This window comes from Coregonus lavaretus (genome assembly GCF_964263955.1).
Source record: "Coregonus lavaretus genome assembly, contig: HAP1_SCAFFOLD_381, whole genome shotgun sequence".
Lineage (NCBI taxonomy): Eukaryota > Metazoa > Chordata > Actinopteri > Salmoniformes > Salmonidae > Coregonus > Coregonus lavaretus.
In genome coordinates, this window is record NW_028165309.1 from 89183 (window position 1) to 233361 (window position 144179).

The following is a 144179-nucleotide window of genomic DNA, read 5'->3' on the forward strand; positions in this document are numbered from 1 at the left end:
GGTCCTGGCAACCAAACCCATTACCCTGGCAACCATCATCCTCTACCAACTGAGCCACAGCAGTTCATGGAATATACAACCTAGTAACATATGTATTATTGGAATTGCCATTGTGTTGGACTTGCTTACTAGTGATTACTACTTGCTTACTACTACTGGAAGAACGTATCAGGATAATCAGTATACATAATACTTGTCTTCGGTCAAGTCTTCAGGAAAAAAAAAAAGCCATTCAACTGAGTCGCACCATACAGTATCTTGAGGCAAAAGTCAGCTCAAATGACAAAACCACCCTGATATGGAAGGATTTTTGATTGATTGATTTGACCTTAAAATGCCACCTATGGAAAGGAGACTTAAGTTCTGCTCCTTTTAAAATGTCAAGACATCCATTTCCAGACTTCTTCTTGCTTCAAGACACTATCTTGCATTTCAATGTACTTTTGTATGTAATTTCCTGTGTTCCTTTGTGCTAAACGTACCTTGAAATGCTGGCGTCCTAGATTTCCAAATAGATGACGTCAACAGGGCAGAGAGAAGCCAGACAAGGCCAGGTAGTCAACAGGCCACTTTGTAAATGTGGTACTTTATTGCACACATGACATCTTCCTTTTTTGGTGTGAGCAACATAATTGACAATACAGGTTTTACATCCTACTCAAGATTCCTATTCTAGTCCTCTATAAAACAAAACAAGGTAACACACAAACAAAACTAGATCACATAAAACCTTATAACGCCACAAATTCTCACAGATGTAGTGCGCCCCTATATGCATCAGAAACTTCTATGGTAGATCACTTTGAGAAACTCTTTTCATGATTACTTTTCAACACACATCGGTGACAAAAAAAAATTACATAAAAAAAAACAATCCAGTGGGCCTTCATTCGGCATTCCAATTTTTGGTATCATTACCCTTTAACACTGAGTGCTACGTCATTGAGACCGCGTTAATGGGTTCACCTGCTGCCGTAATTTGACTTTCGTTTGAGGAATGTTTTCAAAAAATATACTTCTTGACAATACAGGGGTCAGGTAGTAGTAACACACAGATACCAGGATTACTAACACAAGGCATTCAATGTAAGGCACTTACATCCAAACCACATAGATCTGCTTCCCTACACAGCTATTATATGCATATTGTGGTCCAATTACATACAATAAATGGAAGGGTTGGGATGATTTTTTTTTTTAACCAAAAGATAAATAAAGAAATATTCCAGTTCAACAAAGAAAAAAGGAAATCTAAAGTGTGCAGGAATAGCTAAGGAATTTCATTTTTAGTGCTCAACAAAAAGGCTTTGGGCAAGTGAGAGATACTAGTAATTGGCACAATATATACATTTGTCAATTTCTCACACAAAAGGCACTTATCATTTCCAGATGCAATCTTGCAGGCAGGATTTGAAATGCATTGCACACCAGACAGAATAGCTTGCCACTTCATATTCCTGTCATCAGCTCAACAGAAAAATAAAAGGCAACACTTACACTTCAGACAGCATAAAGACACCCACTGCTAAAAGGCGGATTCCAGTTCTGGCAATTTTTGGGGGCACAGAGGAAAGCCAATTTTATAATTAAATATATAAGAAAGGTTAGAAGACCCAACAGGTATTACTTAAACTTTGCTCCTGATGAAAATATGCCAAAGTTTGGATTGATAATCTCCCCTTGATATGTTTTCTTTTTTGCTTGTCTAAAGTCAAGTGTTACAGAAACGCACCCATGATCATCAGATAGGGAGGACTTGTTAATTTCAGACAGCAGAGAAAGTCTAAAATGTTATGAGCTTTACGCGATTGTTTGTGGAAACTATGGAATTAGATTGTTAAAGCCGAAGTTGTTTGTGCAGAGATACTTTTGAAATCTTGGAGGCAACACCCAGTGGGTTAAAGTATAATCATCAAAAGAGATTAATAAAGCTCATCTTGGCTCGTGTGTCAGTCTGAACACCTCAAATGAGTGAATAAAAGAAGCACAAAGAAAAAAAGAGGAAAGAACTGAAACACAACGGAGACATTAGTACGCGCTGGCTGTGAATAAGAGTCGGATTACAAAGCATCTAATAGAAGCTAAAATCTTTACATGGAAAAATATCCTAATTTGATCCCAAAGTTTTTGCATTGTCAACACTGAGTTCAGACTCTTGGAAAATGGCTTAAGGCAGTAAAATACTATGTCAGCACTGCAAGTACTCACTTCTAGTATTGCCTTTAGGTCATTGTCTAATCTAGTCCAAGTACTCACTTCTCGTATAGCCTTTAGGTCATTGTCTAATCTAGTCCAAGTCACCACTTCACACCTGAATAAGAAAATTGCTAACAATGGTCAAAAGGCACAGATGACCTAAATAGAGCCGACCAATTGGCTCACCCTGTAGATAATGGCTGGTGCTTTAGTGAAAACGGCCCTGTGAAAGCATTGCAATCAACAGTAGCATGTCAATAACATGTAGAATTACTTAAGAGTAATTATAGTAGTACTTTATACCAACTAATGTCCTTTTCAAGGATTGTATAGTGACTCCAGTTGTGTCTATACATCAGATGACAGTCCACTTCCCAACAGTATGCATCACATGCAGGACCAGTTCATTTTCAATGGGTTGTAATAACAGTGTATGGAGTCATAGCAATATGTGCATTAGTATCTTCTGCCTACAGTAATCTCTCTCTCCCACACCCTCCCTCTCCCCCATTCTCTCTCTCTACCTCCAGCACAGATGTGGGGTGATCCTTTTAACGCCAAACCCAGGTGGGCACATTGGCATTGAATTAAATGAGCTACTCCTACATAAGGCCGATTGCCTTGATACTGTATGATGAGCTGCATATTAGGTTTGAGTTGTACATTCGTGTTGGACCCTAGTGTTTCACCTGCAACCCTACACTTTCAGTTACGGCTACAGAGAGCAGCTCCCTGGTTCTCCTACACTTCCAGTTACAGAGAGCAGCTCCCTGGTTCTCCTACACTTCCAGTTACAGAGAGCAGCTCCCTGGTTCTCCTACACTTCCAGTTACAGAGAGCAGCTCCCTGGTTCTCCTACACTTCCAGTTACAGAGAGCAGCTCCCTGGTTCTCCTACACTTCCAGTTACAGAGAGCAGCTCCCTGGTTCTCCTACACTTCCAGTTACAGAGAGCAGCTCCCTGGTTCTCCTACACTTCCAGTTACAGAGAGCAGCTCCCTGGTTCTCCTACACTTCCAGTTACAGAGAGCAGCTCCCTGGTTCTCCTACACTTCCAGTTACAGAGAGCAGCTCCCTGGTTCTCCGACACTTCCAGTTACAGAGAGCAGCTCCCTGGTTCTCCTACACTTCCAGTTACAGAGAGCAGCTCCCTGGTTCTCCGACACTTCCAGTTACAGAGAGCAGCTCCCTGGTTCTCCTACACTTCCAGTTACAGAGAGCAGCTCCCTGGTTCTCCTACACTTCCAGTTACAGAGAGCAGCTCCCTGGTTCTCCTACACTTCCAGTTACAGAGAGCAGCTCCCTGGTTCTCCTACATTTCCAGTTACAGAGAGCAGCTCCCTGGTTCTCCTACACTTCCAGTTACAGAGAGCAGCTCCCTGGTTCTCCTACACTTCCAGTTACAGAGAGCAGCTCCCTGGTTCTCCTACACAGAGCAAAACCACAAGAGCGGTGATAAACAGAAAGGAGGGACGAGACAGCAGCGGTGTTGGAATTGGGAGTATGTCGAGTGTATAGAAGAATCTTTCCAGCAACACAGGTGAAAGTGTGTGAGCGAGAGTGAGGGACGGATCAGCTCGTGCACAGGTTCCAGTTAGGCAGTGTGTGTGTGTGTGTGTGTGTGTGTATTCTACTTGTGTATGTGTGTGCAAATATGAACGCTGCTTAGTGTACACATATGCACGTGTGTGTGTGTGTGTGTTAGTGTACACATATGCACGTGTGTGTGTGTGTGTTTGTGTACACAGTCAGTGTAAGTGTTTGGTGGCCAGACACCAGTTTTAATTGTGTTAGTCCGTGAACCAGACCAAGGTAGTACATTCATTAAACTGGTTAAAAACAAGACAAAAAAATATCAGCAAGTTAGTAAAATTCTTACTAAGAATGTTTTATTAAAATAAATGCCAAGGGGTTAATAAGAAATATAACAAGCACACACCATGAAAACTAAAAGCAAGCATGTAAAAATACTTATGACAAGAAACTAATAAAGTCGGTAATGAGTTAAACAAGCTAGGAATTGGCAAGAAAACAAAATCTAACTCTAGGAAAGGCAACACTCCCCACGAGAGACAGATTTCAAGATGTAAGGGGGGGTGTGGGGGGGCGTGGGGGTTTTCAAAAACATGTTGCAGTGGGCTTCATCAACAAAACAAAGTCAGAAAAATGATTTTATAATATACATATAAAATGAGATTAGAAAAATACATTATAAACCTGTAACAATGGCTGTAAATTACATTATCATACATTGTACTCGGCAGGCCAGAGAATACGGTAGATTTCACCATACACCTGATGGACTAAACCAACCTTTGCAATGTTACAACACGCTGTGCCATTGTATGAGGGAATATTTCTTAATACTGTCAAAATGCTTGTCATCTCTTGCTCCACATTAATATTGCATTTAAAAAAAAACATATATATATAAAAAAAAAAAAAAAGAATAATTCATAACACTGAAAACAAATTGACCTTTTCTGTGTAACAGCATGTATGAGAAAAATAAATAGTATCAGACTGCCAGGGAAGGTAAAATACTTTATAATTCATAATGTCTCAATTGATTTTTATAATATTTTTTTATTTGATAAGATATACCGCTTTTGTTTCAATAACTGAAAACTGCTTGGCTGTGAAGTTGTGTTAGCAGTAGAGATGGCCTGTTACACTGAAGACGGCCTAAGGCCAAAACGTTTTGTTTTGACCTTTCATTTATGCATTTTCTTGCACTATGATTTTTTGGGCATTATGTTCTCATAAACATCTTTATTTTGCATTCAAGCCTCAGTTTTGGATGTATTCATTTTTTCTACAGTGTGCGGGTCTCCATCTCTTCCAGTATTCACACCTGGAACCTACACTATTCAGTAGTAAGGACCTTTAAAAGAGCGCACCTCTTATTGTTTTAGGCGTTTTTCTAGTCTTGATGCTATGTCGTCCAGCTGTATGTTGAGCACTTCCAGAATTGGCACTGCTACATATTGTGGCGGGAACGTTTCACTACACATAGTAATCAATAGATTTCATCCAGCCCAAGTCCTATTATAATCAATCCCCTCCCAATCTAAAGAGCGCCGAACTACATCTGGGAAAATCATCTCGGGGCTTTAGGTCATACGATTATAAAACGGGTTGGCTACATTCCCCAACTGTAGTGAGAAAGCATTGGCAGAGTGGATGTTTCAGTTTGCAGATTTTGAAACAGAGGTACACACGCAAACGTCCCTTCCCCTCTTCATCTAATTTTATATTCCATTTATTTATCCACTCATTAATAAAATGTCCTGGCAGACTTCTGCATTGCTATTGGCAGTTTGTTCTTTGCAGAATAATCACAGTAACGAGAAATCAAGAAAACAGGGCTATAATACGCTAAATCAAAACGCAGAGAAATAAGAAATAAAACTTGTTCCAATGGCAGATAAAAGGGTCGAAGGTCAAAAAGAAAAAGCTCAACTTATACTTGGGAAGACGAACCATGGCACATATTTTAGCTGGTCATACGACTGCTATTCTTTTTGCATAGAATAACTTCAGTAGCTCAGCAACAATGACGGAGCTACCCTGCTCAACTCTTAAGAGCGCATACAGAAGCCGTTCCTCTCTGCACCTTCCTAGTTGATGCTGGATATTATTCAACAGAATGTTAACACTCGGAAAAAGAAACAACCGTCGATAAGGCACTTCTAACTTTAAAAAAAAAAAAAAACGTATCTGAATGTCTCTCCCTCTCTTGTTAACACTTGCAACATTCCTAGGTATGACTATTTTGGCCTTTATTTTCCTAGCCAAAGTAACACAGCATCTTCCCCACATTTGTCCTTTTTATGTATACTATTTTTCAAACTTTTTTTTCATATTTTGTAACTGCAAGTTAAGTATAAAAAGCTAAAATTGCCAAAAATATATGTTTTCTTCTCCAGCACCCTGTAAAAGTATTTAATTTTGTTCTCCTCTGTTTCTTTCATATGCAATGACAGGTAACTACATTTATCTGTGTGTGTGTGTGTGTGTGTGTGTGTGTGTGTGTATATATATATATATATATATATATACACACAGGTATGTATAAAGCAATTTGAACAGGCAGGCATGGCTTTCACATCCTATTTTAGTTATTGAGAAAGAGTTAAAGAAACGGTCATGGGCTCAGGAGCTGGACTATACCTTTATGGAGACACATTGTGGATGCGCTAATTTGGGGACTTCAAAATGGTATGGTGAGGGTTAAAAATAAATAAATTTACCCCGAAAATAATTTACATTCAAATAGGCTTATTTGCATGAGGGCAAGTATCCCATCCCCCATGATGACTTGATCGGTATCAAATTGAAAAGAGATTAAAAGAAAAACTACGAAAAACACTAGCAGAGAATTGGCCAAACGCTGAAACGCAAAATGAGAATGCACTTTTGCCAGGGGTGTAGATACAACCAAAAACAAAAAGGCAAAATCAAAAAAATTAGAAAAAATGAAATATATATGTACAAAACTTCACTATCAGGGTCCCCCCCCCCCCGAAAACCCTATTTAGTGTTAATCACCTTTCTCTTCATGGGAAACTAGAGTTTTACCTAAGCAGGCATGAAATCCCACCCTTATAAACGCTAAAATTACAGAGAGCCCTCTGCGGTTAGATACATATCTATAAAGATATAATTCAACTGGAAACCCTTTGGCTAAATATGCACACAATACTATTTTTTGTCTTTTAGATCACAGCTCGCATAATTTCTCTAAATACATCAGGCACTGTATACTTGGACACAGTGTGGAGGGAGCATAGTTAAGTTCAGTAGCTAGTTGACTATATATCCACTCTGCCCTCAACCCATCCTACTTTCATTTTAGTAACAGAAACACCGCTCCTCATCCTAATTCTTCCCCATCCCACCCTGCCCCAGCACCCCTCCTAGCTTCCGCTAACTGCCCATCATAGGCCTGCCACTTCAAAAGTTACCTTTTGAGTTCTTAGAACCTGCTTTGTTTGGCTAGTCCTTCACAACAGAGCTAATTAGAAAGAATGTATTAACGAGAAAACAAAAATTAAGTAAAACCAAAGGAAAACATAACATAAAAACAAATGATAATAAGCTCCATTTGCAGTCAATTTAGCCATGCTTTTAACAGACAGCCGTGGAGGGCCCACCCAGAATGTGTCGGCACATCATTGTCTCAGATGTTCATAATGCAGGACTACATGTGAACATGACAGTTGGTGTGAGTGTACCTTCTCTTTCCTTCTACTTCATTTCCATTCAAACTGCCCACAAGGTGGTGTGGAATGGGGTGGGTGGGGTTAAGGGAACGAGAGACTTGGCATTGCACATTGGGGGGGGGGCATACAGTTTGGGTTCAGTTCTCGTTTACCATTGTTCAGTGATTATTAGTGAGGTCACCGAATCAGAGCAGGTATGGGGTGGTTGACAGGGAGGCTGGGATCTTTATTGAGATATATATATATATATATATATATATATATATATTCAGTGCAGATTCATTAGTAACAATACACACACACATCCACCCAGTTTGTGATTCATGAAGAAAAAGAAAGAGAATGGGAATTCAACTCAATGAACAGAAAAAAAATGAAAAAAAAAATAACTTGGTTTGATGTGTTTCTATGAGATAGTTTTTTTTTTTGTAATGTTCTTTTAAAATCAAAAACATGTTAGGGTAACTGTACGGGCAGGCACCTCTCTCTCACTGCGTCCGAGAGACTAGCAAAAGGCAATTACCAGTTAACTGATCAGCAGGCAGGCTTGGGGCGGCTCGTCATTGGGTGAAGAGTTCAGAGGTCAGAAGGTCATGTGTTAGTTGCCGGTGGCGGCTAGGTGGTTAGAAACAAAAAACAAACAAACAAAGAAAAAAAAGATAGAAAGGATATTAGTGTCAGCAAGAAGAGACTGCAATGACATCATTTTAACAATAAAATGAATGCAATCTCTTATTCCCTCTAATTCCCTGCCAAGAGACAAACCCAGCTAGCTAATATTGTTATAATCATGAGGTTGTTACATCACGATCTCAACTACTAAGCCCCCAACCTGAATTAAAACGTTGTTTTAATCAAAGCGCTACATTGCCCCCCAGTACCAGAACTCAAGAGAGGTCAAACAAAGTACAAAAAATGAGTATGGTTTAGTTTCTTCGAGGTTGGAATGCAAATTACCAACAGTGTGATTAGTGGTAAGGAGACTTAAAGTAACTAGCTAGTGTTACGCAAGGAATAACAGTACCTCGTGTTATGCAAGGAATAACAGTACCTAGTGTTACTTAAGGAATAACAGTACCTAGTGTTACTTAAGGAATAACAGTACCTAGTGTTACGCAAGAAATGACAGTACCTAGTGTTACTTAAGGAATAACAGTACCTAGTGTTACTTAAGGAATAACAGTACCTAGTGTTACTTAAGGAATAACAGTACCTAGTGTTACTTAAGGAATAACAGTACCTAGTGTTACTTAAGGAATAACAGTACCTAGTGTTATGCAAGGAATAACAGTACCTAGTGTTATGCAAGGAATAACAGTACCTAGTGTTATGCAAGGAATAGATTACTTTTTCCAGATTCTCTCTCTTTATTACCAGTATATACAGGAGCCATAAATACATTTGTTATAAAATGTTAAAATATAAAATGACAGTAACTCGTGTACAACTGAAATATCATACAAAAATGTTTCCATGTATTTTGACATTTTATTTAGATACTTAAAAACACACCGGAGAGGGAACGTTAACTAGCTTTGATTAGGTATGTCCGTCCTACCTAAAAAATAGACATAAAACAAAAATTCAAGACATAAACCAAGAGGAGAAATGATGCCTGGTGGCTCCTGTAGTGCTGTCTACGTTTTCTAGTTAGCGCTTAGAGTTGCTTTCCACAGATTCCCCATAAGTAAAACAAATGAATGATGTATGTGAACAAGGCTGACCTATTTTAGGATCTAATCTCACATCAGAGGAATATTGAGAAAACTTAGCTTGAACACCACGTGTGCTACCTGTTCTGTCACCAAGGGTCACAGTTCATGTAAACCAAAGCAATTCAGATCGCTTTTGCCTGAGCATTTACATATTACATTTGAGTCATTTAGCAGACGCTCTTATCCAGAGCGACTTACAGTTAGTGAGTGCATACATTTTTCATACTGGCCCCCCGTGGGAATCGAACCCACAACCTTGGCGTTGCAAGCGCCATGCTCTACCAACTGAGCTACAGGAGGCTACACTGAGCATTGAAATATAGTTCTATATTGAGTACTACGAGTACTATTATGTAAACAATGTGCATACCACAGTCAACCATTTAGTTGCTGTGGATGTGTGGTGACAAAATAAAGTATATAAACACAGGAGAAATCCCAACAAAGGCAAAGATAAGGCAATGCAAATCAACAGTCAAAGTAAAGTATCTTAGAGACTAAACTAACCTCTGTCTGCGGTCACTGTCCTTTGGTAAGGATGGACCCGCGAGTCATACCGTCTCACTTTGGTAGCCATTGCACCTAGATTGCAACAAGTCCACAAGGTTAGAACCCATTCACTTTAGGGGGGGAAAAACAAGTCTTCCAGTAATACATATTCACATTTTACACATATACTGCTTATACATTAGATTATAATATACATAAACATGATACAGACATGTATAAAAATGCATAGAAAAAAAATTACTCATTTGCTTTAACTTGATATCTATAAATGTATAACTTAGGTAATACAATTTCACAGTGCTCAGTGTTACATAGAGGATTCGTGGAACCGGTGGGCAGGGGGACAGGGGACTAAGGCTGTCTAGCAAAAAAACATGTTCATCTTCCATTGGGGACGCAGAAGGGGGATAGAGAAAAAAATTGGCTGATTTTAAAAGTTGTGAAAATCCAATGCAGCTCAGATCCTAATTGGATGGCGCTAGACACCACCTGGCTCTCTCACGTCTCTACATCTCTCAGTATCAATCTTCTCACTGGCAGTAGCATTCATTTCTCTCTGAATATTTGTCACAAATGAAGACAGACATTTCAATTACCCTAGTGTGGTTTCTCTTGATTTCATACACGGAAATGGAGTAAAATACCATGTTGGTTGCATAGGAACTGTGACCGTGCATAGAGATAAAGAATTAGTCTATGACCAAAAAAAGAAATCCCAGATTGAAAAATGTTCAAGGTAAATCCTTAATGCAACGAGTCCGACAATCTAAAAGTTTGTCCAAAAAGCCTAGCTAGAGCTCAGTGCAGTCAGCGAGACACCATTTCAGCACTCAGGGGTCGTATCTCTTGGGCTTCTATGCGGCTATGTCAATATTTCTGATTTAGTGAGCCAGGGAAGGATAGCCTCCCAGATCTCGGGGACAGAGAGATGGCGGAGTGATGCCGTGGAGGCCATATTTCTCTGATCTTCATTACCCAGAGAGCGTTTAAAGAGATTTGTGTCAGAGCCCTTCAATGGCTAAATGGTGGCCGTCCCCACAGAACAGGTCACCGTGACAACCATCTGGGCATCCTGTCATATGGTACACTACTAAACCCTCTTCTCTGCAGTTATCAAGTGAGCACTTCTAAAAGGAGACAACTCAGAATGTTGGCTTGGGTAGGTTTCCATGCTGAAATGGAGAGTTGGTGGAATAAGCCAGTGACGGTTACATCACACTTGGAACGGCCCTGAGACTAATATCTATCTATCCTGGCAGGGCAGGCAGGCAAGCTGTGTGCGATGTTTCACAGTGCTGGTTGATGATCAAACCAGCCCGCCCACATTCCACTCTGCAGCATCAGATGTCCTGAGGTTTCCTCAGAGCTAACGCAGAGTCCTGAGCAGGGCTAGTAGAGCCAAATGCACGCTGTGTTCCGGTGGCGCTCCGTTGCTGAAGGCACCGATCAATACGGCATCCGAGTTAGAGAGAAAAGCCAGTAGGCTCTGTACTACAGAACAGCTCCCAGAGGCACCTCTTTCACACACACAAAGACACGGGTCAGCTAACATGGCACCTGTGTATCCGCTGTCTCATGTCAGGATCAACACCTCAGGCATGTCATTAAAGGCAGTGACACAAACAGGAAAGGCCTCTGTCAAAACTTGACAAGGTATGCAGTGGCACACAGTCATTATTTGGTCGAATTAGAGTGCGATAGCCTCCATAAAAATGTGAGTTATTATCGTCAGTTACGTCTAAATGTTTCTTTGGCAGGATATTGCTTTGTGTGTGAGCGCCGGTGTGCATACACACCCGCACCTACGGAATGTAATTCCCACGGCCGACGTATTGACTGGGGAATGTCGGTGGCTCGTACTAAGTTGAAGTTCAAGAGCGTGAAAACTGAGCCAATGGGAAAAATGAGAACAGTGAATTTAATGAACATCCCCACCGGGACAAAGGGTTTCTACTGGCATCAAGGCCAGAGCTGTAGAGTTAGCTGGGAAAAAAATAATACTAATTTCAAAAGCCGGTGAAATCCGGGGGGATCCACCGTCAGACTGAATCTGCTGTTGGCGAGTGCATAAAAGGGCTAGAGCACAGCAGCATGTCGCTGTCAGAGTGTGTCTTCAGACAAGGCAACTCGCCTTATATTGCATGGGAGTATAATGGCAGCTGCAGAACAGAGAGAAAACGGCAGGTAGCCTAGTGGTTAAGAGTGTTGGGCCAGTAACTGAAAGGTCACTGGTTCGAATCCCAGAGCAGACTAGGTAACAAATCTGTTGATGTGCCCTTGAGCAAGGCATTTAATCCTAATTGCGCCTGAGCGTCTACTAAATGACTAAAATGTCAAACTAAACCTGAGCCAGGAAAAGCATGGTGGGGAGATGAGCTAAAATAAAAAATGTCTACCCCCCAAAAAAATCCCTGTCCCCCTTGCCCTTTGTTAGCGCATTAATCCTGTTCAGCTGTCAGGTCATAAGGTCACACCCATAACAACCCTGTTTGTTTTTTTTCAGCTGGATACGACATATTTACCTTTCAACAAGTCCTGACCGTGGCTCATCGAAGCCGCGTCCAAAAACCCAGGGTAAAACAAGCTGCCCTCCTGTCCGGGGCTAAAGGGGCCGCCGCCCAGGCCCCAGGGTCGCTTACCTAGAACCCCACTGTGGTCGATGGGGTACTCCAGCAGGGAGGTGGGCGCCAGGGCGTACGGGTAGTCGTACGGGGAGGCGTAGAGGATACCGCCTTCCGGCGAGGGAGGCACCAGGGTTGGGGTGCCGTTGGGTAACATGCCCTGCATTTGGGGTTGTCGGATGATGTTCATGATGGGGGGCCCTGCCGGTGTGGGGGGCCTCATTTGCTGATGGGGGGCCATCAACTGCCCCTGAGGGGCCTGCATTAGACGGGGGCCCTGAGCGGCGGCAGCCGCCGCTGCAAGAGAGAACGCAAGGGGGTCTGCCATAAGCAAGAGTGAAAGACAGAGAAAGACAGAGAGAGATACAAGACAAAGGGGTAGAGATGTGGTGGTGCGGTTGACCAAAATCACAGGTGAAGAGAAGCGAGTCGGAAAATACAAAAAGTAGAAAAAGGGGGGAGAAGGAGAGGAGGGCGAAAAAAATGAAAATTAGTCCATGCAATGATTACGGTGAACCAGCAAACAAGAAAATAAAATAAACAAGAAAATAATAAAAGAACCCCATACCAAAAGATAAAGGGAAAATGCTGCAATCACCACCAATGCACAGACAATATTAAGCATACCAATCACCATGACAACTACGAGTTAATGTACTGCGGACGGCACAAGTACACAAGCCAACAGAAATGGAGCCGGTGGCCATGGAGAGGAGAGATGGAGTGCCAGTTTCTGATAAGGACCAATAGGATCACATCAATCCCTAAAACAGACAATCCAGTTTATTGGACGACTCTCTGGGCCTATGAGGCCTTGCTTTGGACCGACTAGTTGAAATCTGCCAGACTATAAATACAGTTCTGATACACTCCACTCCTCTACATGATACACGCCACTCCGTAGACCATTTTGGTTGGCTGACAAACGAAATCGACAAAAGATTTTCTAAATTGTTTTGCATTTACAAATGTTCTGACATAGTGAACATCACTGACAGCGGGGGCGATTGAATCAATGTTTTACATGTGGCTCTTTGGGCCATGACTCCGTGGCTAATTCATGCTAAGTATCGCTGGTCTGGCAACACAGCCGAGAGAACCAGACACTGGTCCAGACATTGGTGTTAGAAACCAATGTCTGCCAAGTCAAATTATTACACGTTTTCCAAATTAGATTTTTACTTCAAAACAAGCCATGACTTTTTGGACTGACCAAATGTGCAAAACATGACTAATATAATTCAGTAACAAATCATGATAATAATGCAAACGAAAATTGTGACAAACTCCAAGCAGCCACCAAAGAAACATGAATTTTGCAATGCATTTATACAAATCACAAGCATGAAAGTGCAGAACTGTGGGAACTCTTGGTGGGATGAATTCCAAAGAAAGTAACACTTTGGTGATTGGAAAACTAAACAGTGTTTGTAACAGATGCGTGAACTACGTCATGCAGAGATGAGCGAGTGATTTCTGCGGTGCGCTGAAGGCATATAGAAGCCACACCGACATTACAGCAAACTGTGATTGCATCCATATGGAAGGAAGGGAAAAGGGGGGGGGGGACTGCTCTACTTGGATACAGGTGGTTTTAGGAGGTAGGTAGACATGAGTCAGACAGCACTTCAGAGAAAAGTGCATAAGTTTATAAAATAAAAATAATGACTACAAACATGAGGCAGAGGCACACAGTTAACTGTATATCATGAGCATTTCTTCACTGTGGTTATTGTGAGGTTCTAGCTGGTTACTGTGAGGTTCTAGCTGGTTATTGTGAGGTTCTAGCTGGTTATTCTGAGGTTCTAGCTGGTTATTCTGAGGTTCTAGCTGGTTATTCTGAGGTTCTAGCTGGTTATTGTGAGGTTCTAGCTGGTTATTGTGAGGTTCTAGCTGGTTAATACAATAACAGATGGATTAAGATGATTAATGATAAGCTTTGGTGTGTAACATTAGTCAATGTGGATCCAAACAGGACCTTCGTGTAGTGTGTGTGTGTGAGGGCGGCTGGTATGTGTGCGTGTGTGTGGTTGTAAAGCGTACGTGTCTTGATGTTGGTGTCTCGGTACGTCCCGTTGAGAATGGCCAGCTCCATCAGCTGCATCTTCTTCAGATTATCCTCGCCTTCCGCCTGGTACAACAAACAAATCAACAGGTCAGTCAACAAGTCCTTTCAACAAACAACAAGTCATTTCAGTCATGTTAAGACATTTGACTGTGCTGTGTCACTATTGCAAGGGGGGGTACATAGGGACAGACATCCAGAGGCGTAATCATTAGAGGACACCGTAGCAAATAGCTGAAAACAGAAAACCTTTTGAAATGAACACGAGTTTCTATTGGACAAATTCAGGTAGGCCCCTTCCTGTTCCGTTTGGTTCCTAGTGACTACACCCTAGCAATCGCTAGTTCTCCATAAGCACAAGTTGCATGGGGGAGGAAGGCATCGAAATAAGTTACACCACCATTGTCATGTTGCATCATCTCATGTTTTGCTAAATCGCTGACAGGGACATTAGGCAGGGAAAACGCATGCATAAACCACTGTCTTATAAGCAAGATAATTACTGGAAAAATTAAATCCCCCTTGTGCGCAATCAAATGCACAGTATAGGCCCAGCTAATGTCAGTCCTGTCAATTAATGTTTGGATAAATAAATACATAAGTGGTGTCACTGTCATTATCGCCCAAATTAGGCAAGTTAAATTATTCATGGAGCAATTAAGTTAGCACCCATCCCCTTCTCTCCCCGAAGCGACGAAACGCTCCATAACCATGACAACGAAGTAGAAACCCAGTGATTTTCCAGGTAGATCGTAATAAAGAAGGACTGGCGTGATTGCAGCAGACAGAGAGATAAACGAGGCTTCAGACAGACAAGGCTGCTGCAGACTTCTCCTCTATGCTTCAGACAGACCAATGCTTCACGGACAGGGCTCCAGACTAACATGTTCCCCTGGTGGTACTGGTGCCACCAGCCATTTCAGTTGGTGGCACTAGCTCACGAAACTATAGATCATTTTGCTCTTTGATTTTGAATTTTAAGACCCCTTAAAGTATCCCAAATATACATGTTTTTGACCTTACTGCTATTAGCCCATACAAATTGAATTGAATAACAGATTCACTACATGGAACAGATAGTCCCCCCCCAAAACAATCTAAAGGAAGTTGGTTCTGAAGTGTCTATCCTATATATTTTTACATGTATTTAACCCCTCCATACATTCTTCCATCAATGTTTTCGACTGGTACCGGGGGATCTTCAGACGAGTCTCGAGTCCTGTGGGCGTCCTAGAGCAAAACAACCGACATGTACGTGTTCGTGATAGTCACACCTTTACAGAGGGGTCATATTTTTTATTTTATTTTACCTTTATTTAACAAGGCAAGTCAGTTAAGAACAAATTCTTATTTACAATGACGGCCTACACCGGCCAAACCCGGACGACGCTGGGCCAATTGTGCGCCGCCCTATGGGACTCCCAATCACGGCCGGTTGTGATACAGCCTGGAATCGAACCAGGGGGTCTGTAGTGACGCCTCAAGCACCGAGATGCAGTGTCTTAGACCACTGCACCACTCGGGAGCCCAATTAGTGCGTAGCCCAAACAGTTCGGAAACTACAGACAGAAGTTGGCAGATCAGCTGTACCGACTTCAGACAAGTCCCAATACGCTTGTGGGGGGAGCAAAACTGAGAGAACACCAAATCAAATAAAATTGTATTTGTCACGTGTTTAGCAGATGTTATAGCGGGTGTAGCGAAATGCTTGTGCGTCAAGCTCCAACAGTGCAGTAATATAAAAAACAACAACAACATTGTGTTCGTGAGAGTCATCTTTCCATAGAGGGGACATAACAGTGTAGGCCCAACCGTTCGGACGCTACAGACGATTTTGTGAGAAGACCGATTTTCGGGATGTCTCATGGTCTGACAAATACCGCTCTAGCTCTGTCACCTTTCACCACAGATGCAGAAGTGTTACATAGGCGGATGCAGTGGATTGAGACGTATCATATACAAAAAAAAATATGTTTAGCTTAAACTGACGTAATTTTATGGGGATTTTTTTTACTATGCTGAGAACTGTAGTTGCTTCCAAAGCTATGTATTTCCAGCAATTGCGAAGGAGCATAAAGAAATTCAGATATTACATCTATGTTTTTAGCACTACCTACAAAGTCTTTAATCTACGGTGCCAACATGGTTCAATGTGCCAGTAAATCAGCACAATCTACTTTTTGCGTTTATTCAAATTGCCGCCATCTTGGAGCTAGATTTGGGATAATGTATACTGCGCTAACGCCGAAACCAAAAAAATTGTAACTGAGAGAAATGCACAATATGGCGAACTGAGCAAACGAGGCATCTTTGGTAAGTACACGGGCGCTGCCATCTTCATGCACCTTCACCATTGGATTTGGAAGTGATTTACAATCTTTCTCCCGGACCACACATCAAGTGGCTCGCTCATCACAGCACCAGGCTCTAGCCAAACAGGCCCAGGGGCTGGGCAAACTCATTACAGGAATAATGAGGATAATGCACTTTACTGTTTGACCAAATCAGGGTTTTAGCCACCCCCAAAAATAGGAAGTTATGAAACACTAACCCAGAACATTCAGCAAGGTGAATGAATGTTCAGTTCGCACTGATGCGACCAATTAAAAATTGTAACTTGCACAGCCAAGTCAAAGGGTCTCAAAATGCAACTAAATGGTCGCAGTCTGGAGCCCTGAGAGCAGACTCAAGAGCTCCAGTGGCATGACAAGGTTTTGTTTTTGGCCGAGTTGTTCAGACGCAGCTTTTCTCCCGATTAAAAGGGGAACAAGGCTGTTAACGGCGGAGCAATAAAGACAAGGGACAGACAGATCTCTGTGCTCCATTCAATATCACAGTCTTTTCTTTGAGCAATTCACCGGTTCAAAAGCAGTTTCCTGCTCTATTCAATCAGGCTGGGGTGGGGTGGGGGTAGCAGTGGAGAGCAAGGCACAAAGTTAAGACCTCCGCAGAGACTCCTTTCAAGGGGAAGACGGGAGGGAGGGAGGGAGGAGAGCATCAGTGGCAGTGTCTGGTCTCTGACTCACTACTGAAAGATGTGGCTTCAGACTACACACTAGGCTACGTGCTACAGTCTGCAACAGCTTTTCTTCAACGTCCAAATATACACATTTTTATGGAAGGCGGTCAAAATAAATACAATCACCTTGCATTTTGGTGGATAAATCATTCCCACGACTCTGTACTGTAAACTACTGAAACATAAGAGGGAGTAGCTTGCGCTACCACTACCCCGGAGCATTCGGCTTGCGCTACCACTACCCCGGAGCATTCGGCTAGTGCTACCACTAACCCAGAGCATTAAGCTAGTGCTACCACTAACCCAGAGCATTAAGCTAGCGCTACCACTAACCCAGAGCATTAAGTTGCGCTACCACTAACCCAGAGCATTAAGTTGCGCTAACACTAACCCAGAGCATTAAGCTAGCGCTACCACTAACCCAGAGCATTAAGCTAGCGCTACCACTAACCCAGAGCATTAAGCTAGCGCTACCACTAACCCAGAGCATACAGCTAGCACTACCACTAACCCAGAGCATTAAGTTGCGCTAACACTAACCCAGAGCATTAAGCTAGCGCTACCACTAACCCAGAGCATTAAGCTAGCGCTACCACTAACCCAGAGCATTAAGCTAGCACTACCACTAACCCAGAGCATTAAGCTAGCGCTACCACTAACCCAGAGCATTAAGCTAGCGCTACCACTGACCCAGAGCATTAAGCTAGCGCTACCACTAACCCAGAGCATTCAGCTAGTGCTACCACTAACCCAGAGCATTAAGCTAGCGCTACCACTAACCCAGAGCATTAAGCTAGCGCTACCACTAACCCAGAGCATTAAGCTAGCGCTACCACTAACCCAGAGCATTAAGCTAGCGCTACCACTAACCCAGAGCATTCAGCTAGTGCTACCACTAACCCAGAACATTCTGGGACAATCTGCATTGAAGGAAAGCACACGACCCACACTGATCCTAGTAGGATCCAGGCCCATTCAGTGCCTATTACAACAACCTCCCCAGCCTCAGAGGTGAGTGAGGCCACTTCACATTCTAAATACCAGGCCTGCTGAGCAGAACGCCTAATTAGCTATGCTCACAGAGAATGGCTAACGCTAACATGGACCCCTCAACCTGAAAATGGGCTTAAATCACTGCTAATTAGCTGTTTAAATGCTCCACACAAAGCCCAGTCAGAGGAGCCAGTTAGGCCTTTTTAGCTTCCTAAACACTTGCCAAACAGAGGTGGTTGCGGTAGAGTGAACATCTTTAGCTGCCCATTCTATTAGATCCTCCGTCGTCTGCCTCCCTTCCCTGTTTACCATCACAAATTAAAATCAGATCGTTACCACGACGACGTTCTAGACAGCTTCTCCCAAGTCGGGTAAGATGATTCTCAGGAAAGAGACAGCTGGTTCTCTTTCTCTCTGCTCACTTTTTGGCCCCAAACTGTGTCAGCCGGTTTGGATCTGAGCCAAGGCTGAAAAGTGACTAAGCCAAAACATAAAAACGGAGACAGTCACGGCGAGGTCGCGCTGAGTGTTCGGTTGCACATATGCAGTTTTCAGTGACAAAAAGGAGTTTCTAAAATAGCCTTTATGAGGAGCCAGACATCTCATGGCAGAGTAGACTCTGACCCTGGCTCAGTGGTTAGAGAACTGAGTCAGTAATGACAGAGAGACCCTCAGTCTTCGCCTGAAGCGTCTGCAAGGTCACCAAGTCTGTGCTCTACCCTCCATCCCAAACATAAAGGCCTACTGTGTGTTTTGCCGGCAACACATTTACAACGCTGTTACAACAAGCCGTTTAATGTGCAAACTGGAGAGCGGCTAGAGGTTGGCGGGTGAGATTGAAGAACCATTGGGTTGTTTCCCTTGCAGCTGACGCGGCTAACCTTTTTAAATACAGGCCCAATAATGAGAGTTGGAAACAGGTTGTTTTCCCTTTCATGGGGAGGAGAGGCCTGGCTGGTTTTCCTAGGTGTGTGTGTTTGTGTTTGTGTGTGTGTGTGTTTGTGTTTGTGTGTGTGTGTGTGTGTGTGTGGTGCTTACGAACACTGAGATAGCGCTGTGGATAAGAGGGAGTGGGCGGTCATCGGGCCGGGTCTCAGCAGCGCAATGCATGCTGGGGGATGAGTGCGATTGGTGTGTGTGTGTGTGTGAGAGCGTCGCAGGCAGACAGGAACAGGAAAGGGGGTTGAGGATGATGGATTTGCAGGTTGGAAGAGTTAAAGAGGCTCCTGGTACGTCACTATCAACATCTCTCCGGCTCTGCATAGCAGGGGATGTGCTGCTGTGAGGGGCGTAAAGCAACGTAGAGGGGAGGGTGTCAGATGCTGCTAGGATGGGTGTGTGTGTGTGGCAAAGAGGAAAACAGAAGGTATTGTGTGTGTGTGTGTGTGGCAAAGAGGAAAACAGAAGGTATTGTGTGTGTGTGTGTGTGTGTGTGTGGCAAAGAGGAAAACAGAAGGTATTGTGTGTGTGTGTGTGTGTGTGGCGGAGAGTGGAGGCAAACAGAAAGCAAACTCTGGGCAGGCACACCCCCTCAGGAATCCAGCTGACACAGCTCTTCATAGCATAACTGTTTCTTCATAGCAGGCTGTTATAAAACCTTCCTAATGGCCACATGGAAGCAGGTCAATTTACTCCCCTAGTCACTTCAGAAACAACAAAGCTAGTGCTTCTGTTGTGTACATTACTGAAACCCTATTATAAATATGACTTATTAGTATACTAATGGTTGTATTGAGTGATTTGAGAGCTGGATGGAACTGGGTCACACTAAGGCTACAGACAGTGGGCGTCTACTGTCTGCTACGATCTAGCAGTGGGTGAACTATGACAGGACTGAGAGTTTCCTGAAGACTGAATGCATGTTTCATGTGCCAGGATGAAGGGACTAGAGATTTCTTTGATGTCCCTGTGACCATAGAGCAATTAACAAAATCCTGAGTCGGCACACCTCACACACTCCCGGTTTCCTCATTAAACATTCAGGACGGCTGTCAGGATGCCCAGTGTGTGTGTGCGTGTGTGCGCACGGAAGGGGAATCATCTCTGTCTGAGAGGGAATGGGCTCCCCGATTCCCAAGAGAAATGTTGCATGGATTACAAACACTGAGGACAAGGAGTGAAAGTATCCCCTTTTACCATCACACACAGACAGAGACACACACAGTCTAGCAGCGAAAGGCCCAGAATAAACCTGCTCTATTCACAGTAATCAGATTCAATCAATGTGGCCTATGTGTTCAATCTGTGGAGCAGTAGAAGCTATCGTGGAGGATGGGGGATGAGAGGCGTGTTGTCCCTCTGCCTGCCTGACAGCCCAACGGATGAGGTTACCCGAGGCGTCACGAATCCCACTCATGCTCTCACACACAGTCTGACAGAGAGGGAGAGAGAGAACGGGAGGGAGAGAGGGAGAGAGAACGGGAGGGAGGGAGAGAACGGGAGAGTGAAAGGGAGGGAGAGAGAGAAAGGGAGGGAGAGAATGGGAGGGAAGGAGCGAGGAGCCGTAAACACAAACAATGACAAATGGCTCCTGGAACATCATGGGACTGGAAAATTCCACGAAAAAGAAACAAGATTTCAACACGTTCAAATAAACAGTTCACTAGTGGTGATTTGTGTGGACAGCACGGCTGTAGCAACAGATGGGTGTATCATAATGTTTGGAAGGCCACACCCTTGCCTTATCCCTCACCCGCCCTCCCTCAAATAAACAGATCAAGCGCCCTGCCTGCGGTGGGTGTGTTTGCTCACGTCTGGCAGGGGCCTTTCTGACATACAGCGGAGAGGAGGAGACAGAGAGTGGGAAAAGAGAGAAAGACAGGGAATGTAGGGAGAAAACAATCCCTTTTCCCCCAGTGGGCTGACACTGGCTCCTCCATGCTTTTCTTCACTGGTCTATGCTGCCAGTCATAACAAGAGGAGGGGAGTGGCTGGGCACGGGTCTGGTTGCCTTCCAAACTTCTCCAATTACCACAAGAGTAAACAAAGACTGGCAAGCATGGCCTTGAGGCAGGGAGAGAGGGAAAATAAAGTAGAGGAAAGGTAAAGGACGTATCTGGGGATGGGGAGTGCAGTGAGGGACTAATGACTTCACGTTGAGCAACAGGGGGGTGGGGTGCCTGAAAACGGGCAGCTGTTTTTTCTCATCTTCTCCTTCCCCCAATCCCTCCCTCCTCCTCTCCTCCCTTCATTTCCCTCCCAAACTAACATCTGGAGAATAGTAATTACTCTAGTCACCGTGCCATGACAACTTATCAAGAACTCCCCAGGCTATAGAGACCCGACACAGAGAGCGAGACCCGACACAGAGCGAGACCCGACACAGAGCGCGAGAGAGAGACCCGACACAGAGAGCGAGAGAGAGACCTGACACAGAGAGCGAGAGAGAGACCCGACACAGAGAGCGAGAGCGAGACCCGACACAGAGAGCGAGAGAGAGACCCGACACAGAGAGCGAGAGAGAGACCCGACACAGAGAGCGAGAGAGACCCAACAGAGACCGACACACAGAGAGAGAGAGAGAGAGAGACCGACACACAGATAGAGAGAGAGAGAGAGGAGACCTGGGCCCTGACAGTAAATCTCAGTAAGACAAAAATAATGATGTTCCAAAAAAGGTCCCATTGCCAGGACCACAAATACAAATTCTATCTAGACACCGTTGCCCTAGAGCACACAAAAAACGATACATACCTCGGCCTAAACATCAGCGCCACAGGTAACTTCCACAAAGCTGTGAACGATCTGAGAGACAAGGCATGAAGGGCCTTCTATGCCATCAAAAGGAACATAAAATTCGACATACCAATTAGGATCTGGCTAAAAATACTTGAATCAGTTATAGAACCCATTGCCCTTTATGGTTGTGAGGTCTGGAGTCTGCTCACCAACCAACAATTCACAAAATGGGACAAACACCAAATTGAGACTCTGCATGCAGAATTCTGCAGAAAATATCCTGTGTACAACGAAAAACACCAAATAATGCATGCAAAGCAGAATTAGGCCGATACCCGCTAATTATCAAAATCCAGAAAATATCTGTTAAATTCTATAACCACTTAAAAGGAAGTGATTCCCAAACCTTCCATAACAAAGCCATGACGTACAGAGAGATGAACTTGGAGAAGAGTCCCCTAAGCAAGCTGATCCTGGGGCTCTGTTCACAAACACAAACAGACCCCACAGAGCCCCAGGACATCAACACAATTAGACCCAACCATATCATGAGAAAACAAAGAGAATTACTTGACACATTGGAAAGAATTAACAAAAAAACAGAGCAAACTAGAATGCTATTTGGCCCTGAACAGAGAGTACACAGTGGCAGAATACCTGACCACTGTGACTGACCCAAACTTAAGGAAAGCTTTGACTATGTACAGACGCAGTGAGCATAGCCTTGCTATTGAGAAAGGCCGCTGTAGGCAGACCTGGCTCTCAAGAGAAGACAGGCTATGTGCACACTGCCCACTAAATGAGGTGGAAACGGAGCTGCACTTCCTAACCTCCTGCCAAATGTATGACCATATTAGAGACACATATTTCCCTCAGATTACAGCGATCCACAAAGAATCCGAAAACAAACCCAATTTTGATAAACTCCCTTATCTACTGGGTGAAAAACCACAGTGTGCCATCACAGCAGCAATATTTGTGACCTGTTGCCACAAGAAAAGGGCAACCAGTGAAGAACAAACACCATTGTAAATACAACCTATATATTTATTTTCCCATTTGTACTTTAACTATTTGCACCTTGTTACAACACTGTATATATACACATGACATTTGAAATGTCTTTATTCTTTTGGAACTTCTGAGTGTAATGTTTACTGTTAATATTTATTGTTTATTTCACTTTTGTTTACCATCTACTTCACTTGCTTTGGCAATGTTAACAATGTCAATTGGCTATATTAAAACTGTTTAATTTGATCCTGAGTGTAGGTTATTTCCCTGACATCTGGAATCAAGGACTCATAACCCCAATCTTTAAGAACGGAGACAAATCTGACCCTAACAATTACAGAGGCATTTGCGTGAACAGTAACCTGGGGAAGGTTTTCTGTAGTATTATAAATGTAAGAGTTCTTCCTTAATAAGCACAATGTCTTGAGTAAAAGCCAAATTGGATTTATACCAAAACATTGCAAGACCGATCATATTTACACCCTGATAGATAAACATGTCGACCAAAATAACACCAAAATGTACGCTTGCTTTATCGACTTCCAAAACGCATTTGATTCTATTTGGCATACAGGACTGTTCTACAAAGTTATTGAAAGTGGTGTAGGGGGTAAAATATATCTCATAATTAAATCAACTGGCAATACGTGCAGCATCAAAATTGGCAAGAAAATAACAGAATTCTTTAACCAGGGGTGGGGCCTTCGCTAGGGTTACTTTCTGAGCCCTGCACTCTTCAATATTTACATAAACGAATTGGCCACTATTCTAGAAAAATCCTCAGCCCCAGGTGTTAAGTCTCCACAATTCAGAGGTTAAATGCCTGCTCTTCACAGATGACCTATGCCAGCTGTCACCCACAGCACATGGCCTACAGCAGAGCCTGGACCTGCTAGAGCAACCCCAAAAATACTAAAATAATGATTTTCCAGAGAAGATCCAGATCTCAGGGAATTAGACCAAAGTTCTCAATTGGTCCAAAATATATAGAGTACTCCACACACTACAATTACTTAGGTTTAAAAATTAGCTCAACTGGACACCTTAATGATGCAGTGAATGAACTGAGAGAGAAAGCACGCAGGGCATTCTATGCCATTAAAAAACAAATTCAAAATGAAATACCTATTAAAATTTGGCTAAAACTAATTGAATGTGTCATTGAACCAATTGCACTTTATGGCAGTGAGGTGTGGGGTCCACTTGAAACCCTGCATGCAGAGTTCTGTAAAATTCTCCTACACGTCCAGAGGAAAACTAGAAACAATGCATGCAGGGCAGAATTAGGCCAATATCCACTAATAATAAAAATTCAAAAAATAGCAGTGACCTGCTCTCATATCATTACCAAGCCCTGCAATGCCAAGAGCTGAGCAAAGAAAATAGTCCCCTCATCCAGCTGGTCCTGGGGCTGAGTTCACAAACCTGGTCTACTAACACACTGAAGCCTCAGGACCAGAACATCCAATCAAATCAGAATAAACCAAATTACAACACAAAACTACATTGCTTATTGGGAAACACAAGCACAAAGTAAAATGAAGTGCTATCTGGCCCTAAATCAACAGTACACCGTGGCTAACTATTCGACCATGGTTACTGATCAAAACCTTAGAAAAACCTTGACAAAGTACAGGCTCAGTGAGCACAGCCTTGCCATTGAGAAGGATAGACACAGGAAAACCTGGCTCCCTGTAGAGGAAAGTCTATGCAACCACTGCACCACAGCATTTCCTGACAAAAGGTCAAAAATATAAAACAATTAGTGTCATTTCCCAAAATGTGAAACCGTATTTCAAGATTTCAAAGAGCTCTCTGATGAGAATAGGCTCCCTGTCCTGTTGGGGGAGGATGCAGAGAGCTGTGGTTGGCAGCACACTACATTGCTGCCTGCCATAAGATGAGGGACAGTGTCTGACAGACCAACCAACCTGCACATGTCCTCTATATTTTTATTGTTCAATGGATATTTTGACCCTTGGTTATTGTTGTTGCTGTTGTCCCATTTACAATATTGAGTATTATTATTTTAATTGTAAATATCCAAAGTAAGCTTTGGCAATATGTACATTGTTATGTCATGCCAATAAAGCAAATTGAATTGAACTGACAGACCGACAGAGAGAGAGACAGACCAACAGACACACACAGAGACAGAGAGACAGAGAGACAGCGACAGAGACACAGAGAGACACAGAGAGACACAGAGAGCGACAGACAGAGAGAGCGACAGACAGAGAGAGCGACAGACAGAGAGAGCGACAGACAGAGAGAGCGACAGACAGAGAGAGCGACAGACAGAGAGAGCGACAGACAGAGAGAGCGACAGACAGAGAGAGCGACAGAGAGAGAGCGACAGACAGAGAGCGCGACAGACAGAGAGCGCGACAGGCAGACAGGAGAGCGCGACAGGCAGACAGGAGAGCGCGACAGGCAGACAGGAGAGCGCGACAGGCAGACAGGAGAGCGCGACAGGCAGACAGGAGAGAGCGACAGGCAGACAGGAGAGCGCGACAGGCAGACAGGCGAGAGCGACAGGCAGACAGGAGAGAGCGACAGGCAGACAGGAGAGAGCGACAGGCAGACAGGAGAGAGCGACAGGCAGACAGGAGAGAGCGACAGGCAGACAGGAGAGCGCGACAGGCAGACAGGAGAGAGCGACAGGCAGACAGGAGAGAGCGACAGGCAGACAGGAGAGCGCGACAGGCAGACAGGAGAGAGCGACAGGCAGACAGGAGAGAGCGACAGGCAGACAGGAGAGAGCGACAGGCAGACAGGAGAGAGCGACAGGCAGACAGGAGAGCGCGACAGGCAGACAGGAGAGCGCGACAGGCAGACAGGAGAGCGCGACAGGCAGACAGGAGAGCGCGACAGGCAGACAGGAGAGCGCGACAGGCAGACAGGAGAGCGCGACAGGCAGACAGGAGAGCGCGACAGGCAGACAGGAGAGCGCGACAGGCAGACAGGCGAGAGCGACAGGCAGACAGAGAGAGCGACAGGCAGACAGGAGAGCGACAGGCAGACAGACAGAGAGAGCGCGACAGACAGACAGACAGAGAGAGCGCGACAGACAGACAGACAGACAGAGCAAGAGGGACATTTGTTGAATGTTGAAAACACCAAAAAGTAACCAAATCAAGTGGAATAATACAAAGCACGTTCAACCCCTAGGGCTTAAAAACCAAGCTGAAGAATACAAAGCAGAGAAGAAAGGCCTATTAAAGTTTCCACTTCCAATCAACCAACTACTTACAACACACAGACAAGAAACATGAAAAACTCCTGTGATAAAAGTAGCATTTAAGAGAAAAGTGGAGAGAGAAAGTACAGTTTAGTCCCCACTTCAAATCGTGCCACACATTTCAAAGGCAATTTTCCTCCCCTCACCGTTCATCTCCCAGTAGACTTAAGACGCAATCGTCTGCAACACTGCGCTACACTAGGCTGCCCATCTAAACAAAACCCTCCCTTCACTCACAGAAAGCTGCTTCAGCTCCTTCACTTTTAAAAGACACGTCAGTAAGTTAGCCTAGCGCTAACCTCATTAGCAAGGCAAAATCCCCTTGCAGTCATTAGAATCGACCCTAACCAGTTAGTCAGATTAGAAACTCAAACCAGAGGTGTTCCGCCCCTCCGCTGCCAATCCAGACTCCAGAGTACAGTCACTTTTTGGAGGGAAAGTTGTGTGGGGAATTAGCATTAGCATAGCTGTGCGACAATATGGCAGGCCCTGTCACTGTGCAGGCTGGATGTATGGGGCTTATTAGGAGCTTTTATTGGGCCGGAGTGGGCAACCTTGGTTCTCAGCAGCAGCACCATCAATATCCTGTCGCACTCAGGGCTGCCTGACATACACAGTGGCTCGTTACCGAGGAAGAATTTGCGGAGAGAAGATATGTTTTTCCCCCCTTACTCTCCTCCCTACACACTCCAGAGAGCAGTTCTCGCATGGTCTCTGACACTAACACTCCCAATGTGAGAAGCATTAAAGTACACACTGGATAGGAAACTGGAAAGTTTGGCTACATCCTGGTATATAGTCTCGGAAACTATGAGTGTTATGTAACGGGAGGCGTACAATATAAATAAACTACGAAAATATACTGATTTAATACGAGAATTTGAATGTATACATTATGAATGTGTATTTGCCTGTGCCAGCCTCGACAAAGAAGATATTACCAGCTAACAACAGGACTTAGTCAGAGGAAAAATTCTGAAACAAAAACAGAGTGAACATTAAAGCGATCCATGTTTTCCAATGGCAAAACATGCTGTAAACCCGCTTGAGACGGAGCATGATTCTCTCTCTCGCTCTTCCCCCTGCTCCTCTCTCCCCCCTTTCCCTCCCATCCTCCTCTCCTTTGCCAGATGTATTGTTCTGTTCCTGTGATCCTTTAATGTAGTCCAATTGAGCCGGGAATATCTTGAAGGGATTTGGCCATGGATGATTTGCGGAGGTTTAAATACTGCCGGATTTGCATCAGATTCCGAGATTCTGAGTCAAAGCTGATGAGAGCCCTCCCCTAACCCTCAGCCCCACCCCCATGGCAGGCTGCTGCCCTCTGGACTGGGGGAGATTGGGCAAATGACTCTAGAAAGGGGGCGTGGGGGCATTTTGATGGTGGATAGGGGTACAATGTGGTCACATCACATGACGAGGTTGGAAAAGACATCAGCAACTGTCGGGCTGAGCCTGGACCATGAGCTGAGGGGGATCAGCTGGTAGGCTATGGTACAGAAGCGGGGCTGGTTGCCAGGCAAAGTACCCCCATCATTGGACTGACCCAGGGACGAACCGCTGAGGCAGTGATCCCTCAGTAGTCAAGGACACGGGGAAGGTCGTGGGTCAATGTGATGAGCATTACGAGGATCGGCCACTGACTCAGTGGCTGGCTGATGCTAATGCCAACATTGGGGACATAGTAAAATGCTAAGGTGCACTCAGACAAATGAAAGGGTGTAAAACAAGCTGATGAGACAATGGGAAGTGGAAGGCTTGGTTTATTACGGCGCCTGCTCAATGTCCTACGCACAATACCAATTTCAATGAGCAGCGCAACAGGATGCGTTGCCAGGCATTGATGTGAAAGAGAGAAGGGGAGAGAGAGACTGAAGGCAAAGTAAAAGCATCACATTTGAGGGGGCCTCCAAATGCTGAGCTGTACACAATCCCATTTTCCCCTGCTTAAAACACACACAGACACAGAGACAGAAAAAGGGAGCGAGCGAGAGATGAAAGGAGTTCGATCTCCCCCTCTCTGTTGAGCCGGGTCCGAGGGCATCACCAGTTGCCTGAGCCGAGCCCTAGCAGTTCCCGGGCCAGAGCCATGTGGATGGATAATTACCCCTCAGGGTCCTGGGGAGGGGTGCATACTGTAGCCGGCAGCAGCAGCACAAACAACAGCTCCACACTGCAGCATCTCCTCTCTCTCCAACTAAAAGGATTAGGGTTAGGGTTAGCGTCTCTCCAGCTGAAAGGATTAGGGGTTAGGGTTACCTTCAAAGAGAGAGCGACAGGGGGGAAAGACGACCCCCCCCCCAAAGGATGTGGGGTGTAATCAGGTTGGTTATAAAGGCTTTACGGTTAAAGTCAGGGGGGGGTTCTTCTCACTAGACCTAAATGCAAAGGCTACTGGTTGACAAATCAGGTGGGTGTTTGTGTGGGTGTGCAAACTTTTGAAAGTCGCATTGGAGGTGACTTTCCACCAGACTAGGGACTGAGCCTGACCGGGGGAACGGAGCCTTCCAGTTGGCACAGCGGTGGGATGGCCTTGTCTAATTGACTGTGCCAGGATGCCTTTTCACTGCACTGCCCATCCGTCAGTTTCAGCAGGTTGGTGGAGCTCTCACATGAATGATGCCACACCGCCACGTTATTATTGCGATATGAATCTTTCCCCGACGTTGCATTTTTCTCCCTCCCTCTCTCTCTCTCTCTCTCTCTCTCGCCTAGTTCGTGACCAGATTCCCAATGATACGGGGACAGCGGGGAGGGAGGAAATGAAGGCTGTTATGGCTCTTCCATTGCAAAAGTGTCTGTGACTCCCGGCTCATTCATGTAAATACCAGCGTCTCCTCCAACATAGTCCGTCTGTAGTTCAGAAAAGCTCCAGTCACTGAGTCACTAGATGCTATGTTTATATTACTGAAGCTTTTCTAAACTTTCTGTTCATAACTGGCACATTAGCTCCCTTTCATCAAAGATGAGAAAATAGTAATTCTGTATCGCGCCAAACAATAACACACTGCATTTTCAAATTAGAATAAAATAAAATAAGCTATATAAAACACTGCTTTATCTTGAGAAGAAAATACAAGTTTTTCAGCTGCTGGCTAGAACTAGCTCGCTCCGGATACCTCAAGAAGAAGGATTTGGCTGTTAGCTCCAGGTTCCAGAACCTTCTCCAGGGTCCTTCACAGTGTGAGAGGCCAGGGCTGGCAGATTAACGACTGAGTGACAGGCCCTCCACACAGGGAGGTGGAGACCAGCCTGTTGCCCCACAGGAAGGCCTCTTCTCAGGGTCACTGCCACCTGTGTGCACCATGTGAGAGAGCTAATCAGGACGGATGCACATATGGGCCCAGCGCAGGCACGACATGCAAATGTCAGGCTCAACAACATGTTCCTTGCACAGAAGCAAACATGCCTGTTGCATATCGTTGCGTTACACTATCCATGGTAGAAAAAGGTTTTAACCCTAACCGACAAAAAAAGGGTTCCAGCTTTGGTAACCACCAGTTAGTTATACAAGACATCTGCGGCCTCTTGGGTGTGGTATCAAAGACTTGCTGTTAACTGAAAGCTGAAGGCCTCTGGGCCACAGAGACAAGGTACTTTAATGGAGGATACAGTGGTGAAAGGCAGGCTTTCCAAACCCCACCGAGAGCGAGGGAACATTGAGCGAGCAGTCATGTTAAGTGCTAGCAAACCAAAGCAAACATACAACAAAGGAGATGTCTGATGTTATAAATTATGCATCGACAATGTTATCCTGGCACCCGAGCGAATGTGATGAACTGGAATATCTATTTCTCTTTATGATCCATGCTCAGCGAGACAATCCAAATTCTGGAAAAAAAACTGGAAAGGAACATATGCAAACTTGGTTTAGGCCTACAGAAGGGAGTTCGCTGGTTGCGTGCCCATTTCTGTAGTGATAAACGCTGCACATTCACGCTAAGCAAAGATAATTATCGACTCACACCAGTTTCTCACTCTTCCCTGCCATCTACCAATCCCAGTGCATGGAAGCGGAGGGACAAGACAAAATGTGTGGACAGAAATCCTGGCAAATCTGGGAATGCATTTTCCACTGTCTCTGCTCTGCCTCCATCTCGGTCTGCTGGAGTGAAGAGACGCCAGGCAGGGGTCTTGAGCCGACGTCAATCACGCGTTTGTAGTCCCTGCAAGCACGCAATGGTTTAGCATCTAGTGTAGAGAAAATACATGTTTATTGTTATTTAGTTTGCTTTAGGGCTGTGGTGAGAGAGGTGGGGGTTCCAGATAAAGTGGGGGAAAAGTATTTAGTCAGCCACCAATTGTGCAAGTTCTCCCACTTAAAAAGATGAGAGAGGCCTGTAATTTTCATCATAGGTACACGTCAACTATGACAGACAAAATTAGAAAAATTCCAGAAAATCACATTGTAGGATTTTTAATGAATTTATTTGCAAATTATCGTGGAAAATAAGTATTTGGTCAATAACAAAAGTTTCTCAATACTTTGTTATATACCCTTTGTTGGCAATGACACAGGTCAAACGTTTTCTGTAAGTCTTCACAAGGTTTTCACACACTGTTGCTGGTATTTTGGCCCATTCCTCCATGCAGATCTCCTCTAGAGCAGTGATGTTTTGGGGCTGTCGCTGGGCAACACAGACTTTCAACTCCCTCCAAAGATTTTCTATGGGGTTGAGATCTGGAGACTGGCTAGGCCACTCCAGGACCTTGAAATGCTTCTTACGAAGCCACTCCTTCGTTGCCCGGGCGGTGTGTTTGGGATCATTGTCATGCTGAAAGACCCAGCCACGTTTCATCTTCAATGCCCTTGCTGATGGAAGGAGGTTTTCACTCAAAATCTCACGATACATGGCCCCATTCATTCTTTCCTTTACACGGATCAGTCGTCCTGGTCCCTTTGCAGAAAAACAGCCCCAAAGCATGATGTTTCCACCCCCATGCTTCACAGTAGGTATGGTGTTCTTTGGATGCAACTCAGCATTCTTTGTCCTCCAAACACGACGAGTTGAGTTTTTACCAAAAAGTTATATTTTGGTTTCATCTGACCATATGACATTCTCCCAATCCTCTTCTGGATCATCCAAATGCACTCTAGCAAACTTCAGACGGGCCTGGACATGTACTGGCTTAAGCAGGGGGACACGTCTGGCACTGCAGGATTTGAGTCCCTGGTGTTACTGATGGTAGGCTTTGTTACTTTGGTCCCAGCTCTCTGCAGGTCATTCACTAGGTCCCCCTGTGTGGTTCTGGGATTTTTGCTCACCGTTCTTGTGTGGAGCCCCAGATCGAGGGAGATTATCAGTGGTCTTGTATGTCTTCCATTTCCTAATAATTGCTCCCACAGTTGATTTCTTCAAACCAAGCTGCTTACCTATTGCAGATCCAGTCTTCCCAGCCTGGTGCAGGTCTACAATTTTGTTTCTGGTGTCCTTTGACAGCTCTTTGGTCTTGGCCATAGTGGAGTTTGGAGTGTGACTGTTTGAGGTTGTGGACAGGTGTCTTTTATACTGATAACAAGTTCAAACAGGTGCCATTAATACAGGTAACGAGTGGAGGACAGAGGAGCCTCTTAAAGAAGAAGTTACAGGTCTGTGAGAGCCAGAAATCTTGCTTGTTTGTAGGTGACCAAATACTTATTTTCCACCATAATTTGCAAATAAATTCATTAAAAATCCTACAATGTGATTTTCTGGATTTTTTTCCCTCAATTTGTCTGTCATAGTTGACGTGTACCTATGATGAAAATTACAGGCCTCTCTCATCTTTTTAAGTGGGAGAACTTGCACAATTGGTGGCTGACTAAATACTTTTTTCCCCCACTATCTCTAATCTGCTGCTTGGGAGAACTGGCAGATCCCACTGAGGAAGCAAGAGAGGGATTAACATGGGAACAAACGGTCTCACCTGATGTGATTGACCACTGTTCACGGTTACTTTTGCACGGTACTTGAGCAACTATCTTATCCGCAGTCATCGATATTGGCAGATTTGTCGAAAGGCGCAAGTGGTTTCCTCAAGTAAAATGGGATGCAATCCATTCATATTACCCTATCAGTTAGAGTTCATTAATGAGGACGTTTCATACTTCAAATGGCCACTTATTGGAATGCGCTTAATCTCAAGATACCAAATGTGGTGCGGTGAGTGTTTGAGTGGCTAACCAGGTCTATGAGCAGGGCACAAGGGTGAGCGGACAGATAAACCGCTAGAACTAGCAGGATGATAATAGGGTCCAGAGGGAGAGGGCAGAGGGCAGGCCCTTCCCCAGGGTAGCCCTTCCCCAGGGTAGCCCTTCCCCAGGGTAGCCCTTCCCCAGGGTAGCCCTTCCCCAGGGTAGCCCTTCCCCAGGGTAGCCCTTCCCCAGGGTAGCCCTTCCCCAGGGTAGCGTAGCCCTTCCCCAGGGCAGGCCCTTCCCCAGGGTAGCCCTTCCCCAGGGTAGCCCTTCCCCAGGGTAGCCCTTCCCCAGGGTAGCGTAGCCCTTCCCCAGGGTAGCCCTGTCAGTCAGCCACGTTTGAAGCTGCCGCAGTCAGACACAAAGAGACATAGCCTTAGTGTTCTAAAGCAGAGCCTTTGAGTTCTAAAGCAGAGGTCAGCAAAGTAAAAGCAAGCAATTAGCAGTATTAACATCCATGCAGAAATAAAGCAGGTGGAAGGGAAGAGGGGGGTGGAATTGGAGGTCTGTAACCCATCAGGTTTAACTGGTTTCTGTGTCTAACCTCCCAATCCAAACACTTAATTAGCTTGATTATGGTATTAAGAGCCGGGTGGAAAGTATGCCAGGTGGATTTGAAAATCTACTCTGCGATAGAGTTTTAAGCCTCGTTTGAGCCAGCTAGTGTGTCCCTAGATACAAGATGTTTATGTAGTTTCTATGCGCACAGACAGAGGAAATTCATCCGGCTGCTTTCATTGGTCAAGCGAATATCGCGTCATCAGCCAGTACTGAGTGTGTGTGTGGGGGGGGGGGGGGTTAGAGGCTCGGGGCCTAGGACGCTCCCGTTTCCCCATGATCCCTTTCTCCAGGTCCCGAGGCAGTTGTTTGAGCCTGAGTCGGAGTGACACGTCTTACTAAAACTGGAATGATATGCAGGTGCAGACCGGTTGTTTTGGTGGGTACGTTACTGGGCATCTACCTTTTCAAATCATTATAGTTCCTAACAGACAAAACCACAACACTAGACTAAACCACTAGACAATGCATACCGCGCGTTCCGCATGAATGCCAGCCATTTCCTTGCGGGCTAAATCCCATGCAAGGAAGATAATTATGTTTCTTCTCTCTAAAAGACAATACTGCAGTCTTATTTGCAAGTAAGGAGAGTAAACATCATTAATTGGAGAGGCACACATGGATGGAAACCGCCAGATGGTGTTTTGTACTCATTTGTCATACCACGGCTGATAGGGGGAGGTGCGAACGATTATGCGCTAGAAGGAAGAAAAGGTGTTTATTGATGGCGGAGAACTGGGCAGCCCGTGATCAAGCGTCCACCAGGCCGACCGGTGCCTCGTGTTCCTGGCCGAGCTGGGCGGACGTGGCACACGATGCCCTGCAGACCACAACGCCTGGTGTGCATTATGGACCATCTGTCTCCAGAACAAGATGCCCCCAATTTTTCCTCAGTGGAAAGAGTGAAGGCTGGATGAGTGAGAGGGAGGTCTCAAACCTGGCACTGCAGTCTGGAGCTGGTGAGATGACAGGAGCGCGAGCTGAACAAAATTGCAATTCTGAGTCTCATACTGAGAGAGAAACTGCAGAAGCGTGTTATCCTTCGAGACATCAACTTGTATGGTGTCTGAAGCTGTATGAGATCGCAGTTGACAATAAGATAAAAGATAGCCTGACTAAAATATATCTGTTAAAAATCTGAATCCAAGGCCGAAATACTGTACAAGGCTGAAAGACCAACAAAAATAAATGTAAAAAAGAGAAGAGGACAGTGTCCCTGCTGTGAAGCAGATTATGTATCAGTCTGGGGGCTGCTCTGCTCAAGCTGCTAATACAGTCACTTTGTTCCCGGCAAGGACGGGTCCATTCAGGGAGAGACGCCGCAAGCTTTGTGGGGGCGCAGTGCATTCTCTTTCTTTCGCTCTCCCTTTTCCCCCCCTCTTCTCTACCCCTCCTTTCCTGGAATTTCATGGTTTTCTGGAAGATTCAGGAGGACAGGGGAGAGAGAGAGAAGCCGGCTGACTATCTCTTTTAAACTTTGTGCCTCAAAGCAGCCGCAGAGCTGAAACAAAACATTACAAAACAATGAAGCTATAACAACGATGGCAGCTAACTGCGCCCACGCAACGGCTTGAACTTCCCTGAGCTCCCAAGTTGCAACTTCAATGAAAACACCGAACCCTCGCGTGCTTTATCTCGACCGCCCGAGGACAAGGGTCCTCACAACAGACAGACAAATAAACTAAAGCGTAAATGAGGATGCTAATTACTGGATCCCAGACGCTTCTTTTTAACCTCAAAGACAAACTGAACAATGCAGTGTAATGTGCTAACACGTGTAGCTTATTTTTTATGTTAATACTGTACAAGTGGTTAGTGCAGTAAGGGTTTAGCCTACAGTAGCACTGGCATTGAGTTATGATTAATAGTAGACAGACATACTAGCAAATGCATTTATTTCCAGGAAAATTATCTTTCGAGTGGTAAGTGTGTCTATAAGGAGACTGGTCATTGCTTGGATGTCAATTTTTCCAAGAAGCCCTTCAAATAGATGCAGCAGTGGCCCGGGGAGCCAATCAGGATTAATTAGACCCATAATGTCCAGCAGACACCTCTGTCAATCACTCACACAGCCACCTCTGCCACACAACAAACAGTGTCACATTGACTTCCATCACAACTGCCAACCCCTCTTCTCCAGTAAAAGCATATCTGCTATAGATCTAAATGAGCTGCCTGTCCCCCAACACGCTAAACACCACTACTGTCCCCCAACACGCTAAACACCACTACTGTCCCCCAACACGCTAAACACCACTACTGTCCCCCAACACGCTAAACACCACTACTGTCCCCCAACACGCTAAACACCACTACTGTCCCCCAACACGCTAAACACCACTACTGTCCCCAACACGCTAAACACCACTACTGTCCCCCAACACGCTAAACACCACTACTGTCCCCCAACACGCTAAACACCACTACTGTCCCCCAACACGCTAAACACCACTACTGTCCCCCAACACGCTAAACACCACTACTGTCCCCCAACATGCTAAACACCACTACTGTTCCCCAACACGCTAAACACCACTACTGTCCCCCAACACGCTAAACACCACTACTGTCCCCCAACACGCTAAACACCACTACTGTCCCCCAACACGCTAAACACCACTACTGTCCCCCAACACGCTAAACACCACTACTGTCCCCCAACACGCTAAACACCACTACTGTCCCCCAACACGCTAAACACCACTACTGTCCCCCAACACGCTAAACACCACTACTGTCCCCAACACGCTAAACACCACTACTGTCCCCCAACACGCTAAACGCCACTACTGTCCCCCAACACGCTAAACGTCACTACTGTCCCCCAACACGCTAAACACCACTACTGTTCCCCAACACGCTAAACACCACTACTGTCCCCCAACACGCTAAACACCACTACTGTCCCCCAACACGCTAAACACCACTACTGTCACCCAACACGCTAAACACCACTACTGTCACCCAACACGCTAAACACCACTACTGTCCCCCAACACGCTAAACATCACTACTGTCCCCCAACACACTAAACACCACTACTGTCCCCCAACACGCTAAACACCACTACTGCTATTTACGTGTGGCTAAGAGAGGGAGGTGTGATAGTGATGGGGTGGTGATGGGTGTGATGGGGTGGTAATGGTGGTGGTGGGTGTGATAGTGGTGGTGGTGATGGTGATGGGTGTGATGGTGGCACGGGAAAACAAGACTGCAGGGCTTTCAACCTCCTAAAGAGGAAACCAATTGGTCAGGTTTTTAACAGATTTGAAAAGCTAATTACTGTGGTGGAAGTAATCTGAGAAGCAGCCCATTCTCTCCCTCTGATTCTGAGCTCTGATTCGCCCTCTGGAATATTTAGACATCAGCTCCTGGATTCAATTATCCAGAAGTCGTTTAGATGCATCTCCCTCTGCCATCGTTACTACCGGCGATTAACCGAGCGTGTCGTCAGCGGCACCAAAGTAATCTGACACCGGGTTTGGCCTTTACCGCAGCTTAGACTCCCACAATCTTCCAAAGCCTAGGGAGCATCTTGACAGGGGCGATGGGCATGCTGACAGTCTGGTAGGCCAATTCCGAAGACAAAAAAAAACATGAAAATAACATTATGCTGCTGCTGCCTGTGCCGTGTTAAACGTCGACATGAAGGCCAGCTGAGAAATAACAGCAGAAACTGCTGGATAACGCTAAAATAACCCACTGGAGGTAATAATAATAACAAGAATTTAGTGGGTGCTTATACAGTATTTGTTTTATCCCACACATGTACAAGTGTGTATTAATACGCATGAATTGGAAATGTGTTTTTTTACATATCCCGTTGATAACGGCATATGCAACATTAACTGCTAGGCTACCTGCCGCAAGGTTGTGAAAAGTTCGAGACACCATCGGAGACTGGGGTCACAGCCAGGGTCTGCCATTATCAACGGCAACCCTGAAGAAATTAGGGTTAAGTGCCTTGCTCATGTGCGCATTGACAGATTTTTCACATTGTCGGCTCGGGGATTCGAACTAGCGACCTTTCGGTTACTGGCTCAACACTAACCGCTCCTTGCTGTACCTGAGCAGTAAGAAAATAACCTCAACTAATATCCATACTGTGGAGCTGATTTTCCATGGGAAATTATGTGTGTGGGTCTTACAGTGGGAGGCAGATGGCCAGAGTGATGGGCGACAGAGACATTCATTGATCGTCACGGTTGGGCATCTGAGCTGAAGACTTTGAGAGCGAAGCCTCGTCTTTACGGCAAGGGCACAGCGAGGAGAGGTAGTAATATTGTTACGGGGGTGAGCACCATCCATCAATTAAGCAAACAAATATAACGGTCAAGTACAACAAACTGATCAAATTAGGGCAATATATAATATATGACAGTTGGCAGCAGCTTGGTGTGAACGTGAATCCCTGCATACTTTTGTAAGTACTGTGGCAAATGTGTTCAGCCTTCCTAGCTTCTCCTTTTCAAGACTAGACCAAGTATCTCAATAGGGTATATTTCTATATGACAGCACTACACAAACCTTGCTGCATTGGATGTTAATGAAATGGTTTCTATAATAGCTAATACAGACACACACACACACACACATATATACACATATACACACACATATATTATATATATATATTATACATACATACATACATACATACATACATAAGTGTACACACCTACTCATTCCACGGTTTATCTTTATTTATCCTTGTCCTGTTGAAAAACAAATGATAGTCCCACTAAGCGCAAACCAGATGGGATGGCGTATCGCTGCAGAACGCTGTGGTAGCCATGCTGGTTAAGTGTGCCTTGAAATCTAAATAAATCACTGACAGTGTCACCAGCAAAGCATCCCCACACCATAACACCTCCTCCGCCATGCTTCACGGTGGGAACCACACATGCGGAGATCATCCGTTCACCTACTGTGCATCTCACGGCAGTTGGAACCAAAAATCTCAAATTTGGACTCATCAGACCAAAGGACAGATTTTCACCAGTCTAATGTCCATTGCTCATGTTTCTTGGCCCATACAAATGTCTTCTTCTAATTGGTGTCCTTTAGTAGTGGTTTCTTTGCAGCAATTCGACCATGAAGGCCTGATTCACGCAGTCTCCTCTGAACAGTTGATGTTGAGATGTGTCTGTTACTTGAACTCTGAAGCATTTATTTGGGCTGAAATTTCTGAGGCTGGTAACTCTAATGAACTTATTCTCTGCAGCAGAGGTAACTCTGGGTCTTCCTTTCCTGTGGCGGTCCTCATGAGAGCCAGTTTCATCTGCACTTGAAGAAACTTTCAAAGTTCTTGAAATGTTCCATATTGACTGAGCTTCATGTTGTTTATTTTTGCTTATTTGAGCTGTTCTTGCCATAATATGGACTTGGTCTTTTACCAAATAGGGCTATATCCCCCCCCCCCCTACCTTGTCACAACACAACTGATTGGCTCAAATGCATTAAGAAGGAAAGAAATTCCACAAATTAACTATTAACAAGGCACACCTGCATTCCTGGTGACTACCTAATTTATTTCACCTTTATTTAACCAGGTAAACCAGCTGAGAACAAGTTCTCATTTACAACTGCGACCTGGCCAAGATAAAGCAAAGCAGTGCGATAAAAACAACAACACAAGTGTTACATATGGGGTAAACAAAACATACAGTCAATAACACAATAGAAAATATATATACAGTGTGCAAATGTAGCAAGTTATGGAGGTAAGGCAATAAATAGGCCATAGTGCAAAATAATTACAATTTAGTATTAACACTGGAATGATAGATGTGCAAGAGATTATGTGCAAATAGAGATACTGGGGTGCAAATTAGCAAAATAAATACAATATGGGGATGAGGTAGTTGGGTGGGCTAATTTCAGATGGGCTGTGTACAGGTGCAGTGATCGGTAAGGTGCTCTGACAACTGATGCTGAAAGTTAGTGAGGGAGATAAGAGTCTCCAGCTTCAGAGATTTTTGCAGTTCGTTCCAGTTATTGGTAGCAGAGAACTGGAAGGAATGGCAGCCAAAGGAGGTGTTGGCTTTGGGGATGACCAGTGAGATATACCTGCTGGAGCGCATACTACGGGTGGGTGTTGCTATGGTGACCAATGAGCTAAGATAAGGCGGGGATTTGCCTAGCAGTGATTTATAGATTACCTGGAGCCAGTGGGTTTGGCGACGAATATGTAGTGAGGGCCAGCCAACAAGAGCGTACAGGTCACAGTGGTGGGTAGTATATGGGGCTTTGGTGACAAAACAGATGGCACTGTGATAGACTACATCCGATTTGCTGAGTAGAGTGTTGGAGGCTATTTTGTAAATGACATCGCCAAAGTCAAGGATCGGTAGGATAGACAGTTTTACGAGGGCATGTTTGGCAGCATGAGTGAAGGAGGCTTTGTTGCGAAATAGGAAGCCGATTCTAGATTTAACTTTGGATTGGAGATGCTTAATGTGAGTCTGGAAGGATAGTTTACAGTCTAACCAGATACCTAGGTATTTGTAGTTGTCCACATACTCTAGGTCAGACCCGCCGAGAGTAGTGATTCTAGTCGGGTGGGCGGGTGCCAGCAGCGTTCGATTGAAGAGCATGCATTTAGTTTTACTAGTGTTTAAGAGCAGTTGGAGGCTACGGAAAGAGTGTTGTATGGCATTGAAGCTCATTTGGAGGTTTGTTAACACAGTGTCCAATGAAGGGCCAGATGTATACAAAATGGTGTCGTCTGCGCAGAGGTGGATCTGAGAGTCACCAGCAGCAAGAGCGACATCATTGATATACACAGAGAAAAGAGTCGGCCCGAGAATTGAACCCTGTGGCACCCCCATAGACTGCCATAGGTCCAGACAACATGAAGCTGGTTGAGAGAATGCCAAGAGTGCGCAAAGCTGTCATCAAGGCAAAGGGTGGCTACTTTGAAGAATCTCAAATATAAAATATATTTTAATTTGATTAACACTGTATTGGTTACTACATGATTCCATATGTGTTATTTCATAGTTTTGATGTCTTCACTATTATTCTACAAATATAGAAAATAGTAAACATAAAGAAAAACCCTTGAATGAGTAGGTGTGTCCAAACTTTTGACTGGTACTGTACACACACGCACACACATTGAGTGTACCCCCCCCCCCTCTCTGATATCACTTTTGGGTGACACTCGGCTGTTTTGATCATCTCCTGCCTGCTTTGAGGTAATCACACTAACCCTAATCCGAGTGCCAATTCATCCATTCCTCTGTCACTGGGAACAGGAGGATCACATAGGCTACCTGGCTCGAATCACTTTGACTAGGATGCCACAGGGGGTTAGTGCAGGTGCTCTGCAGGGTTATCCAGAGTGCAGCAGGGCTATGCTGGAGGCAGTGTTTAGGGTCTTATTACCCAGTAGACATGACATGAGAGCAAGGCTCTGTGGCACACACCAGCAGCAAGATGAGGCGCGTGGCAGTGGGGTTGAGGGGAGAGAGGAGGGGGTGTGAAGGGCTGGATCAGTAGTATAAAGCCACACTTGAAAGAGCAGCTCAATCAAACTCCCCCTCCCGTCATTTCTTGTCTCTCATCTCTCCCTCCAGATTGTGGGGAGTTGAAAAGTTCACGGGACCGGGAGCTGTGAGGCGGAATAGCTGAACCTTTGCAACTTCCCATCAGCACCCTCTCCTTGCTGTCAGTCAAGCTCCCTGGCTCGTGGGGTGGGAGTGGTCTAGAGAGGGGTGGGACATACGTCACACCACCCACAACGCCTGTTTCAATATCAGCCAACACATAAATCAACTAGCAGAGGCTCCCATTTCAATTTCAAACTGCCATCAGAAATCAGGCTTACTTACTTCAGCACAAGGGTGTCAGTTTTTGTTACAAGACGAGGCTGAAATAGCTATTGCCACAAGGCCAAACAGACAACTATAGTCAGCGTCTCATCCTTCTCTCAAGACAACAACCCCAGCCAGGTCTGACGGGGAGCGTAAAGAATTTCCTTGAAAGTAAAAAAAAACTGTGACCCCATTTGTTTCCCAAGCGATTTAATAAAGACACTTTCACGCTGCCAAATGCAGAGAAGATGCCCTTCATTAAAAAGTGTGTTGCTGGGTAGACATTGCCACAGCTTTAATCCAATTTAGTTTAGCACGTTAAAGGGCATTACTGCCAGCCTGGGCTGCCCACCCACCCACGGTGACAATGACAACACTAGAGAGGAGAGCCCCTGGGGGACTTAATGGGGAGATAAACCCCAATGAGCCTCCATTCTGGGAAGCCACAAAGGACTATCACGAGTAATAGTAGAGATACTCCACTTAGCCAACAACAAACTAGGCAGCTTCACGGCAGCTTCTGAACGGTATTTTTTAGCCCTACATAGAAATGGAAGGGGCTTGTCGCTGTGCTGATACGAACTGGCACAACGCCAGCGAGGGTTGTATAATAGGGAAATTACTTTTGAATTACTAGAACGGATCATTAACTAAACTTTCCTGTGATAAAAGGTAGAGGGAAAACCTCCATTACTGCTCTCCTCACTTGACATCAAAGTGAGCTTACGCATGACAGCATAACGTAAGATATATTTACGGAAGAATTCTATTTCTGGTGACACTCAGCTTGACTATAAGCGTGGCTCTTTGCGGCTGATTACTTCAGAGGGGAAGCGAGGGATGAGCGGTGTACATGCATGTTTATTCATCTCCCGCCCACCCTGGCTGACAGTGACTCATGCTGCGTCATCCACACAGACAGTACAGTCACTCGCCGCCATCGCTGCTTCAACCTCTGGTGTCGTACGCCGTGAGAGGTTGAAATTCTCCCTCGCTCATAAACAGCAACAAAGAGAAATGGGAATGATGGAGGATTGAGGATTCATCTCAAAACAAGGGAGAAAGGAATTGAGCTGAGGCTTTATTCTCTCTGTTGCCAATGGACTGAAACCATTCTAGTGATGCCAGGGCTCTGGGAGAGAGTGTAACCAAACTGTGCCGGGGGTCCCTGCGTGGTGACGTGATGGGCCCCTGATGGCCCCCGTCCATCCCCTGAAATAAACCCGTTTACGAAAGGGTGGCGGCTTGGCCTGCTGAGCCTTGGCCCAGTTTCCGCGGGTCAGCACCCCCTCCACCTCGCTTCCTGACAGGGGATCCGGAGGTGCAGCTGTCCGGCCGGTCTGTTCGCCGCGGGCAACCGGGCACTGCGGCTGCGCAGTCCATGCCTCCTGATGGCCATCTCCGGCATCATGTGAGGAAGTGAACGCAGGGGAAATATGGCGCTCATACTCTCACAGGGGGCATACTGCTGTCTGTTTTTTCCACTGGGTTGAGGATGAAAGTGACATGCCTTGTTCTAGTCCTTTCTACAGGCAAACTGAAATGTTGGCTTATCGTGATAGCCTGCTTGTGTTCATGTTTACAGCTACCCCACTGTAACACAGACTAGGGGAGTGCCTACCTGGCCATACTCATATTTGTAATCATAACCGTAAATTGGCAGTTGATAGTCTGATCGGATGATTCTCATGATCGGAAAACACAAAAGCGTTTTAATATGCCTAAGTAGATGTTGGCAAAATAGCCCATCTCCCTGCCGGTTTATAGACCAGAAAAGCTGCAGATTAGGAGCAGAGGGTGTATCTGTCTCTTCAACTTGCTGTGGGAAGACAAGTTTGTGGTCACTCAGTCAGAACGCACATCAGCGTTTTCCCCTTTTCCCTTACCCTCGCCCCGCTTGTTAGATACTTTGCTAGCAAACGTCCTCGCCATTTGATTTATCGTAGTAGCAGGCTAACAGGAGACAGCAATCTATATGATCACACTGAAACATGTGAGGAGAAGTGAGCAGGTGAAATTATGAAGCTAAGTGAGTAGAAGGAGAAATACAGCTTCGCTATATCCAATCAGAGCAGCAGGATCAATGTACAGCCCGCCCTTCTCTTTACAGATAGGCTAACTAGCCAGTTGACTTATTTAGACGACACAAAATCTCACTTAATTGAAAGATGCCCGCTGGCACCCAAAAATATATTTTTTCCCTATCACGGAAAATAACAAAATAAATAGGATAAATCAGGACAATTGCCCATTACTAACCCTCATGGCAGTACTACTCACCGCGGGCACCAAACTGACTAACCCTCATGGCAGTACTACTCACCGCGGGCACCAAACTGACTAACCCTCATGGCAGTACTACTCACCGCGGGCACCAAACTGACTAACCCTCATGGCAGTACTACTCACCGCGGGCACCAAACTGACTAACCCTCATGGCAGTACTACTCACCGCGGGCACCAAACTGACTAACCCTCATGGCAGTACTACTCACCGCGGGCACCAAACTGACTAACCCTCATGGCAGTACTACTCACCGCGGGCACCAAACTAAACTGACTAACCCTCATGGCAGTACTACTCATCGCGGGCACCAAACTGACTAACCCTCATGGCAGTACTACTCACTGCGGGCACCAAACTGACTAACCCTCATGGCAGTACTACTCACTGCGGGCCTTAAACTGACTAACCCTCATGGCAGTACTACTCACCGCGGGCACCAAACTGACTAACCCTCATGGCAGTACTACTCACTGCGGGCCTTAAACTGACTAACCCTCATGGCAGTACTACTCACTGCGGGCCTTAAACTGACTAACCCTCATGGCAGTACTACTCACCGCAGGCACCAGGAGCTTCTTGACCTCCTCTAAGGCTCTCTTCATCTTCATCTCGGAGCGCGTCTGTGTGTCCTCCACCGTGATCAGGACGTGCAGCTCCTCGTTCAGATGTTCCCAGTTGGGCTTGCCTCTGTTCTGCTCCTCCTGCGAAAGACAAGAAGCGAGAGAATAGAGAGATTTGAGTGGATGGGGGGCAGCAGCGTGACAGGCCAAGGCCCTTTAGAAATCTGGCTTCAACTTTGAAAGGACATACTGCTTTATTAGAGCCCCACATCAAAAGGGTGACAGCTATTCCTATAGAAATTCAAAATCTGAGGAGAATGTATGTACATCAGAGGGCCGCAGGGTTTTAATCTGACCAACCTTTTCAGAGGAGACCTACAGTGCTGTCGACACACTGACATGGTGGGTGGGTGAGACAGGACAATTGGGCCCAGGTAACAATGGGCCCCTGAGAGAGCCGTTTACCTCACTCTGAAAAGGGGGACGCGAAGCACTTCGAGGTGTTAAATTGTGACAGTGGTGCTCCTCAAAAAGGAAGGACAGGCTTTATTCACAAGCTGATGATCAAGCCGCGTGGAAGCTTAAGAGGGCCATTTCAATCTGAACACAATGGGGCCCAGCGTTAGACTCATGGCAGTACTACTCACGGCGGGCCTTAAACTGCGTTAGACTGGCGAGGCTGCGAGTGAGGAAAAGGAATAGGTCAATTCAATATGTAAGTCTTCACACCTAGCTTTAAAACCCCCCGCATACCTATCTTAAAAAAAAAACCTGCACACTCAATTCTGACACACTCTCCCAATTTACCTGGTTCTTTTGAGACGTTTGCTGACAGCGCTGCGCCGCACAAAGAGCTCTAAAAAGCTTTGGGTCACACCGGTATGGCAGCTTACCATTGTGTGTGTGTGTAGGGGGGTCTTAGCTCACCATTTCCTCTAAGCCTTTGTGACTATGAACGTTTACTAATACGCCGCGCCAAGCCAGAGTGGAGATGGCATGCTGCCGATCGCCCGCCTCCTCTGCTGAGAGCGAGCCGTTGCCATGATACTGCTCTTTGCCACACTCCGCCGTCTCACACGAACACAGTGGGAAAATTAAGTTCAATATTCCTCTCTCGTGTTTACCTTTTCCACATGGGGAGCAGGGCATATTTTTAAACTGGCAGAAGCCAAAATGATTTCACAATGGGCTGTTTGCTTGTGGCCTATTGTCGAGTCATGGTGATGGTGAGTCAACAGTTTGTTGAGGGATGGACACGAGCTAACTGTCATTTTTAGGTGTGTGTGACTGCGAGAGAGAGGAGATGGGGAGTGAATGAACACTAAACAGAGAGACAGCTGAAACCAGCTGAGAGACATACTGCCAAGTAATGGAGTTTGCCAAAATATGAACATTATGACAACGTCTATAAAAGGCAATGACTTGCTTGTGTGGCGCCCTGAAACTCCCGTCTAAACTTGAGCTCAATAAATCCTAGACCAAGGTTATGCTCTTAACACTGAAGACGCCACACATTTGACTCGTCCCTTCTGGTTTGTTTTATTGGAAGAGGAAAGTTCCATAGCCCTCGACAGGGGTAGCTGGTGTGGTCAGCTGGTGACTTATTCACCTGGGCGAGTCTAAAAATACTATTTATATCAACACGGTGTCGGAATGCAAATTTCACAACTAAGCGACTGTTGTAGCCAGCCGTGCCTCTAGCTCGCCCAGTCCCCAAGGGTTCCTCAATAGCACCTCTTAGCCACGGGTGATGGGACTTGGGGGCAACAGAGGGCATGACAGGCTAAGTAAGGTAAGGCTAGCTATGCCCGGAACAAAGGAGCTATACTTAAAAGTTTACAGAGGTCTCTTAAATACCTGTCAGAAGGAACTAAAAAGGGGGAACTAAAGGTTGAAGGTCTAATAAATATCGCAACAGTCCCAAATGCTCTTGCCATGTCCAAGCGTTTCTGGATTTCACCTCCATCTATTCCAAGAAGAGCACTAAAGGAACTATCTGTCGACATTTCTGCTTTTCTCATTAGTCTAAAAGCTTTTATACAAGCTTCATAAAGCATGAGAAAGCATTGGTTAAATCAAGACATATCACCTCTAAAATGCTGAACGACAATCCAAGTCCCCTCCTCCTCCCTTCTACAGACCTCTGGAGACCTTCTCCCATTCCTCACTTCCCTCGTCAGCTCATCCCTGACCACTGGCTGTCTCCCCTTTGATTTCAAAATGGCATAAGTTGCTCCCCTCCTCAAGAAGCAAACACTTGACACCGTGAACCATCAGATCCTCCTCGCCACCCTTTCAGGGCTGGGCATCTCAGGCTCTGCACACTATTGGATTGCATCCTACCTGGCAGGCCGTTCCTACCAGGTGACGTGGAGAGGATCTGTGACTGCACCACATACTCTCCCTACTGGTGTCCACCAGGGCTCTGTTCTAGGCCCTCTCCTCATCTCGGTATACACCAAGTCACTCGGCGCAGTCATATCACCACATGGTCTGTCCTATCATTGTTATGCGGATGACACTCAACGACTTTTCTCATTCACCCCTTCTGACACCCAGGTGGCTACACGCATCGCTGCGTGCCTGGCAGATATCTCAGCTTGGATGTCGGCTCACCACCTCAAGCACAACAAGACTGAGTATCTCTTCCTCCTTGGGAAGGCCTGCCCGCTCCAAGACCTCTCCATCACGGTTGACAACTCCCAGAGTGCAAAGAACCCTTGGCGTGACTCTGGACAACACCCTGTCGTTCTCTGCCAACATCAAAGCAGTGACTCGCTCCTGCAGGTTCATGCTCTACAACATCCGTAGAGAACGACCCTACCTCACACAAGAAGCGGTGCAGGTCCTAATCCAGGCACTTGTCATCTCCCATCTGGACTACTGCAACTCGCTGTTGGTTGAGCTCCCCAATTGTGCCATCAAACCCCTGCAACTTATCCAGAACACTGTAGCCCGCCTGGTGTTCAACCTTCCCAAGTTCTCCCATGTCACCCCGCTCCTCTGCACACTCCACTGGCTTTCAGTCGAAGCTCGCATCCACTACAAGACCATGGTACTTACCTATGGAGCAGCAATGGCGGAACCAGCTACCCCCTGAAGCTAAGACCACAGATTCCCTGGCCATCTTCCAAAAACATCTCAAACCCTACCTCTTCAAAGAGTATTTTAAATAATCCCAAAGCACCCCCCCCCCCCCCTCCCCTCACCCTTTTGTGAACTAAACATTCGCATTTGAGTGTTTCCCCTTACTAATTCCACATTTGCTGACATCTACTTTGAGGAAAAATAAAAAATGTATTTACTATGACTGTGATATGTGGTTGTCCCACCTAGCTATCTTAAGATGAATGCACTAACTAAGTCGCTCTGGATAAGAGCGTCTGCTAACTGACTAAAATGTAAAAGCTTGTTGTGCCAAATGTGCAATCAAACCTATCAATTGCCAATCCAGTTGATAGCTTGAGCAGTAAATCTAGAGAGCTGAACCAATCCGAGCTGGCACAAGACGTTGAAATTCTGGGCCTTGCACTGACAGTTCATTCAACTTGGAACTCACACTTCACTTGCAGATTCTGTGGTTACTTTGCCCTTTCTGTGATGAGGTGTTGCATTGCAGTGAGCCGCATATGAAGACCTGGTTAGAGGAAATGACAAACTAAGCCCTGAAAACCAATTTTAAAAAATGACACAGAAAGAGCTGCTGTTTTCATAACCACCTTCAAAAGGGAGTTCTTCAGGAGTTGGGCTGTGATCATAGTAGCATGAACACATGGTCTCCAGCCTCTTTTTTCCACATGTATTTGCTGTGGAGTCCCTCCCTGATTTAGGCCTCGTTTGATCAGAGGATGAAGCGTCATTTTACATTTACATTTAAGTAAGGTAGCTTAGTGGTTAAGAGCGTTGTGCCAGTAACCGAAAGCTCGCTGGTTCTAATCCCCGAGCCGACTAGGTGAAAAATCTGTCGATGTGCCCTTGAGCAAGGCACTTAACCCTAATTCCTCCTGTAAGTCGCTCTGGATAAGAGCGTCTGCTAAATGACTAAAATGTAATGTAAAATGTAAATTTAGCAGACGCTCTTATCAAGAGGGACTTACAGTTAGTGAGTGCATACATTATTTTATTTTTCATACTAGCCCGCCGTGGGAATTGGCGTTGCAAACGCCATGCTCTACAAACTGAGCTACATCCCTGCCGGCCATTCCCTCCCCTACCCTGGACGACGCAGGGCCAATTATGCGCCGCCCCATGGGTCTCCCGGTCGCGGCCGGCTACGACAGAGCCTGGATTCGAACCAGGATTTTTAGTGGCACAGCTAGCACTGCGATGCAGGGCCATAGACCACTGCGCCACTCGGGAGGCGTCATCCCAGGGACAAGTTATTATCCTGTGTTTGTCTCCCGTCTGCTCCTATTCTATCTGCTCTGTCACATCAATGATGGTGATGTGGAGGGAACAGAGCGGTGACTTAAGATGACTGACTGTTCACATTATGAGAGGTGCCTCGTTATTGAGAACGGCCATTAAACTTTGCATTGCCTTTTTTTTTTTTTTTTAAAGGTACAGGTTATCAAGTGAACAATTACCTAAAATCGGTCCTCTTTCTAACAACGCTCAAGGCCCATGGGGGGAAATGGGGCTGGAGTCAATATGTGCAGCCTCAAACTTCTAATTGACTTGACTGCATTTTTGTGATCTTTTACTTAATAGTTGTTTGAACACCTTTAAATAGATGCTGACCTACAGTGAGGGAAAAAAGTATTTGATCCCCTGCTGATTTTGTACGTTTGCCCACTGACAAAGACATGATCAGTCTATAATTTTAATGGTAGGTTTATTTGAACAGTGAGAGACAGAATAACAACAACAAAATCCAGAAAAATGCATGTCAAAAATGTTATCAATTGATTTGCATTTTAATGAGGGAAATAAGTATTTGACCCCCTCTCAATCAGAAAGATTTCTGGCTCCCAGGTGTCTTTTATACAGGTAACGAGCTGAGATTAGGAGCACACTCTTAAAGGGAGTGCTCCTAATCTCATCTTGTTACCTGTATAAAAGACACCTGTCCACAGAAGCAATCAATCAATCAGATTCCAAACTCTCCACCATGGCCAAGACCAAAGAGCTCTCCAAGGATGTCAGGGACAAGATTGTAGACCTACACAAGGCTGGAATGGACTACAAGATCTTCGCCAAGCAGCTTGGTGAGAAGGTGACAATAGTTGGTGCGATTATTTGCAAATGGAAGAAACACAAAATAACTGTCAATCTCCCTCGGCCTGGGGCTCCATGCAAGATCTCACCTCGTGAAGTTGCAATGATCATGAGAACAGTGAGAAATCAGGCCAGAACTACACGGGAGGATCTTGTCAATGATCTTAAGGCAGCTGGGACCATAGTCACCAAGAAAACAATTGTTAACACACTACGCTGTGAAGGACTGAAATCCTGCAGCGCCCGCAAGGTCCCCCTGCTCAAGAAAGCACATATACAGGGCCGTCTGAAGTTTGCCAATAAACATCTGAATGAAAGTGTTGTGGTCAGATGAGACCAAAATCAAGCTCTTTGGCATCAACTCAACTCGCCGTGTTTGGAGGAGGAGGAATGCCGCCTATGAACCCAAGAACACCATCCCCATCGCCAAACATGGAGGTGGAAACATTATGCTTTGGGGGTGTTTTTCTGCTAAGGGGACAGGACAACTTCACCGCATCAAAGGAACGATGGACGGGGCCATGTGCCGTCAAATCTTGGGTAAGAACCTCCTTCCCTCAGCCAGGGCATTGAAAATGGGTCGTGGATTGGTATTCCAGCATGACAATGACCCAAAACACACAGCCAAGGCAACAAAGGAGTGGCTCAAGAAGAAGCACATTAAGGTCCTGGAGTGACCTAGCCAGTCTCCAGACCTTAATCCCATAGAAAATCTGTGGAGGGAGCTTAAGGTTCGAGTTGCCAAACGTCAGCCTCGAAACCTTAATGACTTGGAGAAGATCTGCAAAGAGGAGTGGAACAAAATCCCTCCTGAGATGTGTGCAAACCTGGTGGCCAAATACAAGAAACGTCTGACCTCTGTGATTGCCAACAAGGGTTTTGCCACCAAGTACTAAGTCATGTTTTGCAGAGGGGTCAAATACTTATTTCCCTCATTAAAATGCAAATCAATTTATAACATTTTTGACATGCGTTTTTCTGGATTTTTTTGTTGTTATTCTGTCTCTCACTGTTCAAATAAACCTACCATTAAAATTATAGACTGATCATGTCTTTGTCAGTGGGCAAAACTACAAAATCAGCAGGGGATCAAATACTTTTCCCCCCTCACTGTATGTGTATAGCCAAATAGTCTATGTATGCCATTAGACACCTCCCATTCAAGGTTACACACAGTACATGTGACACAGGCATCCACCAGAACAGAAGTTCCTTGAATAAGCCACAGCTCTATAAGCCACAGAGACCACCTGCCACCAACAGCCCAGCGGCGTCCTTGGGGCTCCCGTCCCCTGCAGCCACGACTCCATTTGTCTCACGTCAAATCCCCAGTCTGCCTAGTTCTCCATACTGGGGAGTCCATTTATCACATACCTCCCACTCTTCCTACTCCCCCTCTCCCTGTCGCTCCACTGCTCCAGCCACTGGCGGGCTGGGCAAGCCCCTGGAGGGAGCTGCAAACTGAATTATTGAGAGCCGGAAAACAGTGGCTCCTGAATAAAAAGACTGCATTATACCCCCCCGCCCCGCCCCTCTGTTTCCAGGGAAGTCTGGGAGAACACCAGGAGGTTCAGGGAGGGGAAACGAAAGACTGACTGACCGAGGAGAGGAAGAGAGAAAGGGATCCCTGGTTATGTGGTAGGAACTCTCTCCTGAGTGGTACTGTTGGCTTCAGTGCTGGGGGTGACAATGAGATGTGGGGGAGGTTTCATTGATTCATATTTGTTTATTAAGACTTATTTGACCAGGTAAGTTGATTGAGAACCCATTCTTATCTGCAGTAACGCCCCCGCCGCCTTCCACACCTACCCCAGCCCTGGGTGAGCCTGTACATTTCTGCCTCCGAAATTCTCTCTTAAACGAGGCGGCACAATCTATATTTTGAATCTTTTGTTATTCCCCTTTTTATATGACATGCTCTTAAAAGCATCGTCCTCGTCTTTTCCAGACTCATATGGATATCTGCTGCCTGACATTAACTACACTGAGGGGGGAGAGGAAGAGTGGGGGGAGAACCGCAGGTAGCCTAGCGGTTAAGAGTGTTGGGCCAGTAACAAAAAGGTTGCTGGTTCAAACCCCCAACCTGACTAGGTGGAAAATCTGTTGATCTGCCCTTGAGCAAGGCACCTAACCCTAATTGCTCCTGTAAGTCTCTCTGGATAAGGGCGTCTGCTAAATGACTAAAACGTAAATGAGCACGTTTGGCTTCGAAATAATGTGATGTCGCATTGTCAAAGCACCTGCATATGTTTTGAAAGGTGTCTCAGAAATGGCTGGCATTTGCTTTAAAAATATCTCTGAAATATCTATGACTATCTATAATGAGGAAAAGTGAAAAGTGACAGATTCCACTGTGGATAGATCAGCTATATGCTCTCATTGATCAGTCCAATGTTATGTTTGACCCTTCCTCTAGTTGGGTCGCCATCGTACATACAGGGATTCTGAGATGATGATGCAGGCGGCCATCTTTGACTGCCACCACTGTGATGTCTGTGCCCTTTCAGAAATCAACACAGCACCGCGGCCAAGCCAAGAAAAGAGCCATCACCTGGCCCGAGCTTACCCCGGCCACTTTCCACTGAGCTGCCTTTCCATAACCTAGAGTCATGCGTTTCTTACACTTTAAGTAGGTTGTTTGTATGTTGCACTGTTATCTGGTAAGGCTATAGTAAAACAATTTGTTCTCCACACGTAGTAAGAAATCAAAATGGACGTTTTACTACGAGGCGATTAGAAGCGGGTCTTAAATCGGAGCCTTTTGTTTTGGTGAAAAATTGAGTGAAAAAAGGGGCGGGGTAGAAAGATCAAATAAATCAATGAGCTCACCTTCTTTCTGTCTCTCATGGAGCTCTTGCCTCGCACCATGATTTTGCATCCAGTTTCTGCTTCCAGCTGCTTGGCGGTGAGTCCACGAGGCCCCAGGATTCTGCCCACAAAGTTATACTGCAGAGAGATGGAAGAATAGATTATTATACAGGTAGAAAGAGTATTTCACATTCACACCGCAGTGTAGATAATCAGGCCACAATGAAAATGAAACTACAACTACTTGCACACTATGAATCATTGTCCTGTGATAGCCTTCTTATCTTAATCACATGTGATCAGGGCCTAAAAATGAATACCCGCCACCCTCCAAATGCGGATATATTTTGGCATTGGCAGAAAAGATGTCTACGGGGGTTCTGTGTGTCTCAGTTGGTAGAGCATGGCGCTTGCAACGCCAGGGTTGTGGGTTTGATTCCCACGGGGGACTAGTACGAAAATGTACGCACTCACGACTATAAGTCGCTCGTCGTCTGCTAAATAACTAAAATGTAAATATTTCACAAGCCACGTTGGCGGTTGGTCACACAGCATTTGGGAGCAGTTTTTTTCTTCAATTCCTTAGCCCACATGTAAAGAATATTAAAGAATGCATCAGTCATTTGTATTTCTTGCAACTTTCTGACGTTACGGCATGGGAATGCCTTTGTCTACCACTTTGTGTAGCCAGTTGGTGCTGCCGAAACAGTCATTTCTAAAGGCTTTCCCATAAAACCTTCTGAATTAAAATGTTAACTGCAAAGTAAGCTTACCTGGCAGAACGAGATCACGGTGATTTGTATTAACCTGTGGTGATTTGTTTTGCAAACTCTACTATCGTGCATGCAGCACAGAAACACCGCTAGCCAAACACCCGTCTCTTGAGGTGCGCAACTGAATTTAATGGGCAACTATACCCTCCAATATATTTTCCCCCCAGAAATCAAAAGGGGTCTCAGCACTTAGAAAAAGCAAACACAATTGAACATTCTGTTAGAAAAGTGGGAGAGGGACCTCCCGAGTGGTGCAGTGGTCTAAGGCACTGCATCGCAATGCTAGCTGTGCCACTAGAGATCCTGGTTAGAGTCCAGGCGCTGTCGCAGCCGGCCGCGACCGGGAGACCCATGGGGCAGCGCACAATTGGCACAGTGTCGTCCAGGTTGGGGGAGGGTTTGGCCGGCAGGGATGTTCTTGTCCCATCGCGCACAAGCGATTCCTGTGGTGGGCCGGGTGCAGTGCACGTTGACGGTCGCCAGGTGTACGGTGCTTCCTCCGACACATTGGTGTGGCTGGCTTCCGGGTTAAGTGGGCACAGTGTCAAGAAGCAGTGCGGCTCGGTTGGGTTGTGTTTCGGAGGACGCACGACTCTTGACCTTCGCCTCTCCTGTGTCCGTACGGTTGCAGCGATGGGACAAGATACAATTGGATACCACGGAATTGGGGAGAAAAAACCGGGTAAAATACCCAAAATAAAAATAAAATGAATAATAAAAAAAAGTGGGAACGGGAAAGCTGAGAAAAAAAAAAAAACGGGGAAACCCAAAACCTGGAAAAACAAAACAGTGAAAATGTTTGTGGTTTTTGGTGTAATTATGGCGAATACATGTATTGGCCACTACAAAATAATAATTCTGAGTGGCTGGCAGATTTGCTTGATATTATCTACCTGCCACAGTGGCTGGTGGACCAAAAGGTTAGTTTTAGGCCATGCATGTGATACTTATAATCTGAATAATAGAATGTTCAAACACTTGTTTGATTTTGTTGATCCCTCAGCTTTCATTCCATGGGAAACCACAGGGCTCAACGTGATATCGGCTCATTGTTGCCATGACAGCAGATTCCAGACAATAGGTGAACATTGTGAGATTAAGCTGTTTTTATATTAGGCCAGGAAAAATCATAAGGAATTCAAGTGCACAGGTACGAGTCCCTGGCGTTCCCGGCAGTGCACCCTGCTGCCTAGCCAATATTACGGCACCAAACTGAGATCGGGATCACCAGAAAGCAAGCTGAAAAAAATTAATTATTTCTTGAGAGGAAAATAGAAATGAAACTATAGGGAATTATGGGGGATGTTGGGAGTGGTGAAGTATCTACTTGACACTTTTCTTATGGAGGCCCTTTCACTCCTGAGTGGTTTTGTACCAAAGGGAACGTATTTACCGTAATCCTCTCCACTTAAAATTGGCTTCCACGAGGATAAAGGAACAATGTGTCGAAATAATCCCACATTTTTCGGCAAACTAAAAACAGAAGAATTGGTGGTTGAATGGTAAACAGGGCATGTTAACCGTATGTAGAGTGCCGAGCCGAGAAGTAAGAGTTCCATGACTTTTCCAACCTCTGCATAGACAGGCCCTTCATTTCCCTGTGCATGACATTACGGTTACTATGGAGCTCGGGTAGACAAGAGGGCAGGCTAGGCCAACGTCTGTTTGGTGAACTCTGGTCACTACATTGGTGCGGGGGTGGTGTGATGGCAAGGCATGGGGGGGCACGTGTCCTCCTGTCCTGTCTTTGGTCACCCAGTAGCGCATCTGGCAAGGATCGAAGGCAGAGGAGGAGCAAACTGTCAGTCTGCATCACGGTGGAAGCAGATAAGAAAAGAGGACCCAGCTCCCAGGCACAGTCTCTTCCCACGCTCAGCCATGGGCTTTCCTCCATCAGCCAGCAGTCTGACATCACAAGCACATGCTCAGAGGGCAAGGTCTCTGGGTGAAGCAGAACCTTTACAGCTAGCTAGTGTGCCCAAGCTTACTCACGGTCATAACAGAAGGAAATAGCGCAACTGGCCGGAGCTAATGTCTTTCTGAGATGAGATCATTCTTCACACCGTCTGTCAGCATGGATATATGGCTATAGAAGGTCAGATATGCTCAGTGTTAATCCAACCCTAGCCAGTGGCACAATTAATGCTTATGTGGAATACTATAAATTACCAGCCAATTACCCTGCTATATGTTGATGTCAAGATACAGCCAGAGAAAACCTACACTAGCACCTCTAATCCGCATCTGAGGAGAGTCTTGGTTATGAAAGGACTTCCTATACTGATACGGACATATCATTTTATTATTTATCTCTGTGCAACTGCTCTCAGGCAGATAGGAAGGAGAAGTGAATTCTCCCTGTCCATGAATATGTTGATGCTGATTGTACATGACAGGGCAGGGGCTTGCAGGAAAGTAGGGAAATTGCTCATTTGAATACTGGAACAAGACAGTAATTACTTCCAGAAGGGGCAGGACAGCGGGGGGGGGGGGGGGGGGGGGGGGTAGTGGATGCTACTGTTCCTTCTCCCAAAGTTGAGACAGTTTTTCCAATGGCTTTAAATACACTGCCTTTGACATACATGATATGGGTGGTTATAGGAGTGGTTCAAGGACATTGGGTTGTGAAGGGGCTGGGGGGATATATCTATTTTTAAGAGGGTAGTGGGCGGCAGCCATGTTTGGCGATGTCTGGCTGAGCCGTCACCACGCTCTCTACTCCAGGAAAACTCCAGGAGGCTCAAAATGTCAGCCAACGCAGGGCTAAATCAAACGTCTGGGACAGAAATACCAGCCTCAAAGCATTCAACAGAATAGAGGAAAAAGTAACGCTTTGATGAACAGGGGATTTCAAACTGGCAATTCAACAGAAGTAAGAACTGTCCCCATGCGAAGTTGCAACAAACCTTTCTAATCACCCCGTATTGTTCTCTGTGGACCAGATCATCTCTATCCTGCAGAAAACACTAGATCATGTCTTTATCCTGTAGCGGAGGGGCTGATGCCAGTTAAAAGGATAACCACCAATCGTAAGCCATTGGAATGTACAACACAATACAAAGCCAAATATGTTTGAGCTTTCAGAGGAGAGGTGGACCTGCCAGGAACTCGACATATGAAGACCTTGGTAGAAAGAGTCACTTAACTGGAGTAAGTTTGGTGGCATGCAAGGACCCGTTATAAAATCACAGCTTGTCTTGAGTCTGTGTGCATGTCTTTACAATTCTTCCATTTCAATAATCAAACATGGCTGTCAACGGGTAGCTATGGCCACAGGGCAGTACTATAAATATGCACATCTAGTTACAACATGGTGAATATGAGCAGCTTCAACAGCCAGGCTGGCTAACCAACCATATAATCAGCATCAATTCTGATTCACCGGAGAGAAAGTGCTTTAATATAACCAGCACTAACTGTTGAAATTACAAATGCAGGATATGAACCCCTTTCCCGCCACCTCTGTTCAGGATATGAACACCTTTCCCGCCACCTCTGTTCAGGATATGAACACCTTTCCCGCCACCTCTGTTCCGACCCAAACTCATCCGCGTCTCGTTCTTTATCTGTTGAATGAAATGCATGCATAAACAATTTCTTTATTTTGCAAACTCGACAAGAACTCTCCGCCGGCTCCCTCTCTCAGCGGAGGCCCGTTCTCTGAGCAGCCAATTCCCGTTCCTCATTTAAGGCATTAGGAGATTAGAGACACTGGGACCTTTCACGGCCAGTTTCTCTCCCCCCAACTTTTATCTCAGTTTACTCAAACCCCTGCGAATTGACACGCACACAGCCGCCCCTTCCACCTCCATCCGCCCTGCCCCTACTTCAGAGGGCCTCCCAGGAAGGAGGCTTAGTGACATTAAAGGGGCTTTGTTTACCGCGTTATCGGAACTCGGCAGGCGGAGGGGGCCGGCCGGGGGCACTGAGAGAAACTCCTTGCCGACGCCCTGCTCTTCACTCTGATGTTGACTGACTCCCCTGGGCTCCGAGGCAGGGAGCAGGTTACCGAGGCTTCACCAACAGCTTTAAGGAAGTATACAATGTGCAAATGTTTGTTTGCCTCAACTGCAGCTCTGGATAGGAAAGGAAGCGGAAATTAAATCATGGCGAAGGGTCTCGGAGTGTATTGGGGGGCTTAGCAGGGACAAGCACAAAGAATATGAATCGAGTGTTGGTCACTAGCGGATTGTAAATGAGCAACACTCCCTTTTTAATACAGTAAGAAGGGAGTGCAACAGGAAATGTGTCTACTTCAGACAACGACTGAGTGGTGACATATTTCCCACCAAGCGTTCAGACACCTTGGGTTATTGTGCCACAGCTCACAGTATTGGCTGATATAGCTCACATATTGGCCCGTTCCTCTTTCCAGGGGAGACGAGAGTATGTGGTCTGTTGTAACATATTTACATTGCAGATTGGAGAACATGATTACAACCTATCCCCATGCGTTGTAGACATCTCTCTCAGAGGCATGACTGGCTGACTGGAAAACTCAACCCAGCAGAAATGACCTTCAAACCACACCAGAGGATATCCCCTCTCTTCCTACTTTCTGAATAACACGTCTTGTACATAGGAGCCCTACCAAGCAGAGGTCTTGCAGGTAGACAACACTATTTGGCGCTTATATTAGGCATCGCACCACAAAGGCAGGATTGTATACTTTCGAGTGTTGTCACGGTACCAGAATTTTGACTTTGATACCGATACCAGGTTTAGTATCACGATTCTCAATACCATCACAACACCAAAACGATACCGCTTCAACAAAAAAGAAGGCATATTAACCAATGTCACAGAATGGAACTTGATCCAGACAGATAAACTCAGATACTGGTCTGTTCAATCGTTGGGTATATTTTGAGTTCAATATCATTGCATTTTTCACATCCAATTTTCAGACAGCCATGTATGCATTAATCAATCAACTATACAATAATACAATCAATTTGACTTTTTACCAATCTAACTACATAACGGTAATCATTTATTTGAATGGTAAATCTCTATTGATAAACTGGGTAAATCAGGATGTAGCTTAGACCTATTCAGATTAATGCATATTCAATAGGAGTGTGCATGCATTGAGTGACAGATGACAATCTGTTTCCCTTCATTTGGGACTTATTTTATTGTACTGATCAACATTTGCACAGAAGTCACTTTTATAAAAGTGTGTGCTGTCTTTAACTAGTAATGACGTCATTCACGAGGCAAGATGAGGGCAGCCGGAGTCAGTTCGCTGAGGTAATAGATAATCTAAGGGAGAGACGTGAGACAGATTACTGAATGAATAAAGTTTTGGAGGCAATCAGCTTTGAAAGCAGCATATTTTCCGTTATGGTTTACCATAGTATCACAAACAAAGCTCCTGCCTTACTACATGCCGTCTCCCAGGTGACAGTTTGGGTATTATCATTCACTCATCTGTAGCTGGAATGTTCCTACTTGCCGGCGTAGCATTCAATTAATCCGTTTTCCTAACCTTTGCTAGGCACATTGCCCCCAGAACCCCCAAAAAACAATAATTGACATCCCAATTAGGATCTTGCAAAAAAATACTCCAATCAGTTCTAGAACCCATTGCCTTTTATGGTTGTGAGGTCTGGGATCCACTCACCAACCAAGAATTCACAAAATGGGACAAACACCCAATTAAAACTCTGGAAAACATAGTAAGTGTACAAAGTAAAACACCAAATAATAAGACTGGTTAAATTCTACAACCACCTTAAGGAAAGTGATGCCCAAACCTTCCATAACAAAGCCATTACCTACAGAGATGAACCTAGCCAGCCAGCTGGTTCTGGGGCTCTGTTCACAAACACAAGCAGTCCCTACAGAGGCCCAGGACAGCAACACAATTAGACCCAACCAAATTATGAGAAAAAAAAAAATAAGAGAACCATTTGACACACTGGAAAGAATCAACCAAAAAAACAGCTAATTGGAATGCTACCTTTCCCTAAACAGAGTACACAGTGGCAGAATACCTGACCACTGTGACTGACCCAAACTTAAGGAAAGCTTTGACTATGTACAGACTCAGTGAGCATAGCCTTGCTACTGAGAGAGGCCGCCGTAGGCAGACCTGGCTCTCAAGAGAAAACAGGCTATGTGCACACTGCCCACTAAATGAGGTGGAAACTGAGCTGCACTTCCTAACCTCCTGCCAAATGTATGACCATATTAGAGACACATATTTCCCTCAGATTACACAAACCCACAAAGAATACATGTGTGTAATGTTTATTGTTAATGAGAGGGGGTGGGACGGAGACGAGAGGGGGTGGGACGGAGACGAGAGGGGGTGGGATGGAGACGAGAGGGGGTGGGACGGAGACGAGAGGGGGTGGGACGGAGACGAGAGGGGGTGGGACAGAGACGAGAGGGGGTGGGACAGAGACGAGAGGGGGTGGGACAGAGACGAGAGGGGGTGGGATGGAGACGAGAGGGGGTGGGACGGAGACGAGAGGGGGTGGGACGGAGACGAGAGGGGGTGGGACGGAGACGAGAGGGGGTGGGACGGAGACGAGAGTGAAAATGTGACTTAATTCTAGACTTGACATTTTCGCATCAAAGCTCAAGGGAGACTTCAACGCTTCCCTCTAAGCACATCCCAGCATTTAGCACCTAATCTGGTTGCCTTTGATCATTTTGTTTGGGGGGTTTATTTGGGGTTGCAGCGGAGGAAGTGGGCTGACATGCAAAGGTGTTGGTGGGTGGAGGAAAATGGAGGATCGGCGTGGTCCCGAGGGCAGAGTTCATGGACTCTTAATATGCAAAATATGGGGAGAAATCCCAACATGCCACAGAGCAGAGTGTGAACTGCAGACATTACAGCCCTATCCCATCTCAGAGAGGAGGAAAGTCAGATATTCAAATAAGATGTGTCAGTTAGTTGGGGTAATACTCAATTCACAGACCACGCTTGCGGAGCAAAACAAGAACAGAACAAATCAGAATGCTGTCTGTACAAAAAGGCATCTGGGATGCCCTGGAACGGATTTATAACGGTTTTCAGAACACAAAAACTTTTAGTCAATGGAATATTACACTGTACAAGCATGTGGGACTGATAGGACTTTAGTGTGTAGCTTGTTACAGCCAGCCAAGGGTGTATCTGTGAGTGAAGGGTGTGTGTGCATGCGTGAAGAGCAAGTAGACAGGGAGTGTGTGTATACGCTTATTGTGTGTGTGTGCGTGTGTGTGTGTGTGCACCGAGGGTAAGTGAATGATTGTGTGCCTGCTGATGGCCTTCCTTCCATCAGCAGCAATCAGGACGGTGGTTAGGATGAGGAGTGACTCCTGTGTCATGTTCAATCCACGTCTCTGTCGCCCCAGTCTCTCCCTCTATAGGTCTATCACTGTGTCACTGTCGCCCCAGTCTCTCTGTCTATAGGTCTATCAATGTGTCTCTGTCGCCCCAGTCTCTCTCTCTATAGGTCTATCACTGTGTCTCTGTCGCCCCAGTCTCTCTCTCTATAGGTCTATCACTGTGTCTCTGTCGCCCCAGTCTCTCTCTCTATAGGTCTATCACTGCGTCTCTGTCGCCCCAGTCTCTCTCTCTATAGGTCTATCACTGCGTCTCTGTCGCCCCAGTCTCTCTCTCTATAGGTCTATCACTGTGTCACTGTCGCCCCAGTCTCTCTCTCTATAGGTCTATCAATGTGTCTCTGTCGCCCCAGTCTCTCTCTCTATAGGTCTATCACTGTGTCACTGTCGCCCCAGTCTCTCTCTCTATAGGTCTATCACTGCATCTCTGTCGCCCCAGTCTCTCTCTCTATAGGTCTATCACTGTGTCACTGTCGCCCCAGTCTCTCTCTCTATAGGTCTATCACTGTGTCACTGTCGCCCCAGTCTCTCTCTCTATAGGTCTATCAATGTGTCATTGTCGCCCCAGTCTCTCTCTCTATAGGTCTATCAATGTGTCTCTGTCGCCCCAGTCTCTCTCTCTATAGGTCTATCACTGTGTCTCTGTCGCCCCAGTCTCTCTCTCTATAGGTCTATCACTGTGTCTCTGTCGCCCCAGTCTCTCTCTCTATAGGTCTATCACTGTGTCTCTGTCGCCCCAGTCTCTCTCATTGTCTCCCTCTCATTCAGTCTCTCTCTCCCCCCTCTCATTCATTCTCCCTCTCATTCAGTCTCCATCTCCCCCCTCTCATTCAGTCTCCCTCTCCCCCCTCTCATTCAGTCTCCCTCTCCCCCCTCTCATTCAGTCTCCCTCTCCCCCCTCATTCAGTCTCCCTCTCATTAATTATCCCTCTCCCCCCTCATTCAGTCTCCCTCTCATTCAGTCTCCCTCTCATTCAGTCTCCCTCTCCTCCTCTCCTTCAGTCTCCCTCTCCTTCAGTCTCCCTCTCCTTCAGTCTCCCTCTCCTTCAGTCTCCCTCTCCTTCAGTCTCCCTCTCCTTCAGTCTCCTTCTCATTCAGTCTCCTTCTCATTCAGTCTCCTTCTCATTCAGTCTCCCTCTCCCCCCTCCCATTCTCTTCACCCTGGGTAAAGGATACACACTTGTCGCAGCATTCACTCAGACACACTCACACCACTGAGGTGTGTTGCGGCAGGCTTCTTGTCCACCTGCCAAAAGAGTGTGTCATTAGTGGCCTCTAATTAATCTGCCTAGCAGCACCTCTCACAGAGGTAAATCAGCTCTGTGGAAAACATCCACACACCCAGACACATGGCCTGACGGACAGACATCCACACACCCAGACACAAGCACAATTTAACTGGATATGACACTGGTACTCTATTTTGCATTATTTCACTCAGGCCCACTCAGAGCTTTTCCCTGCAGCCCCCAGTTGATTTATGCTGAACGGGTGGGGTTTTCTATTGAGGCAAATTCATTGCGACACATTTTTTTTTTTTTTAAGCCAGCTCAGCCTATATTTCAAGACGTGTTTACTGTAAACTGTTGTTACAAGGAGGGGGGCTAGGTGGTAGGTTGTGAGTATCATCTCCACAAATAGAAGATCTAGGGAAAATCAAAACAGACACTAACCATCGTCAATGCTATTTAGTGTCAATTTTCATTTAAAAAAAAAATGCTAAATCTGACATTTGGTGGCAGCAGTCCAAACATGTTCAATGACTCCCAATTGGCCATACATAATAAGAAATCATAAGAAAAATCTACAAAAACTGACTAAAGCGAAAGCGACATCCCCAAAATAATCTGAGCAAATGGTCTACCACAGTAAGAGTCATAAAACCTAGCGGTTAAACACGAAAATGATTCCAAATCGGTTTTCCACCATTCATTTTATCCATTGTGAATTTTAGGGGGCTGTGTTTCGTGTAGGCTTAACCTGGCGTGACATTTTGATAAGTGTATATCTCTCTCGGACAAGGTAATGTTTATCAATATATTTGCCTGTATTTACCCCCAAAAAATGAAATGCTTAATTAGTTGCTAATGTGGCTATTATACAGCACTGCAAATGCCTGTCTCAAGCTTCACGTCACTCACCAGGTCCATGACGATTACATTTACGTCATTTAGCAGACGCTCTTATCCAGAGCGACTTACATCTGGATGAGACTGCCGAATTGAGGCAAAGGTAAGAATCTCTATCTAATGTTAGCAAAATTTAGTAATTCATAAATTGGCTAAAGTTCTTTAAATTGACAATTCTGTGAACTGTCTGGGCAAGTTTAAAATTGAAAATGTCTTATGTAGCTGGCTAGCTCATGGTTAGCAACATTAGCCTGGCTAGATGGCAACATTAGCCTGGCTAGCTCATGGTTAGCAACATTAGCCTGGCTAGATGGCAACATTAGCCGTCTACTTGTCTAGCCATTTAAATGCTTGACAAATTCATAGAAACTAGAGTCTAGGTTGCTAGGTGGTTAGATGGTGAAGCTAGGGCTATGCGTTCTTGATAATGCTTGTGTCTGTGGGTGGGGTGGGTCGCCTACTTCAAGTACTACTTGACTTGTAGCTACCCTAGCTAGCTGTATTATTTCACTCTGGCTTTGTGAGAGGTTTGAGAGATTAGCATCCTCTCGAGTCAGTGTGCTTACTTTACTGCGGGAAGACATTGATCTGTTTGCTGTTACCCTCTGGACAGCAGATCATTAGTATAGCTAGTAGGGAAGGTTATGTAACCTTATTTCGTCATACCTGCTATGGTGGACTTTAAATTAATTGGTATTCACACGCTTGTTTTTGGAGGTAGAATTAATGTCATGTTATTGACGTATTTGCACCTTCTCTATTCCAGAACCAATGGGTGTGCCGGAGTCTCATCATCTCTTAACTAGGTAAGTCGTTTCAACCTGGAACACTATTCTCCTGCTTTGGTCTGTTTCAGTCATTGCAGAAAGTCCTGAAGAGCAGGAGTGTGTGAAGGGTTTTGTCCCAGCCCAGCTCTAAACACCTGACTTATAATAATCAACATACCGAATCACGGCAACAGGCTATGATTTGTAAATCAGGTATGGGCTGGAACAAAAGCTTATACATACTCCTGCCATTCAGATCTGGAGCTGTCCAATCATTTAAGTCAGTGGTTCCCAACCTTTTTTCCTTGGAGCCCCCCCTACTTGTATCTAAGAAAAGCTGAGGCCCCCCACCACCATCACCACACACACACACACCAAAATAATGTGATTCATTCTAAATCTTTATTGGCAAAAATTAGAGCGACTTACAGTTAATGAGTGCGTAAATGTTTTCATACTGGCCCCCCGTGTGAATCGAACCCACAATCCTGGCGTTGCAAATGCCATGCTCTACAAACTGAGCTACACGGGACCTAATTCACTGAAACGGGGCAGTTTGTTGCATACACACATGCACATAATGTGAACACTGGTTTTGACACAGCTATAAATGTATGTGTTATAAAAATAACAATAACAAAACAGTAAGATACAAATCAATAACTTTTTCCTTCCTTAAAAACAACTAAATGGCCACCTTGGGCCTGCATACCTCTGACCAGGGATGGGATGTCAGGTGTGATGCTAGTGACAGCCAGCCTAAAGTCCTGGTGGACATGGAGCCTGTTACGGCCTTTTGTTTTTATTGTTACAAGCGCGCTGAAGGCCGTCTCAGACAGGTACGTAGTGCTGAACGGTAGAATAACCCTTGTAGCTGCGTGTTTGGCCAGTCTGGGTGCAACAGCGTGTCCTTTGACAATCACAAACTTATTGTATCCGTTCTCCTGGAAATATTTATTTGACAGAGAATCGGCTTGAAGGTCAGCAAGCTCATCTTCACAGCCGAGGTATTCCACGTCCTCGAGACTGCAAATGTAAGGGTCCATCACCCCCGATTCCTTTGATAAGTATTTGTCATGTTCATGTGCCTGGTAAACTCAGTGCGTAAAGACGCAGGCACAGTGCCACCAGACTGTTTCATCAGCAGTGGAAATTCAGTTCTCCAGTTTCCGCACAAAAGCGTCGAGAGCGTTTTTGCAGTGCATGCCGTTTGAGTCAGGACCCTGCATCCGCATGTTTGTCTCATTGTAGAGAGTGAATGTATCCGCTATGTATGCCGTTTTGATCCAAAACGCATCAGTCAGCTGTCCGCACAGTGGTCGATTGTGATCTTGCAAGAATTCCTTTATTTTTTCCTGCAGTTCCATAAAACGCACAAGCACTTGTCCACGTGACAACCAGCGTACCTCTGTGTGTAACAGCAGTGTTTGATGCGCTTCATCCTCACACAGCTGGGCAAACAGTCTCGTTAGAAGGGCGAGCCTTAATGAATGACCTGTTGTTGTGGCTAGATTGGTAGACATAAGAATGTCTTGTTTCAAGTCATCACCGTCAATATATTGCACATAAACGATGAGCACGGATTCGTCTGACACTGTTGTTGTTTCATCCAACTGAATGGCAAAGGGAACATTCCTAAGATTCTCGTGCAGCTGGTTCTGACAATCTCCAGCCATTCGATCAATTCTGTCTTTGACAGTGTTGTCAGAGTGGGACGGTTCTCACTTTATCCACCACCTGTGGGCCACACAGCCTCTCTACAATTTTCAGGCTGGCGGGTTTGATTAGCTGATCTCCAATTTTGTGCCGGCTTTTTAGCCTTCGCAAATAATAGTGAACACTCAAATGACGCCTCCGTGGCTCTGTGTAAATCACTGCCTGCTCTTTCAAATGCTTTTCTGATGTCTGTGGATCTTTTTGATAGTGCCAACTGCTTCTTCCGCTCAAAGAAATCCTGACCTTCACCAATAGTCTCCTGATGTTGTTTCCTGGTGTCGTTGCATTTTGCTTGGCTTCATGCTTCCATTAGCTAGCTTCTCGCCACAAATGACACATTCTGGCCGAGTCCTGTCCTTCAATAAAACCGAAGTTAAGAACTTTTGAGATATAGCCTTACTTTCTTTTTTGATGATGAGTCATCAGCACTTTTATGTTTCTTAGACATGTTTTATTCATAAAATAGTGATCCTCTGACTGCAGGAAAAATGAGCTGCTAGCTGAAACTGATTGAGCGCAGGTCATTGACGTGCACACCTTTTCCCGGGGAATTACCGCTTTTACGTTTCTCTGACATGATTCTTATTTTTTTGATTGGCCTTGGCATTATAAGCATATGATCTTTAATAACATTTTAAAATGTATTAATTTTAAAATTAAATTATAGTGGAACATTTTATGCATGTTTGACCTCAAATGAGATCTCGCCCCCCCCTGTGAACTCTGGCAGCCCCCCTAAGGGGGGCACGGACCCTGGGTTGGGAACCACTGATTTAACCCTCCTGTTATGCTAAAAAAAAATTACATCCACTATGTTACGGGTCAAATTGACCCGCACAGTTTAAACACACTCAAGACAGTCAAAGAATTAAGTAAAAACAGAAACAACTTTATTTTGTCTTATCAGACATTTCAGAAAGAAGAAATACAATACTTTTTATTTTTTTTAAACAATATTTAAGAACTATTTGTTAAACATATTTCCTTTCTCACAAACAAGATTTTTCAGTTTCCCCAAGTAGGTTTTTTCCCCCCATATTGGTCCATATTATCCCTTCAGTCTTTCTCTCTACATGTTGAACACAATGTGTGTGTGTGCTTTCTGCAGATGTATTTATTGCATTCTACACAAGTGGTGCTTGTTTTACTGTCTTGTCGAGGGGGGCAGAGCTGGCATCTTTTCCGTTTCTTGCCACTGCCTGTATCCACTGGATCCATTTCTGGTTGATTGGAGGCATGTGTTGATGGTCCAGCTTGAATTTTCTGGACGGCAGATGCAGCTGCTGTCGACCGAGGAGGCCGGACTCTCCTCTGGATCTTGGGAGTGATGAGAGCTTTGCCGAGCTCCTCTAGGAAAAGCCGGCGTCGGTACAATTTGCCACCATTCCATTGCTGGTTGATTTCAGTCCACAGGACATAGGCATTGTAAGCAGACACATCCACAATGTTGTAGAAAATCACCAAAGGCCAGCGGGCAGTCATGCGCTGACAACTATATGTTGCTGTGACTTTATCCAAATTGTCAACTCCTCCTTTGGTGGAATTGTAGTCCAGTATTATTTGTGGCTTGATGTCCTCTCTTGCACTCAGCGATGCATCTTTGTGCATTGTGCTCATTACAAGAACATTCTTGTTCTTCTTTGGGCAGTATGAAACAACAGTTGCATTTTCAGAGAAAGCAAATTTAGAGGAATGCACAGTTCTGCCCTGCATTTTCAGAAGCTCACTGGGAAGTTCAGGTTTGTTTTTTCTGATTGTTCCAACCATGGTCAGCTTTCTCTTCTGTAGTTCAACACCAAGGCGGTAGGATGTGAAGAAGTTGTCACACGTGATGTTATGACCTTGCAGCCCTTCACTCATGTCCAGCACCACCCGCATCCCCTGGTTTTTCTCAGGCACTCCGCCGGGTGGCTTCCCAGTGTAAACTTGCATATTCCATGCATAGCTTGATGTGGCATCACATGCTGCCCATATTTTGATGCCATATTTTGCAGGCTTGTTTGGCATATACTGTCTGAAGGGACAACGTCCTCTGAATGGAACAAGGCGTTCATCAACTGTAACATGAGGACTGGGATTGTACAGTAACGGTAGAATTTCCACCCATTTATCCCATACATCTCTGATTGCAGCTAGTTTGTCTCTTTCACGTCGACCCGGTCTGGTATCCCGGTTATCAAAGCGAATCACCCGAGAAATTATGTGGAATTCTTGTAGAGACATTGTTGCCCGAAATATTGGCCTTCCATTCTCTTCATTCCACAGGCTGGCCGTTGCTTCTCCATTTGACCGGTAGACTCCAGCTAATATGAGCAATCCAATGTATGCATGCAAGTCAATCCGATCCAGTGGCTTCCAGTTCTCTTGAAACACACGGCTCCCCTCCAAGTTGGTCATGTCCAGAACAATCTTCTCTATTGCTTGGGGTAAAAAGAGCTCAAAAGCTGATTGTATGTCATGGACTCGAGTGACAGCAAATCGTGTAGGTCCTGGAACCATTTTTATTACATTGGAAGCTGAGAGTCTACCTTGACCTCGTTGTGGTGACGGTGACCATTCAATATGACCATCTTTAGACTTCCATGTCTTCTCTTCTCTTGATGATGCTTGTTGCATGCTCTGTCTCTCATCTGATGTAGGGGATGGTACGGCAGACTCCTCCTCTGAATCCTCTTCAATGAAGACAAAATCTGGATCATCAACAGCATTGTCCTCTATCTCTGAAATATCCTCTGTCCCTGAAACCTCTTCTTCTTTTTCACTGTCACAGTCCAGAATTTGTGATAAGACTTCATTGATTGAAAATCTTTTGGAGCTCATTTTTGAGTGTCTGTGTCAGGGACCTGCTGCTCTCACACTGAGGAGAAGCTTGGGAAAGCCCTTTTTAACCCAAACACAATTCTAAAAGTGCAACCAGGACCAGTCAAAACAAAATAAATCAAAGACACTTTTTTGTTTTGCACCTGTGCAAATATATATACACATGAAAGCCTCCGGGTCAAAATGACCCACAACATCATGTTTGTATACAAAATGTACACAGACATTCCACAACACATCAGTGTGTCCACATTTTGCAGTTAGGTTCATGACCCTAAATGAGGAAAAGTCATGTAATTTCATGGCGAAAAAGAGTGGTTAACTAGTATTTTAGACAACGCAAAAGTGGAAACGGGTCAAATTGACCCACAACATAACAGGAGGGTTAAGTCAATATGACCAATTGGGGGGTTGGGGGTAATCGTTATCTAACGCATGCTCCACTCTCAAGTTGAAGCTGAACTTGTTGACTGATGCCATGGCAGCACTGGTCCACACCTGCCCCATTTGTAGGGTGAGTAGTATTGGTTGGTACTGTTTGAGGCGTTAGGTTCCTCTCCATCTGTAGGCTATTGTACTGGCCTGTGTGGTACAGCCATATGTGTAGTAGTTTGTTGCATCTTATTGCTTAGTTTATCATTTGTTAAACTTTGAATTAAATCGAAGGCACAGATTGTTAACTTCCTGCATTTTGTACTTGACCTTTATAGATGCAGACCCGAAGACATTCAAGCAAACATCCCAAGTCTCCAATGGTCCCAGTACTGGTTGATGTTCAGGCACCCCAAGTCTCCAATGGTCCCAGTACTGGTTGATGTGCAGGCATCCCTAGTCTCCAATGGTCCCAGTACTGGTTGATGTGAAGGCCTAAGTGACCACACACACTCAAATGGACCTACAGCTGGGTTAAGATTCCTCCATCATTCACACACAGTAGACATAGTGTAAACCACCATGTTGTCAACAAAATGTGATTACTCACTGTCTTTAAAAGTGGTGATTCACAGACACACGATGACCACGATTTGAACGCTGCAACTGAGACGGAATGACGTCGAGGGACACAAGCTGAGACCCGGAGTATGACTGGGCTTGGACAACGACCTAAATAGGGGTGCAGAAGCACACCAGCGCCCCATTTGATGTTTATTCCATGGCCAACCATCCTTCTAGTTACCCCTTATTCCACACTATGCCTTTTATGCCCCATGGTCCCTCAACTTCGGAACTCTCCATTTTATAAACCCACCCTACCTTCACCCATTTTCCCCATGCTTCTTCCTTCACATCTCCTGATTGGATGACGCGGTAACACCTTTAAAAAAGTGTTGTGGTTTACTGTTTTTGCTACCTTTTATTCACCTGTGTAATGCTGTCCTCCTCCAGCTTATTCTGGGGTTCAGACTGAATAAGGTGGTAAATATGAGGGATATGACAAATGGACAATTTTGCTTAACGTTTAAAAACGGCCTTTAAAAAAAAATCATAAAAAGAATCATAAAATTCCACGTCAATTTACAATACAGAATAATGGCCCCATTACGTATGTATGGCCACTAGGACCAGGCAATACAGTTATATCTACCTCAACCCTTTACAGACATGCAACAAAGCTACAGTAACATGTCCATAGCAACAATTGATCACTTTTCAGACAAAAAAAGAAATGCAGCATCAGGTCTGTGCCTTTTCAGGCAGAATTCTGCTCCGGCGTAAAATGTTTTGTATTGTTTCCCTGACAACAATAAACGTTGCTGATTGATGTGCTGCTGTGTTGTATTTTATGGTATGGAAGCTAGATGTGTTTTATTTCTACTAAACGTCTTGGTAAGTCACCATATTTAACAAACTTTAAAATATTTTTTTAGGAGAGTGTGGTCTGCGTTCAGGCAGCAGGCATGCAGGCTGCGCGCAGCAGCTCGAGATTATTTTATTGACAGTTCTGGTTGCCTAGTGATGGACTTTGGTGATATGAATGGACATTTGCACTAGAGAAGGTTTTTGTCGGCATTGAAAGAAACGTAGCGTAGCCTACCCTAACAGACAGACAAACATGCTGTAGCGAAGGCGCTTTCAAGGGGCCACATTCGATTATGTCTGAAAAGCATAATCATTTTACATTTACATTTTAGTCATTTAGCAGACGCTCTTATCCAGAGCGACTTACAGTTAGTGAATACATTTTATTATTATTATTATTTTTAATTTTTTTTATACTGGCCCCCCGTGGGAATCGAACCCACAACCCTGGCGTTGCAAACGCCATGCTCTATCAACTGAGCTATAATCGATACCGGTAGCCTACTGTAATTTCAAATGAGGCAAAAACAAAGAGTAGAAAAGCCTGTTCTGGCAAAACTCAGTGCCATGAACAAGCTAGGATATTCTATCCGCAACAGATTGAAGACTGAACACACACTTGCATCATTAGCAATGAGACGAGCAGGAAGGTCATTGCGAGAGAGAGAGACACAGAAGAGTGTTATTATGTTTTGGTAATCTACATCTCGCAATGTCTCGTCTTGCAAATTAACCAAGTAGCCTAACGTTCACCTCTTCCGCTCTGGTTTTATTTGAATTACTATCGGCTATAAACACAGAAAATAATGGTTTTGTGATAACTGAACTGTGATTTTATGTGGGGGGAAAACAGTTTTAATTAGCATTTTTAAATCAGAGTAAATCGAGCCGAATACATTGATATAAGTCACCTTGTCTACACGGTTATCAAAATGTCACGCCAGGGTAAGCCTACACAAAACACAGGCCTTATTTGAAGTGTTTCTGAAATCCACAATGGATAAAATGAATGGTGGAAAAACTATTGGAACAAAAGCTTATACACACACTCCTGCCATTCAGACATGGAGCTGTACAGACGTTTAAATCATTATTCTGAGGGGGTATTGTTATGTAAGTGGAGCAGGCGTGTTTGACCACTAGGTTTTAAGGTTATTATGATGCGTCCACCGTGGGGCTCAACAGGGAGTAAATAGTGTTTTCTGCTTTCGAACACATAAACAAGAGCCCACGGCGATTGTTGACATATCATCATTTGAGACGCTCAATTGGGAGTCATTTAGCTTGAAAAGCCCTGTTAATAACCTGCAAATGAAGACTGGGAGAGAACGCTCGCTCTGCACGCCGATCAAACAGCTGTTTCCTTGCCGACCGGCTCCGGTTGCTGCCACCGCAGACAGAGGCCTAATAAAATTAGTATTTTTTTTCACTACGGTAAACATCACCAATACCATGACAACAACAGTAGCCCTAGTAGACAACAGTAAAGCTGGGGACGGTCACACCAGACAGACAGCACGTTGTAGTGGGGTAGGGGAGGCAACCGCTAGGCTTAATCTAAGACAATAATAAACATTTCTGAGCCATCGTAGAATGACATTGTGCTGGCAGGTATAGGAGAACAGTCTTGTATTGAATCATTCAATCCCAACAACAACTGATGCTGGATGGAATAAAGGCCTAGTCATTCAATTCATTAATATCAACAAATGCTTCTATGCATCAATAAACACACATCCAAAGCATGCTTAGGCAACACACATCACACACTGTGCTGGACATCATGGCAGCCAGAGGACCTATAGGGGAGGCAAATGGCTCCTTCAAAAGAGCCCTTTCCAGTTCGCCCTGTTTTCCAGACCAGTTGCTCAACGGCTTACGTCCAACAGGGTGTCCCATTTCATACGCTCAACAGGCAGGCAGCCAGGAGCAGGTGGGGTGGGGTGGGGTGGGGGGGGGGTTAGGTTAGACCACCTCAGCCTAGTCAGACTCCCACAACCCCCTACTCTACACAACCCATTTGGGCTATCCATGGGTGTGGGGGCATCAAATGGTGTTAGTAAACAAACAAGGAATGGAAGTAACTGTGTTTGAAGGTCAGAGAAAGAGATGACAGGGTGAGGCGTCTGCATCCCATCAAAGGCTGCAGCCGGGGCTTAATTGAAGGTGGGGAGTTATCAGATGGACCGTCACCCACCCTGTCCTCACCTGCAGTCGCCTCTGTGAGTGACATGATGCCGCACTTCTGAAGTCTCAGCAAACGACTCCCTCTCCACACACACACACACACTCGATCAAGCTCTCACACCTCAGCGTGCATGTCCTATGGTAAGGGAATTAGAACACGGCCGTCTTGGCAGGACAAGTTATTTTGGTAAAATTGACATGCTGCACTGCAGCAAAGGACCAAGACAATCTAATTACTCGGTATTGGGAGGAGGACATTTTCTGAGAGGGGGGGGGGGGAGCGGTGAGCGAGAGAGAGGAGAGAGAAAGAGATGCAGAGTATGTACCCTGCCTTGAGTCCTCGACACATGTCGGGGAAAAATCTGGGAAATCAGCCGGAAAGGTGAACGGGAAGAGAAAATTCCCTCTGCTAATAATGATCATTACAGTATCCTATACAGCTGGCATTTCTCAATGGTGACTGATTATTTTATCTCGCTCTCTCAAGTAAAGAAAATATTTAGTCAGAAGAGAGAGAGCTCGTCTGGCCTAAAATAGAAATTAGACCCCCTTTGCATCACAGAACACAACCCATCCCACTTACATTTTAGTAATTTAGCAGACACTCTTATCCAGAGCGACTTACAGTTAGTGAGTGCATACATTTTTTTTTTTTTCATACTGGCCCCCGTGGGAATCGAACCCACAACCCTGGCGTTGCAAACACCATGCTCTACCAACTGAGCTACAACACACTTCTCTTCTCTCTAAACTAATAGCTAGGCTACGTTAAATAAATAAAAAACAATGAATACCTAGCAACAGGAAAGCTAAGTGGTTTCCATAACACATAATAGCGGCTATACGCATTAGGCTTACACAATATTTATGTGCTCTTCTGTTGACTACCATCGGTTTAGTTTTCCAGATGTACAACCCAACACAGCAACTCCATTACAGCAGAGATGAATCTCATGTCAGCCTTCCCCTTGTTTCAAATCAGGTTTTCTATAAATAGCCTTAATGATTTAGCATTTTTATTCTATTACGTTACTGTCTTAATGACCTGACTGGTGTTGCATATAAGAGAGAGAGAACGAAGGAGCAGAGCGCGCGAGAGAGAACGAAGGAGCAGAGCGCGCGAGAGAGAACGAAGGAGCAGAGCGCGCGAGAGAGAACGAAGGAGCAGAGCGCGCGAGAGAGAACGAAGGAGCAGAGCGCGCGAGAGAGAACGAAGGAGCAGAGCGCGCGAGAGAGAACGAAGGAGCAGAGCGCGCGAGAGAGAACGAAGGAGCAGAGCGCGCGAGAGAGAACGAAGGAGCAGAGCGCGCGAGAGAGAAACGAAGGAGCAGAGCGCGCGAGAGAGAACGAAGGAGCAGAGCGCGCGAGAGAGAACGAAGGAGCAGAGCGCGCGAGAGAGAACGAAGGAGCAGAGCGCACGAGAGAGAAAGAAGGAGCAGAGCGCGCGAGAGAGAACGAAGGAGCAGAGCGCGCGAGAGAGAACGAAGGAGCAGAGCGCGAGAGAGAGAACGAAGGAGCAGAGCGCGAGAGAGAACGAAGGAGCAGAGCGCGCGAGAGAGAACGAAGGAGCAGAGCGCGCGAGAGAGAACGAAGGAGCAGAGCGCGCGAGAGAGAACGAAGGAGCAGAGCGCGCGAGAGAGAACGAAGGAGCAGAGCGCGCGAGAGAGAACGAAGGAGCAGAGCGCGCGAGAGAGAACGAAGGAGCAGAGCGCGCGAGAGAGAACGAAGGAGCAGAGCGCGCGAGAGAGAACGAAGGAGCAGAGCGCGCGAGAGAGAACGAAGGAGCAGAGCGCGCGAGAGAGAACGAAGGAGCAGAGCGCGCGAGAGAGAACGAAGGAGCAGAGCGCGCGAGAGAGAAAGAAGGAGCAGAGCGCGCGAGAGAGAAAGAAGGAGCAGAGCGCGCGAGAGAGAACGAAGGAGCAGAGCGCGCGAGAGAGAACGAAGGAGCAGAGCGCGCGAGAGAGAACGAAGGAGCAGAGCGCGCGAGAGAGAACGAAGGAGCAGAGCGCGCGAGAGAGAACGAAGGAGCAGAGCGCACGAGAGAGAACGAAGGAGCAGAGAGCGCGAGAGAGAACGAAGGAGCAGAGCGCGCGAGAGAGAACGAAGGAGCAGAGCGCGCGAGAGAGAACGAAGGAGCAGAGCGCGCGAGAGAGAACGAAGGAGCAGAGCGCGCGAGAGAGAACGAAGGAGCAGAGCGCGCGAGAGAGAAAGAAGGAGCAGAGCGCGCGAGAGAGAAAGAGAGAGTGAGAAAACATGGGGACTTTAGAGGTCAGCTGAGGATGCCAGTACGTGTGTTTAAAGCACGTCCCACCATTCCAGACAGGTCTCCAGTGCCAAAGGCAGAGGTGCCATTCAGCCTTTGGGGTTATAGGGGGTGCCCTTCGTACACACACCCACACCCAGCTTTGTGTCACAACCCAGGGTCATGTACTGCTCAACCCAGGGATCATGTACCTCTCAACCCAGGGTGAACAAGTACATCTGGTGAATGTAAGTCTGGATCATAGCTGAGGTTGAGTTGGACTGGCTGGACCGGGCTAGGGATGGGCAGACCTGGGGTTGGGGTCCCTGGTGCCCTTTATCAGCTCTGTCAGGGGGAAATATAATGAATGCCTGGCTGGGTCCTTCTGCTGCACTTCCCACCTACCCGGCAAAACTCCCCACTCACCAACCTCCTCACGCACTGTGTACACACACACACACACACACTTCTCCTTCATCTTTACCATGGCCCCAACCCCCAAAGCAAACACTCAAACCCATCACCTCCCATGACCTCTACAGCTTGAAATGACTGCGCCAGTCTGTGCTCCTACCCATGCCTCTCTGTGACCTTGCAGTGTGCTTTCTCTGTACAGCTAAAACCCTCTCCGTCCAGTCTCAACTCTGGACGCTTCCAAGGGCCATTCAGGGAGTCGAGTGGTGAGCCTTCTATTTCCTACCTCCGGTGTATTTTTGGAAAGGTTGTTTTCAACACCATCCCTCTCCTGCCCCCCCCCCTCCTCTCCCTTCCCTACCCACCTGCTCCTTTGCCCATTTGGGTAACTAAATCGAAAACAACTGGAACCATCTTGTTTTCCTTGTGGAGGAAACTCATTTAGCTGGGCGGCCACAGAGTAGAATTCCCCTTTAATGATACTACCACTGGTGGAGCAAATATGTAGCGTTCAAGTAGCTTCCAATGCTATTATGTGTGGTAAAGCAGGTTTCAATGCTATTCTGTGTGCTAAAGCAGGTTCCAATGCTATTATGTGTGGTAAAGCAGGTTCCAATGCTATTATGTGTGGTAAAGCAGGTTCCAATGCTATTCTGTGCGGTAAAGCAGGTTCCAATGCTATTCTGTGCGGTAAAGCAGGTTCCAATGCTATTATGTGTGCTAAAGCAGGTTCCAATGCTGTTCTGTGTGGTAAAGCAGGTTCCAATGCTATTCTGTGCGGTAAAGCAGGTTCCAATGCTATTATGTGCGGTAAAGCAGGTTCCAATGCTATTCTGTGCGGTAAAGCAGGTTCCAATGCTATTCTGTGCGGTAAAGCAGGTTCCAATGCTATTCTGTGTAGTAAAGCAGGTTCCAATGCTGTTCTGTGTGGTAAGGAGTGACGGTAGGGAGAAAATAGGGACCGAGGGAGAGAGTGTGTGGTCTCCTTTGGCCTTCAGTGACAACGTAAGTCTATAAACTACCATTACAACCCCCCCCCCCGTCATCCCCCCCTCTGCATGTGGAAGAGGGAGAGAGTCACCAGAGAAAGGGGTCCAAGGATAGCTCTCTATAGCTCCTGATTTACTAGGTACATTAGGGGCTATTTGTTTGAGCAGGACCATCAAGCCACTGACACCTTGTCATCACAGGCAAGGGCAAGGTGAACTTAGAGTTGGTAGTAGAGACAACTGATGGGGCTAAATTTGAATGTGTGTCTCCAACGTGTGTGTGTGTGTGTGTGTGTGTGTGTGTGTGTGTGTGTAGTATATAAATGTCTACGCAGATATGTAGTGTGTGTGTGAGAGAGACATCGCTTACGTCAGGGTATTCTTTTAGAGGCACAAAGAGCTTCTCCTGCAGATGAATGATTGGCCCCAGGGCCTCGGGTAATTCCAGAGGGTGTTTGTCTCCGGGGCCGTTCGCTGTGTCGTTGTACATGTCCTTCCTTACTCTGTTGATCTCTGAAACACACAAGCACAGACAACAAACGGTTAGAGGAGTGTCTGCAGAATGACCCACACAAAAACAAACACTTGAAAGGCTATGAAAAGACAACAGCACTAGGACTGTGGTCATCTGTAGCTCAGCTGGTAGAGCACGGCGCCTGTAACGCCAAGGTAGTGGGTTCGATCCCCGGGACCACCCATACACAAAAAAAAAAATGTATGCACGCATGACTGTAAGTCGCTTTGGATAAAAGCGTCTGCTAAATGGCATATTATTATTATTATTTAGACCAGAACTAAGCGAAACCGTACGAAGCGGAGTGAAAATGGGGAAGTTGGGTACATAAACATAATCAGAACTGGCACGCAGATCGGTAGGATAAATTGTAAGCTTCCCCAAACTTGAAACTCACGAGCTGCCTATGGTCTTTATTAAAAACTGGGTGGTTCGAGCCCTGAATGCTGATTGGCTGACAGCCTTGGTATTTCAGACCGTATCCACAGGTATGACAAAACATTTATTTTTAATGCTCTAATTATGTGGGTAACCAGTTTATAATAGCAATAAGGCACCTCAGGGGTTTATGGTATATTGCCAATATACCATGGCTAAGGGCTGTATCCAGGCACTCCACGTTGTGTCGTACATAAGAACAGCCCTTAGCCGTGGTATATTGGCCATATACCAAACACCCCATCATGCCGTATGGCTTAATTATAACACCCAATAACAAAATTCCTAAGTATGCACACAGGAGGTCCGTGAAAGAAACGGGAAATCAAATTCCCTTCCAACTGATTAGTTCTGGCGCCAGCCATGCGTTGAAAAGACGGTGAAGTACATATTTTTGGTTGAAAATATGTTAAAAAGGGATGTATAGGGTTGGGTGTGGTGTGTGAGGGGTTAAAGCCACCCCCCAGACAGTGTCAGGTGGTCCGTGGAGGCTGGTCTAGTTAAATAGTGTGTTTTGGGGGGATAATAGGAGAGTGGGATCGAGCCAATCCTTCAAGGGGAGATATGCCTTCAGCTCAGATCAGCCGGTCAGATAAAACCAAAGGCAGGGGCTGACAGACACAGATACAGACACACAGCTGAGGCAATGCAGTCAGTTGATCTCTCGTGGGCCTGTTGAGACAAGGCATTCATTCATGAACTTTAGTTGGGCCAGATGAGGCGAGGCAGGGATGCACAGTGTTCTGTAGCCTAAAACACACATTAAGTACAGGATAGACAACTAAAGCCCGACCGATTTATCGGTTGACCCAAAACATTTAAAATGATATTCGCCTTTTTACGGATGCATTTGTACCAGCATTTAATCCACCAAAAAAGGGCCGATATAAGATCCGATATAATGATTTGTTCTGAAGAGGGCGCTCTATACATGGCTATAAGCCTATCCTGCCTTGGCACTACAGCAAGACTGGACACTATCCCCCAGCGCAACTACACCAGTCGGAGAGGACAGTGAACTACTGTGAACTAACCGTTACTGCTTCTACGGTGAGTACGGAGTAGATGGAAGCTTGCCAGCTCAATAGTGCCAAAAATGCGCACTGGCCACATACTGTTATGTGAAGTGTCATGGTAGGGTGTCAGGTGTCATGCCAAACAATGGATGCTATGCACAAATGTAAAGCAAGTACCGTGCAAAGAACGTTAAACTCTGTGGTAACGCTAACGTTACAGGCCTTTAGTGAAGCCAGCGAAATCTGGTGTGTTATATTTGCCTTTGTGAAGGGTATTCTTCAAGCACTGTCATTCAATTGTTTTCAGAGACACTAAAAATAGCAAGTTACAAAGTAGCGCTATTAGCTATGTTTTGATGTATGGGTTCATTGTCACTTGTCAGGGATTGGTCCAAATTCAAGTTTCGCCAGACCTATTTCCATGACAAGTGCTAGCTAGCTTGCTAGCTCGTACTTGACGCCATTCACGGAGGGTCAGTGCTATCCGGGATCCTTGGGATGTCCCTAAGCTAAACCTTTACTGTATCCATTTTAAGTGTCAACTTCAACTAGGTAGGGACACAATGACTGTTCACTGAGGCAACGCTTGGGGCGAGAGGCAGCGCTGTGCCAGCAGAACATTTTGTGATTGATGTTTTTCCTTTCAAGTGGCAACTACCAGAATTCAGTGGCTAATGCCCCTACAAATCAATGAAAACATTGCTAAATACCAATTCATTGAAAATGTGTCCTACGACGTTGTTTTCCAGCTGGCAGCTCAGTCTTCAGAGGCAAAAAAAACATCTGGAATCAGAGCAGTTTATCCTCTTTTCACTAGAGTAAACCGTTTTTCCATAAAGAATGTAGTCTTTCTGGTGGTCCTAAATGCTATGTGGCGTTTACATTAATACTCTTTACCCATATTTAAAGAAATCAGCTTTGACTATCTTTGAAGGGATGTTTTAAGCACAATCCATTCAGAAAAAGCTTTATTTTTTAAAATTCCAGCTATAATAAAAATAATAGGCAGATATATCGGTTATTTGTGAATATTTCCATTCTAAAATCAGATCCAAAAATCCCATATCGGTCAGGCTCTATGGACAACCATTGGTCACACTGCTTCCCACTCTCCCACTCTCCCCACGTCCGGCCCTGACTGACACACACCTCTCCACTAGACCCCCTAAAAGTGACAATTGATTTTATCCCTTAACCACCCTTCCTTATCGCCCCAATAAAATGTTGAAGTAAATTCCAAAACAGCACCTTGGTAGGAGGTTTAGCCGAACTGCGGATCGGAGAGAGTTCATTTCAGACCAATGGAGGTGAGGGAGAGACATGAGATCACAACAACTGCTGAGGCTGAGGGAACAGGGGCCATATGTGGGAGATGGGTGGAGGGTAACCTATCTGGGGTGGGCCTCAAAAGGCAGGGCTTCTATTTAAGCCTCTGCATCAGAATCCTATATGTCAATACCTGACCCCGAATGACAGGGGAGGGAAATCACCTCTACTGCCTACCTAACTCCTAATGCTAACCCTGAATGCTAACACCAAATACCACAGACTCAAGTGCTTTAACACCAACTTGTGTTTTTTCAATTTTTGTTATCCCCTGACGAGGGATTGACAGGTTGTAATCGATTAGGTTTAACACACATTCTTACACACACACACACACACACACACAATTGAATGTGGTTAGGCACATCTGGCATACAGCTGGGTAGAATCTCTATAGTAGGAAGCATCTGTGGGACGCACAGGAAGAGGCACACACACATACGTCTCTAACCCTAACCCAACCTTTCATTACAACATAAACGTAATTCCTCCATGGGTCACAGAGCATGCAGGCCCAGGTCAGACTGCTGAGATGACATCACTCCTCCCCATTAGTATGACTTCATGAAAAATCTATTAATCTGTCAATGTATTAATGGGGGGGGGGGACTGCTAAGTGTGTAGATCCCTCCCTGGGCAAGGGCTGATTTCAAGGTTTTACTGTTAACCTATAAAGCGTTACATGGGCTTGCTCCTACCTATCTTTCCGAGTTGGTCCTGCCGTACATACCAATACGTACGCTACGGTCACAAGACGCAGGCCTCCTAATTGTCCCTAGAATTTCTAAGCAAACAGCGGGAGGCAGGGCTTTCTCCTATAGATCTCCATTTTTATGGAACAGTCTGCCTACCCATGTGAGAGACGCAGACTCAGTCTCAACCTTTAAGTCTTTACTGAAGACTTATCTCTTCAGTAGGTCATATGATTGAGTGTAGTCTGGCCCAGGAGTGTGAAGGTGAACGGAAAGGCTGGAGCAACGAACAGCCCTTGCCGTCTCTGCCAGGCCGGTTCCCCTCTCCACTGGGGTTCTCTGCCTCTAACCCTGTTGCAGGGGCTGAGTCACTGGCTTGCTGGTGCTCTTTCATGCCGTCCCTGGGAGGGGTGCGTCACTTGAGTGGGTTGAGTTACTGACGTGATCTTCCTGTCTGGGTTGGCGCCCCCCCCTTGGTTTGTGCTGTGGTGGAGACCTCTGTGGGCTATACTCGGCCTTGTCTCAGGATTGTAAGTTGGTGGTTGGGGATATCCCTCTAGTGGTGCGGGGGCTGTGCTTTGGCGGAGTGGGTGGGGTTATATCCTTCCTGTTTGGCCCTGTCCGGGGGTTTCTTCGGATGGGGCCACAGTGTCTCCGGACCGCTCCTGTCTCAGCCTCCAGTATTTATGCTGCAGTAGTTTATGTGTCGGGGGGCTGGGGTTAGTTGGTTATACCTGGAGTACTTCTCCTGTCTTATCCAGGTGTCCTGTGTGAATTTAAGTATGCTCTCTCTAATTCTCTCGTTCTCTCTTTCTCTCTGAGAACCTGAGCCCTAGGACCATACGTCGGGACTACCGGCCGTGGTGACTCCTTGCTGTCCCCAGTCCGCCTGGCCTTGCTGCTATTCCAGTTTAAACTGTTCTGCCTGCGGTTATGGAACCCCTACCTGTCCCAGACCTGCTGTTTTCAAACTCTTAATGATCGGCTATGAAAAGCCAACTGAGATTTATTCCTGATTATTATTTGACCATGCTTGTCACTTATGAACATTTTTGAACATCTTGGCATGGTTCTGTTATAATCTCCACCCGGCACAGCCAGAAGAGGACTGGCCACCCCTCATAGCCTGGTTCCTCTCTAGGTTTCTTCCTAGGTTTTCGCCTTTCTAGGGAGTTTTTCCTAGCCACTGTGCTTCTACACCTGCATTACTAGCTGTTTGGGGTTTTAGGCTGGGTTTCTGTACAGCACTTCGAGATATTAGCTGATGTAAGAAGGGCTATATAAAATAAAATTGATTGATTGATTGATTGGATGAAGGACACCGTTTCTTAGGTCAGGCCAAATGAAATCAGTAGTTCAACGTTGAACAATTAATCTTTGGCCTGGCCTTAGTTGAACTGTCCAGATTTGTTGAGGAGTGAGGAGGGGATTCAGTAGGTATTTATACAGTGCCAGTCAAACGTTTGAACACAATTACTCATTCAAGGGTTTTTCTTTATTTTTACATTGTAGAATAATAGTGAAGACATCATAACTATGAAATAACACATGGAATCATGTAGTAACCAAAAAAAGTGTTAAACAAATCAATATATTTTATATTTGAGATTCTTCAAATAGCCACCCTTTGCCTTGATGACAGCATTGCACACTTGGCATGCTCTCAACCAGCTTCATGAGGTAGTCACCTGGAATGCATTTCAATTAACAGGTGTGCCTTGTTAAAAGTTAATTTGGATAATTTATTTCCTTCTTAATGCGTTTGAGCCAATCAGTTGTGTTGTGACAAGGTAGGGGGGTATACAGAAGATAGCCCTATAGATCCATCAATACGGAACATTAAGAACTTTGAACGTTTCTTCAAGTGCAGTCGCAAAAACCATCAAGCTCTATGATGAAACTGGCTCTCATGAGGACCGCCACAGGAATGGAAGACCCAGAGTTACCTCTGCTGCAGAGGATAAGTTCATCAGAGTTACCAGCCTCAGAAATTGCAACACAAGTAACAGACACATCTCAACATCAACTGTTCAGAGGGGACTGTGTGAATCAGGCCTTCATGGTCGAATTGCTGCAAAGAAAACGCTACTAAAAGGACACCAATAAGAAGAAGAGACCTGCTTGGGCCAAGAAACACAACCAATGGATAATAGACCGGTGGAAATGTGTCCTTTTGTCTGGAGTCCAAATTCGAGATTTTTGGTTCATGGAAGTGGTGTTGTTATGGTGTGGGGGTGCTTTGCTGGTGACACTGTCAGTGATTTATTTAGAATTCAAGGCATACTTAACCAGCATGGTTACGACAGCATTCTGTAGTGATACGCCATCCCATCTGGTTTGGGCTTAGTGGGACTATCATTTGTTTTTCAACAGGACAATGACCCAACACACCTCCAGGCTGTGTAAGGGCTATTTTACCAAGAAGGAGAGTGATGGAGTGCTGCATCAGATGACCTGGCCTCCACAATCCCCTGACCTCAACCCAATTGAGATGGTTTGGGATGAGTCGGACGGCAGAGTGAAGGAAAAGCAGCCAACAAGTGCTCAGCATATGTGGGAACTCCTTCAAGACTGTTGGAAAAGCATTCCAGGTGAAGCTGGTTGAGAGAATGCCAAGAGTGTGCAAATCTGTCATCAAGGCATATTTTGATTTGTTTAACACTTTTTTGGTTACTACATGATTCCATGTGTTATTTCATCGTTTTGATGTCTTCACTATTATTCTACAATAAAAAAAATAAAAATAAAGAAAAACCCTGAGTAGGTGTGTCCAAACTTGATAGTGTAATGTATTTGGCGCCCATAGATCAGATGGGTCATGTTCACTTGGAAGCAAACCTGACAATCAAGGAGGGGCTTATCTGAATTTATCCAATAAGAAACCCTGAATTGTATTTTTTTTCTGTTGCAAACCATTTTGCTATGGTGTGACCTATTGAACATGGCTCAGCCTGGACCATGGGGATGATCTTGGGTTGGTCCCAGGGCTCAGAGTGGTGGTGAAGTGCTAAAAGGTAAGGGATTCGTAGGAGGCCAGGCAACAGGTTTCAAAGTCTTAACAATTGGCAACCCGCCAAACACAAATTGTAACATTCCTCCCTCTACTCTTATATTTTACCTTTATTTAACTAGGCAAGTCAGTTAAGAACAAATTCTCATTTCCAATGACGGCCTTTGAACGTTCCCTTTTCATTTCCTGCTAAAATGCCACATTAAAATAAAGAGGCCGGTCCGGGCCTCCAGCCCAAGACGTGCGCCATTTGACAACATCCAATTTCGTCATCGCCAAAATCCTCGCCCCAAATCTTTCCTCAAACGCTGGGCTCATCTAAAAATTACCTCCTGCCTGGGCGCTGCAGATTAAATTATTTGTCTTTGTCCACCGCGGAGACGTGTGGCTAGTCAAAATGGCAGAGGAGATTGTGTGAGGACCATTCAGTCGGAGAAAGGAAAGAAAAGAAGCTGGAAACTGTGGCAGTAACAGAGGTTAGCACTCAAGAACTGTGATGGAGCAATTCTCTAGAAGTTTCTCCAGTGCTGTTTAAAGCCCACACACAGAGGAACACCCACACTAGCTAGCACGGTGCCATCAGAAACGACTGTGTGTATGTAAGGTTAAATATTAATATAAATGAGGTAGTAAGTCTCCCCCCCCCCCCCCCACCCCCACCCACAGTCTCTCCCTTCACCCCCCCACTCAGTTTTTAGTGCATCACAAAGGGCCAGAGTCTACCTACCCTGCCCACCACGGCCTGCCTATCCCCCTCCCAGGTATGCCTAGTGCCTAACACAGTAGGGGATAATCAGCGGTCTGCTCTCGACTCCTGATATGACAGAAACGAAATAAAACTGTGGTGGGAGGAAGCCAGTCACAGTGAATGAGAGAGAACACACACAGACAAACACACACACACAGGAGACTCCTGACAGCGTTTGACGTGAGACACTCTTCACTGCTTCCAAAACACCCTAGGCCTCCACTCTCCCTCCGCACTGTTCTTCTCTCGTTCACAGTTCCAAGAAAATGTCACACTCCCGGGTCTCAGAGCAGACTGCCCTCCTTGAGCTACAATAGAGGCTAGATAGTTTATTCATTTTAACAGTAGACATGTAATGTTAAAGGTTTAAGACCAAACCAGTGAGAAAGAGGAGAGGTTCAACGGCATTAGGATAAGGGAGGGCTAGTTAGAATGACAGGATACAGACTAATATCCTGCTTGACCATCAGTACTGTGACAACATCAATAAATTAGGCCTACATAACCTCCTAACCTTGTTTTCAAACACTTTCCCTGAGTACGGCAACACAGAATTGGTCAACCAAAAGCTAAAATCCAGAAGGACTAGAATTAGGCCTAAATCAAGTCCTTGGAAGTATTTTGTCGGTGCTTATCAATTACAGGAAATGTAATAAGCCCAGGTTCAGACAAGGACAGTCTGTCTCTGTCTAGGTCTGGCTGCCTTCCTTTCAAATGTTACATTGAGCCTGAATGGAGCTACCTCGAAAGGAAGATGAAGAAACTATACTGGAGGGGGCTGTGCAGAACATCAGCTGTTGGACTCTGATCAGTCTATGAGGCAGCATGGACCACATAGGCCTATAGAGAAAGGGTCTAGGGGCAGCAGTAGTGCTATAGTACTAACCCATGTACTAGACGTCTAGCGTGCCACACTGTCAACATTCTGCTTTAGTCCTCCTAAAATCACCTCCTCTTTCTCCCTCAATCCCGCCCCCTCTCAATGAGCCAGCCCAGCGCTTTCTCCCCCTGCTGTCGTTCATTCCTAGCAGGCCAATTCCTCACATCACTCAGCAGTAAGATATCAAATTCTCACCCACACATGAACCTAAACCACCCCAGGGGTGCGCACAGTCAGGAAAAGTAGGCTCCAACTAAAAGGGAAAAAAATTGAATGTGCTTTAAAATGTGAGCACTGAGCAGACCGCATCAAGTGGAGTTTCTCTTTATTTACCCAGTGAAAACACAATCAAGTCTAGTAGTAGTGGTGTAAAAGGGTAGGTGAGACTGAGTGCAGAAGGAGAGGGAGGATTCAGTCATGGAGAGCTTATAAAGGAGGGAGGGAAGGAAACATTTTATTTGTCAGATGATGACATAGGACAGCATTACAAACACACTATTTTACAACTGCAGAGCGGCATGGGGTTCTCTAATTCAGTGTTCCAAAAATGTGGGGCGCAGGGGACGGAGTTCCCGCCCCCAAAATAAATAAAGAATCATTTATTTTTAGGAACTCAGTCAGGCTTTCGACTTACTCTTGAAAGTTGTAATATTAGATTGCACAAGGTGCAATCTCGAAATTGGTTAGTGCATCAGTTTTCCTCATCGTGTCAGTCATTAAAGACCTTAGAGAGCTAGTTAAAACTGGTCAGTAGGCTTGGGCGGTATCCAGATTTTCTTATCCCGGGTTTTACGGTAATACCGGCATAGGACAAGGGAGCACTAAAAAACGCAAAGAAAGCCCATTGGGCTTCAATTACCAGAATGCTAACAAAATTAGCACAAACCAATAGCGAAATCACAGACACTGTCAGCTAAATGCTAACGAGCAAAAATGAACATAAACTAATTGCAAAGAGAAGCAAATCCAGCTCATAAAAGTTATACAAGCATAGCTAGTAGCTACCGAATTACAAGCAAAAAGTGAACGAGAGAAATTGTGCAAATGAACTAGTACTTTTCTGAAGGAAGACGGAGCAGAGGGAGAACAAAAGGAGAAAAGGAAAACGGAAGCAGGAAGCACAGGTGAAGAAACGGCAGCTGTAGAGACAACTCACCCAGAGCTCTTTGACTTCTGGCAGAAAGCCATTAAAAGCCGGAAAACATTTAGTAGTGAATTGCATACAAGTGTAACTTCATCACCTCATGTGCACAGCACAACAGACTCGCTATGGGGGCCTCCAGAGTGGCTCAGTGGTCTAAGGCGCTGCATCGCAATGCTAGCTGTGCCACTAGAGATCCTGGTTCGAGTCCAGGCTCTGTCGCAGCCGGGAGACCCATTGGCGGCGACAACTGGCCCAGCGTCATCCAGGTGAGGGGAGGGTCTCTCGACCTTCGCCTCTCTCGAGTCCGTACGGGAGTTGCAATTGGATACCACAAACAAAGAAAAATAAGATATAGGACACTATGGACTAACAGTCTCCTGTCGTGATATTTACAAACAAACACATGACTGGCTCAACTGAGGACCTACGATAATCTTCATAATGTAAAATAATGTGACAGGTGAAATGAATAACGCAATCTGCTTTATCTCCTAACATATTACACAAGTTGCCTGCAAGTATTAACTAAAAAAAGTAGCTTCAAAATGTCTTGGAAAAACGTCAAATAAAAAATATCCCATGGCTTTTTCCAAATACCCCGGTATACCGCCCAATGTCCAGATCATCTAGCCTGTGTCAGCTAAATGTTTTTGTAGCTAGGTTGATTTTGTTGTAGTGTTTGAGTCATGGCAAAGACGTGTAGAATTGCAAGAAATTACCTTTAAAATAGCACCTAAAAAAATATGGTTGGGATGTTTTAATTGCTTCATCCTGCTGCAGCATTCTGGAAGCTGCTGTCCTCCTGACCTCCCTGACCTCTCAAATCAGGTGTGTGTGTGTGTGTGTGTCCCTCACACTAGACAACAGGAGAAATGTATTGGTGATAGGGTTGGGCGATATTTGGGGAGACCTCTATGATACGCTACTCCAAATATTGCAATATCCGACATAATCATTTTACGCAGTATCCTTAAGAGTTTGACGCATTTAAGTAACATTAAAAATTCCCCATCAAGGTCTGTCAGTTTAAGGTAGAGATACACTATATAGATACTTTTGTGTATGTGGACACCTATTCAAATTAGTGGATTCGGATATTTCAGCCACACCTGTTGCTGACAGGTGTATAAAATCGAGCACCCAGTCATGCAATCTCCATACACAAACATTGGCAGTAGAATGGCCTTCCTGACGAGCTCAGTGACTTTCAACGTGGCACCGTCATAGGATGCCACCTTTCCAACAAGTCAGTTCATAAAATTTCTGCCTTTGTGAAGTGGAAACGTCTAGGTGCAACAACGGCCTAAAATGTCAAATCAAATAGCTAAATGATGATGGTATGATCATCTTAAAACAATTCTATATGTTCGCTTAGTAGACCCTCCCCAGCTTAGACTTTCAGAGGCTAATGACAAAATTATTCTAGACTGTGCAATTGTAATTATTTACAATATTATAGTCACATTCTCATTAAATAATATGTGTGTGGCTTAGTTAATTTCAACATATTGATACAGCCGAAGTGATAAAACTGCACACTTCTGATTTGTAAAGTTCACAGAGTATTGTCTTGCACATCACGATGTGATATTTGACATCGACGATATATCGTGATATTTGACATTGACGATATATCGTCGATGTCAAATATTACAATATTCAATTTAATTATATAAAATTGGCCCAAGCATAATGGTTGAATCTGTGTGGTATTTCCATGCGGTATGGTATGATAAGCTTCTCTGGCTAAAGCAGATTTAAAAAAACTAATTACAGGCCCTAATGTCCGGCACCTGAGAACGCAGGATCCCAACGCCAATTAAACCTGAGCCTCTGACACAGGCAGTCTTCTCTGCAGCCCTTTCACTAGGCTTCACCTAATCTACTCTGAAATTAAAGTACTGCGATAGAACTGAGATAGGTTCCAGGGAGACGGAGATAGATCATGTCTCCCGCTGCACACAGGAGCAACGAGAGCAGATGAGGGAAAGAGGCAAGGACGGCACATGACTGCTACTAAAATACACACCCGCGGTGGTGGCTGAGACGAGCCTTCGCTGAGGTACAAGTTTTTCCACTTTGAAGTGGCGCACTTTAGCTATCACAAAGCACAGCAGTGAACGGATTTGGCCTTTAACGCAATCCCTTCCCTTTATTCAGTCCACAGACTACTTTAACCAAAGCGACACTAGACTTCAACAGTGAAGGCTTTGCAGCGGAAGGCATGAGAAAGGTTCTTAAAGAAGCTGAACATAAATATAGTACGTGGGCGATTGAGCCATGAAAACGTATGTCTTATCGAGGACCCACAGCTGTCTCGTCGATTAAAACCTTTAGTGCTATTTTTCCCTCTATGATCTGACTTAACGGCCTATATGCAGATGGTTCCGTTTTTAAGGGATGAACTTTCCGTGCTGTGCTCTTCACGTGAACGTTCGAAACGCCCAATACTGTACAAGTCACATTTTCATGCCAGACATTTTCAACATCAACAGGGAGGAAGTATAGATCAAATACAAAAACCACAATTTTGTTAAAATCAGGGCGCTCGCAATAAATTGTGCAAGATGTGAGACGGATGATGACGATGGCAAATGCTAGGCAGGCCTCAACATTCTCAGACCCACACTTTAATACACACTCCGGGACCAGCCTATCCCAATCCCTTAGTCAGGGTCCGAAGTAATTGCTGGCCTAAAATGACATGAAAGCAATAAACGGCAAATGAAATGAATGACACTGCAGTTTCCCGGGCCAGCAGGGAGAGATCTACGTTTGCAGGATTCTCCTAAGCAGTCAGAGTAAAAACCTCCGGCGTCAGGTCTTTGAGCAGATAGGATACTCAATAAATGACTGGAGTAACAAGGCCTCTCAATCCTCCTCCCTCCGCCTTCTCTCCTGGGCCCGGAGTGAGCCAATCCTCCTCCCTCCGCCTTCTCTCCTGGGCCCGGAGTGAGCCAATCCTCCTCACTCCGCCTTCTCTCCTGGGCCCGAAGTGAGCCAATCCCCCCTCCATCCGCCTTCTCTCCTGGGCCCGGAGTGAGCCAATCCTCCTCCCTCCGCCTTCTCTCCTGGGCCCGGAGTGAGCCAATCCTCCTCCCTCCGCCTTCTCTCCTGGGCCCGGAGTGAGCCAATCCTCCTCCCTCCGCCTTCTCTCCTGGGCCCGGAGTGAGCCAAAAATACGAAATACACAACCGCATAAATTGGGTTTGATTGTTCAACGATTTCCACCAGTTCCAAACACACAGAAATTGGGCTGGGACAAAGCCCACCTGGAGTAGAGAACAGACGCAGCATGTTCCGTTCTATGATTGCCAATAATGAGTGGGTGCTGAGCTGCTTCTGTAATGGCAGAGAATGCACAACGAATCCAGGACTGTTCGGTGCACTGTGCAGGTCCTATGTGCATCATTTCCACCGCCTGCCCAAACCACACACATAGACAGAAAACAAACAGAACTGGTGAAAAAAACTAAAACTAAATGAGGCTTCTGTGTTTGCAGCCACGGCTCTCCAGAAAAGCAGAACACACAGAAATAACACTGGAGAAGAGGGGTGAATCGCCTCGGAGCAGAAACAGTACAAATAACACCAGGAAATAGTCAATCGTTTCCAAGTATCTAGCCATTTAGACAAACTGTTGACTGTTTTGGAGATGCTAGTCTTTCCCATTAAAAAAATAATTTAAAAAACGTTAAATCTCCATTCCTCCTTCTCTCCACCCCCTCCTTCCATTTGAAGCATTCTGACAGTAAGCCAGTGGTTTGTGGCGGCTGGGATTGGGTAGGTGCAGTGTGTTGGTGTTGTGACGGAAGCTAACACAATTACCAGACAGAGCAATTCCTTATTAATATCGCAGTGCTTCTGAGGTTGCCGGCGCCAGCGGCAGAAATTCTGCCAAACATGATGTGGCTTAATGTGACTCTTGGCATCGGCGACGGGTTGCGGCAGCATGACGATTTCAACAGGATGTGTCATAGCCAGTTACCATGTCGATTAGACAACGAAAACAGACAGACACACGGGAGGACTGGAGAAATACACTGCCACGCATTTGGTGAATCTCTGGGCCCATGTGAAGTTCCACAGACTAAAGCAGCCTGCTGCTGTCATTATTTCCTATATCCTGTTGGCAAAAAAAACAATGGGCAGTGAGATTAACTTTGGCGTGTCTGGGGAAGTCTGACTGGACAGCCAGTGAGTAGGAGAGGGTAGGCTAATAGGCCCGAGACCATTGACTAAAGGAGAACTGAAGAGCTAATTTAGCAATTCTGCTAAATTCTCAGCCAACAGTCATTGCAAGGGAGGAGCTTTGGCCAGATCTCCAATTCTTGATAAACAAAAAGGTCCAAACCTGAACATTTCTGTGAGTGTTCCTAAAGACGAGCTCTCCTCCCAGTACCAAGCCCATTACCAGATCTGAAAACTAAAGAGGGAACAGTCAGTCTCTGGATCTCTGCAGAGCCATTAAGGCCTGCGACTAACATTAGAACAGAACAGGGGACCACATGATGTGGAACTGCTTTATGGGGTTGGGTGCCGGTAGGGGGCACGGTATCAGCTCAATGAGGCATGGGAGTGCCCGTTTCCCGCACGGAGAGGGGTCTGCAGTTGGAGCGCCTTGTACTCACAAGGAGGGCCGGCTCAATGCATAATAGGCTCATTCTTAATGGCCGCCACGGGGGCAGGTGTTCATTACTCTCTGCGTGGAGGTAATTTAGGAAGACACCCTGGGGTGATCACTTGCTATGAAGCCCAGTATCCCTCCGTGTTACAAGCCGGCATTACTGGGTCATGGAAAATAGGCCTAAGAAACGCACAAAACACATAGACGCTGCCCTTGACATCACTATTGGGTCCATCCCATAGGCAACCACATGGCAACATTCACATAGAATAACAGTAATACAAGGAGAGAGGTAGAGCTTCATGCCAATGGTCCACTCAGCAAGTTCTGCAAATGATGTAATTCACCAGCTCAGCGGAACTAGTCAGTCATTCTAAGACACCTAAATGCAAACACATCTTAAAAGACTAAACAAAGACAGCACTTTTATTGCTGCTTTGCTCCCATCGAAAAGGGTAGGATATGTAGCATTAGATTGGAAAGTGTTGTAGAGGTCATTTAACAGAGCAGCTTTAAGGGCAGAGATGTCTTAAACGGTTTCCACTCATCTGTTGGGATAATTTTTGGGAAAACCCCAACCTTTAAGCAGAATAACAAAATAACCAACACAGGCAGCCACTGTCGAGAACAAACTTGTAAAAGGGTGCAGACACGTGGCACAGACTGACTCAACCTGGGGTATTAATCTCACAAACACACTCACTGTTTATTGTCTAGGGAACTCATTTAACCTGCCACTGAATTTGTGCGCAAACAAACAAATGTGAGACTTGGCACCAGAGGAGATGGCTGCCGTTTTATGGACTCTTAACCAACCGTGCTATTTTGTGTGTTTTTTTCCACATTGTTTGTAACCTATTTTGTACATAATGTTGCTTCTACCGTCTCTTATGACCGAAAAGAGCTTCTGGACATTTATATTTGTTACGGATCCCCATTAACGGTTGCCAAGGCAGCAGCTACTCTTCCAGCAGCTACATCAGAACAGCGATTACTCACCTTGAACTGGACTAATAATTTTTCTTTAATGAGTCGGATGAGCGGGATTTGCTCCAGACACCCGACAGGGCCCTCATCCCTGTCATTGGCTGTAGAAAGAAAAGGAGATATTGCAGAAGGAGATCGGGGTGCCTGGTAACGAGCCGGCGACGAGTGGCTAATCTGCCTTTGCCATCGATACTATTGGCCAACTTACAATCGCTTGATAATAAAGTGGACGAACTACAAGCACGTATATCCTACCAACGGGACATTAAAAACGGTAATATCTTATGTTTCACCGAGTCATGGCTGAACAAAGACATGAATAACATACAGCTGGAGAGTTATACACTGTATCGGCAGGATAGAACAGCAGCCTCTGGTAAGACAAGGGGTGGCGATCTATGTATATTTGTAAACTACAGCTGGTGAACGATATCTAAGGAAGTCTCGAGGTTTTGCTCGCCTGAGGAAGAGTATCGCATGATAATCTGTAGACCACACCATCTACCAAGAGAGTTTTCATCTATATTCTTCGTAGCTGTCTATTTACCACCACAAACCGATGCTGGCACTAAGACCGCACTCAATGAGCTGTATACAGCCATAAGTAAACAGGAAAACACTCATCCAGAGGCGGCGCTCCTAGTGGCAGGGACTTTAATGCAGGGAAACTTAAATCAGTTTTACCTAATTTCTACCAGCATGTTAAATGTGCAACCAGAGGGAAAGAAAACTATAGACCACCTTCACTCCACACAAAGATGCGTACAAAGCTCTCCCTCGCCCTCCATTTGGCAAATCTGACCATAATTCTATCCTTCTGATTCCTGCTTACCAGCAACAACTAAAGCAGGAGGCACCAGTGACTCGGTCAATAAAAAAAAAAAGTGGTCAGATGAAGCAGATGCTAAGCTACAGGACTGTTTTGCTAGCACAGACGGGAATATGTTTCGGGATTCTTCTGATGGCATTGAGGAGTACACCACATCAGTCACTGGCTTCATCAATAAGTGCATCGATGACATCGTCCCCACAGTGACTGTACGTACATACCACAACCAGAAGCCATGGGTTACAGGCAACATCTGCATCGAGCTAAAGGCTAGAGCTGCCGCTTTCAAGGAGCGGGACTCTAACCCAGAAGCTTATAAGAAATCCCGCTATGCCCTCCGACGAACCATCAAACAGGCAAGGCGTCAATACAGGACTAAGATCGAATCGTACTACACCAGCTCCGACGCTCGTCAGATATGGCAGGGATTGCAAACTATTACAGACTACAAAGGGAAGCACAGCCGCGAGCTGACCAGTGACACGAGCCTACCAGCCGAGCTAAATTACTTCTATGCTCGCTTCGAGGCAAGTAACACTAAAACATGCATGAGAGCATCAGTTGTTCTGGACGACTGTGTGATCACGCTCTCCATAGCCGATGTGAGTAAGATCTTTAAACAGGTCAACATTCACAAGGCCGCAGGGCCAGACTAATTACCAGGACGTGTACTCCGAGCATGCGCTGACCAACTGGCAAGTGTCTTCACTGACATTTTCAACCTCTCCCTGTCTGAGTCACCAACATGTTTCAAGCAGACCACCATAGTCCCTGTGCCCAAGAACACCAAGGTAACCTTCCTAAATGACTACCGACCCGAAGCGCTCACGTCTGTAGCCATTAGGTGCTTTGAAAGGCTGGTCATGGCTCACATCAACACCATTATCCCAGAAACCCTAGACCCACACCAATTTGCATACCGCCCCAACAGATCCACAGATGACGCAATCTCTATTCTGCCCTTTCACACCTGGACAAAAGGAACACCTATGTGAGAATGCTATTCATTGACTACAGCTGAGCGTTCAACACCATACTGTCTTCAAAGCTCATCACTAAGCTAAGGACCCTGGGACTAAACACCTCCCTCTGCAACTGGACTTCCTGACGGGCTGCCCCCAGGTGCAAAGGTAGGTAACAACACATCCGCCACGCTGATCTTCAACACGGGGGCCCCTCAGGGGTGCATGCTCAGTCCCCTCCTGTACTCCCTGTTCACTCATGACTGCATGGCCAGGCACGACTCCAACACCATCATTACGTTTGCCGGTGACAACAGTGGTGGGCCTGATCACTGACAACGACGAGACAGCCTATAGGCAGGAGGTCAGAGACCTGGCCGTGTGGTGCCAGGACAACAACCTCTCCCTCAACGTGATCAAGACAAAGGAGATGATTGTGGACTACAGGAAAAAGATGAGGACCGAGCACGCCCCCATTCTCATCGACGGGGCTGTAGTGGAGCAGGTTGAGATCTCAAGTTCCTTGGTGTCCACATCACCAATAAACTAACATGGTCCAAGCACACCAAGACAGTTGTGAAGAGGGCACGACAAAACCTATTTCCCCTCAGGAGACAAAAGATTTGGCATGGGTCCTCAGATCCACAAAAGGTTCTACAGCTGCACCATCGAGAGCATACTGACTGGTTGCATTACTGACTGGTTGCATCACTGCCTGGTATGGCAACTGCTCGGACTCCAACCGCAAGGCACTACAGAGGGTAGTCCATACGGCCCAGTAAATCACTGGGGCCAAGCTTGCTGCCATCCAGGACCTCTATACCAGGCGATGTAAATGACTCCAGCCACCCTAGTCAGACTTTTCTCTCTGCTACCGCACGGCAAGCGGTACCGGAGCACCAAGTCTAGGTCCAAGAGGCTTCTAAACAGCTTCTACCCTCAAGCCATAAGACTCCTGAACAGCTAATCAAATGGCTACCCGGATTATTTGCATTGCCCCACCCCCCTTACGCTGCTGCTACTCTCTGTTTATTATCTATGTATAGTCACTTTAATAACTCTACCTACATGTACATATTACCTCAACTAACAGGTGGCTCCGCACATTGACTCTGTACCGGTACCCCCTGTATATAGCCTCGCTATTGTTATTTTTACTGCTGCTCTTTAATTATTTCTTACTTTTATTTCGTATTATTTTATATTGTATTTGTGTGTGTGATTTTTTTTGGTATTCTTTCTTAAAACTGCATTGTTGGTTAAGGGCTTGTAAGTAAGCATTTCACTGTAAGGTCTACACCTGTTGTATTCGGCGCATGTGACAAATAAAATTTGATTTGATCTGCACTGCGCACTCCAATCTCCAGACACACTCCCTTGGTTTATGTTAACCCACTTCACCACGTTCAGTGTGTCGGCTGATCCAGCAGGACAAGCGTGCAGCACAAACACATAATCTCCCCCTCACCTCAGTCGGTCTGGCCTCAGGCACACAACACACACCAAAACATCAGTGTGACTGCTTTAGAGGAGAATACAGGATATCTGCTGTAAGATTGCTAAGATATGAGATAGCGAGAACAGGAAAAATGGACCAGGATGTTGGGCTGATTGTGTGTCTGTTGAGGGGAATAGAAAGGCAGACAGAAGCCTTGGCCCAGTTGTTTTCACTGGAAGGCCTGTAACCATCGACTCAGTCTGGGGAAGCTTTTCCTCTCAGTGCTGGCCAGGACAGAGTAGCAAGGATGTGGGGGAGGGGGTGACACTTCCTGTCAACTTGTACAACCAGACTCCTGCAAGCCTCAAGGGTCAGCCCCGGGTCAAGACCTCAGAGAAGGGTCATCTATGTTATGACTTCGACTGGAAAGCCAGGTGGACTGCAAGCTTTTTGTGCCTCTATTGCTTTGCGTTCCTCACTTGTGACAAGCTGAAAACAAACTCGGGGTAACAGTCTCTCTCACACCAAACCAGGAAGCCAGCATAACCCCCTCCACCACGCAACAATGACAGGAAAGGTAAAGCTGTCAGAAGAGGAAGGAAGGTCCCTCTCAATGTGTCAAGAACAGATAACCAATGCCCTGCTTCCTCCCCGAGCCTGAACCGCCCTCACGTCATCCTACCATCTCCACCACCAACAGTCAATGGGGGGGGGGGGGGGGTCATTACGGCGTCTAACTATTCCCGGCCCAGAAAAGAACGAGACCTCCCTTAACCTGTCCTTCATTCTCACCCTCGATGGAAGGACGCTTGCAACCTGCAGTCTTACATACGGCCTCCACAAAGGCGGCTAATGGGGAGTATCACTCAAAAGGGCGGAGCAGGGCAAGTACTGTCAGTGTCGATATATATTATTTTTATAGAGCCGGACAGTGGCGTTCTTATCTGTGCCTTTGCAATGGGCTGTCGTTTGTCCAGCGGTCAGAAAGCAGGCCTTGTGACTGTGGTGGTGAGGGGGAGACTAACTGCCCTTGTGCCATTTAATGGTCGCCATTCATATGTGATGATGCCTCGGGCATGGAGTGCCTAGACAACAACTGAGGACTCTGTTCGTAAGGAGAATATTCAACACATGAAGTCACATGCAATTTAATGTTCACTTCACACACACAGAATAACATGCTGCGTGCTAGAAGGTGACATCACTGTGCAACACTGGTAGAACCGGTCATTGCCAAAACTTGTTGCTCAACAGTGGCTGTATAAAACCACAGGCTGTGATAAGGGAAATTCAGCCTCAGGTCTTTGTCTGGTCTTCCCCAGTCAATTTAGTAAGCAAAACTACCAGTCGGTGTCTGCTGAGAACAGACAGACAGTGTTTCGATCTGTTTGTTTGCTAGGGTGGTCCGAAAGGTATAGGCAGAAACACGAAGCGCACAGGTTTGGCAGAAGTAGGTCAGGATGTCATAGCAACAGGCAAACATAATTTCCACCCTGATCCGACAGCAGTGAGTCAGGAAAGCAATCACGGAGTTCCTGAGCCTACTTAAGTGTTTAGGCATTGATCGTCTTCAGAGTGCTGGGTGAGCAAGGGAGGAGGGAGAGGAGACCCAGTCCGGTCTGTCTGGGCCGTGGGGAGACCCAGTCCGGTCTGTCTGGGCCGTGGGGAGACCCAGTCCGGTCTGTCTGGGCCGTGGAGACCCAGAGCTGCGGAGGCTGGTCTGTCTGGGTGGTGGAGAGAGCCAGAACAGCAGAGGCTGGTCAGCAGAATGGGTAACCCAGGGTTAATGCAAACAGACAGGTCCCGTTACAGGCCTTTAATGTCAGCACTGGTCTTCAGATGAAAGATGAAATGTACCCCTCTGGCTGAATTACTGCCATCCGAGAGGAGAGAGAGAGAGGAGAAAACAGAGCGATAGAGTAGTAGAAAGAGGAGAGAGGAGAGGGAGGAGAAAACAGAGCGATAGAGTAGTAGAAAGAGGAGAGAGGAGAGGGAGGAGAAAACAGAGCGATAGAGTAGTAGAAAGAGGAGAGAGGAGAGAACAGAGCGATAGAGTAGTAGAAAGAGGAGAGAGGAGAGAGAGGAGAAAAGAGAGCGATAGAGTAGTAGAAAGAGGAGAGAGGAGAGGGAGGAGAAAACAGAGCGATAGAGTAGTAGAAAGAGGAGAGGGAGGAGGAAACAGAGCGATAGAGTAGTAGAAAGAGGAGAGAGAGGAGAAAACAGAGCGATAGAGTAGTAGAAAGAGGAGAGAGGAGAGAGAGGAGAAAACAGAGCGATAGAGTAGTAGAAAGAGGAGAGAGGAGAGAGAGGAGAAAACAGAGCGATAGAGTAGTAGAAAGAGGAGAGGGAGGAGGAAACAGAGCGATAGAGTAGTAGAAAGAGGAGAGAGAGGAGAAAACAGAGCGATAGAGTAGTAGAAAGAGGAGAGAGGAGAGAGAGGAGAAAACAGAGCGATAGAGTAGTAGAAAGAGGAGAGAGGAGAGAGAGGAGAAAACAGAGCGATAGAGTAGTAGAAAGAGGAGAGGGAGGAGGAAACAGAGCGATAGAGTAGTAGAAAGAGGAGAGAGAGGAGAAAACAGAGCGATAGAGTAGTAGAAAGAGGAGAGAGGAGAGAGAGGAGAAAACAGAGCGATAGAGTAGTAGAAAGAGGAGAGAGGAGAGAGAGGAGAAAACAGAGCGATAGAGTAGTAGAAAGAGGAGAGAGGAGAGAGAGGAGAAAACAGAGCGATAGAGTAGTAGAAAGAGGAGAGGGAGGAGGAAACAGAGCGATAGAGTAGTAGAAAGAGGAGAGAGAGGAGAAAACAGAGCGATAGAGTAGTAGAAAGAGGAGAGAGGAGAGAGAGGAGAAAACAGAGCGATAGAGTAGTAGAAAGAGGAGAGAGGAGAGAGAGGAGAAAACAGAGCGATAGAGTAGTAGAAAGAGGAGAGGGAGGAGGAAACAGAGCGATAGAGTAGTAGAAAGAGGAGAGAGAGGAGAAAACAGAGCGATAGAGTAGTAGAAAGAGGAGAGAGGAGAGAGAGGAGAAAACAGAGCGATAGAGTAGTAGAAAGAGGAGAGAGGAGAGAGAGGAGAAAACAGAGCGATAGAGTAGTAGAAAGAGGAGAGGGAGGAGGAAACAGAGCGATAGAGTAGTAGAAAGAGGAGAGAGGAGAAAACAGAGCGATAGAGTAGTGGAGAGAGGAGAGAGGAGAAAACAGAGCGATAGAGTAGTAGAGAGAGGAGAGGGAGGAGAAAACAGAGCGATAGAGTAGTAGAAAGAGGAGAGAGGAGAGGGAGGAGAAAACAGAGCGATAGAGTAGTAGAAAGAGGAGAGAACAGAGCGATAGAGTAGTAGAAAGAGGAGAGAGGAGAGGGAGGAGGAAACAGAGCGATAGAGTAGTAGAAAGAGGAGAGAGGAGAGGGAGGAGAAAACAGAGCGATAGAGTAGTAGAAAGAGGAGAGGGAGGAGGAAACAGAGCGATAGAGTAGTAGAAAGAGGAGAGAGAGGAGAAAACAGAGCGATAGAGTAGTAGAAAGAGGAGAGAGGAGAGGGAGGAGAAAACAGAGCGATAGAGTAGTAGAAAGAGGAGAGAGGAGAGGGAGGAGGAAACAGAGCGATAGAGTAGTAGAAAGAGGAGAGAGGAGAGGGAGGAGGAAACAGAGCGATAGAGTAGTAGAAAGAGGAGAGAGGGAGGAGAAAACAGAGCGATAGAGTAGTAGAAATAGGAGAGAGGAGAAAACAGAGCGATAGAGTAGTAGAAAGAGGAGAGAGGAGAAAACAGAGCGATAGAGTAGTGGAGAGAGGAGAGGGAGGAGAAAACAGAGCGATAGAGTAGTAGAAAGAGGAGAGAACAGAGCGATAGAGTAGTAGAAAGAGGAGAGAGGAGAGGGAGGAGGAAACAGAGCGATAGAGTAGTAGAAAGAGGAGAGAGGAGAGGGAGGAGAAAACAGAGCGATAGAGTAGTAGAAAGAGGAGAGAGGAGAGGGAGGAGAAAACAGAGCGATAGAGTAGTGGAGAGAGGAGAGGGAGGAGGAAACAGAGCGATAGAGTAGTAGAAAGAGGAGAGAGAGGAGAAAACAGAGCGATAGAGTAGTAGAAAGAGGAGAGAGGAGAGGGAGGAGGAAACAGAGCGATAGAGTAGTAGAAAGAGGAGAGAGGGAGGAGAAAACAGAGCGATAGAGTAGTAGAAAGAGGAGAGGAGAAAACAGAGCGATAGAGTAGTAGAAAGAGGAGAGAGGAGAAAACAGAGCGATAGAGTAGTGGAGAGAGGAGAGGGAGGAGAAAACAGAGCGATAGAGTAGTAGAAAGAGGAGAGAGGAGAGGGAGGAGAAAACAGAGCGATAGAGTAGTAGAAAGAGGAGAGAGGAGAGGGAGGAGGAAACAGAGCGATAGAGTAGTAGAAAGAGGAGAGAGGAGAGGGAGGAGAAAACAGAGCGATAGAGTAGTAGAAAGAGGAGAGCGTGCGCTAGCCATTAAGCATGCTGGACATGGGCAGACCGGAGAAGGCAGGCATGTTATGGACTCCCCCCGTGCCAACCTAAATGGGTTAAGACAGAGCCAAGGACATGGAGTCATTCACAATTCCCATGGGAAACTAGACACTGTTGTTAGTGTGTTTTGCACAGGAAGAAATCAGTTTAGCATTATGTTTAGCAAACATTCACACTACGCTTCTTTGGGGAGAGCAAATCATTTGCTGCATCATTTACCAGATCACAAAGGAACAAAATAAAAAGTAGGAGGAGAGTGAGGCACGTGGTGAGGGAAGGGGAGGAGCCTTACATTGAGTGTGTCAGACGATCATAAAAAAAAGGTTTGAGGAAAAGTTAGCGCCACCGACAGCTTCAACCGGTGTCAAGCACAATCCATGGTTTTTTGTTGTTGTCATTTAGCAGACGCTCTTATCCAGAGCGACTTACAGTTATTGAGTGCATACATTTTCATACCTTCACCCCCGAGGAGAAAATGAAGGTGGAGGGAGAAAAACAGGATGGATAAATGGATAGACTGAGCATCCGGAGGCTTCCAGGAGACCTGGAACAGCACAGTGAGTGGTCCACAGCTGCAGATTAGGGCCGCAGGACAATACCTCACCTGAATGTGACAGAACAGCTGGCGCCTCCGTACCTAGCCAGATGCCCAGACCGCTCTCACACTGAGAGGACACGGACACCTGCCTGCCACACACAGCGAGCGCATCGTATAGGCCGTCCCACTGTAATCTAATCCAACAACAGCAAAACGACACTTCGTAATCTTTACGGAGGGCCACTGCTTCGATCAGTCCCTACTTAGAGTGGATGCCGATGGTAGTGATATTGGTTTCAGCAGTGGGTTGTTAGCTCTACAAAACAAGGGGTCATTGAGTGGGACTGAGGACCACTGACCTTCCCCTCAGCCTGGGAGATGACTTAATTCAGAGAACATTTTCTCTTTATTGCCACCCATCTGGACCTTGCTCCCATTTCCTTTCAGTGCACACAATCAATTCTCTATGCCTAGAAACACACTTTCATAGAGCTTAGGTCTGGGCGGTATACCGTATTTCACTATATACCGGTATTGATGCATGGATCAGTTTTGGTTTTTACTTCACTAACGTTATTTCAGTGTTTGGTTATTTAAATGTGATACTTAACTCCGGCGCGTTTAATGTCCGTTTTTGTAGTTTACTCTGTTGAGTCGTCTTTCAGCCTCCTCCTGCTGCATGCCGCTTCCCACACCAAGCCCTGCCCCCCGTCACTCAAGGAGAGCGCAGTTGGTTCCTACCCTGTCAATAATTCCTCCCTGGCTTATTCATTCGTTGTCATGTCAAACAATATATTCAAGGTGCTGCCCACTACATTCCAACTATAGAATTAGAATAATAATTCTATTTTCCATGGTTTCAACAGTTCACCAATTAACTAGACCTAGATTTTTTGACCATTTCATGCAGCCCTGTATGGCACAGTTGGAAATGAAAGTGCAGGAAATGCAGAATTTATTTTTAAAAATGCAGAATTTTGTTTGAAGATGGATTGAACAGTATTAAACAATCAGAATGGAAAAAGACCAATTGAAATGACGTATAATTTATGTGTTGCCACCCTAGGGTCATGCACTACTCAAAGCATATTTAGAACTTTGATTATTCAAAAACATAAAATACCATCAAATACAATCACAAATGTGAAAGATATTGTGATATGATATTTTGCCCATATTTCCCGGCCCTAATAGAGACAGACTTCCCATTCTTTTCCCACTGGGAATGTTTATGCTTTCATTTTTGTGCAATGTGTTAAAGGCTCTTTTCTTTCCCCAATTAAAACGAAATCGCACAAAACAACCATTGTGTTTGCTTGTAATCTATTCATAAACCGCAAACTGATAACACAGTCGGGCTAATCCTTCAGGCAAACAGACTAGTAGCAAAATAGCTGAACAAATACAGTCATTCAAACAACATCCATTTTTACTGATTACTTCGCTACTTGAGTAATCTCTCTCAGCTCCCTCTATATGCTGCTTTCCACACAGACCTAGTCCCGCCCCGTCACTCAAGGAGCGCATTTGTTGTTCCTCAACCACGAAACACTTCAGTCTGCATGGTCAATGCAGCACATGCTACAATTTTGATGACAACAATGCTGTTTTCACTTTGCTTCTTATTAATATAAATCCACTGGTGTTCTATAATTACACTATTAGTTTGTGTTTCTTACATCTGCAAACAGCTAGTTTGTCTTTTCTTAGGAAGTTGGGCCTAAATTTGTTAGCTGCTAATGCTAATCGCTAGCTAATAAATGTACTGAGTCAGAGCAAATGTAATTAGCTATACAGCCTGATAATATCAGTGGTGGAAACCTAAATCAGCATGTTTGTGCAACAGTATCAAAGAGGAACACGCGAAGCAAGAATATGTTAACTACATGAAGTAGCTAAGAACAAGCCTTCAATGTAGCCAAAGATTATAGGGTCCCCAAGGAAACACTTATCAACCCTTTTTGTTCCTACCCTGGTCACAATAACTCCTCCCTGGCATTTTCATTCGTTGTCATGTCAAACACTGTATTCAGTGCCAACTATTATACTCTAACTACAGAATAATCATTCTATATCCCAAAAATATATACAAAATGCATTTTATAAAATATTGAATTTGTCCTTTCCTACTATCGCCCATAGAAACGCATTGAATAACACATTTATAAATGTCAAGTCAAAAAATAAATTATACCGAATAAGGTTTTGAAGTGTCTGTCCTTTTCATGATAAGACCAATTTTTGGGATGTCTCCTGGTCTGATGAACAGCGCTGTAGCTCTGCCACTTTCCACTGCAGATGCGGAACGCCGACATAGGCGGATTGAGATGCAGCCCATGCAAAAAAACAGATAACTTTAACTTCAACTGACAAATTTAGATGGGGATTTTTATGTTGCATTAATAGAGTTAAGGATTAAAAACCCCTTTCATCTGAGCGCAGGTCTGCACTCACTGTCAGGGTGAAACAACTAGGCAGAGGCTTACAGATTGAGAGAGCTATGCCGCAGTCGCACTCAACCGCCAAGGTGAAATCAGTCATTGTTTAAAAGTCGACACACTTCCTCAGATAGACCAATAGAACAGAGGATGTTAACATGTAGCCGTGTGGCAAAGAGCATCCTTTGCAGGGGGAAATGGATGAAACAGGCTGAGCCTTGGGGTCTGAATGGCAGTCTGTCACGAGAATTTCTCTCTCTAATCATTACTCAAGCTTTTTATAATTCCCAGAGGGTGTAAGGCTCTGGTTTAATAATGAATTAAAACAAATTCTCCAGTCTGCAAGACATCTTCAGCATTTTTATTCATGAGAGCTCTGGCGCTAAAAACACACACCCATTTTAAATGCCTTCACACAAAGGAACTTTGCTCCGCCCACCTTTAAGCAGCCTGTGACTTTCCACAGTATGGAATGGTTAAGTTTGACAGTTTCTAGGTTTCCTTTCTCCTGGAATGTTTGTCTCAGCAGTTTCTAACCCCCTTCCCTGTTAGTGGGTTTATTGTGGGCTCTGCAGGATTTCAGTCCTTCACGGCGTAGTGTGTTACCAATTGTTTTCTTGGTGACTACGGTCCCAGCTGCCTTGTGATCAATGACAAGATCCTCCTGTGTAGTTCTGGGCTGATTCCTCACCGTTCTCATGATCATTGCAACTCCACGAGGTGAGGTCTTGCATGGAGCCCCAGGCCAAGGTAGATTGACAGTTCTTTTGTGTTTCTTCCATTTGCGAATAATCGCACCAACTGTTGTCACCTTCTCACCAAGCTGCTTGGCGATGGTCTTGTAGCCCATTCCAGCCTTGTGTAGGTCTACAATCTTGTCCCTGACATCCTTGGAGAGCTCTTTGGTCTTGGCCATGGTGGAGAGTTTGGAATCTGATTGATTGATTGATTTATTTATTGCTTCTGTGGACAGGTGTCTTTTATACAGGTAACAAGCTGAGATTAGGAGCACTCCCTTTAAGAGAGTGTGCTCCTAATCTCAGCTCGTTACCTGTATTAAAGACACCTGGGAGCCAGAAATCTTTCTGATTGAGAGGGGGTCAAATACTTATTTCCCTCATTAAAATGCAAATCGATTTATAACATTTTTGACATGCGTTTTTCTATATTTTTTGTTGTTGTTATTCTGTCTCTCACTGTTCAAATAAACCTACCATTAAAATGATAGACTGATCATGTCTTTGTCAGTGGGCAAACATACAAAATCAGCAGGGGATCAAATACTTTTTCCCCTCACTGTATACAGGCCCATCTGAAGTTTACCAATGAACATCTGAATGATTCAGAGGAGAACTGGGTGAAAGTGTTGTGGTCAGATGAGACCAAAATCGAGCTCTTTGGCATCAACACAACTCGCCATGTTTGGAGGAGGAGGAATGCTGCCTATGACCCCAAGAACACCATCCCCACCGTCAAACATGGAGGTGGAAACATTATGCTTTGGGGGTGTTTTTCTGCTAAGGGGACAGGACAACTTCACCGCATCAAAGGGACGATGGACGGGGCCATGTACCGTCAAATCTTGGGCGAGAACCTCCTTCCCTCAGCCAGGGCATTGAAAATGGGTCGTGGATGGGTATTCCAGCATGACAATGACCCTGAGGGTATTCTAGTACTAACTGTTCCAAAAATATCAAGTTCCTCCTGCATGATATTCACAAGCCAGATCTGACTCGCCGCCAGTTAATAGAACAGATCAGATTGAGTTCAAATTCAAAAAGAGTAGGTATGTGGGGGGGGCGGGGGGTTTGGGGGGGGGGGGGAACACTGTTAGAGGTTAAGCGCACGCCAAGTTAGCCTAAATTCCTCAGCTAGCCACTAGCCTTTGCTATTCCTCTCAGAAGAGAGGAAAGCATGCAGGCAGAGAGAACCAGCATTCAGCTCGTTGTGGAAAACAAAGACGAACATGGGAAACGCTGACAAATAATGCAGTGACTCCCATGGAGTCTAATTGTTCCGCCCCATCTGCAGTGACAGCCAGCCCTGAGACTCAAATGACTCGCACTACAGAGAGCAAAAACAACTGAGACAGAGAGAGAGAATAGAATAAAGGGAAACTGTTGGAAGGAGGAGGGGGGGGAGGGGGCTATTCGAAACAGTCAATTGCAAGGGGGTGAGGCCTAATCCTCATTGCTGTGGAATGTGTGTGTGGAGGGCGAATCAAATAAACAGGCATCTAGTCTCAGGTGGCCTCTTACAACTCACATTCAAATTAGTCACAGGAAACGGGAGAAGAGAGACAGACGCACCTCGCTGAGAAACAACAAATTACACAGCAAAAGGGACACAAAGGAGCAGAGCTTTTGGGCTTTGTTTTTCAGCCATTTTATAAAGCTTATGAAACAGGCTGGTGTCCTCGTCTTTCCCACAGTCTAAACCAAACAACTTCGGCAGCCCTTTCCTGCCTGAAATGGGTGTTACTTCCTTTGGTTAGGCATGTTTCTCACATCCCAAAAATGGAGGGGGAGAAAAGGGGTAGGTCGAAGTATAGGGAGGATGAGGTTCCCAAGCCAAAAAATCCCAAAGATAAACAAAAGAGCCAATAGAGCTGTTGTGACAGAACTATTACAAGATCGCCAAACTTTGTCATATCCTGTCACGCCATGCATCATTTATTCTCCAGACTCTCGAGAGAACGACTAAACTGAACAACAGTGCGCAAAACCATTGTGCAGCATACATTTTGTAGCTTATCGAAATTAAAAAGTAGAAGGGGAAAAAGGGAGTTTGTAACCAGCCAAACGCAGAGGGGTGGCAAGCAAAACCAGACAACTGGGGCAGAGGTTGTGCCCAGCACTCGCGGGATTGTGGCCCGAGATAACGGTGCAGGCAGGGCCTGTCAGAGGATGACTTTATCAGCTGCACCAGGCCGTGGGCCAGAAGCCTGGCTGATCTCAAAGACACCAGCATGCAGGCATCAGATAGAGTCAGAGAGCGAGAGAAAGAGAGAGCATCCGAGCCTGGGACATCCTCTGGCCACCCAATTTATTACCCACAGAGAGCACAGGGAGGGAGAGAGTCAGGCCCAGGGAGGGAGAGACTGAGGAGAGAGTCAGGCCCCGGGAGAGAGAGACTGAGGAGTGAGTCAGACCCGCAACTCAGCTTTAAAACTGGCTCAGTAAAGCAGGTCTTGTTAATTAAATTCCAGCTTATAAATAGTGCCTTGGGAGGGAAGCAGAGGCAGGGGTGTGGAGGGGAGGGGGACAGAGAGACGCATAACAGCTTTCAGCCTGCACAACAACCATGCCCTGAGCCCCCTCCCCTCTCTCTCTCCTCCTATAGTCTCTCCATTCGAGAGCTCAGGTCTTTCAAAGCCCCAGGCGCCATCTTACTTTGCGAGCAGCACTCAATCTTGTTAGATGGCAAATTGATTGTGTGTCAAAGGTTAGTGCAGGTCTCTGCCCTGCGGGGCGCTCGTGAAGGGTCACCCTACGGCGGCGCTCGCAAAAGGTCACCCTACGGCAGGAAATTAACTAGTAACAGGCAGAGTTGAGACCGATGGAGAGAGAGCTATGGAGAGAGAACTTTAGACTTTTCTTCTGTAATCTTTATTAAAAGACCAACTCTAAACCCTGACGCTCTCCCAGGGGCTTGGCACAGATTCCCTTCTCTAAACAGTGACAAATCGCAAGGAAGCGTCCGATTAAACCTAACACCGGCAATAAACAGTAAACAAAAAAAACCTATCCATTACGAGGAATCGGTGCCATGCACAACCTGCAGCATTCTGCTCTAACACGTTTGTGGTGTTGACTTAAGTAACAAACAAAACAGGGCTAAAATGGAAATTGTAAGGAGAGGGCTTTTGAACAAAACAGATCAGGATTAACAGAGTAAAAAGTCAGGGTGTTGACATCCAAAGAGGACTCTATATACAGTGGGGGGAAAAAAGTATTTAGTCAGCCACCAATTGTGCAAGTTCTCCCACTTAAGAAGATGAGAGAGGCCTGTAATTTTCATCATAGGTACACGTCAACTATGACAGACAAATTGAGAATTTTTTCCCCAGAAAATCACATTGTAGGATTTTTTATGAATTTATTTGCAAATTATGGTGGAAAATAAGTATTTGGTCAATAACAAAAGTTTCTCAATACTTTGTTATATACCGTTTGTTGGCAATGACACAGGTCAAACGTTTTCTGTAAGTCTTCACAAGGTTTTCACACACTGTTGCTGGTATTTTGGCCCATTCCTCCATGCAGATCTCCTCTAGAGCAGTGATGTTTTGGGGCTGTCGCTGGGCAACACGGATTTCAACTCCCTCCAAAGATTTTCTATGGGGTTGAGATCTGGAGACTGGCCAGGCCACTCCAGGACCTTGAAATGCTTCTTACGAAGCCACTCCTTCGTTGCCCGGGCGGTGTGTTTGGGATCATTGTCATGCTGAAAGACCCAGCCACGTTTCATCTTCAATGCCCTTGCTGATGGAAGGAGGTTTTCACTCAAAATCTCATGATACATGGCCCCATTCATTCTTTCCTTTACACGGATCAGTCGTCCTGGTCCCTTTGCAGAAAAACAGCCCCAAAGCATGAAGTTTCCACCCCCATGCTTCACAGCAGGTATGGTGTTCTTTGGATGCAACTCAGCATTCTTTGTCCTCCAAACACGACGAGTTGAGTTTTTACCAAAAAGTTATATTTTGGTTTCATCTGACCATATGACATTCTCCCAATCCTCTTCTGGATCATCCAAATGCACTCTAGCAAACTTCAGACGGGCCTGTACATGTACTGGCTTAAGCAGGGGGACACGTCTGGCACTGCAGGATTTGAGTCCCTGGCGGCGTAGTGTGTTACTGATGGTAGGCTTTGTTACTTTGGTCCCAGCTCTCTGCAGGTCATTCACTAGGTCCCCCCGTGTGGTTCTGGGATTTTTGCTCACCGTTCTTGTGATCATTTTGACCCCACGGGGTGAGATCTTGCGTGGAGCCCCAGATCGAGGGAGATTATCAGTGGTCTTGTATGTCTTCCATTTCCTAATAATTGCTCCCACAGTTGATTTCTTCAAACCAAGCTGCTTACCTATTGCAGATTCAGTCTTCCCAGCCTGGTGCAGGTCTACAATTTTGTTTCTGGTGTCCTTTGACAGCTCTTTGGTCTTGGCCATAGTGGAGTTTGGAGTGTGACTGTTTGAGGTTGTGGACAGGTGTCTTTTATACTGATAACAAGTTCAAACAGGTGCCATTAATACAGGTAACGAGTGGAGGACAGAGGAGCCTCTTAAAGAAGAAGTTACAGGTCTGTGAGAGCCAGAAATCTTGCTTGTTTGTAGGTGACCAAATACTTATTTTCCACCATAATTTGCTAATAAATTCATTAAAAATCCTACAATGTGATTTTCTGGATTTTTTTTCCTCAATTTGTCTCTCATAGTTGACGTGTACCTATGATGAAAATTACAGGCCTCTCTCATCTTTTTAAGTGGGAGAACTTGCACAATTGGTGGCTGACTAAATACTTTTTTCTCCACACTGTACATAGTCTGATACTAGTCCATACTGATTTACAGCTCTTACTCTCTCTCTAAATCAATTGCCTGTACTTCAACAGCCTTCTAAAATGTTATAACATCTCCTGCCAACAGAAAATATAGCAGTTTGCTTGTTGGCATGTCAACTGCCAATTGAGAGAGAGAAAAAAAACACACGGCCGTCACCTCGGAAAGATGAACAACTGCTGCGCATGGGATTTTCAAAAGCGCCTGCCCACCAAAGTGACCTTGAGAGGCTCAACACTCACCAGCAATATAATAACCTAGGCTACACGCATGCATCTCGGTACCGAGCTAAGCCAGGGAACTGGGAGCAGTTGTTTCACTCGGGGTCACAGGGGTTAATGCTCATGGTGTTGGCTTTCCCCTCAACATTTTAACAGCTGCGCACACACCAAGTTGAAGGCGAGGGAACACGTGTGTGTTAGCGATGCGCGGGTTGATCCATTACCCGCAGTCCTGGCGGAGTGGGGCGGGCGGGTTTAGGGTCATGAAATATTGTGGGTTGAACAAAGAGAAAAAAATTACTTTAAAAAAATCCATAAATGTATAACTCTTGTGCAATTTATATCTATAGGCTACGTTTAGGTTTTTCTTTCATTCTTTTAGGCTATCTGACATTAATGTATAGGCCTAAGCTTTAGGGCCTAACTGTACGCACGCCAAATAGCCTACAGTACATGTCAACCGCCAAATGCTTTTGAGAAAGGGCAGAAAAACTTAACTTTGATCCACGGAGGCAAACAGGACAATGTCAGAGTTTAATTCAATAAGAGAGAAGCTGCGAAATGGAGAGTTTAAAATAAAGAGAAAGGAGGGCCAGAAAAGTAATGTTTGGGAAAGATTTGTCGAAATGGTAAACGAGGATGATAGCCGTACCTGCTATGTTATGTGTGATGATTGTGAGGCGCTATATAAATTTGACAGTCACAAGACGGGACTTCAAACAGGCCTATGGCACATCAAGGGAACTGTAGCCTAATGTTCAGATGGGTTAAATGGAAACTGAAATCTGGACACTGACTGTAGGTATATAACCTCCCACATAGCCTTAATATTAACTCATGCAGAATTAAGCATTTCTTGCAGTAAAATTATACACCAAATGTAGGCCAAATTTTTTCTCGGAAAGAGGAGAAATAGGATTTATTTATTTCAGCATCTTGAGAGAATGCGAATGCGCAGTTAAATACTGTCTGTAGAGGTGCTGTCTTTATCAGCAGCAGAGCTTCTGCTAAATGACGTAAATAAAAGCTGATAGTATTTCAACCACATAAAATATGCATCCAAGCCGAACTGAAATCTTATCAGAAACATGTTGGGTCATTTTCAGAGCTTTCTATTTCCTACAACCGGTCAAACTGAGGAAACGTGGAATTTTGCACAGAAAATATATTTCCCCTTTTTTTGCTATTGCATTTTCTCCCCGGTCCCTAAACGTCTTTGCTCCACAAAAGCAGCAGAGATGACAGAACTTCACGGATGTCAACTAGATTGAAGCATTCAAAGATTCTTTGACAGGAGGCACAGGATTCTTTTTGCCTGATTTATATACACGTCTCTGCTCATAATTTCCAACATTTTTGTAATGTTATTTGTTAGTCAACTTGTCTATAATTCAGTACATGCAGCTTCACTTCTGTCATACGTTGTCCTAGAAGACTAAATAAACCTGTGCCCATGTTCTATATTAGCAGGTTAGGGTCGGGTGTGGGCCTCAGATTTTCACATATAGTCGGGCGGTTGCGGCTGGGTTATTAGCAATTGCGGGCGCGGGCGAAAAAACGGCTGACCCTTGCACCACTAGTGTGTGTGCAGGGAATGTGTGTCCTATTCATGCAGTACAGCTGTTGGCAGGGCTCTGAAGGAGAGACAACCGGGAGAGAATCTTGACTTCCTTTCCCCTCCCCTCTCGACTTTGCTTCAGCTGCCCGTTTAGACAGAGGAGAGGGCATATTGCGGTGTGGTCAAGGTACATTTCTCTCTGTGTGCGAGATATGGAGAAGTGTGTGTTCGTACAACACCTGTGAGTAAATGAGGATTCTCACTATGAGCACCTTAACATGTGCTTCTATCTACACACTGAGTATTTCTCCCCAAAGAGTCTTGAGTAAAACAATGCTGCTGAAATATTGATAATAAAAAGTATCATTGTTTTTGTTTAAGGGTATTTCCTTCTCTTCCTTGGCCAAGTCTGGTTGTCATTCAGTCACTAATCAGTAGGCACCAGGGTCACCTTTACTAACTATAGACAGGTTGGATTCCTATGGTGCCACTTACTATGCAACCAAACTAGAATCTTGAGTTGTAAGCTACTTCCTGGATAAATCTCCTAATGCTTCGATGGAACCAAAAATGATTGACACGGCAACGCTAGAGGTTAAATAAACAAAATCACTGCAGTTTGCAAGCTTTTGTCCCCGACAGAAGTCACAACGAGCTGCAATGTTTACCCTCGCTGCCGACTGAAACCGCAGTCGACATTTGCATAACCTGAATGGCACACAAATATACCTCACAACTAGCTTCCCGCTGTGATTAATGCTTCTCACTGCACTTAGGTGAGGTTTGCACTCAATTTCAGGAATGCACATTTACAGGGTGTGCTTTGATGGGGGTGGGTACATACCGGCAAGCTCAAGTCCAAAAGAGTAAGCAAACGGCTTTAGCCAAGAGCCTCTTGCACTGGGGGGGGGTTGTTTTCCTCACACACAGACACCCACTAAACATTTGGCAGAGGGGTCAAGTTTGGGCGACTGCTGTAGTAACCCCAGTAAACAGTGGAGCTGTGTGGCTGGAGAGAGCAGAAGGCAGCATGTGAATTGTGAAACCTCATGTGCAGCCAGGGAAGAGGGGCCCAGGATCTGGCCCAGACATGGTCTCTTAAAAACACCCCCACACTGAGTAACAAGCACAGGATGGTGCAACCACATCGGGCTGCCAGCTGAGTGTGCACCATGGCCAGGCTTCCAAAGCTGCCTGGGTAAACAGATTCAGTGTGAGAGAGAGAGGCACACTGTGGAGCCTGATCCATTCTCCTCTTTGTCTGGGGGGCAGGTAGGCAGGATGAAGACAGGGGAGGGTGGGGGGAAAGCCCATCGTTTCCTGTGTCTCCCCGGAAGGAAAGGGTTGTGTAGAGCTTGTTGCAGGGTAATCATTTTAGGAATGTTTAACTGGATAGGTAGAGGTTGAGAGTTTATCTAAACTAGCCTTTATGGGAGACTGGAGCAAACAAAACTTGTTTTACAAGAGGTGACACAGTACTCCTTTGTTTTCACTGGTTAGCAAAAATGTGCCCACAGTGAGACATCAGATAAGCATTTGACTTGGTGACACAGTTGGTTCTATATTTGGCATGAAACTCAGGGTCACAGATGCAATATTTTTCCCGTCCTTTTTGCATGAATTAGAATACACGAAATATACAGCTAAAAGTCTTTAATTCCAGAAAAGTGACTGAATGTCAGCTGCCCACATCAGAGCTAAGGACAGGACAGTGAGGGGGAAGTGGCGCTCTCTAGTGTTACCTAATCAATTACATAAACCACACTACCGTTATGAATTCTACATTGTGTATAATAGAGTTATATAAACTATAAATCTTAAGTGGCATTCTAGAAAACGATCCTGCGACAACAACGACGCTGAGACTGGCCCCGACACAGACTGCATAGGTAGACAAAAACACGACTACATCAAATGAAGACAAAGCTACACAATTCCTGCATAATCATCCGCGATATTTCTTCCGCGCTTAATGTATGTTTTAGAACGTAATTTATCTGCAAAAAACGTTGGCGCTGGACATCTTTGCAAGGCAAACAACTCCACTGCCCCATTGTTTCAAAATCCGAAAGGCAACAGCCGGGGAACATTCCGATGTTGTGCAATTCCATCAGATTCTGATAAGCCAATACTGTACGTTATGGAAACGAGCTGCTCAGGAGTGAATACAGCCAGATAACTATATTACAGCCAGATATATTGTTGTGTTTGTTAGGAAGCTTCATGTTTGATTACATGGTTATACTAGTTTGCTACCAATCCTATTCAGTTGAATTCGTGGACCCTGGAAACAATACATCCTCTTTAGAACATAAACTCTCACATTCACTTATATCATACTTGACAGGCTAAAGCCAAAACTACAATTTAATTGTACAAGTCTGGCTATTAACCAGTTTCTTCCTGCAACTGGGATTAATAGTAGCTAGATAAGAAAATGTATAGTTTATCGGTCCTGGCTAGCTAGTTAGCAGGCAAAAAAAAAAACTTTTCACTTCGTCAAGTCAGAGAACAAAAGGACATGCAAACTACAAAGAAATCCTTGCGGTTTGGTGGTGGGAAATAAATATCCTTGTTGAATGGTGCAATGGTTTAATTTCCTCGCAGTTCTCACTTTGTAAAGTTAAAAGAAGAAGTTGTGTTGCGCTTTGTGATAATGTAGCTCGCTAGCAAGCTAGCTATGTTAGCTAGGTAGCTACCATGCATGCGCTCCTCTATGCAGCAAGCATGCCCACCGAGCCCTAGGGAGAGTGCCGTAGTCACTCCTTCCCTCCCAACTACCCCATTTCTCCAGACGGCGTTTTACCTTCATCGAGAAGCCGCTCAAGGTGTGTAAAGATACCGCACAGATTTGGCAAACTGGTCATCAGCTTCTTTTCATTTAACAATTGCATCAAATAGTCGGGACTCGGCCTCGGTCTCTCCTTCACTTCGATCTCTCCGACCATCATCTTTGCGTCTAGAGTGCGAGCGAGCCTCCAACAGAATCCTTTTTTATGAAAAGAAAACAAATCTTAAAGAAAAACTTGCAGATCAAATCCTTCGTTCCTCCCACGTTTCGATTGCTGTAGTTAGACGACCCTCTGAACAAAATCAAATTTTATTTGTTGTTAGAGCGGAGAGGAAAAAATAAGCACTATCTCCTCCCAAAGAGTTGATCACCGTGTACTCTCCTCTACTCCGCGCGCAGGGACGTTCCGCTCCACCACTGTTAAAGCCAGCGAGTATTCGCCCAAAGCTTTTGTCCCCTCTTCGCCTATTGGTCAGAAGCCCTTTCAAGGGACTGGTGATATCACCAATAAGCACAAGGTATTGCACCATGAGGGCGCTGAAGTGCCAATAGGTGATCTACAGAGATTAGAACCAATTGTGGACAGTACAGTGAAAGTGTATTTACAGATTTCATACACAGGTTGTATTGGGCTTTAAAAATGATATTTCAGTCGTTGCGGAGAAATCAAAAGCATAGAGGACTTTGGAAACATTGCAAACAGCATGAACAACTAGTTTATGGCTAACTAGTTTATGGCATATGAAGACCAGTAGGAGGTAAAGGAACATGGGGAAATTCTCCCTGTCATCACTTAGGTAATGACTCAATTTTAAATTTGATGGAGATAATTATATTCAATATTATGGTGTACCCCCCGCACCTCTCCTTGCATCTTACATTTACATTTTAGTAATTTAGCAGACACTCTTATCCAGAGCGACTTACAGTTTAGTGAATGAATACATTTTTCATACTGGCCCCCCGTGGGAAACGAACCCACAACCCTGGCGTTGCAAGCGCCATGCTCTACCAACTGAGTGATATGATATAAATATGATATAAATAGGATCGTAAATATTGGACAACCAATAGTTGAGTTATTAGTTGTGTGACCAAAATAGACAAACATCATTAAGTTTAATTCTCATACAGCATGTTAAAATAACTCTGTTTCCGCTTTGGATTAATTGATCAACGTGACAATAATCAGTACAGGCCTAGGCTATTTTAACAAGCCTTTCCATATCCATTGAGGATTAACTCAATTCAGATTATCAATAGTCCACACAATGGAGCCACCCACCTGGGTCGTTCCTTAATTGAAATGAAACCTTGTCATGTTCTAAATTTGGCAGCTGTTGTCGACTGGTGTGGGGCCGCCTAAATCTGAGAATTTGACCTTGGCCCCTATTCAATTGGTTCCCTAGTCTCTCTGCCTTTGTGGAAAATAGTCCCTCTGCTTCGGCATATGAATACTAACCAGCTGCACTGTGACCTCTGCATTAGCCGTCATGTGTCAGCCCTCAGTGATGCACTTCAGGACTTCACTGGTGTGACTCAAACAGGAGATTGGCTACAGCACACATTCTTTAAGATAACAACAAGGAACAACATACCTGATGCCAGGATCGTTCAAAGCAGGAAGGGAGATGTGCTATGGTTGCCCATAGAAATAGAATTACATTATATTATTCATATAATTCTATTTCTATGTCGTTGCCTTACAAACCCGGCAAAACACTATTTGGTTGTAATAGCTGTCCCTCACACTAAGCTACTACATTTAGCCATCTCGAGCTGCGGTACGTCAAACAAGACAACAGAGTATAAATATCATTAACACAGACATATCAGATCTCAATACATTTCTCCACATGGTTTTGTTGTCACCCGTCAGAGAAAAAAGCCTTCAACATGCAATTTACGCCTGGGGGTATGTTATGTGTAGGTAGCTTAGTGGTTAAGAGCGTTATACCAGTAACTGAAAGGTTGCAGGTTCTAATCCCCGAGCCGACTAGGTGAAAAATCTGTCGATGTGCTCTTGAGCAAGGCACTTAACCCTAATTGCTCCTGTAAGTCGCTCTGGATAAGAGCGTCTACTAAAATGTAATGTGTGCCCCCTCACTTCCAATTACTAAAGCACTGGTGTGAATGTATGAAACACTCGCAGTGAAAACACATCACAAATGTCTGGATTTTTCCTTTTGAAGGATTGATAACTGAATCAGGTTCATTTTAGTTCAAGGAGAGAGAACCCACTGGGCAGAGTAGAAGGAATAAATGAGGAAGAGGGAAAAAATAAACCGTTATTTTACGTGGCTCAGAGATAGCTAAATTGTTGATGGTGTTTGATTTATATTTCCCATATTCACCCCTCCCTTCTTTGAATAGCTAAATTGTTCATGGTGTTTGCTTTATGTTTCCCATATTCACTCCAATTAGTATGATATGTTATGTTTCGTATGGTATGTATTAATTTGTGGATGTCCATCATCCATTTCGTATGATATGTTACGAATTCCAATTCCAATTTTATGTTACGAATTGCAATTTGTACAATATGTTATGAATTTTCAAAACGTATGATATGTTACGAATTCCCATTTGTTGGTGCTAACGTTAGCTAGGTGACTAGGCGGTTAACACTAAAGTTAGCTAAATGACTAATGTTAGCTAGGCTAGGGGTTAGGGTTAGGATTAGTAATTATGTTAAAGGGTTAGGTTAGGGTTAGAATAAGAGTTAGCTAACATGCTAAGTAGTTGCAAAGTAGCAACAAAAATTGTAAGTAGTTGCTAATTAGCTAAAATGCTAAAGTTGTCCATGATGAGATTCGTACACGCAACCTTTGGGTTGCTAGACGTTCGTGTTATACATTAAACATCGTTTTTGCATGAAATAACCTTTGTCTTATGTAACCACACCAAATGTAATATATCATTCTAATTTGGAGCGCCATATTTACATTTACTATGTTTTGTCTAGTCTATGAGACACGGCTGAATGATGTTCTGAACAGTTCTGGCATCAAAAAGATCTGGCATCTATTTCAAGCTTTGGAAATGGGTTTAGTTCTTATCTCCATCAGCGCGCATGGTAATTTGTACCTTGCGCCTGGCTTTGTTTCTGAGTTGGGTCACGTGGTCGTGGTGTGTGTGTGTGTGTGAGAGAGTGAAAGAGAGTGTGTGTCTTGACAGCACCTCCAACCCCTGTGTTTTTTTAATAACACAGACTCCATTCAACAATTAATCCAATTAAGAGTGTTCCAGATTATTTTGTGAACATGCGTTTAGCCCCTTTTGAAGAGGGCGTCTTAACGGCAGTGCTATGAGAGACCCCTGAGATCCTAACAGGAAACTAGAGACAAAGGGCAACTGTTCCTGGCCTCACGGGCCACAGGCTAGTCAGGGAAATTATTATATTATAAATAGGTTGAGATAACATTGTTGTAACGTTCTCTATCACAGCAGTAGTGATGTTGGAGTCCAAAGACCCTTATAACACACATAGCACAAAAGGCATGAAACAAAACCCAGTTTCCCAGCTATACTACCGTGTAACTACCGGCAAACATGCTGTCTGAATCTGGGTCAATTACAGACAAATGCAGAGAAGAGAGCGAGAGGGTCAAATAGAAAAGAGAGAGGTAAGCACATTGTTTGAGAGGCTGGCGGCGGGTGAAACAAGGCATACTTTAAATAACACATAAACCCCCCCCGCCCCGTTTGCCCTCAGAACAGCCCAATTGGTCGGGGCATGTCCTCTACAAGGTGTCAAGCATTCCACAGGGATGTTGGCCAATGTAGACTCCAATGCTTCCCACAGTTGTGTCAAGTTGGCTGGATGTCCTTTGGGTGGTGGACCATTCTACACAGGGGAAACTTTTGAGTGTGAAAAACCCAGCAGCATTGCAGATCTTGACAAACCGGTGCGCCTGGCACCTACTTCCATACCCCGTTCAAAGGCACTTAAATCTCGTCTTGCCCATTCACCCTCTGAATGGCACACATACACAATCCATGTCTCAATTGTCTCAAGGATTAAAAATCCTTCTTTAACCTGTCTCCTCCCCTTCATCTACACTGATTGAAGTGGATTTAACAGGTGACATCAATAAGGGATCATAGCTTTCACCTGGATTCAACTGGTCAATCTGTGTCATGGAAAGAACAGGTGTTCTTAATGTTTTGTATACTCAGTTTATAATTAGTGTGTGTCAGTGAGTGCAGGGGTTGAAATTCACTGCTATTCTCTATTCCTCTTGCACAGGTCTGGAGGAGGGGTCAGAGGAGTCTCAAAGTGGAGCGGCTTAATCGCTTCCATCCGTCTGGGTGGTGGTGGTGGATTAGGACTCTTGGCACTCCCCGCCCCCCGGTACTCCCGACACCAATGCAGCGCTCTAATCAAACCCCTGGGCAGGCGCTGTCCGTCCGTCCGTGCCACAGGCCAGCACGGCTAGTTGCAGAGAGAAGAGGGGTAAAGCCAAGGACTCTTTGTTTGGTTTTCTAGGGAGACCTTTTTCTATCGTACTTTCTCAAGCCACTGTTTGAGTATTTATCGCCGGAAAGCAGGGCTGATCCTCACAGGGCACCGGATAGATTTATGATAGATTTGGTGAAAAGATGGCAACCTTGGTTTATCCTTTGAAGCTAGCCCACAGTACAGTCATGGTTTTGCACATGCTCTGTTAAACACGCACATGGCCAATGCCAATCAAGAGTGCTTGGGGAGTCTAGGCAAACAGATGAGATGTAGACACTCAAACCTCCATTGTGCTTGTGCACACATGTAAGGCCACAGATCCACAGACACCCATTTACAGAGGCAGCCACTAACAAGTGTTATTGTTCAAAAGCCCTCAGATGTTAGACGGACTAGCAGCACTGCTGTCGAAGGTCACCTTGGCGCGGTGCCTTTCTATGTTCTAATAGTGGTCCGTCCACTCGGTGGAATGGCATGCGTGGCTGTTGTCACAGGGGGAGGAGGGAGGGAGGGAGGTTGGTGGGACAGCTGCAGCCACCTCTGATAGAGAGCATTGATAGGGCAAATCTCCTTCCCGGACCTGCCTGCATTTCATCAGTCAGCGGGAGGAACCACCAAACGTCAGCACAACGACCTAGTGTCCTAAACCATGGGTCACTCTGACAGACTGGGGACAAACTACTAGAAACACTTACAACTTTCAGTCGCCCGTCTGAAAAATCTACGAAAATCCTGCAAATGCTACAACTGTAGCATTTGTAAACAGGGTGGGGGCAAGAGGGGACCAGTAGCAGATAAGAAAGAGAGAGAGAGAGAGTGTGTGTTGTTTGTGTGTGTGTGTGTGTGTTGTTTGTGTGAGTGTGTGTGTGTGTGTGTGTTGTTTGTGTGTGTGTGTGTGTGTGTGTGTGTGTGAGGCAGAGGAGGAAGGAGAGTGTTTGTGAGTGATAAGACCTGCTGGTGAGGGAGAGGAAGAGAGCCTCCTCATTGATTACGTTCTTCCAAGGAGAAGGATTGATCCCGTAGTGAATTCTCCTGTGAGATCTACATACAGACTGCTCTACACAGATGAGAAAAACACACCATACTGCTACACATATAGGTCAAAAAGGAAATAGAACGGGCGATAGTATTGGTCGTAGTGGCGTCTCAGTTTATTAATATTTAGGAGGCATTTTTTAAAGTACTGCGAGACAAACGTAATACGAGCTCACTTTTAAAGTGTTCCCCATTATCCAACTCTTGAATTAAACCTCAGAACTGACATCTGGTGCATTGGTGCTGGAGATAAATAAATCTCCATTGTGCATGCAAAAAAACCTGCACACGTGCTCAGGGGCTCCCTTGTAGAGTGTGGCCTCTGCCAGATTGACTTGAACAAGATGAATTGTTCCCAGTGGGCCATTTATTTTGGTTGCGCTGCCCTCCCCTTCCTTCATTGTTGCTTCTAACAATCTACCTTCTGAGAGCAGCTCACTGAGAGGCATTCCTCTACTGAATTGCACTAAGAGCCAGGCCAGTGGGTTTGGAGCGTGCTGTAGGTAGGATGGCCACAACTGGCTGAGATCTCAGCAATACCAGCCAGTAGTCATTTTAGGGGAACCTTTGTAAGCGTAACAACAACAGAAACACCACAACAAAAGATGTGTGTGTAGGTGGATATTGCAAAAAATTATACATGACATAAACTGAGGTGAATAGAAACAGAGAGAGAGACAGAAACAGGCCCAATCACATTGAGTCTGAGTGGTGTCGTAAAGGTCCAGTTGTCGTCTCCTTTTGTTATTTTTTTCCAGTCGGGTTGAGTGAGTGAGAGGAGCTGGCCTCCACAGCCTGCGGTCCCATCATGCAGCTGACTGCTCTTAAATATCACTCCCTGCCAGGTGACACAACAGCCCCTGTCTCCTCATTCATACTGTTGTAGACACTTACTGTTTCCGGGTCCGGATTTGTAATACGTATGATATGTTACAAATTCAAATATGTTGTAGCTAACGCTAGCTAGGTGGCTAACATGAGCTAGGCTAGGGGTTAGGGGTTAAGGTTAGGAGTTAAGGTTAGGGTAAGGGTTAGCTTACATGCTAAGTAGTTGCAAAGTAGCTCAAAAGTGGTAAGTAGTTATAAAGTTGCTAATTAGCTAAAATGCTATATTTGTCCGTGATGTGATTCAAACACACATCCTTTGGGATGCTAGACGTTTGCGTTATATGCCCACCTACCTATCCTACCCGACCAACCTCCCTCCTTTCGTTTTTAGCTTAACTAACCTTCTGTCTTACATAAGCATACCAAACGTAACATATCATACTAATTTGACTGTCACAGATTTACATTTACTATGCTACGTCTTTGAGGCCAGGCTGCTCTCTCAGACAATCCTATTTGTTCACAGCGCACAACCGGGCTGTTTCCATCGCCTTTGTACACTCTTAGAAAGAAAGGTGTTATCTGGGACTTTAAAGGGTTTTTTGGCTGTCACCATAGGAGAAAAGGGTTCTACCTGAAACCAAAAAGGGCTTCTGCTATGGGGACAGCCGAAGAACCCTTTTGGAACCTTTTTTTCTAAGTGTGTAGTGCTCTTTGTAGGCTCACCGTTACAAAAGCCTTTGTTTGCCTGCCACTGCTATCATGCAGCGAGACGGAGACGCACCAAGGACACACTTGAGCTCCATGGAGGCCGGCTTTGGGAAAGTCACCTTCTGCAGCAGAGCGGCCAGCAAGCAAACGGAAGAAAAGCTAACCGAAGAGCTAGTGTAGCATAGCGTAGTGTTAGCACTAGCTGGCCCAGTTGTAGGGGGGGGTTATCGTCACTCTGCAGGCTGCAGGGGCAGCTGTCGAGGGCAAAGCTGTCCAGGCTAATAATAACCCATTGCGCTGAGTGACTGCACCCCACAGGAACTCCCGGGTCAAGGGTGACCCTCCAGGATTAGGCCAGGTTGGGGATTAGGGAGAGCTATTTACCCCTTCCCAGGAACAACTCCGTTCCACAGGTGGAAGAGGGCCAGAGAGCAGAAATGCCGCACTCACCACAAAAAGGGCATACCAATGGTGGGCTGTAGTAAGACTTGAGGGACGGTTACATTAGAACCCAATAGGAAGGCTTCACTGGTATTGCATAAGTGAGAAGTGGCAGATCCTTTCCACGGATCTACTGAATGTGTGTACACATAAATCTGAAATATTGAAGTCTGTCAAACCAGATCAGTGCTGTAATTTTCAGTGTTGTTTTTCTTACACACACCCACCCACACACACAGCTGTGCAATGCTAACATCAGAGGAAACCTTCAACGGCACAAATAGGATCAGCAACTTCATACCTTGGATTTGGGACTTGGGCTATTTCAGCAAAGCCAGAGAATCTCCTTAATCTTCTTTACACACATCTGGGGTATCAGGAAAACCTGAAGTAACGGCCAAATACAGAGATATTGCAAAACGTTTGAATAACGTGTAGATCAATATTATCCTCCAGAACACCCGACGGGCAGTTATTTCACAATAGGCAGTGAATCAAACAAACCCTCTAAAATATAAATATGAAAAATACAAATCACTTTACAGCAACCAGATTCTATCAGTTGTAGAGGACAAAGCCGTGTAGTTTTAAACGATTTTCCAAGTTATGGGAAACAAACTGTAAGGCTTTCTATGTTTTCGTAGTGGCACACAGGGTGGCAAAATGAGAAATAGCTCATTACACTTGGAGAGGGAAGTTAGGCTATGATCAGCAGCAGTGTTCTCCGAAATGAATGTTTCTCTTTAAAGGTGTTTTCTGGCCCATTTCATTTAGAGGAACACACAAAAAAACATTCAACTCATTTCATTTCACGCTGGGCCTTCCTCGGCAGTGAGCCGGTCTGAGGCAAATCAGACGCAGTCTAGTGTGATGCTTCAGATGAGGCCAAATAACGCCTTGTTTGCTTTATTTTCACACTTCCCTTGCATGGATGTGGAAGAACAATACACTGCCTGGGTCTGATGCTAGGGTTTATGTGTGTGTGTGTCTCCCTTTCCGATCAGCCCTGCTGGAGGCCAATGTCAATTTCCGCTTATGCCCTCTCACCTACCTAAATGACCATTGGTCCAGAGTAATCGACACACAATACAGACTCTATTTTACGCAGATTAGTTCCTTTGATGTGACCTAATCGAGCTCAAACCAGACCCTTGGTGTGCTGAAGAGAAGTGGAGTCATACTTGTCTGTCTGTCTGTCTCTCAGTGGTTGTCTGTCTGCCTGTCTCTCAATGGTTGTCTATCTGTCTGTCTGTCTCTCAGTGGTTGTCTATCTGTCTGTCTCTCAGTGGTTGTCTATCTGTCTGTCTCTCAGTGGTTGTCTGTCTGTCTCTCAGTGGTTGTCTGTCTGTCTCTCAGTGGTTGTCTGTCTGTCTGTCTCTCAGTGGTTGTCTGTCTGTCTCTCAGTGGTTGTCTGTCTGTCTCTCAGTGGTTGTCTGTCTGTCTCTCAGTGGTTGTCTGTCTGTCTCTCAGTAGTTGTCTGTCTGTCTGTCTGTCTCTCAGTGGTTGTCTGTCTGTCTCTCAGTGGTTGTCTGTCTGTCTGTCTCTCAGTGGTTGTCTGTCTGTCTCTCAGTAGTTGTCTGTCTGTCTGTCTCTCAGTGGTTGTCTGTCTGTCTCTCAGTGGTTGTCTGTCTGTCTGTCTCTCAGTGGTTGTCTGTCTGTCTCTCAGTGGTTGTCTGTCTGTCTCTCAGTGGTTGTCTGTCTCTCCCTCAGTAGCTGTCTGTCTGTCTGTCTGTCTGTCTGTCTGTCTGTCTGTCTGTCTGTCTGTCTGTCTGTCTGTCTGTCTGTCTGTCTGTCTGTCTGTCTGTCTGTCTGTCTGTCTGTCTGTCTGTCTGTCTGTCCGTCCCTCAGTGGTTGTCTGTCTGTCTCTCAGTGGTTGTCTGTCTCTCCCTCAGTGGTTGTCTGTCTGTCTGTCTGTCTGTCTGTCTGTCTGTCTGTCTGTCTGTCTGTCTGTCTGTCTCTCAGTGGTTGTCTGTCTGTCTCTCAGTAGTTGTCTGTCTGTCTGTCTCTCAGTGGTTGTCTGTCTGTCTCTCAGTGGTTGTCTGTCTCTCCCTCAGTGGCTGCCTGTCTGTCTGTCTATCTCTCAGTGGTTGTCTGTCTGTCTCTCAGTGGTTGTCTGTCTGTCTCTCAGTAGTTGTCTGTCTGTCTGTCTCTCAGTAGTTGTCTGTCTGTCTGTCTCTCAGTGGTTGTATGTCTGTCTCTCAGTGGTTGTCTGTCTGTCTCTCAGTGGCTGTCTGTCTGTCTCTCAGTGGCTGTCTGTCTGTCTCTCAGTGGCTGTCTGTCTCTCAGTGGTTGTCTGTCTGACTGTCTGTGGTCTCTCAGTGGTTGAAACTGGACAGTGGGAAGTCATGGATAGACTTCAATAGATCATAGCACTGAGCTGAAGGGTACATAGTGCATTGATCCAGTCATGGAGAGGAGGGAATGGAGCTGGAAAATGATATTTCTATGCCTACGATAATAGAGAGCAACATACAGTATAAAGCATCCAAACCTATGAGCAATAGGAAGTTGTAGCACTGAGCTGCAGGAATTGATTCAGCCATGGAGTAGTGGAGAGAATGTTCTGTTATGGGGAGGGATATTTTAAAGCATAAAATAATAGAGACATACAGTACTGTATAAGCATCAACAACATATACACATTTGGCAGACACATACAAAGCATCTAAACATATGAGTAATACAAAGTTATGAAGTTGCCTCTTGACGAAAACCTACTTTCTCTGTGCAGCTGTAAAGATGCTTTTGTAGGAGATGTTCGTTTCAATGAGAGCTGGGCAAATGTCCTTGTGAGAGTCAGAAATCAATTAGAGTGTCTTTCTCCGCTGGGTCGCCGTGATGTGAGCAGCAGTCGGACTAATTCAGCCATTGTTGCCTGGGAGATGCTCTTATTGTGTCTTTAAGCTCTGAGTGAGAATCTAATTAACTACTGTATTCTAGACTCCAACAAGGCAAGCCTAAGAGGACTGAGGAGACACAATGTTGGTGAGAGGGTTGGTGTGAGAGGGTTGGTGTGAGAGGGTTGGTGTGAGAGGGTTGGTGTGAGAGGGATGGTGTGAGAGGGTTGGTGTGAGAGGGATGGTGTGAGAAGGTTGGTGAGAGAAGGTTGGTGAGAGAGGGTTGGTGTGAGAGGGTTGGTGTGAGAGGGTTGGTGTGAGAGGGTTGGTGTGAGAGGGATGGTGTGAGAGGGTTGGTGTGAGAGGGATGGTGTGAGAGGGATGGTGTGAGAGGGATGGTGTGAGAGGGATGGTGTGAGAGGGATGGTGTGAGGATTGGTGTGAGAAGGTTGGTGAGAGAAGGTTGGTGAGAGAGGGTTGGTGAGAGAGTATTGGTGAGAAAGGGTTGGTGTGAGGGTTGGTGAGAGAAGGTTGGTGAGAGAAGGTTGGTGAGAGAAGGTTGGTGAGAGAGAGTAGGTGTGAGAGGGTTAGTGAGAAAGAATTGGTGAGAGAGGGTTGGTGAGAGAGGGTTGGTGTGAGAGGGTTGGTGTGAGAGGGTTGGTGTGAGAGGGTTGGTGTCAGAAGTGTTATTGTATCTTAGAGGGACTTGTGTTGCTTCCCTACCAGGTCACTGGGGTGTGTGCTCGAGGTAAACAACATGCACACGTTCGCACGCACGCACACACACACACACGCACACACACACACACACACACGCACGCACACACACACACACACACACACGCACACACACACACACACACACACACACGCACACACACACACTGTGTGTTTGGCATACGGTTCAAAGGCAAGAGAGCAGGTTACCGGGAGCTCTGTGGCAACAAGTGAGCAGCATGCTGGAATGCTGCTGGCCCTCATTCCACCGGGCATTTCCCAGCATGCTCGGGCACGCTCCAGCCCAGGAGCAGCAGTAGTGGAAGACAGTCTTGCCTACTACACAATAATACTGTTATTACCAGTACATTACCTGTTGCTATGATATATGGCAGGGATGTTTAAATCTTACCCTACGAGGTCCGGACTACTGCTGGTTTTCTGTTCTACCTGATAATTAATTGCACCAACCTGGTGTGCCAGGTCTAAATCCCTGATTAGAGGGAATAATTAAAATTAAATAAAATGCAGTGGAACTGGCTTCGAGGTCTCGATTTGAATTTCAAGGATATATGGTCATCATTTGATCAAAACTAATTTTAAATTGAGAATTATCTCATAGGGTCCAGCTGCAAAATGAATATTTTGAGCACAACAGCATTTGGGTTTCATCCCGCTTTGATCTATGGTGCTTAAATAAATTCAGTAGTTCTAATCCTGCGACTGCCTCCTGCCTACACCTGGGACAAATAGAAATGTAGAAAAAATTGGAAGATGGACCTGACAATATTGCTTTTAATGAGAGAGAGTGAGCGTCATTTAGTCAACCTCGTTGACAAGAGAAGTGTGTGACGTGTAGTGGTAGAAATATACATGACCAAATCACACACAGTTGAAAAATAATTATAACTTGCAGTTAGGAATTTAATGGGTCACAAAGGTAGTGTAGAGAGGGGTTGGCTCAAGTTGGGGTGAGTTGTGGAGGGGGGAAAAACGGTTGGGGGTGAGTTAGTGATGTTGGGTGGTTGAAGGGTTGGGGGTGAGTTAGGGATGTTGGGTGGTTGAAGGGTTGGGGGTGAGTTAGTGATTTTGGGTGGTTGAAGGTTTGGGGGTGAGTTAGTGATTTGGGGTGATTGAAGGGTGAGTTAATGATGTTGAAGGGTTGGGGGTGAGTTAATGATGTTGGGTGGTTGAAGGGTTCAGGGTGAGTTAATGATGTTGGGTGGTTGAACGGCTGAGGGTGAGTTAATGATGTTGGCTGAGTTCATGATGTTGGGTGGTTGAAGGGTTGAGGGGGAGTTAATAATGTTGGGTGGTTGAAGGGTTGAGGGTGAGTTAATGATGTTGGGTGGTTGCAACTGTGTCCCTCCACTCAGTTGAGCATGCAGGACTCGTAGGTGGGCACCATGTATTTAATGTTGATGAAGGCGTCCTCGCCCCCGTAGCGCTCAAACACCTCCAGGGTCTCCTGGATCAGGTCTCCGATGTTCTCCCTCTTCTGCTGGCTGTAGTCAATGCCGTCCCCCGAGTTCACTGTGGACCGGACAGGGAGATTAAGTTTATTTTATTTAATGTACACAGCTAGAAGCTGAATTGCAGTATACAAATACAAATCCTAGCTAGGTAGCCACTCCTCTCCTCCCCTAGGTGTTAGGACTGAGGGGAAGGGGATGTTAAACATTGACATTTGTTGTCACAGCAGCAGGACTGTCTCTGAGAGACAGTGATACAGAAATACATTCCACCAGGCCACGCTAAAGCTGATGCCGCGGTTAATGTGATGTTTCTGACATTTGTGTGACATTTCTGACACAATGTGATCTCTCTCTCTCTCTCTCTCTCTCTCTCTCTCTCTCTCTCTCTCTCTCTCTCTCTCTCTCTCTCTCTCTCTCTCTCTCTCTCTCTCTCTCTCTCTCTCTCTCTCTCTCTCTCTCTCTCTCTCTCTCTCTCTACCTCTCTCTCTCTCTCTCTCTCTCTCTCTCTGATTGAACACAGATTGAACGCCATGACACTCACAGAGAAAGAGAGACACTGAGAACTTGCTAGCTGGTTTTAGGCAAATTATGTGGAATGACCTGAGGTGAAATTAAGGACTTACAAAAATTGAATTAGCAAAAAATACATTTAGATACTTGTTCTTTAACACACACAAGATGCACACATGCACAGGCTTGTACACACACACACATGCACACACACACACAGTATGCAAGCATCCCTCTCTGTCTTGGCAGAAGAGAGAGTTTCAGTATTTGCTGTAGTGAGGAGTGATTTGTAATTCAGGACATGCAAATAGAGATATTGTGGGAACACATTGACCTCACACTAGAGACCGAAAGAGATAGGCACTCCACCTGAGAGGAGTGTGTGAGAGAAAGAGAAAGAGAGAGAAAGAAAGAGAGAGAGAGGAATCCTACCTGCCAATTATTCCTCCCACTTCAAGGGGGACCCCTCGCGCCCCACACTCACAAGTACAATTAGGACTGAAGAGAAGCTCTGAAAAGCCTTCTCTCACTGCCTCTCTCAATTTTTCTTTCTCCCTCCTCCTCTTCCTCCTCCAGCCTCCCTTTTTTTCACCCTCTCTGCTAGCTGCTCATTAAAACACAAAGGGGACTAGTCACATAAAAAGGAGCCTGTTAAGCAATAACTGTCTCGCACATTCAGAACTCCCTAGACTGCTGGGCTTATAGGACTCTGCGTTCTGTGTGTTTCTCTAAAGGTTTGGGCTCATTCCTCTGTGTGTTTCTGTAAAGGTTTGGGCTCATTCCTCTGTGTGTTTCTCTAAAGGTTTGGGCTCATTCCTCTGTGTGTTTCTCTAAAGGTTTGGGCTCATTCCTCTGTGTGTTTCCCTAAAGGTTTGGGCTCATTCCTCTGTGTGTTTCTCTAAAGGTTTGGGCTCATTCCTCTGTGTGTTTCTCTAAAGGTTTGGGCTCATTCCTCTGTGTGTTTCTCTAAAGGTTTGGGCTCATTCCTCTGTGTGTTTCCCTAAAGGTTTGGGCTCATTCCTCTGTGTGTTCCTCTAAAGGTTTGGGCTCATTCCTCTGTGTGTTTCTCTAAAGGTTTGGGCTCATTCCTCTGTTTGTTTCTCTAATGGTTTGGGCTCATTCCTCTGTGTGTTTCTCTAAAGGTTTGGGCTCATTCCTCTGTTTGTTCCTGTAAAGGTTTGGGCTCATTCCTCTGTGTGTTTCTCTAAAGGTTTGGGCTCATTCCTCTGTGTGTTTCTCTAAAGGTTTGGGCTCATTCCTCTGTTTGTTTCTCTAATGGTTTGGGCTCATTCCTCTGTGTGTTCCTCTAAAGTCGGACCGCAGAGTGAAGGTAAAGCAGCCAACAAGTGCTCAGCATATGTGGGAGAAGCATTCCAGGTGAAGCTGGATGAGAAAATGCCACGAGTGTGCAAAGCTGTCATCAAGGCAAAGGGTGGCTGATGCAGCACTCCATCACTCTCCTTCTTGGTAAAATAGCCCTTACACAGCCTGGAGGTGTGTTGGGTCATTGTCCTGTTGAAAAACAAATGATAGTCCCACTACCCCCAAACCAGATGGGATGGCGTATCGCTGCAGAATGCTGTGGTAGCCATGCTGGTTAAGTGTGCCTTGAATTCTAAATAAATCACAGACAGTGTCACCAGCAAAGCACCCCCACACCATAACACCTCCTCCTCCATGCTTTACGGTGGGAAATACACATGCGGATCACAGAGACACGGCGGTTGGAACCAAAAATCTCAAATTTGGACTCCAGACCAAAGGACACATTTCCACCGGTCTAATGTCCATTGCTCGTGTTTCTTGGCCCAAGCAAGTCTCTTCTTCTTATTGGTGTCCTTTAGTAGTGGTTTATTTGCAGCAATTCGACCATGAAGGCATGATTCACACAGTCTCCTCTGAACAGTTGATGTTGAGATGTATGTTACTTGAACTCTGTGAAGCATTTATTTGGGCTGCAATTTCTGAGGCTGGTAACTCTAATGAACTTATCCTCTGCAGCAGAGGTAACTTTGGGTCTTCCATTCCTATGGCGGTCCTCATGAGAGCCAGTTTCATCATAGCGCTTGATAGTTCTTGAAATGTTCCGTATTGACTGACCTTCATGTCTTAAAGTAATGATGGACTGTCGTTTCTCTTTGCTTATTTGAGCTGTTCTTGCCATAATATGGACTTGGTCTTTTACCAAATAGGGCTATCTTCTGTTTACCCCCCCCCCCCCCCCCCCACACCTTGTCACAACACAACTGATTGGCTCAAACGCATTAAGAAGGAAAGAAATTCCACAAATTAACTTTTAAGAAGGCACATCTATTAATTGAAATACATTCCAGGTAACTACCTCATGAAGCTGGTTGAGAGAATGCCAAGAGTGTGCAAAGCTGTCATCGAGGCAAAGGGTGGCTATTTGAAGAATCTCAAATATAAAATATATTTTGATTTGTTTAACACTTTTTAGGTTACTACATGATTCCATATGTTTTATTTCATAGTTTTGATGTCTTCACTATTAATCTACAATGTAGACAATAGTAAAAATAAAGAAATACCCTTGAATGAGCAGGTGTCCTAAAACATTTGACCGGTAGTGTAAGTATTCAGACCCTTTATTCAGTACTGTCACGCCCTGACCTATAGAACTCTAGTTAGTTTGGTCAAGGTGTGAATATCATGTGTGTGTTGATTCTGTTTGTATTTCTATGTTTGGCCGGGTGTGGTTCCCAATCAGAGGCAGCTGTCGCTCGTTGTCTCTGATTGGGGATCATACTTAGGCAGCCAGTTTTCCTGCCTGTGTTGTGGGATCTTGTTTTGTGCTCGGTGAGTTTGGCTTGTGTGTATTGCCTTCCGACGTCATGTTTAGTTTATTGTTTTGTCGAGTGTTAAGTTTATTAAGTTTAAATAAACATGTATGCATATCACGCTGCGCCTTGGTCCGACCTGTCCTTCAACAAGCGTGACAGAAGATCCCACCACCAATGGACCAAGCAGCGTGCCCAGGAGGAGCAGAGAGTATGGACTTGGAGGGAAATAAGAGAGGATCTGGCCAAGCAGATGGAGGCCCTGAAAGGGATCAAGGTGGAGAAGGAGAGACAGCCCCAATATTTTTTTTGGGGGGGCTAAAAGGGTGGTCGGGGAGCGACAGAGAGGAGCCCCGACCACTGCACTCGTGGGGGCTCAAAGAGGAGTCCTCACTGGAGGAGGACGGGGCGCGGAGTGTAAAGGACGGAGACAGTCGTAGACCTCCAGCGCCGGTTCCCAGTCCGGTACGCCCCGTACCTGCTCCCCGCACCAAGACAGTGGTGCGTGTTCCCAGTCCGGTCCGGCCCGTGCCTGCTCCTCGCACCAAACCAGTGGTGCGTGTCGCCAGCCCGGTACGCCCCGTACCTGCTCCCCGCACCAAGCCAGTGGTGCGTGTTACCAGTCCGGCCCGGCACGTTCCTGCTCCTCGCACCAGACCAGTGGTGCGTGTTTCCAGTCCGGCACGGCCGTGCCCGTTCCACCGGTGCCTGGTCCACTCCGGAGCCAGAGCAGTCCGCTCCACCGGTGCCCAGTCCAGCTCCGGTCAACGGTTCCACCCATGGAGCCAGAGCAGTCCGCTCCACCGGTGCCAAGTCCAGCTCCGGTCAACGGTTCCACTCCGGAGCCAGAGCAGTCCACTCCACCGGTGCCTGATCCAGCTCCGGTCGGTTGCTCCACTCCGGAGCCGGAGCGGTCCGCTCCACCGGTGCCCAGTCCAGCTCCGGTCAGCAGCTCCACTCCGGAGCCAGAGCAGTCCGCTCCACCGGGATCCGGTGCAGCTCCGGTCAGCGGCTCCACTCCGGGTCCAGACGTTAGCCCCTCTCTAGGTTCGGAGTCTCCCACACCAGGGTCCAGACAGGGATCGGTGCATTGTGAGAGGACTGAGAGGGGAAGCTCCGCGTTGAGGTCCAGACCGGTCCAGGGGTGCAACGCGGAGTCAGTAAGGGAGGAGACGGCAAGCCCGGAGCCGGAGCCGCCACCGAGGCTGGAAGCCCACCCGGACCCTCCCCTGTTAAGTCAGGTTTGTGCGGCCGGAGTCCGCACCTTTGGGGGGGGGGGGGGGGGTACTGTCATGCCCTGACCTATAGAACTCTAGTTAGTTTGGTCAGGGTGTGAATATCATGTGTGTGTTGATTCTGTTTGTATTTCTGTTTGGCCGGGTGTGTTTCCCAATCAGAGGCAGCTGTCACTCGTTGTCTCTGATTGGGGTTCATACTTAGGCAGCCAGTTTTCCTGCCTGTGTTGTGGGATCTTGTTTTGTGCTCGGTGAGTTTGGTTTGTGTGTATAGCCTTCTGATGTCACGTTTCGTTTAGTCGAGTGTTAAGTTTAAATAAACATGTATGTGTGGTGTATTAACATTATGACTGTTTCATGAAGAAATGGAATGTTGTTTATGTTAGTATCAAAAGGGAATGTTTTAGGTGTAACGCCACATACAACCGACAGGAAGTGTGTTGTAGACAGGGGAGACTGGTGATTGGCCAGAAGAGGGAGCATCATTGTTTATAAATAGGGGGGAAAACGAAGGAGAGGGCAGAGCGAGCAGCCATTCTGAGGCGTCGCTCTCCGGGTGTCATGTCACCTGTCACTTATGCTGTAACCTCGTGATTTTAATAAAAGCCTCTAACACGATGCAGCATAAACGGACTCTTTGTTGACAGCAATAATGGCCACCATTCACCCGATACGACATATGCATATCACGCTGCGCCTTGGTCCGACCTGTCCTTCAACGAGCGTGACAAGTACTTTGTTGAAGCACCTTTGGCAGCAATTACAGCCTTGAGTCTTCTTGGGTATGCACTGTAGTTGCCGAAATGCCACGTGCGTCCACTTATATCAGTGCATTCATAACAACCTAGCCATTACAAAACTTATATTCAATCAAATAAGCCTCACGTAGCAAATTAGCAATTAAATTTTTTGTTGACCAAATTCAACACTTTCATTGACTTCCATACAAAAATTCCTCACTTCATTTTCATGGACAGAATTTGGGCAGAGTAAAACCTCTCGCTTCAACTTGTCCTCTGTTTTCAGCTTTCCAAAGATGATGGAACAAAATGGCTGCCGTTCAATCCGAGTTCACCCATTCAGCTTGACAAAGATGGAACCAAATTGCTAGGGAGGAAATGTCTCTTGCCAAAGTCCGGAGACGCTTTTGCAACTGACTGACAGCCAATAGTACTAAAGGCAGAGTGTGGAGGCAAAATATCACTCCATGTTCTCTCTGTGTGTGTGTGTGTGTGTGTGTGTGTGTGTCTGATACATAGGCTAACAGCCTATCCCCTCTTTCCATCTTTATAAAGTAATTCTAAGGGCTCAAGCTGGGCCGGAGGACCATAAAACCTTAATAGGATGCAAAACTGGATTACAGAAGTGGGAGTGAAGCACTGAGTGGCTCTGTAGTAAAATCTGGCCCCAAAGGCCATGAGACTGGTAAAGGAAGTAAATGGACATCCGATAGTGTGTTTCTGTTTGTTTGTGTGTGTGTAAGGACATTTCTGACAGTGATCAGAGCAAGAACACACTGCAAATTACAAACAGGGTAAGACGAACAGCCTTGGCCCCGCGTTAGTAACAATTTACAGTACATCTTCTCCAACAACCATATACACTCACTGACACACTCAGAGAAAATACACTACATTACCAAAGGTATGTGGACACCTGCTCGGCCATCATCTCATTCCAAAATCATGGGCATTAATATGGAGTTGGTCCCCCCTTTGCTGCTATAACAGCCTCCACTCTTCTGGGAAGGCTTTCCATTAGATGTTGGAAAATTGCTGCGGAGACTTGCTTCCATTCAGCCACAAGAGCATTAGTGAGGTCGGCCACTGATGTTGGGCGATTAGGCCTGGCTCGCAGTCGGCGTTCCAATTCATCCCAAAGGTGTTCGATGGGGTTGAGGTCAGGGCTCTGTGCAGGCCAATCAAGTTCTTCCACACCAATCTCAACAAACCATTTCTATATGGACCTCGCTTTGTGCACGGGGGGCATTATCATGCAGAAACAGGAAAGGGCCTTCCCCAAACTGTTGCCACATTGTATGCTGTAGCGTTAAGATTTCCCTTCACTGTAACTAAGAGGCCTAGCCCAAACCATGAAAAAAAGCCCCAGACCATTATGCATTGGGGCAGGTAGTGTTCTCCTGGCATCCGTCAAACCCAGATTCATCTGTCGGAGTGCCAGATGGTGAAGAATGATTCTTCAGTCCAGAGAACGCGTTTCCACTGCTACAGAGTCCAATGGCGGTGAGCTTTCCACCACTCCAACCAACGCTTGGCATTGCGCATGGTGATCTTAGGCTGCTCGGCCATGGAAACCCATTTCATGAAGCTCCCGACAAACAGTTATTGTGCTGAACTTGCTTCCAGAGGCAGTTTGGAACTCGATAGTGAGTGTTGCAACCGAGGACGGGCGATTTTTATGCGCTACGCAATTCTGCACTCGGCGGTCTCATTCTGTGAGCTTGTGTGGCCTACCACCTCGTGGCTGAGCCGTTGTTGCTCCTATACGTTTGCACATCACAATAACACCACTTACAGTTGACCGGGGAAGCTCTAGCAGGGCAGACATTTGACGAACTGACTTGTTGGAAAGGTGGCATCCTATGATGGTGCTCTTCAGTAAGGCCATTCTACTGCCAATGTTTGTCTATGGAGGTTGCATGGCTGTGTGCTCGATTTTATAGACCTGTCAGCAACCGGTGTGGCTGAAATAGCCAAATCCATTAATTTGAAGTGGTGTCCACATACTTTTGTATATATATATATATATTAGTGTATTTTAGATTTAATATGCCATTTAGCAGACGCTTTTATCCAAAGCGACTTACAGTCATGCGTGCATACATATTATTTTTTTTTGTGTATATATACCTATATCTGTGGCTCTTGAACTCACAATTATGTATTTTCTTGAACACCGTCCACAATACAGGCTCTGTCCGCTACTTTTTTCATAGCAGTCAAAAAAATAAAAATAAACAGGCATTTGAGCAATCAAGAGACAAAAGCAAGACATATCCTGTAAAAGAGAAAGGCCAAGCCCATCAATGAACAATGAGAACAACATGCAGTGTGATCCATCTGTGGTGGGGCCTCAGTGCTGAGTGATCTATCTGAGGTGGGGCCTTAGTGCTGAGTGACTAGCTAAGTGTTTTGCTACTAAAGCAGAGGAAGGCTACGTTGTGGTGGTGTGTCGTAGTTAGCAAAAGAAGGCTATGTTGTGGTGGTGTGGCATAGTTAGCAGAGGAAGGCTATGTTGTGGTGGTGTGGTGTAGTTAGCAAAAAAGGCTATGTTGTGGTGGTGTGGCGTAGTTGGCAGAGGAAGGCTATGTTGTGGTGGTGTGGTGTAGTTAGCAGAGGAACGCTATGTTGTGGTGGTGTGGCGTAGTTAGCAGAGGAAGGCTATGTTGTGGGGGTGTGGCGTAGTTAGCAGAGGAAGGCTATGTTTTGGTGGTGTGGTGTAGTTAGCAGAGGAAGGCTATGTTGTGGTGGTGTGGCGTAGTCAGCAGAGGAAGGCTATGTTTTGGTGGTGTGGTGTAGTTAGCAGAGGAAGGCTATGTTGTGGTGGTGTGGCATAGTTGGCATTGGAAGAATACGTTGTGGTGGTGTGGTGTAGTTAGCAGAGGAAGGCTACGTTGTGGTGGTGTGGTGTAGTTGGCAGAGGAAGGCTATGTTGTATGTTGTGGTGGTGTGGCATAGTTGGCATTGGAAGAGTACGTTGTAGTGGTGTGGCGTAGTTAGCAGAGGAAGGCTATGTTGTGGTGGTGTGGCGTAGTTAGCAGAGGAAGGCTATGTTGTGGTGGTGTGGTGTAGTTGGTAGAGGAAGGCTACATTGTGGTGGTGTGGCGTAGTTGGCAGAGGAAGGCTATGTTGTGGTGGTGTGGTGTAGTTAGCAGAGGAAGGCTATGTTGTGGTGTGGCGTAGTTAGCAGAGGAAGGCTATGTTGTGGTGGTGTGGCGTAGTTATCAGAGGAAGGCTATGTTGTGGTGGTGTGGCGTAGTTAGCAGAGGAAGGCTATGTTGTGGGGATGTGGCGTAGTTAGCAGAGGAAGGCTACGTTGTGGTGGTGTGGCGTAGTTAGCAGAGGAAGGCTATGTTGTGGTGGTGTGGTGTAGTAGGCAGAGGAAGGCTACGTTGTGGTGGTGTGGTGTAGTTAGCAGAGGAAGGCTATGTTGTGGTGGTGTGGCGTAGTTAGCAGAGGAAGGCTACGTTGTGGTGGTGTGGTGTAGTTAGCAGAGGAAGGCTACGTTGTGGTGGTGTGGCGTAGTTAGCAGTGTGGACCCACTATCTCCCTGTCTCTTTATCAGCAGCTGTTTAGCATGTGTGTGGGGGCCCCGGTGGGCCAGGGGCCAGGCCCTGAGCGGAACTCCCTATAAGTGGAGATATTTTCCAGCTGACATGGCAGAGGAAGGCTATGTTGTGGTGGTGTGGCATAGTTGGCATTGGAAGAATACGTTGTGGTGGTGTGCCGTAGTTAGCAGAGGAAGGCTATGTTGTGGTGGTGTGGCATAGTTGGCATTGGAAGAATACGTTGTGGTGGTGTGCCGTAGTTAGCAGAGGAAGGCTATGTTGTGGTGGTGTGGCGTAGTTATCAGAGGAAGGCTATGTTGTGGTGGTGTGGTGTTCCAGCTATCATACCCTCCCAAAATGCTAACCTCCCCTGTTACTGTAATGGTGAGAGGTTAGCATGTCTTGGGGGTATGATATTTGGGTGTTTGTAACTTTCTCACTCATCATTATTCACGATTCATTCAGGATTATCCGTAATCATGGTAGCATCCACATCAATGTAGAAGTGTTTAGAAACATTTTATATTCACAATAAAAGTGACTCCAAAATGACACAATACATTACATTATTTACCAGCAAATGCATCCAACCAATTTGTAGAGTCACAAGCTTGATGTAGTCATTGGGTGCTATGCAAATGGGACCACTACTTTAATACACATAAGTGAATTTGTCCCCATACTTTTGGTCCCCCTCAAATGGAGGGACTATGTACAAAGAGTGCTGTAATTTCTAAACGGTTAAAATTAAAGCTGACAGTCTGCACTTTAACCTCAGTCATCGTATCATTTAAAATCCAAAGTGCTGGAATACAGAGCCAAAACAACATAAAATGTGTCATTGTCCCAATACTTTTGGAGCTCACTGTATTTCACTTGCTTTGGCAATGTAAACATACATTTCCCATGCCGAGAGAGAGAGAGAGAGAGAGAGAGAGATGATTTTGACTCAATTTGGCATGAGGGTCTGCTATACAAATTGATGGAAAGTGGGGTTGGGGGAAAAACATACGACATTATAAAATCCATGTACACAAACAACAAGTGTGCGGTTAAAATTGGCAAAAAACACACACATTTCTTTCCACAGGGCCGTGGGGTGAGACAGGGATGCAGTTTAAGCCCCACCCTCTTCAACATATATATCAACGAATTGGCGAGGGCACTAGAACAGTCTGCAGCACCCGGCCTCACCCTACTAGAATCTGAAGTCAAATGTCTTCTGTTTGCTGACGATCTGGTGCTTCTGTCACCAACCAAGGAGGACCTACAGCAGCACCTAGATCTTCTGCACAGATTCTGTCAGACCTGGGCCCTGACAGTAAATCTCAGTAAGACAAAAATAATGGTGTTCCAAAAAAGGTCCAGTTGCCAGGACCACAAATACAAATTCCATCTAGACACCGTTGCCCTAGAGCACACAAAAAACTATACATACCTCGGCCTAAACATCAGCGCCACAGGTAACTTCCACAAAGCTGTGAACGATCTGAGAGACAAGGCAAGAAGGGCCTTCTATGCCATCAAAAGGAACATAAAATTTGACATACCAATTAGGATCTGGCTAAAAATACTTGAATCAGTTATAGAACCCATTGCCCTTTATGGTTCTGAGGTCTGGGGTCCGCTCACCAACCAAGAATTCACAAAATGGGACAAACACCAAATTGAGACTCTGCATGCAGAATTCTGCAAAAACATCCTCCGTGTACAACGTAAAACACCAAATAATGCATGCAGAGCAGAATTAGGCCAATACCCGCTAATTATCAAAATCCAGAAAAGAGCCGTTAAATTCTATAACCACTTAAAAGGAAGCGATTCCCAAACCTTCCATAACAAAGCCATCACCTACAGAGAGATGAACTTGGAGAAGAGTCCCCTAAGTAAGCTTGTCCTGGGGCTCTGTTCACAAACACAAACAGACCCCACACAGCCCCAGGACAACAACAACAACAACACAACTAGACCCAACCAAATCATGAGAAAACAAAAAGAGAATTACTTGACACATTGGAAAGAACAAACAAAAAAACAGAGCAAACTAGAATGCTATTTGGCCCTAAACAGAGAGTACACAGTGGCAGAATACTTGACCACTGTGACTGACCCAAACTTAAGGAAAGCTTTGACTATGTACAGACTCAGTGAGCATAGCCTTGCTATTGAGAAAGGCCGCCGTAGGCAGACCTGGCTCTCAAGAGAAGACAGGCTATGTGCACACTGCCCACAAAATGAGGTGGAAACTGAGCTGCACTTCCTAACCTCCTGCCAAATGTATGACCATATTAGAGACACATATTTCCCTCAGATTACAGCGATCCACAAAGAATTCGAAAACAAACCCAATTTTGATAAACTCCCTTATCTACTGGGTGAAAAACCACAGTGTGCCATCACAGCTGCAAGATGTGTGACCTGTTGCCACAAGAAAAGGGCAACCAGTGAAGAACAAACACCATTGTAAATACCACCCATATTTATGTTTATTTATTTTCCCATTTGTACTTTAACTATTTGCACATTGTTACAACACTGTATATATACATAATATGACATTTGAAATGTCTTTATTCTTTTGAAACTTCTGAGTGTAATGTTTACTGTTAATATTTATTGTTTATTTCACTTTTGTTTACTATCTACTTCACTTGCTTTGGCAATGTTAACACACGTTTCCCATGCCAATAAAGCCCTTAAATTGAATTGAATTGAATTGAGAGAGAGAGAGCCTGCTGAATCCCATTTCTCCATTGTGGTTTGCTAAGAGACTGATGGCACAGCGGTGTCTCTCTCTCCCTTCCTCTCCCTCTCACAGGAACTCACACCCTGACGTGAGGCCCACTCCCGCTGTGCTGCTTCTCCACCTCAGCCTTTGTGTGTGATTGATCAATAACAGTACATACTCATTCCAGCCAAACACACCCAGACAGCCTCATAGGAGGGCTGAGGGGCTTTCACACACACACACACACACACACACACACAGGAGGGGTGAAGTCATTTAGCCATGACCAGCAACACACCGAGAATAGCTTCAGAAAATAAATCAAATACATTTACATTTTAGTCATTTAGCAGACGCTCTTATCCAGAGCGACTTACAGTTAGTGAATACATATTTTTTTATACTGGCCCCCCGTGGGAATCGAACCCACAACCCTGGCGTTGCAAACGCCATGCTCTATCAACTGAGCTACATCCCTGCCGGTCATTCCCTCCCCTACCCTGGACGACGCTGGGCCAATTGTGCGCCGCCCATGAGTCTCCCGGTCGCGGCCGGCTGCGACAGAGCCTGGATTCGAACCAGGATCTCTAGTGGCACAGTTAGCACTGCGATGCAGTGCCTTAGACCACTGCGCCACTCAGGAGTACATAGCCTACGCTTAAAACACAAGACATGTTTCTATGCTATGGAAAGAAATTATACGTTGCCAGATCTGTTTGTGATTTAGCCAAATCCTCTACATGACTACAGATCTGGCAACTAGGCTAGAGGTGACTAACGAGGTCTACATAAGGAAGATGTTTATTAGCAACTGTTGGCATGTTATCGCCGTGGGGATTCTCCTCCAACAGCATATCACCATGTGCTCATTTCTTTTTCAATTGGGCCTCAGCCAAGTGACATGACCAAAACCAACATGGCCTCATTTGTCACGGCAGTGAAGCAACGTTGGCGGACAGAGAGCTCATCTTCCCTGATGTATCTGTTTTCAAACCTGTTGATATCCCCATTATCATTTCTATTAGGGGCCTACAGATAATGGCTTTCCTCCACAGACCCATCCCTTCCTAGGTTGCGTCCCAAATGGCCTATGGGCCCTGGTCAAAAGTAGTGCACTATACAGGGAATAGGGTGGCATTTGGGACGCACTTCTAATGTCCTAATGGCGTCCTATAATAGATGCAGGTGTAACGAGAGAATGGTATGGATATGGTTAATGCAGAGAGAGAGAGAGAATGGTATGAATATGGTTTAAACCTGTCGCAAGCTTCCCAGTCGAAACAGTTCGTGCATATATTATGACAACATTTTGTGTTTGTTTTGGTGTTAGGCATTTTTTGGGGGCGGTTTACAATAGCCACCATTGTAGAAATAATAGCCGATAGCCTAGACTGTAACTCCCACACGATTTTACCCAGTTTCGGTCAGATACCTTTTTCATAGCATTACCCATCCATCACCTTATAGCAAGGCTGTGGTTTCTGGTTGAAGAATAGTTGGGCTACTGACAATGTCTGAAAGATGGTTGTAACATTCTGTCTCCTCCCCCCCCTCCCCGACTCTACTGATAGCTACGTTATTGAGGAAAAATGTACTTTCTATGCCTCTGATTTGTGGTTGTCCCACCCATCTATCTTAAGATGAATGCACTAACTGTAAGTCGCTCTGGATAAGAGCATCTGCTAAATGACTAAAATGTTAAATGCATTGAGTTTGGAGATGGCTCCCATTCTCACAGTCAGTAAGACTATGCACATGGACTCGCTCATGAATCTCACACTCGCCCAGAAAACATTTTGTCTGCTTCTCTTTTTCTCTCTGTGCACTTCCAGCCAATGGTATCCTGGCATCTGTGGTGTTCGTTGTTGTATTCTGTAGAGAAGATAACTTTTTAAACGTCAGGGCTTTTGAATGTTAATAACATACGCCTATAGGCTTACACTGGATCAGTCTAGTGACATTTCAGTTTTGTCCAAGCAGCAGTAATATGAATATAGGCTTACCTAAAATAACATATACTATGATAATCATGTCTCACATCACAACCAAGGGAGACAATTATTATCCTGCTCACGCGAACAATTGGAAAAACACGGTGTATTTGATCTTTCAATAGAACAACAGTGAATGATTGAGATGCAGTCACACTCACATCGGCAACATGCATATGAGTTCGTGGCTGCTGTGAATGTCTGTGTCCCAAATAGCACAATATTCCCTATGTAGTGCACTACCTATCGGGAATAAGGTGTATATCAGGTGCTATATAGGGAATATGATGCCATTGGGGATGCAGACATAAATGTCTCAGTCCATTAGTCACGTAGGGTGTAAACAATGCAACGAGATACTCTCCCTCTAGATTGGATTTCTCCTACTGCAATACACAAACATTCACACTTCTGCGTGGTGTGAAATTGCAACTTACCTTTTCCCATTTTCAATCTACACTGTGGTTGTATGAAGGGCTCAGCCATTTGAGGATGGTGGAATCAAATAAATATGTTCTTTTCTGATTTGTGTTGCATTAATGCAAGAGGAGTTCCACTTTGAAAGCTGCCTTTGTTATCACAGTGAATTATTATTTTGATTTTGATTTTTTTCCCCACAGTGAATTGTTATAAAGATTCTAGATAAAGACAGATAGTTTTCCGAGATACATTTGTAAGATACGGGTGGTGTATGAATGCCACAATGCCGATTAGCTTTGCATTACGCCTACTAACTAGACATGGAATGTACTCCTGTTCCTGTCACTCACTCACGACACACACTCTGTTTTCTCCGGGGGGTGATAGGCAGAGTTGAGAGGCAGTAAAGCTTATACTGAACTCATACTGCGCACACAAAGGACATCTGTCTTCTCCTTCTCTCTCACAGACCTGTTCGTTTTTCTTTAAGAAGCCCTCTTGTTCTCCACTCATTACCTGTATTAACTGCACCTGTTTGAACTCGTTACCTGTATAAAAGTCACCTGTCCACACACTCAATCAAACAGACTCCAACCTCTCCACAATGGCTAAGACCAGAGAGCTGTGTAAGGACATCAGGGATAAAATTGTAGACCTGCACAAGGCTGGGATGGGCTACAGGACAATAGGCAAGCAACTTGGTGAGAAGGCAACAACTGTTGGCGCAATTATTAGAAAATGGAAGAAGTTCAAGATGACGGTCAATCACCCTCGGTCTGGGGCTCCATGCAAGATCTCACCTCGTGGGGCATCAATGATCATGAGGAAGGTGAGGGATCAGCCCAGAACTACACGGCAGGACCTGGTCAATGACCTGAAGAGAGCTGGGACCACAGTCTCAAAGAAAACCATTAATAACACACTACGCCGTCATGGATTAATATCCTGCAGCGCACGCAAGGTCCCCCTGCTCAAGCCAGCGCATGTCCAGGCCCGTCTGAAGTTTGCCAATGACCATCTGGATGATCCAGAGGAGGAATGGGAGAAGGACATGTGGTTTGATGAGACAAAAACATAGCTTTTTGGTCTAAACTCCACTCGCCGTGTTTGGAGTACAACCCCAAGAACACCATCCCAACCGTGAAGCATGGAGGTGGAAACATCATTTTTTGGGGATGCTTTTCTGCAAAGGGGACAGGATGACTGCACCGTATTGAGGGGAGGATGGATGGGGCCATGTATCACGAGATCTTGGCCAACAACCTCCTTCCCTCAGTAAGAGCATTGAAGATGGGTCGTGGCTGGGTCTTCCAGCATGACAACGACCCGAAACACACAGCCAGGACAACTAAGGAGTGGCTCCGTAAGAAGCATCTCAAGGTCCTGGAGTGGCCTAGCCAGTCTCCAGACCTGAACCCAATAGAACATCTTTGGAGGGAGCTGAAAGTCCGTATTGCCCAGCGACAGCCCCGAAACCTGAAGGATCTGGAGAAGGTCTGTATGGAGGAGTGGGCCAAAATCCCTGCTGCAGTGTGTGCAAACCTGGTCAAGACCTACAGGAAACGTATGATCTCTGTAATTGCAAACAAAGGTTTCTGTACCAAATATTAAGTTCTGCTTTTCTGATGTATCAAATACTTATGTCATGCAATAAAATGCAAATGAATTACTTAAAGATCATACAATGTGATTTTCTGGATTTTTGTTTTAGATTCCGTCTCTCACAGTTGAAGTGTACCTATGGGCGGCAGGTAGCTTAGTGGGTAAGAGCGTTGTGCCAGTAACCGAAAGGTCGCTGGTTCTAATCCCCGAGCCGACTAGGTGAAAAATCTGTCGATGTGCCCTTAAGCAAGGCACTTAACCCTAATTGCTCCTGTAAGTCGCTCTGGATAAGAGCGTCTGCTAAATGACTAAAATGTAAAATGTAAATGTATGATAAAAATTACAGACCTCTACATGCTTTGTAAGTAGGGAAACCTGCAAAATCGGCAGTGTATCAAATACTTGTTCTCCCCACTGTATACACAGTATATACAAAAGTATGTGGACACCCCTTCAAATTAGTGGATTCGGCTGTTTCAGCCACACCCGTTGCTGACAGGTGTATAAAATTGAGCACCAAGCCATGCAATCTCCATATACAAACATTGGCAGTAGAATGGCCTTACTGAAGAGCTCAGTCACTTTCAATGTGGCACCGTCATAGGATGCCACCTTTCCAACGAGTCAGTTTGTAAAATTTCTGCCCTGCTAGAGCTGCCATGGTCAACTGTAAGTGCTGTTATTGTGAAGTGGAAATGTCTAGGAGCAACAACGGCTCAGCCGTGAAGTGGTAGGCCACACAAGCTCACAGAACGGGACCGCCGAGTGCTGAAACGCGTAGTGCTGAAACGTGTTCTCTGGAGTGATGAATCACGGTTCACCATCTGGCAGTCCGACGGACAAATCTGGGTTTTTGACGGATACCAGCAGAACGCTACCTGCCCGAATGCATAGTGACAATAGTAAAGTTTGGTGGAGGAGGAATAATGGTCTGGGGCTGTTTTTCATGGTTCAGGCTAGGCCCCTTAGTTCCAGTGAAGGGAAATCTTAACGCTACAGCATACAATGACATTCTAGACGATTCTGTGCTTGCAACTTTGTGACAACAGTTTGGGGAAGGCCCTTTCTTGTTTCAGCATGACAATGCCCCAGTGCACAAAGCGAGCTCCATACAGAAATGGTTTGTCGAGATCGGTGTGGAAGAACTTGACTGGCCTGCACAGAGCCCTGACCTCAACCCCATCAAACACCTTTGGGATGAATTGGAGCGCCGGCTGCGAGCCAGGCCTAATCGCCCAACATCAGTGCCCGACCTCACTAATGCTCTTGTGGCTGAATGGAAGCAAGTCCCCGCAGCAATGTTCCAATATCTAGTGGAAAACCTTCCCAGAGGAGTGGAGGCTGTTATAGCAGCAAAGGGGGGACCAACTCCATATTAATGTCCATATTTTTGGAATGAGATGTTCGACGAGCAGGTGTCCACATACTTTTGGTCATGTAGCATATGTATTTATATATACAGACTAACAGTCAAAGGTTTGGACACACCTACTCATTCAAGGGTTTTCCTTTATTTTTACATTGTAGAATAATAGTGAAGACATCAAACTATGAAATAACACATATGGAATCGTGTAGTAACCAAAAAAGTGTTAAACAAATTTTAGATTCTTCAAATAACCACCCTTTGCCTTGATGACAGCTTTGCACACTCTTGGCATTCTCTCAACCAGCTTCACCTGGAATGCTTTTCCAACAGTCTTGAAGGAGTTCCCACATATGTTGAGCACTTGTTGGCTGCTTTTCCTTCACTCTGCGGTCCAACTCATCCCAAACCATCTCTATTTGGTTGAAGTCGGGGGATTGTGGAAGCCAGGTCATCTGATGCAGCACTCCATCACTCTCCTTCTTGGTAAAATAGCCCTTACACAGTGTGGAGGTGTGTTGGGTCATTGTCCTGTTGAAAAACAAATGATAGTCCCACTAAGCCCAAACCAGATGGGATGGCGTATCACTGCAGAAAGTGTGCCTTGAATTCTAAATAAATCACAGACAGTGTCACCAGCAAAGCACCTCCACACCATAACACCTCCTCCTCCATTCTTTACGGTGGGAAATACACAAGCGGAGATCATCCGTTCACCCACACCGCGTCTCACAAAGACACGCCGGTTGGAACCAAAGATCTCCAATTTGGACTCCAGACCAAAGGACACATTTCCACCGGTCTAATGTCCATTGCTCGTGTTTCTTGGCCCAAGCAAGTTTCCTCTTCTTATTGGTGCTCTTTAGTAGTCGTTTCTTTGCAGCAATTCGACCATGAAGGCCTGAGTCACACAGTCTCCTCTGAACAGTTGATGTTGAGATGTGTCTGTTACTTGAACTCTGTGAAGCATTTATTTGGGCTGCAATTTCTGAGGCTGGTAAGTCTAATGAACTTATCCTCTGCAGCAGAGGTAACTCTGGGTCTTCCATTCCTGTGGCGGTCCTCACGAGAGCCAGTTTCATCATAGCGCTTGATGGTTTTTGCGACTGCACTTGAAGAAACGTTCAAAGTTCTTAAAATGTTCTGTATTGACTGACCTTCATGTCTTAAAGTAATGATGGACTGTCGTTTCTCTTTGCTTATTTGAGCTGTTCTTGCCATAATATGGACTTGGTCTTTTACCAAATAGGGCTATATCCCCCCTCACCTTGTCACAACACAACTGATTGGCTCAAACACATTAAGAAGGAAAGAAATTCCACAAATGCACTTTTAACAAGGCACACCTGTTAATTGAAATGCATTCCAGGTGACTACCTCATGAAGCTGGTTGAGAGAATGCCAAGAGTGTGCAAAGCTGTCATCAAGGCAAAGGGTGGCTATTTGAAGAATCTCAAATATAAAATATATTTTGATTTGTTTAACACTTTTTAGGTTACTACATGATTCCATATGTCTTATTTCATAGTTTTGATGTCTTCACTATTAATCTACAATGTAGACAATAGTAAAAATAAAGAAATACCCTTGAATGAGCAGGTGTCCTAAAACATTTGACCGGTAGTGTAAGTATTCAGACCCTTTATTCAGTACTGTCACGCCCTGACCTATAGAACTCTAGTTAGTTTGGTCAAGGTGTGAATATCATATATTTCGATTTGTTGAACACTTTGTTGGTTACTACATGATTCCATATCTGTTATTTCATAGTTTTGATGTCTTCACTAATTTAGAAAATAGTGAAAATAAAGAAAAACCCTTGAATGTTCTAAAACCTTTGATATATATATATAATCTACACACCCAACTGTAGGCCTATTTCGTTACTGTACTGTTATTTTCTCAAGCATCTCTCTCAGTATGTTGCTGGTGTGTGTGCCTTGCATGCATATGTTTGTGTGTGTGTGTGCGTTGGTCCCCCATGTACACGTGTGTGTGCGCGTGCTACGCATCTGCGCTTGTGCCTGTGTGCTCACATGAACCTGTGTGTGTGTTTCAAAGTGCAGCTAGTCCTGGTTTGTTTTCATTCGTCAGTCCTGTGCTGTGTGTCCCTGGCAGGGATCGATCCCCTCCCATCTCGGTTCTAACCTTGAGGTTTGCTGGTGTAATGAGTCCACATCTGAGGGCATTGACTCAGACCTGACAGCACTGCCACTCTCCCGCCAGCTACCAGAGAGAGAGGGAGAGAGAGAGGGGGAGGAGAGTCAGAGAGAGGGAGGGGGAGGGGGAGAGTCCTAGAGAGAGAGATACAGAGAGAGAGAGAGAGAGAGAGTAAAAGAGAGAGAGAGAGAGGGGGGAGTCAGAGAGGGGGGGGGGGGGGGGGGGGGGGGAGTCAGAGAGAGTGTGCCATCACAGCAGCAAGATTTGTGACCTGTTGCCACAAGAAAAGGGCAACCAGTGAAGAACAAACACCATTGTATATACAACCCATATTTATGTTTATTTATTTTTCCTTTTGTACTTTAACTATTTGCACATCATTATAACACTGTACCTAGCCATAATATGACATTTGAAATGTGTCTATTCCTTTGAAACTTGTGATTGTAATGTTTACTGTTGTTTATTTTTAAATTTTTATTTCACTTTTGTTTATTTATTTCACTTGTTTTGGCAATGTAAACATATGTTTCCCATACCAATAAAGCCCTTGAATTGAATTGAATTGAGAGAGGGGGGAAGGGTAGGGGAGAGAGTCAGAGAGAGAGAGGGGAGAGAGGGGGGAGTCAGAGAGAGAGAGGGGGAGAGAGGGGGGAGTCATAGAGAGAGAGGGGGAGAGAGTCAGAGAGAGAGAGAGAGAGGGGGAGAGAGTCAGAGAGGGAGAGAGAGAGAGGGGAGTCAGAGAAAGAGAGGGGGAGAGAGGGGGAGAGAGGGGGGAGTCAGAGAGAGAGACAGAGAGTCAGAGAGAGTGAAAGGTGAGTGACAGACAGAGAGAAGAAAGAGACTGGTGCACTACTTCTAGTCATGTTCTAAATGTTACAGTCCCTCTGTATCTTGTTTTCTGCCTTTCACTCTCTTTTGTTCTTCTTGTCACGCATTCCTCTCCTCTCCCCTCAGAGTGCAGAAGCACTGAAGCCATTCATTTCTCTCTCTCCTCCCGTTCCCTTTCGGGATCGTCAATTTGTTAGCTTGCGGCGAGGGGAAAGACGTAATGAACTTTGCACTGGTACAGTTTTTCATAGAAACGATAGCTTATAAATAGCTAAGCATTAATGTTTTCTGAGTGTGTGTATATATTTCTAGGGCCAAATGGCACCCTATTCCCTATATAGTGCACTACTTATAGGGGCCCTGGTCAAAAGTAGTGCACTATAAAGGGAATATGGTGCCATTTTGGACGCAAGCTATTTACAGCATAAAAGAGGGTTTATTTAAGACTCAGCAGCTTTTGGCTAGCAGAGGCTCCTGGCTGCAGTAAGAGGCTGGGGGAGATGTATGACCTGCCCACTTGGACTGGCTACAATAAGGCCTCGTCTACAGTTTCCCTCGGCAGATGAAAGAGCTGCGCGGTGTGCAGGCGGCGACATGGAGCACTGAGGGACTATTTGTCACCACACCACACCCACAGTAGGAGTAGACCGGAACTTGGACTGAAATAGGTGCCGGTAT

General features: G+C 45.6%; 2 protein-coding genes across 5 annotated transcripts in view; both read right to left on the reverse strand.

Annotated features, from left to right (window-relative positions):
• Positions 1 to 7848: 7848 nt before the first annotated feature.
• Positions 7849 to 111482, reverse strand: LOC311116001 (protein quaking-A-like). 4 transcript variants are annotated; one of them, XM_084191134.1, is made up of 8 exons: positions 111082 to 111482; positions 75247 to 75389; positions 51720 to 51836; positions 43671 to 43814; positions 14310 to 14397; positions 12168 to 12563; positions 9643 to 9717; positions 7849 to 8035 (listed from the first exon to the last, which is right to left on the reverse strand). In XM_084191134.1, exons 1-8 carry the CDS (start codon positions 111224 to 111226, stop codon positions 8019 to 8021), a joined length of 1125 nt encoding a protein of 374 aa, XP_084047260.1. In that variant the 5' UTR covers positions 111227 to 111482; the 3' UTR covers positions 7849 to 8018. The 4 variants fall into 4 exon arrangements, with proteins under 4 accessions (XP_084047260.1, XP_084047262.1, XP_084047261.1 ...); XM_084191136.1 differs by having other exon boundaries at positions 12285 to 12563; positions 111082 to 111479; XM_084191135.1 differs by having other exon boundaries at positions 12285 to 12587; positions 111082 to 111479.
• An 11987-nt stretch (positions 111483 to 123469) lies between these two features.
• LOC311116000 (parkin coregulated gene protein) overlaps positions 123470 to 144179 on the reverse strand; it is a gene marked incomplete at both ends in the record, with an annotated part of 236672 nt that continues 215962 nt past the window's right edge. The window contains one exon of the mRNA XM_084191132.1: positions 123470 to 123630. Coding sequence (XP_084047258.1) covers positions 123470 to 123630 — 161 coding nt within the window. The remainder of the gene's footprint in view (positions 123631 to 144179) is intronic.

Excerpts from the sequence above, each read along its gene's own strand:
- LOC311116001 (XM_084191133.1), bottom strand. The coding sequence starts at position 111,226 with ATGATGGTCGGAGAGATCGAAGTGAAGGAGAGACCGAGGCCGAGTCCC. Across the intron at positions 75,390-111,081 it reads TGAGCGGCTTCTCGATGAAG|AGATCAACAGAGTAAGGAAG; the intron begins GTAAAACGCCGT and ends TGTGTGTTTCAG. Across the intron at positions 9,718-12,167 it reads CGGTCAGGACTTGTTGAAAG|GTGCAATGGCTACCAAAGTG; the intron begins GTAAATATGTCG and ends GTTGCAATCTAG.